Raw genomic sequence first — 103456 nt, forward strand, 5'->3', positions numbered from 1 at the left:
AAGCACAGCAAGTTCCTGGACTCTATAAACCAGGAGCAGAAGGGCACAGGGATAAGCGGCAAGCCGGCGTTTTATGAAAATAACTCGGAAGGTAAGTTAGAAAACATTTACATTTTTCATACTAATTAAAAACTAAGAAAACTAAATAAGTAAAATAAAAGTAGGTGCAACAATACGCTGCCAATGGCAGTGACTTTTTTTGAGCGCTATATTCGTCTTTACAACAATGCACCACTGTTTGACAGCACACTGTAGATTTTAAATAAGATAACATAGGCTAGAGACATTAAAAAACAAGTAGGCCTACTATTTTATGCATACATTATTTCCTTGCTGATAAGGATCAATCCTTGAGCTCCAATTATTGAAATAAAACAATGTATGCCATGTTTAGAATAAGCGGTTGCAAAAATAATTTGTGGAAGGGAGGCTTTAAAAGTTAGAGTTAAGTTTATTGAAATGTTAAAACCAAATACATTTCTAATCTAATTAAATTACACAAATCCAGTGGATCACATTTCAAAACATTAACACCATCTTTTGTATTCAGTTTTTTTCTAAATGTGCCAGTGACCCAATAATTACGGAAAAGTGTTCCCTAGATTTTAATGGCAATTCAAAGGAGGCATGCATGCTTCCTTTGCTTTGCTGGTTGTGATAAAAATGTCAACAAGTTTTCTTTGACTTGACAATGCTTGATGTAAAGGGACAGAGGTTAAAGGTCAGCCTGGCAGAAAGCTGGGTGTGTCATTTGGCTGCTATAGTCAGCTCTAAACATTTTAGGCCAATAACATTCGGCTCAATATTATTTATCTCTGCAAGTTGCTTCTTTTGCATCATATGAAAGATTTTGTTGTGTAAAACTAATAGAAATGGACTTGAAGTTTGTAGGCCTGCATAAGCTTAAAGACTGTCAGACGTAATAGCCCATAAATGTCCATCTTGGGAAGAAAAGTAACAACTGTATATGTTGAACCAAAGCCTGAAGAAATGATGTGGTCTTTCTCTTTATTTATTGGTGTTGATGATTCTGCAAAGCAAAAGAGGATATGAGCCCTGATAAGGTCTTTGTGATATCAGTGTCCAGAATAATATACAACAGCTTGATTCATGTTCCTGCCAAAGACAGCCAATAGATTTTTTCCACAGTTAGTTATGATAACGATATCAGTTGTCTGCTTTCAAAGTGAACTTTTATTACTTTTCTTTTAAATAAAGTTTGAATAATAAGGCGCATACGACTTCCCCTTCCATATCTCCCAGAAACACAGTTTCGCTCACTTGTGTTCTCATAATTGTTAGGTGTAAGTTTAATTTACTTTTAAATACTACTGCAATTACGCTGAGCCCTGCAGAGCAAGACAGTTTGTAGATGTACAACCTATCTCTCCTCTCTATGTTAGTGGTGTTTTAGAGTTTCGCCCCGCACAACTTCAAAAGCAGACACAATCTTCCTGTTTTGTCTATGGAAGGATAGAATTGAGATGGTGGGACAGGCCAACACATGAAAGAAACACTGCAACCATTTTTACACATTTTGATTTTGTTGTATGCCACATTGTTCTTCACAAAATCATAATACAGAGTTAGGCATTTTAATTAATGGGTAAATTCATCTTTACGAAACAGTTTAATTCTTGTGATTTTTTGATGTAAAACTTAGATTTAAAAAACAAAACAAAATTATTTTTTTTAAAGTGACTAGTGCATCAAGAATTATTCTTCTTTTGCGCTTTTACACAATGCAGAGTTGTAATGCTTGTATATCTTTGCCATATTTATTATGTTTTTTCTAATGTACTTCATTGCAACATGTTAAGTATGACGCTCTCGGCAGTTAGTTTTTGTTTTAAATTGTATGGCATAGCCACCAACATATACCCCACATATAGCCATTTACAATAATTTTCTTACCTTATTCATATTTTGTGATATAGCCTGAGGAAATATACCATACACACAACTGCAATTTGTTTGCATTTTACTTAAGTTAAATGAGATAAAGTAAACTATATACTATCTCTAAGCAGCAAAAAAAACATTAAAGGGCATTTCTAATTGTCTGCATTTTTATTATTCATCTGTTATGATAACTATGGCAGATGAAAAACCAGTGACTGTCCTATATCCTGTAATGAAGCTGAGTGGAACATGTTTTATAGATTGAAGTGGTGCTTTGCAGTAATTGAAAAAGTTGATGTAAAGAGCAGTAGGCCTGCAAAGAAGCATCTGAAATATCTGCTGTAAGAGTATAAGAAACTGATCCCCGTGCGGTCACAGCGTGATGTCCCGTACATTTTGAATTTTGCAATTTCTTGTATTTTACACATCTCCAATTTCACTAGAGTGGAGGCAGATCAGATGTGGATGCTTGACAGAGTAAAAGCTACGCTGTGGCCCGCGGCTCCAGTTTGCTATCTCAACGGAGAATATTTTCAGCATGAACTCTGGTGTGAGATTGGATCTAATGGACATGAGGAAATTAATGTTTCAATGAAAAGTGTTCTCTGTTGGGCCACATATTGAATCAGGAGAATAGCAGAGTAGTGCCTCGGCTGCCCCTGGTGAGTGCCTGCAGATAGATGGAGAGTGATTTTGTTTTGGAGCTCAAGGTTAAAACTTAATGAACATGGACAACAACATCCAAACACTGCGGGAGGGAACAGTTCTTTCCATGGTCTGTTAACAGGAAGGAAAAGAAGAATGTCCCTTTACGGCTAAATGTAAAGGTCAGAGTGTATCATTCAAACAATCAAGTGCTTTATCATATAGTATATAAATTTGCCATATACTACATCAATGCCGTATCCTTGTGGCCTTATTCTTAACGTGATAGCTTTGACTTGCTTTGCAATACGTTTCCTATAGAGTAAATAGGACATGTCTGTGTGGAATGTGACCCAAAACCTGTCTTTTCTTTATTTCCAAATGAAATCAAATCTTGTTTTTTTTTTATCGTATTGCCTTGTGGGTTAAAGTCAAACATCTGACTGAGAGTTCACTGCCTAAATATGGTTTGTCTGGGCTAATCTAATTAAAACAGTGCCTGGCTGAATTAGTGTTTTGTGTGTGTGTGTGTGTGTGTGTGTGTGTGTGTGTGTGTGTGGGTGTGTGTTGATTTTCTCAGCAATCACACAGCTCAGCCTCCTTTGGCAGCTTTTGTTTGGGAATTAAATTGAGAGACATAAAAAACAAGCAAGAGATTAATGGTTTTTACCTCAAGGACATAATGTTTGATGTGATACCCTGTTTTATTTAATTTTGTAACAAGATGTAAAGTTACAGTTTACTGGTTTTAACCACGGTGTGCCAGATTCACATATAGGTGGAAATGCTGGTTTAAAGGGGGGTTGTTAATCATTCATTTCTTCAAGTCAGTGCTTGACACCCGAAGACATTTGAGATGACAAATGTTGTGTTGTGTCTCTGCCTCATGCTACGGATGCTTCGATTTGGCTTCAGCTATGAATGTGATGTTTTACCTTGTGAAATGCCACTGATATGTTTGTGGTGTGTCTTGGGTGCCTGCCCAGTCTCTCTGAAACCTTACAAAATAAATCAGCAAAGAGTAGAAAATAGATGAATAAATAATCATCAACATTCAATTTTATTTAACCCCTGTAGCATAACCAACATCAACATTATTTCATTAATATTATAATTTTCAAGATGGGCAACTATGAGAACCAGACAAACAAAATAAAAAGATTGCACGAAATGTTAAACAAAGATCAGATTTCAATTGTGATTTTTAAATCCTCGTCAGAAGTTTATGAAAACAAAATCTCAAGGTGAATCAGCCACTTAAAATTCATAGAAAGTTGTACGTTGGAGAGAAGTCCACCATCAAATGATAATTTAAATCAGAAGAAAAAATCTAAAATAGCAAACAGCAGTTTGTATATTTGCAAATATATGTGTATATATGTCATTGTGTATATAAAATATATATGTGTTTGTATGCACATCTGTATATTTCATTACTTTTCTGTGTGCCCGGCATGTCTCAGTCAGAGAGAAAGGAGCTCCAAAAACCATGGGCTATCCCGGGATGGGCACAGACTGCTGTGGCAAGCTGAAAGAGTCAGCTGGCGGTTTACAGGGGGACTCCATTGCAGACTCCATCGACTTATCAGGCAAGAACAAGAAGCGACGCAATCGCACCACTTTTAGCACCTTTCAGCTGGAGGAGCTGGAGAAAGTGTTTCAGAAGACACACTACCCTGACGTGTATGCCCGAGAACAGCTGGCACTGAGGACCGAGCTCACTGAGGCTCGGGTTCAGGTGTGTGTGTTAGGGCAACAGATTAACTTTTACACACTCTCATTTTATGAGTACAAACAGAGGAGCGTTTGCGGCCTGAATGAGACCGGTTATTATCTGAAAATTTCCTCTTCTGCTATATTTTTTGTATTTGTAAGGTTTGGTTCCAGAATCGTAGAGCCAAGTGGAGGAAACGGGAACGCTATGGGAAGATCCACGAGGTGCGCAACCACTTTGCTGCTACATATGATATCTCCCTTCTCCCTCGCCATGATACATACCAGGTGGGCCACCACAGATCTCACATAACCTACATGTTGTAGTGGTAGAAGTATAACTTATTGGTCCTGCTGTGAGAACAAGGACTGATACAAAACTGAAGTAGCTCAATCTGACCTTTTTTTGATACTGTATCTGAAGTTGGTGTTCATCACAGAGTTTGAACCACTGTCGTGTTGATTTCATCACATTTATGAATCTTAGGTATATTTTCCTATATCTCTCCAGATGCAGGGAAACCTATGGCCAGGGGCAGCCTCAGGGGGAGGCGGCGGTTCAGGGGCTGGCTGTGTCCTAGGAGCTGACTCCATCCCGTCGTCCTGCATGAGTCCATACCCTCACCCGCACAGCAACCTGCAGGGCTTCATGGGCATGCCCACCTCCCCCAGCCACCCACACCACCACCACCACCACCACCCATCTCATCATCCGGGCATCAATGGCCTCTACTCGCTCCACAGCTTCCCTGGGGGCCTCGGGTCCCCTTCCATCGAGGGGCCCGAGACTGAATACAAGCCAACCGGTCTGGTGGCGCTGCGGATGAAAGCCAAAGAGCCGGGCAGCATCCTCTCCTGGCCCACATGACCACAACAGTGCCAGCTCTCCATTATGCACTGACTGAGCCAAAGCATATTACATTCCTGACCCATGCACAGTCCCAGATGTACACACCCACCTCAGTATATGACTCAAATATTTCCTCTTAACATTTATGTAAGCCAACTTGGAGATGTTTCACGATTCAGGAGATCTTGGAACAGGAATTTCATGAACAATCGGGGCAACTCGAGCCTCCTGCATGAAACCAAACATATTAATAGGAACTTTCTTCTGAAGTTTCTAATTTTAGTTTAATATCAACATGCTGACAGCAAAGAGGAAAAATTATTTAAGCATGTAAAAAATGTAATTATCATATTAATCTTTGTTTTGTGTCTGATGTGCTTTATAGTGTGACCAGTAATAAAGGCCTCCATCTAAATCATCTGTCTTGTTCAGTAGGAGAGTAGTTTTGGGAAAAGGCATCATGAAAAATGTAACAAAAACAATCTCAGCCGGAATTATTTTAGCCTTGACATGACTGTTTTATAAAACGATAACCGAGAGGGCTTACCAAAAGTCTGTGTCACATTTTTAACTGGGAATGTGGTTGGGAGGCAAAAAAAAAATGCTTCACAGGCTGTGGTTGCCATAAACATAGAGATTTCTGCTGTGCAGGAAGTGAGCTTCTTTGTATTCGGGACATGGAGAGAGAGGCCGTACATGTGCAGCCTACTTGGCTTCACTTCAGGAGCGCCTTCAGGTTGCACCTCATGTATCACGAACAAGTGGCAGGTTCATTAATGAAAAGCTAACTGAGCCACCACACTTGACTTTTGATGATAAAGTAGAGAGCCTCCCACAGACGGCTGGCTTCATAGTGAGGCAGGCATTTTTCATTCACATCTGGCATCAGTGGTAAACCCGACCAACTGAGTAATGAGTTACAGTTTAATAGAAGAAATTGGGGTTACCATAGCCCATTTATAAATGCTTTTGTATTTGTGTGTTGTCTTAAAAGAACAATATGACACAATTGTGTTTCAATGCCATACTTAGTCTCACATGTATTCTCAGTGCTTTCTTAATAATTGTTTTCAGGAAATCTCCTTGTTGTGCTTTACCCCAAACAATTTACTTTATTGTCAAGGAAACACCGAATTGCATGGTACCATCCCATCTGGTGTGAGTTACTAAATACCAACATATCCATGTCAGATGTGCACATTTCAATCTGTGTGAGATTGAGAACGCAACTTGAATTGAGAAAAAAGGAGTTGCACTGGTGGACAAAGGCCTCCCAAGCTCCACTCACTCCCCAGGAGTGTACATGGCTTACGGCGGAATATATTGGCTCTCCTTTCCCTTTTGCTTGCTTCACCATGACAGCCATGCTGGGGCGGATTAGCTGCCATTCCCCTAGTCTGTGTCAGGGTTTTGTGTGAGCCACTAACATGTGGTTCCAATAGAAGAATGCACAAACCCATCAGAAACACTTTCCACACCCACAGCTTCAAATTCCAGCCAGGCCCTGGGAGACGGCAGCCCTTACTGCAGTTACATAGTACCCCTGATTAAATCCCAGATTAAGTGGAGAAGATAAGAAGACCTGTCAGTAGGGATAAGGGATTGAGGAGATGGCCATCTTTAGGAAAGCTAAAGAAATAGCAGATGGTGGATCAGGGCTCAATTTTAATATTTATTTTTGGATAGGCAGAAGGTTAATCAGATCTATCTGTCCATAAACAAAAGAGGAAACTCTGCAGCTTAGTGAATTTGATATGTTTACTTTCGAACACTGTCAGGGTAGATGTAGCAAAATAACTCACAATATTATAATTGCAGTAGCCTATTGTTTTCTCCAACTTAAAAATCATCTAAGTTGGCCATCAGTTTGGATTGAGTTGTTGTTTAAATAACAGCAGAGTAGAATAAGCTTTGATCTGTGTTGACTCAGTATATCAGACTAAAAACCCTGTGTGATTTGTCAGAAATAAATGAAAACTGTTGAGTTAAGACTGGCCGATGCTTTGTATGTCAGGGTCACTGGGTGAAGACTGTAACTATAGTTGGAAATTGCCATACCCAAACCCTCATTATTGGACTAAAAATATGATTTAATGCTCATTAACATCTGTAAAGCGGCCTGCTGGCCACTGTTCTGAGCTTTGATCTCAACAAGATTTATCATAGCCTTTAAGCGCAGCTATTGTGAACCAACAGATCCCTGTATTTGAAGTAGCTGAAAAGCATTAACATGTCTCACTAAGATAAACAATGTGGAGGCTCGAGTGGCCAGCACAGTCAAACAGTGGAATGAGGCAAGTTCAACATCCTTTGCCTTTTCATTATAGTCAAAACGGCCTCCAGACTAAGTGCCCCAATGAGATGAATATTTGCATTTTAATGTACAGTGTGCAAAAATGTGGTTGTCACAGAACCTTTAGTTCTTATTTCATTTTATCTTCAGGCCATTGATGGACTTGAAAAAAAGAAAAAAAAAACAGGTTGCATAATAAAGGGCAAAATACTGTTTTGACGGGTTATTGTCATTGCGTTTTTCAGTTTGTACAGTAAAGGTAACCCATTTAAGAAATATTTGAAGCGACCAACAAGTGGGTGAAAATCTGTCTAATTAGCCTCCTTCTTCTTGTCAATGCTTTTAAGTCATTAAAAAAATATAAATGTTCTTATATTTTTCAAATTATGAAATTCATGAAATCATAACTGGAGTTTGGTTACTGTATGAGGAGTCTGTTTGCTTCCACCAACTCAGGGAGACAGGCCTTGTGGCTACCCAAGGTCGTTTTTAAGGATTAGTTGGAGGCTTATGGGCTACTACTGTACCTCCTGAGCTACTGTTCAGATACTGCCACCTTGTGGTAGCAGGCCGTGCTTGTGCTATTGAGACGATAAAGTTCCTCTGCCCATCCCTGCACAGTGATCATTTTATTTCCTGTGAAATTCTGGATTATCCTTTTTAAAATATAAATTATATCATGAATCTGGTCATTTAATAGCCTATACTGAGTAGGTGAAATGACAATTACCAGGGAATAGACACAATAACCCTCAGATAAATCATAAATAATAATATAAAAACAAAACAAATACTGTCTTTTGTACAGTATAACAGTTATTATGTCTAGCTCGTTTTCTCGGTAACAAAATGTAATATTTTAATTTAAATGTTTCAGCGAATGATTGACATGTTCTTTAAAAGTTTTCCACCCACTTTTCAACCAATGAGGGTGAAGGGGCGGGCCCTCGTGTTAATCTTTACAAAATGGCGACTGTTGTTGTTTTGCCGCAGGGTCAGTGAATAAATCCGCGTTTTATTTCATTAATTTTCTGCACTAATTCGCAGAAAAAGCACTAAAAAAAACCATAGGCGCGCCAGGAGTCGGTTCCGTGTGGACTGAAATGAAATCTAAAGAGCGGTCTCCGATTAAAAAACGCTCCCGGGCCTTGGACGATATCCGAGACAGGGGAGGATGCCACCCGACCAGCAAGAAAATGGGGGCTCTTTCCGTTTCGAGTGGGAGTAATAATGGGAACAGCTCGACCAAAAGCAGCGACGGCGGCGGCGGCGGCGGCGGCTCGACGAGAAGGAGTCTGCTCGGTGAGAAGAGAGAGAGGGACTTCGACAGTCACAGCCGCGCTGGAAACAACCACGGCTGTCAGTCCGCCGCCGCCAGCTCCGTGGGGAAGAACCACAGCCTGAGCCTCACGCTGGAGCTCGCGGCGCCGAGGACCGCGTCACGGGGGGAGCCGCGCGTGCAGCCGCCCAGCACCGAGAGTGAGTACAAAACCCTCAAAATCAGCGACCTGGGCACGCAGCTGAGCGACGAAGACATAGAGGACGGACTGTTTCACGAGTTTAAGAAATTCGGAGACGTGAGTGTGAAGATTAGCCGCAGCAACGACGAGCGGATCGCGTTTGTGAATTTCCGGAAGCCGGAGGACGCTCGAGCAGCGAAGCACGCGCGCGGCCGGCTCGTGCTGTACGACCGGCCGCTGAAGATCGAGGCGGTGTACATCAACCGGAGGAGGAGCCGCTCCCCGGTGGAGAGAGACCTGTACGGAGCGGCTCAGAGCCACAGACATCTGCAGAGACCGCTGTCGCCCACGGGGCTCGGATACAGAGACTACCGGCTGCAGCAGCTGGCCCTGGGCCGGCTGCCCCCTCCCCCGCCGCCCCCCCTGCCCCGAGAGCTGGAGCGGGACAGGGAGTTTGCGCTGTTCGAGGCCCGGGCCCGTCCGGCTTTCATTGCAGAGCGAGCAGCTTTCCGAGAGGAGGATTTTATTTCTCCAGAAGACGACCAAAGAGCCAACAGGACGTTGTTCTTAGGCAACCTGGACATCACCGTCACCGAGGCCGACCTGCGGAGGGCCTTCGACCGGTTCGGGGTCATCACCGAGGTGGACATCAAAAGACCCACACGGGGACAAACCAGCACGTATGGATTTCTGAAATTTGAAAACCTTGACATGGCTCACCGTGCGAAGCTCAGCATGTCTGGCAAAATAGTGGGACGCAACCCCATAAAGATAGGCTATGGAAAAGCAACTCCCACCACTCGCCTGTGGGTGGGCGGACTTGGACCCTGGGTGCCTTTAGCCGCCCTGGCCAGAGAGTTTGACCGCTTTGGCACCATAAGGACCATAGACTACAGAAAGGGGGACACCTGGGCTTATATTCAGTATGAAAGTTTGGATGCTGCACAGGCAGCATGCACACACATGAGGGGCTTCCCACTGGGGGGTCCCGAGAGAAGACTCAGAGTGGACTTTGCTGACACTGAGCATCGCTACCAGCAGCAGTTCCTGCAGCCTCTTCCCATCCCACCGTTCGACATGGTGGCCGAGTCTTTTGTCCACCGTGCCACGCCTGAACCGCTGAGGGTCAGGGAACGGACTCCACCGCCGCTTCACTTTAGGGAGAGAGAACTCTTCCCCGGCGCAGAGTGGCCCAACCCGGCTATTCGTGAACGGGTACGTGCCTCACCGTTTGAGCCTTTGGAGCACTTGGAACGTGAGCGGCGGGCGAGGGAGCCCTGGTCTTTGGAACGAGAGCTACAGGGACGAGAACCTGTGCGCAAACGGCGTGTGATGGAGGACGGACGACATCTGGACCACTCCCCCGACAGCACCGAGAGGACAGTAAGACGCAGACGTGCTTCTCCGGATGGAAGTCCTGGAGGCAGCAGCAGAGACGGAGGACGCTTCAGTGACTCGGAGCGCCCTCTGCGGGGCGAGAGACCCTCTCCAGCACGAGAACGTCACAGCAGCCTAGAGAGAGGCGCCGCCGAACGGAGACTCAAAAGTCAGAGTCTGTCAGACAAGGGACCTTCAAGCAGCAGCATCGCAGCAGCAGGAGAGCGTAAACGTAAAGCCGGCGGCGACGGCGGCAAGGGGCCGGCCAAGAGAGAACGTTCTGAGAGCAGCGCCAAGGGAGGTCAGCTGTCCAAGCCCGACAGCACCAGACTCAGTTTGGCCTGGCACGGCATGCTTCTCCTGAAGAACAGCAACTTTCCGGCCAACATGCACCTGCTGGAAGGCGACCACAACGTGGCCAGCGACCTGCTCGTCGACGGCACGACCGGGAGGCAAGTGAGCGAGCTAAAGATCACCCAGCGTCTCCGCCTGGACCAGCCCAAGCTCGACGAGGTGTCGCGGCGCATCAAGGTGGCGGGTCCCGACGGCTACGCCATCCTGCTGGCAGTTCCTGGGACCACGGAGGATACGTCTTCGTCCGACCCCGCAGCCTCGACTCAGCGGCCGCTTCGGAACCTGGTGTCTTACCTCAACCAAAAGCAAGCAGCAGGAGTCATCAGCCTGCCCGTGGGAGGGAGCCGGGATAAAGACAACACGGGGGTTCTTCATGCTTTCCCTCCCTGTGATTTCTCCCAGCAGTTCCTGGATTCCTCTGCCAAAGCTCTGGCTAAAAGTGAAGAGGACTATCTGGTCATGATTGTGGTCCGTGGAGCCTCTTAAAAAAAATCAGAACACACTAAAGTTCATGTCATGTAAAAAAAAAAAAAAAAAAAAAAAAAAAAAAAAACCTGCTGTATGTCAGTAACTATTGCATGCTGTGTGTTCTGCATTATGGGTTACATTAGTATGGTTCTTGAGTGTTTGTATGTTGCCATGTAATCCACTAAAAGGACAAACGGAGCCCATCTACAGAATCTAAGGGGTGTGTGATTTTGAAATTTGTTTTTTTTTTTGTTTTTTTTAAGGGTGAATTGCTCACAAAATTGAGAGAAAAAAACCTGCAGTAATTCAGTCAGGTAAAACACGAAGAGCATCTGAGAAAAAAAAAACTTTTAATTTAAGAAAAGTCATAAAATTAACATTTAGTTATGGTAATTTTTGCAGGTTTCAAATTTTAGCCATTCAGATGAGGTGCAAGAGAAGATTAAGTAATTCTAGAAATACAAGCAGTGGACACAATAATACCTCCACTACAGTGATAACCACAAACCCTGTCTTCAGAAACTATTTTCTCATTGAATTCAATCCACATCTCCCTGACACAGTGTTAACAGAAGCTGAAAAATTCACCAGCTCAACAAAGGTCATGTTTGTTTCAGGGTTATTCTGTATTGCCTTAGCTCGTGCAGGTGGTGTTGTTGTTGTGTCTACCTCCTACACAGGTACTTAAGATGAGGTAAATCAGAAGACATCACATTTCAAAGCTTTCAATTACAGTGCAATAATATTTCTACTATAATCACTTTTTGATGAATGGATACAAGGCGAACGAGCGTGAATTTTGAATTTATGGAATTCAGTGAAAGTGTAGTGAATGATTTGGTACTGCAGTTGCAAAGCTTATCTCATGAGAAAAAAAAGAAAATCCTGTTAACATCTTTGACGATCAGAACATGTTGCACAGCTCTTCTCCAGCGCATCCTTAACTGATTCATCTGATTTCCACCCTGATGAAGGTAACTCGGCTTGAAAAATGATTGTGGCGTGCAGAGGAAGAGTTGTGCAACATGTTTTAATTTCTGCCTGCATCGACTGTGTGTGTTCTCAGAGTTGGAAATATTCGAAGGTCACCAGATAAAAAAAAGTGTCTAGAAACATTCAGTTATCTACAGTGTCCACTTTCTTTGGGGGAAAAAAAAGCATATCCAGGGTCCTGGTTTGTGAATTTTTTTGTTATTGTGTTCCTCAAACAAACCAATGGCAAGATAGACAATGAACTGTGTGTGGTAAAACTAAATTGTTACATCAACTCTGCTGAATGCTGAATACTAACAGATGTGAGATTTCTGCAAAAGGAGCAGCCCATACCACAATACACACAGCATAGTAAGGCAAATGATAACATATTTTTACTTAATATTTTATTTTGTGCATCCCTACCTTAGAAATGGTTGTGTAATGTGATCTATGAAAAAAAAAACTACAGTAGTAATGGATAAAAAAGCTTAGAGAAGTTTGTGTTGATATTTGACAGTCTGTATCATTTATTGCTCTGAAACCAGTAGTTCCTCCAAGAATTATGATAATACTCAGTATAATTAAAATGTTGGTACAAAGTAACAAAAACCTGCTATTTGTTCAGTAAGTAGGTCTGTGTAATTTAAAAGTTTTAGCAGTAACTTAATGGTTAATGTTGCAATTTAAATTTGTAGGGGTCTAAATTTGAATTTGAATATTTCACTCATGACTGCCAACATGTTCCAAAGGCCTACTTACCATATTTTCTCTTATCATTGTATGTTTGTCATGCAACAGTAACCCACCCTGAGTTATAATTTGCTGAGTTTGGTTTAATATGTATTGAAAGCATTCATATGTGGGAAAGTTGTGCGTGCGTGAACATCACCCACTGCAACGTTGGACTCCTGAGGAGACGAGTGCAGAGCTGAAAACCTCTGCAGAGAAGACAACCTAGTATTTGTGAGTCCTCGCTGACGAGGCAGCTTTTAAGTTGTGTAGCCCATCTGCACCTGTGATGACTTCTGTTTTAAATGGAAAAATTGAGCAATGTACACTTTGATGTCATGGGAAAGGAAAATCCATTGAGCCCATGCGAAGCTGTTCACATACCTGAAAGTGCGTTTGGGCACTTAATGTGACCGATTATCAATAAATTGTTCATTTGAAGGGAAACATGTTTCTTCGATGGAAGTGAATTGAAGAAACAATCTGCCATACCTTATTGTGTTTCGAAGGAGTTGTCACTTGAAATTTTCTTTCTGCACACGAAAAGGGAGACAATTTGCAATTTGTTTAGCACCAGCGAAGGGAGACCCTCCCCCCTCCCCTTGTTTCATGTGAGGATCGCTGTTTGCTCACAGGCCTGTTCTGAGCACCTAAGCTGCCCATCAAAAAATTACTCCCTCCCTCATGACCCCCTATTATGCCCCTCAACTGCTGCTGTTGGCATGTGAACACCTGATCAGGATCGAGGAGCCGTGTTTACAGCCAGAGTCCGGTGTGCACTGTGAAACAGTGGCAGATGCAGACAGCGGTGCAGTCCGGGAGGCGAGGGGGTCGGAGCAAACGGCAACATGTGCCAGTTTCCTGTTGTTCTCCCTGCTCATTATGCTAAAAAGGTCTCATGTGCCTGTTGTTCCCGGGTCTGAGTAGGAGCTGAGGAAATTCCGTCGCCGGCCGTCACACACTCCGCTCGGGAGATTGTGGGTGACACCGCTTTTGAAATTCCCATAGCATCTCCAGTTCAAGCTGTCTCGCTGCAGAGGCCAAGCTGAACCACTGGGCTGATTTGTCATTATTATACTTTGCCCAGTTATGATTTGATTTGACTTAATCTTTGGCTCAGGGAAGAGGATTGGTCCGACCTCAGCTAGGAATATTGTTTGACCCCAGCCCATCTTTGTGTTCTCCTCTGATTGAACCCTCTCTGAGGAGACCAGCGAAGAAGCATGTTTGTTGTGCTGAAGCTGCACTCCGTTGTCATCCGAGGCCTGCTGCAGCGAGGAAGCCAAACCAGCAGGCCAGATTCTTTGCCCCCTTTTTGACACCACTGGAAGGAACCCACACTGCGGACCCCAACCCACCCCCAGTTTCTTCTAAGAGACCTTTTGTGTTTTTTTTTGCTTAAGCCCCGTTATAAGCGTAAGGCCAAGTTACACGGGAGAGAAAGTTTTCCATTTTCTCCTGCCATCCATTTTAGTCATGTTAGTGTGAAAGCAAGTGCTGTGTACTGTGCTGAGAAGGACGCCATACTGCGCGAGAGAAACATTGCCATCTTGAGGACCACGGAGCACCTGCTTTCCTCTCACAGTCAGCCACCTGATACATCACACTCATGCACACCAGACACCCAGGACAGAGCTGGTATCACTGTATGACTGGCTGCTGTATAGAGGCGCATGATGGTGAGTAGGAGAACAAGTGCTGCTTGCCAGGTCTGTATCGGTGGCTTAGGCAGCAGTGTGGTAAGTACAGTGTCAACACCACATGTTTTACAAATGCAAAATGACGTATTCTGGTTTCAATCCACAGTAATTACTGAGGTCATTTCCACTGATGGCAATTGGCATAAATCCCAGTCTAGTGTGAGATAATAGGAGCACTGACTGCCCAGAATAACATGTTGCACATACAGAACAGTTCTGTTTCTTATCACCACTAACAAAAAAATATGATAGATGCTCCAACACTTAACCCCTTCATTTGATATTTTTTGATGAAATACTCACATAGAATTCAAAGTTAAGATTAGACATTTGTTCACATACATTATGTGATTGCTGTTATGTTAAAGGTTCAAGTTTTCAGAGAAAATCCAAAATCTAGTGAGTTTCTACAGCACGACTACTGCAGCCTTTGGTTGTTTCTGCAGCCCCCATTAGAGGCGTGAATGTAATTCCCAATATTCACTTAGATGGAGATTTATTACAGCCACACAAACTACAGACGAGGTTAATATGATGTGGTTAGTGAGGAAACAGCCTCAAGCCAAGACTCAATTATATAATTTTCTGTTCAAGCCTTAAGTGTTAGCATCATTTTCCAGTCAGTGTCTACAAGGAATTGTGATAAAACAAGAAAAGTACAAAACGGTCTTCTGCCACTGGTAGACTACAGCTTACAGATAATGATAATACATAAACATACATAAACATAACATGTGAACAGGTACAAATCAAAGTGCACCCTGTAAAAAATAAGTGTTAATCAATCTGTGGCCAATACTTGACTTTTTGATCTGGCAGTCTGCGCCTTGTCGACGTCAGTGCACTTTATTCTCTGCTCTCTGTGTATTCAGGCCGTGTGAGCAGCTACATGTGCTTTTTGTCACACTGCCATAGTCAGTGTCATGTGACTGATGGGGGCAGACACATGCAGCTAAATACTGTTTTTTACCCATTAATACCTCACTCAGGACTGACTCGCCAAACACTACTGGAACAACAATATGATGCTTAGTGTTTTGTTTAAAAGGATATAAGGGAAATAGACAGGAACATAAACATATTTATACCTTTTTTATAAACTTGAAATATAAATTAATATTTAATAATTTACTTTGGTTAGATTTAATCTCAAATACAATGATTTCTTTACAGAAAATTTTAATTCAAAGATTTTAAAGCTCACATAAAACCCATTTATATAAATCTTTAAACAGTCCAAGAAATCTGTCACTAAGATATGTCAAAAATTATACAAATAACAGCCCTTTATATATATTGAGAGCGATAGTGTTAGTATGGCACTTGTGTTTTCTAATGCATTATTGTTAGAAGTTTTATCTGATTTAGTGGCAAACAAACAAAAAGTTATAAAAGCTACAAACGTGTCAATTAACATATCACAGTTGATTCACGTTGCCGAGTGCAGTGCACTTCACTGTCATATAGAGCTGCACGTTGGTTATGGTGTCAATCTTTATCATAACAAGGATTAATTGGTAATAACCAGCATTTTTTTAGCTCTAATATTTAAAACCTTCAAACTGTAGTTAGTGAATATTTAACAGTGTAAACTGCTGTCAGGATGAAAACATGTTTGCATGTCTCCTCTACAGAGATCCACTGGATGGCAGCTGGTCCGTCACTCTGTTTTCAGGCCTGTGATACACTCGCCATCAGGTCTCATCTCCTGTAAGTAACCTGTTAGCTTGATTTTATTAACAATATTAAATGGCAAACTGTATAACCCTTTAAAGTGGACATTTTACCCAGAACTAATTGTAACTCTACTTTTTAAATTAATGATCAGTGAATGCAGTAATATACACAAGTTTGTTTTATATGTGTGCTGTTTGTAAGTATTAATGATGTGTCAATAAATATGTCAAATCTATTGCAACCTGTGAGTATTTGTTTGTTTTTTGCATAGAGATATAAGCTGGTTTAAAACCTTTGAATTTACTCCAGTGATTTATCAGAACGACACGAGGACAGAGTGAGTCACACGTCAGTTTAATACAGCTGAGTGCGCACTGTTACAAGGCTTAAAAATGGACTCTAAGGACTTGGAACAGGATATCTATGATTGGTTAAGCATATTTTCTAAACTCGATCAGTCAACAAATCCAGGAGCGAGAGTAGTGATAAACAGTGCTTCACCCACAAATGCATTTTCTGCAACAAGAACATAGGATCAAATGTCATCAAACCAGAACTTGGTTTCTCAGCAGTGGTGTCTGAGACATTACCAAAGAGACATATAAAGTATTTCAACATATTGCTCAACCATACACTTTCTTAAAAGATTCAAATAAGTAACAAGTAAAATAATCCCAAACTAAATCTACTTTTAAAGCATCAAATACTTTTCATAAAAGATTTATTATGGTACAAAATATTCAATGGCCCTAAATCACAAAAGCATACTGGTGGTGAATGGAACTCGTGAGCCAGAAGAGCCTTTGTGCATGACTGTCGTTATTGAAACAATACAAAGAGCCTTGCTCAGTATTGTGAAAGTGAGTTGAGGGGGAATAATTTGGTACTAATTGAGACAGCATTCCTTGTGTAGATGCCTTTGTCTGCCAGAAGAGGGCAGCACAGCAACACACATGTCCATCTCTGGACTCTGGGCCGTGCTCAATCAAGATTTGGACAAGACTGAGTAACGATGGTCATAGTGGTTTAAATTCTGCCCTCTGTCCAAACTAGTCAACTAATAATAAGCTTCAAGTTGTAGGTAGGTCTAATGTGTCTTTGGCTGACATCACAGGAAGTTAGTAAAGATACAATACAGTACCTTGTAAGGCAAACAGTGGTGAAAACAAGGAATCCACTGAAAACACAAAATCCTCTACTATATAAACAACAACAACCAATAGACTCCCATGTATAAACACAATGAAATTATAAGTTGCATTACCATTAATTGGCTGCCTGCAGGCACTGTAAAGGCTGGGCAACAGTCAGTTTGTTTGGGGCACTGTGCGTGGGGGCAACATCAGTAAAACATCTTCATAACAAAGTTGATCAAAGATTTACAGACATACAAGGTTGATAAAATGACACAATCACACAGAAAACCCTGCTGTTCACTGGAGTTTGTCGGCTCCATCTCTCCTTGGTCCAACTATGATCAAAAACATTCAGGAATACATCAAAATGCTTAACCCCCCCCCCCCCCCCCCCCCCCCCCCCCCCCCCCCACACCAATCAATGTACTTCTTTCATGAGCTGGCATCTTGGTTACAGTTACAATGTGCGTGCGATTCAGCTGTAAAAAAAAAAATCTTTCTCTGTGCGCTTGATTACAACAGCTCACAAGCGATGAGCTAGGCGTGAAGGTTTTCTTATCACCAGGTGCTGCCAAGTGAGAGATAACTCAGCTTTCTATGTTGTTCATTATTGACCTACAGAAGGAGAAATGCCCTTTTCTAGTCGCTGTATTTATAAAGGTCACAACTGAGGTTTCAATTGCATATCAAAATTTCAGAGGACAATCAAAGTGTGCTCATTTGTGTGGAAAATTGCAGGTGCGCCCACTGTAAACAGGTTAAAATGTAATAAAATGTGATCAAAGGAGCCGAAGAGACAGCTGAAGTTAAAGCACTGAAAAGAGCTGAGGTGTTAGTTGAGGTGTTTGAGCTGAAAGCGGCTGCAGTCGGTCGAGGCGGAATGATTGAGTTTGTTCGACTTTTCAGCACAAGAGATGAAAGCAGATGAATCATCATTATCAGTGTAGTGTAAATCAGTTGAAGAGCGGGATGCTGAAAGAAGTTCTAGTGCTGTTTGAAAGCAGTTAGTGTGTCGACTCATAAAAGCAGGAAAACTGGTAAAATTCAAGGAGTTTAAATATCACGTAAAGTGGAAGTGTATTAGTTAATTCACAATTTGAGGTGAAAGTCAGTTCACATGTCAAGGGAAAGGCCAGTTCTTTGTGAAACGAGTGAAAATTGAAGGGTCAGTTTATTTTCCCATTTCCAAAGAACACTTCATGGGCCACAAGTTGTTGTGACTTCAACTTAAACCTCCAGAAAAATTGTTAGAGGTATTCAAAAGCTGAACTAAAGCATTAAAGTGCAATGGTTAATATTTAGGGCAAAGTATTAGCTTTAAGTTTTTAAAGATGACAGGACAGCGGGAAGATTTTGGAGGCATACAAACTAGAGAATAGTAGTAGTAGTAGTAGTAACACTGCTTTTTGGCTCTGTAGAGCAAATTACAGTGTCATAGAAGCAGGCTGCAATTGTGTGTGTGTGTTCAGTATCTTAATTTTCTGGCAGTTAAAGGTCTGAGAAAATGTCATGCAGCATGATAACAACTTGGCCCAAAGTGCACACCAGTTAGTTCAGGGTTAGAGCTACAGGTAAAGGCTTCCAAGGAGATCAGGTGAACAGGATCCTTCATGGATATAAGCTTCCATCAATGTCAGGATGATTAGCTCAAGACAGGACTGCCAGCTCATCTGCATAGCTTAGATTCCAGCAATTAAATGTTACTGCAAAAAGCTGAGTGTTGTTTTTGTTGTTATTGCATTGGAAAATAGAGTTAGATTAGGCTTTAATAAGTTATTGCTGCAAAGATGCTTATATTAAAATGTGCTGGGTGTTGGATGCAAGGGATTATCTTCGGTCTTGATGCATATATAAGAATAGGGGATAAAATATGTTGCAGAACACTAAAATTTTGGCTTTTTTAAAAGTTCAACATAATCATATATATTTACCAACATCCTGACTACTGTTCTTAGACATGATGGTACTGCGGTCATATTCTCCTTCTCCCTGGCCTATGTTAGGCTCCTGCAGAAATTAAGGGTCACTAAGGTCCCAACTTTAAGACGGAGTCCAAGGTCCAAGGTATGCAGGCCCACGGCAATGAGCATGCTGGTTCAAGATCGAAGGCCTTCCCTGGGTTTCATTCCTACACAGCGCCGTTCTGCAGGCGGTCTGGGGTGAAACAGCCATTGGTCTTACAGCTGCTTTCTGCTCTCTTGACATGAGCCAGTTTCTTCCTGGCCTTCCAGCGCTGGGCCAGCGGCTCCAGGAACAGGGAGAGGGAGGAGAGCAGATAGCAGAGCCCCGCCAGGTAGAAAGAACAGTCGTACGTCTGAGTGTAGTCGTACAGGAACCCTGCAAAACAGCAACAGTTCCTATTTTGTTTGTGCACAACTTTATTAACATATCAATAATCTGAGGATACCAGTTAAAAGTGCTTGTGCAAGGCTTTCACACAGTGTCAAGTTTATATTTGTTAAACATGAACACAGAATTTTTCAAAGTTAAATTATTATTTTTGATGAGACACACCAACATGCACAACTTTTCACTTTTCAATGGACAGATAACTCTACTATCAATTATTTGCTATTATTTACAACTGTAGTTGAGATATCTTATAGGAATGTGTAAAAATCTGTGAATAATAATCAATGCAGTTATTACTTAGAGTATACGATTATCAAGAAGTGGTACTATCGACAGTTTTTTACAAAATAATTTTGGGGACACATTTTCCTCAGTATGGTTATGTCATTTCCCAAAAGTAAAAAGTAAATATTCCTCCTTGGAGATACATTTCCTTATGTCACAGTACAACACAATGAGGCCTAAATGTTTATTATGCAGAACGCCAGTTTAGACTTTACTGCAGGTGGCAGTGTACTGAAACCTTTATACTGTAACTTCCTTTGTTCCTGTGCTCTTGTTTATTTTATTTACATGAGTTATCATGACATTTCATTAAAAAAAAAGTTTAATTGGCGTGACACGAATATAACACAGGTATAAGCGCACCACAGCTGCTGCCGAGACACTTAACAGCCAGTTTGCTGCCCTGAGGGGAGGAATTGGACGACGAGGATGTTATCACAACCTGTGGCCTAAAGGAGGGCCCACAGTTTGCCTAACATCAGTTTCTTTCTTGAACCACAGGAATGGTAAACAGAGCCACATGCTATTTCCGTACCACCCTAAAGGGGGTCATTAGTCACGTTTCAACCCCGAAATCCATAAGCTCCTCTGAGGGGATTGCCCAACACTGTGGGCAGGGATCATGTCAATAGGTTCAAAGGATCCCCCACCCCCACCCCGGACCCCCCTAAATTAGGGCCAAATGTTGGCAATAAAGGCAAGAGGAGTTTTCTCAGAAACACCTCAGATATTCACAGAAGTGTCTGTGAATACATGTTTAGCATGTTTGTGCAGCAAGTTTCACTATTACATATACTAAAAAGGGTTTATATACTTTCCTGTTTTAAGCAGATGATTGATTTTGCTGGTGTTTTTTAAGTTGATGTACATAAACCTGCAACAACCTGATGTAACAAAAAACTGACCCTGGATTAGAAAAAAACTCTCGAAGACTGACAAAAACAATCTGCCATCACTTAAACTAAGTGACTCAAACCCTGCTATAAACACATGACGTGCTCGCAGGCAGGATCAAATTTGACCCAGTAACCCCTGTATGAATTTTTAACAAAGCAAACCCAAAAACCCAGTCTGCGTTGAGGGCGGTGCTAACTATAGGTTGTTTTGCTCCATAGTGGCTACATGCACACACACGCAGACACACTTTGAGGCAGAGCAAGGAATTCAGGGCCCTGTGAAAGTATGCAGTGAGAGGGAGCCATCCAAAAAATATAGGTCCATCTGACAGGCTTATCAGCCCTCTCATTGATCCCCTCTACTCAGCCCCCTTCCCTAACCCACACACACACAGAAACACAGAAACCTTGCCCTTGGTGTCACAAATCATTTTAGAAAAGTAACGTCATGGCAGCAGTCCCATGCACATGTGGTTCATATGTACTGTATGTGTTTGTTATTGTGCGCATGTGGAAAAGTAGGTTAGCACATGTGTGACTCCGGGAGGTTTTCCATGACGTGATGATCTACTCACCTGCCAAAGGAGGCCCCGTAAGGCAACCCAGGCCGACAAAGAACATGGAGAAGCCCATGGAGTTGTTGAGTTTGTCCGACCCCACGAGATCTACCTGCAGGGCAGAGCGAGACATTCAGCCCGAGGCTCTTCACAGACTTGTTATTGCCAATAACCAGTGTTTTGTAGAAAACACTGAAGCTGAAAACATCTGGCCAGTTAAGCATGGTGTTCAAGACACAAGTTTAGCTTGATGGATCATCTGTCTGCAAGCAGTCGTGACGAGAATAAAAACCAACACTTGGACCAACAGCCTAAAAAGTATGTTAAACCTTGAGTTACTTAATCTGTAAAAAAAAAAACTGCAGCTTTTGAAAGCATAGATCGCAGACTTGGCCCAATTTATATCTGAAAACTTCATGTGTTGATATTAACAACTTAATAATACATTGACCCATCCTGAATTTGTTTAAAAAAAACAAAATGGGCTAAATTCACAAATATTTATTTTCTTAGGCACTAAAAAAAAAGTAACATAAACAGTCTTTATAAACATACTATAACTGCTACCTTTCAAATACTACTGAGGTAAGAAACCTCGGATGAAAACATTCATAACCCAGATTTAGTTGTGGTTGAACCAGTGCGTTTGGGAGTGGCAACAGATTCTAGGTCAGTGGGTTGACTGTTTGCATTTTGACAGCTGATACATGTCTAAATGTCAACGTAATTAAAAAAAAGAGGCAATGACAGAATGAGTCCAGAATGTACCTATACCTTCCTATACCTTCCTATCCTGTTCAGGAGAATCAGTTATTTCTAATTGCAGGAACAGACAGGCTTGTGTTAACTGAAGAATAAAGCTACCATGACTGTCCTGTTCACATTTCTGCTTGTCATCGTTGAGGCTTAGAGGCATTGCCCGGAAAGCGCACAAGTGAAATCACGCCACATGTTTTTGCTTTCAGGTGTGATGTGACCTCCAGATACCTGATACTCATTGACTTAATGTTGCTCCACCCATAATGGCAGTTGAGACATAAATCCGATGGTCTGCTACAATGATATGTTTTCCTTTCAGTACATGACATCATGATGTAATGAAGCCACTTCACCTTTACATGGTACAAAAGTTCCCATGCACAGATACACTTACTGTGAATTCACCAGTTGACAGAGACTGATACTGCAGGGTCTTATACATAGTAAGTTAGTAACTAACTACAGACTGATAATACAGATGGTGTGCCACTCTCGGGATGGGGTGAAAAGCCAGATGATATTGTGATAACACACTGGTACAATCTAAGGGAAGCAGTGATTCTGCAACATTTAACTGCCCTCACTTACCTTTATTGATTCTTTCTAAAAACCCAGTATTCACTTTCAAACTGTCCGGAACAACTTTACACGTATGTGATGTGCCAACAAAACCATTACTGTATTTCTCTCTGGATAACAATCTTATTACTAATGAGAAGTTGAAACATTTTGGACCCTTTCATTAAGAAAACATTAGATAACATTTTATGGGTGTGTAATTTCCAAATACTTTATTTTCAAACTCTGTGAGCTAATTTGTCACCAAAGTAATTTTGTTGAGTTCAGTTTGAGTTAAGTAGATGTTTGTTTCTAGAGAAATTTATTCATAAACAATGATCTAGAACAGTGTTGGGTAAATTACTCTGGGAAAGTAATTAAATGACTTACTACTGAAAGTAATTAGGTACATTACTAGTTATTCCATTCCCTCAAAAAAAGAAAAGAAAAGAAAAAAGCCTCTAGCAGGACAGTGGAGCGGGGCAACACGGTGTGACGGGTGCTTATGTGTAGGTGAGAGGAGGGGAGATGCTGGCAATGGGCCTGCAACTAATTACTATTTTAGAAATTATAACGCATTGCAATACTCCATTACTAAAAAAGTTATCACATTACAGTTACACATTACTAAACAACAGTAGCGTTGGCCGTTGTGCTATTTTTAGCCGTGCTGTGATGGCACACCTGTTTCAGACAGACTGACAAAAACACTATCATGACAACTACTGGGTGGATGCCATGGCCATTACAAGGGATGTTTTTGGTTTCCAACTGACAAATCCTGATTGTGCCAGTGACTAGGGGAGTTGTAAAATGTGTTTCCAAGTAAGAACTTCAATGAAATGTGTTACAATAATTAATTAGGCTATTACTTTGATGATGTTTAGACTTTTCATCAAGTGCATCATCAGGTCAGTATTCAGTTTGTCCAATACTTGGTCTATGACCAAATAAGTAAAAAACAAATGACATTCCCATTTACTTTTACTCTAGATGCCTCTAGCACTAATTAGCAAATGCTTTGAAAGAGAGAAAGTGCATAACATTGTTGGGGGAGGATGTTTTCCTTACTAGAACAGGCAGCAGCAGAGCCATGTAGCCTCCACAGAAGATGGCAAAGAAGACAGCGTAAACCATCAGCAGGATGTAGGACGTTGCGAGTGGGGAGAGCAGGTTGACCAGGCCACACAGGATCAGGTAGGCTTTGTGGTAGTGGTATTTATGAAACAGGTTCCTGTCTGTCACCCAGCCTGAGGCTAGCTGGGCAATGGTCTCTGTGATACCTGCAACAGAGACAAACAGGTGAGGTGGATGGACAGGCAGGCGAGAAAGTGGTACAGGGTGAAGCATGAGAGTGGAGATCAATCCCTAACTTACTTACTTAGACTCAAACTAAAATGTAAAAAGCGCCACTGAGATATAAAAGGTGAGTGTGAAAATGAGAAGTACAAGTAGAAGGATTTGGCTGTGCAAATCCTATTCAAACTCCTTAAAAATAAGTGTTGATAGTGACTGGATTACCCCACTGAAATATACCCAAATTTCCACCAGACTCTTACAAGGAAAGAATAAGAGAGTAGAGGCAGTCTGAGGAACACACATAGTACAATAAAATATTTAGGTATTGTCAGGAAGCTGCTCTTTGGAGAAAGCTGCTCGCTGCATCTTAGAAAAAGCATCATCATCCAGAAAAAAAAGCCATGGCATTTAAAATTTTGGGAGAACAAATCTCCTCCAGTCAAATGTAAAGAGTAATTCACACTTTAACACTACTGGGTTGTTTGTTTAGAATAATAATTATATCACACTGCAGCAAAATTGACTTGACAGTGATTTGTAGTGCAGCACCAGGGCAAGAGTTAACATTGGCTCTTTGCTTTTCACAGCTATATACAGCTCTTGGAGAGTAACGTAATGAAGTTTGATGCTAACAATATTTGGTCTAGACTGGAAAGCACATGCTGTTGATGCTTACATTGGTTGCAATAGCAGAAACTATTCACCTCATGTCTACCTCAGGAATAGCCACCATGAGACTCTTGATGTCCTGGACAGACATGCTGCTGATATCTATTTTATTTTATTTACCTTCAAAATTTCCTTCAAATATTCAAAGTGTATTTATTTCCCAGATTGATTATGAAGAAATTACTGAGCAGGTTTGCAACAAACTTGTGGAGGGTTCACAACATGAACTCACTACATTTTGGGGAAGATCCCTGATCATTTACTATGAATTAGGCTATGTTTGTGTATGTGACACACAACTCTGTATAAATATATATTTTAGATAGGTCAAGATCGCTTCAGTGCTACACCGATGTCTGTGACATTAAATCACATGTCATCATTTCAAGTGTAGCTAAGGGGATCTATAAAGAATTAATGCAGGGACTTGTGAGCATACTACATCCTTTTGCCTTGAAACAATGCAGCTATTATGTGCATTATAAAAACAAAAAAAACAAAGGTGGGGTGCGGGTGCATGTATGCATGGGTGTGCATGTTTGTGCTCGCGTGTGACAGAGTAATCCCCTGCAGCACAGCGACACAGATCTGCATTAGCAACAATATGTCAAAACAAGTCCCCGTCGCCCCTGCTCTCTGAAACAAAAATGCCAACGAACCAGTAAACAGATTAATCTGTTAACATCTGTACAACACTGGTAACACCCGGATAATCATCTCATTAGGCGCTCTATCCCATTGGATTGATTGTTTACTCCACTATGATGACTGGGCAGATATGTGCTGCTCTCTGCTGAGGTCAACTGGAACGTGATAGATGATGCAGAAACTGCAGTGGTGTATTGACTGTCACAGGAATAGCTACAAGCAGGCTGCGCTTAGCCACTGATCAATGAAACAAACTGGTTCTGTGCAGATCAGAGTTACTGATCCTGCTCAGCCTCTGCAACACAGCTGTAAGAGCTGCAGCCATTTATACCCAGCCCAGATCCAAAACAGAGGGGAACTGCTGAATATGACTTTGCAGTACAGTACTTCTACCAAGTACAGTATACACAGTACATTATAGTATATCAATAAAGGTTTCATCAGTATATGAACATGGTAGTAAATGTTCAACTACATCTTAATTTTTTAAGCCTTTGGATGAAGGCACAATGAATAAACAATGAAATGCCTCGCCAGCGAACACCTCTGCTTTCCTTACATAACAGTTTCTAGAGCGTCTCTCTCTTTCGAGTTTAGAAAGATGACAAAAGGCAGCTGTGCTATGTTTATGTGTCCCCTCTAGCGACCCACGACAATGTCCTGGGGTGTCCCCTGCTTGCATACAGATGAGTTATGAGTTTGTTTGTGTGTTTTAGGCTCAGCAGGTTCGTCCAGGCCTGCAGCTGTTCCTGTTCAACTCAGCACAATGCAGTTTAAATTTGGCCTCTCCAAGTAGCACCTTTAGCCAAGTGCACCAGGGACATCATTAGTTTTGTCCATTTCTGTTGGTAGTTCTGGCAGGTATATGAGGTGTATATGAATGTCTCAGGGATTTAATGCACTGTGGCTGGGTTGCTGGGCACGGAGCGACACCATTCCCTCTGCTTCAAAGGAGGACGTTTTGTCACTAGATTAAAGCAGAGGGTTATAAAAAGGCATGTATTGGTTTTCCCAGCTCCTCTGAGGTTGTTGCTGGCTTGTCTTGCCTCCTCTTTTGTACATGTTGCCGCCTCAGTGCTCCTCTCAGCCACTTTAGAGCTGGACCCCTCTTGTCACGGCGCCAGCAAACTTTACTCAGTTAGCTGTTGCTTAGCGACTCCGGTTAGCACCAGTGTTGGTGGCTGAGAGTTGACAAACAGACTGACCCGGATGATAGTGGCCTCCCTCGCTCTGCCCAGTCAATGGGCCTCTATGACAAGCACTGGGTCGGGGGAAAGAGGGACAGCAGGACACTGAGATGGTGGCTTTGTGGTGTGGGTGGCACCCCGTCTCCCTCGCTCTGTCTCTCTTTCATTGCGGGGCACATGACCAGAGAATGTGACAGGACAAACGTGTTGCATACTGCTCGCTGGCACGGATCGCTGGCGTGGAGCTCATCTTAGCAAAACACCGGCCCATCAGACATCTATATCCTCTGGTTTCTGTTACAGCTGCATAGATGTGATTCCAAAGAGGCTCCACAAAAACCCACAGAGCATCCTGCAATCTTATACTGCTGTGTTACTTGACCCCAATCACAGTTATGGCTCAATCCATATATGCTTTCATCCCAGCTGTGTTTCCTGTGTAGGACAAAGAGATTTCTTTGTTTTCCCCCATTTTCTCCACCAGTGGTGGCATCCAGCTGCTGATAATGAAGAAGGAAACACAGTATCTAACCAGACAGACTAAATACCGTATTTGATAATGGCTGATAATAATTCATGTCTCTGTTCGAGCAAACTAAACTCCTGTCAACCGATGTCTTTAAACACCAAACGGAGCAGTGATGCAGTAAAGCAAACAATCAGCTGTCATGTTCAAAAGAAAACTCAACAAATGTATGACATGTCAGGACTTCTCGTGTCAGCATCACACCTGTCATCAGAGGAAATATCATCTGCTCAGGACGGGTTACAGAAGCATGTAACTAATGCAGCATCTAACATAAATGGACAACCCCACGTGATGCATTTCAATTATTCACAAAGCCTGACCAAGCACTCTTAAATAATTACACACACACATGTGCTCTGTGGTCAAAATGTTAATGTTGTTTCTTGTTCATATGAAGTGGCCTCATCAGTGGCATACTGCTGAACCCACCCGTCCTGGCCAGTGGACCAAAGTTCAGCTTTTATGTAAGCACATTTATTACATAAGACTGCAGAGTCTGAGCAGCTCACAAATAATTAATGCCTAGAAGTTGACTGGGGACGTTTTTGCATCGCCTCTTAAACCCAGTCTTAAAGGAACCTGGACCTCCCTCTTCACGGTCTCTGTGAAATCACTGCTGGAAGTCAAATTCAAGGACAAACGGCGGCAGCCCACTGTCTATTCAGTCAGGAGCCAGCCAGATTTGACTTTATTCTCTATCCAAATGTCATTCAAAGTCAAACGTGTGACTGGAGTCTAATCTAAAAGACAAAAAAAATCTAGCTTTTGTGATGAGAACAGATTTTGACAAAATACATTATTTTTAACTGTCATAAAAGACTAAAGTTTGTTTAAAAAGGAAAAATATGACACAAATAGCAGGTCTCATTTGGCCATGATCAAATTTGGTTTATGATGTGTTTGTATATCAGTCAAACTAACTGATCTGACGGATGTGTGAGGGGAGCTGCCGGTGTTTTTTTTTTTTTTTTAAGTATATTTTTGGGGCTTTTTTGCCTTTAATGGATAGGAGAGTCAAGAGAGAGACAGGAAATGGGAGGCAAAGAGGGGGGAACGACATGCAGGATAGGGCCGCTCAACGGGGCTGCCTGCAGTGAGGACTAAAGCCACTAGACGAACCTTTCCCTCTTACTTTTCCAGCTTTGTCTGACAAATATATTGTTTATATAGTGTGCCTATTCACTCCACCTCTGGATTGGGCTGATAATAAACAAAGAATAATAATACACCATTTCATGTCTAATCAAAGTTAAACATTCATCATCAAACTGGTTCCAATGACTAGCATTATTTAAAAAAAAAAATCTTTTCATAGTTTTATATTACTTATGATCATATTGGTGGCTATAAAGTAGTAGGAGTTTCAGCACCACATACTCTTGTATAACTCTTGCCAAGAGACCAAATAAGCCCTGTTACTCAAAATACCAAACTATCCTTTTTTAGGTGGATCATAACCACACAGCAGGGGGGGCTTTGATCAATGTGTATCTCACCTGCCACAGAGATGATAAACGAAGCATCCATGGCATCGATGCCCAGGGTTCTGGCTCGCGCAGACAGGTGGAAATAGGGGATGAAGTAGGCCAGCTGGCTGAAGACCAAGGACCAAGTGTAGATGCAAAAGAATGGGTCCTTTAGCAGGGAGAAATCCAGTACTTTGGCTTTTTTGACTGTCACCTCGCTGGGTGTGCTGGCATGTGAGGGAAATCCAACAATGGTGGACCCATTCATGCTGCCATTGAGCTCCAACGAGCTGTCTGGGGCTGTGGGTTTACACTGACCCAAGTCATGGTGAGGCTCATGGCCATTCACACCATTGAGGAACAGTCTGGTCAATTCAGGGTTCACTGACTGGTCCTGGGCTCCCTGAGTACATTGCCCCCCCAGGTTCTCAGTGTCCCTGTGAGAGGGAGGAGAGGATGGGAATGAGTCTGATTTGGAGATGCCATTGGACAAATGAGAGGAGCCATTCAAGCAGCTCTTAGTGTATTCCTTCTCTGAGGAGCTCTTGAGGGATACAGCTGGGCTCTTTTGAATGGGAGAAGAGGTAGCGTTTGACATGGGAGGCTTCACATTGATGGGCCGCAGAAGCATCCCAGTGGCCACCAGATTCAGCATGAGACCCCCAAGAATCAGCATCGCCCCTGAGGGAGACAAAGAGAGCTCAGGTCGGAGCCAAAATACCACCTTAAGGCGCTGTATTTCCACTGACACAAACAGAAACACACGTTATTATGTAATGTTCACACATCAAAGAAGTGCTTAAGGCTCTGATACTGCCAGCTCATTAAGAGATTTGCCCAGCCTACCTTGCCAAGCATATTGGTCCAAGAGCAGCTGAGTGAACGGAGCGAGGGCAAAGGTCAAACCCATCCCAGAGCGCCCGATCGCATACGCTGTGGCTAACCTCTTTCGAAAGTACAGGGCAGTGACCACTGAAAAGGATTGGTAAAGTAGTGCAAAGCCAATTCCTGAGAGAAAGAAAGAAGATTGTCGTTAACAACTCTGTGTCAGGTACAGCCTCAAAGTGATGGCACAGAAAAACACTGGCTTTGCTTTATGGTTTTAGCGTCACGGTGAAGACAGCGAGTTTAAAGTCTCACTGAGGTGTTTTGGTTTACCACAGGTTTCTACTCACCAACTATCACTCCCATGCTGATGTAGAGGAACACCACGCTGTTGGCAAAAATACTTATGATGAAGCCCCCACTGACCAGCACCGCCCCGACAATGGAGGTCACCCTGGTTCCCACCTTGGCACAGGCCACTGAGGCAAGGGGTGCTACAGAAGATACAGGAGAGGAACCACAAAGACATGGGATTTAAAAATGTTCAACGAAGTGTAAACAGTATTTTTCACTTCAGTGTATGTATGGGCTCTAGATCTAGTACAGGGTGGAGACATCATCTCCTCATCGTCACCTCCAGAGAGGCGCAGACTCGACATGATGGAACCGATCCAACTGATGCTCTCAGATGAACCCCCAAACTCGTCCTGGAAGGCCACGAAGAATATCCCAAAGCTCTTCAGTGTTCCCATCACTAGGACATTTACCTGAGTACACATTGAAATAAAAGGGAAATAGATCAGTAAAGTGGTGCTGATACAGTTCATTTCATAGGCTGGGTCTGTTAAACACATGTATGGACACACACAGATATGTCCAGTTTTACCAAAATGGCTATAATGGAACAAAAAATGTAATGTAATGAGTGTGTGTGCTGTGAAACACAATTAGCTGAAATATTTTCATGTTTCCTGCTCAGAAAAATGTCCATTGTACTTAATGAAATATGTGCAAAAGTTAAAAAATAATCACTTATTTTATCAATGTTGTGAATTTATTATACTGTATAAACTGTTTATAACTTTTCAATTTCAATTTCAATTTCAAAAACTTTATTATCCACAGAGTGGAAATTCCTCTTTGGTTTCACCATAGACATGTCTCACAGAACAGAACACAATGACACAGTAAAAAACATTTCAAGATAAAGATAACAACAGGATTATCAAAAAACAACTGAGGTAGACATACCAGGAAGCAATGCAGCACCACCATCCATCCCCAGCCTCCATCTGGAGGCTCCTCATATTGGATCTCTTTCTCCTTCTCCTTCTTGGTGCTCATGGCGTTCTTCCTGAACAGGTTCATGGCTGCCTTGGTTTCACTGGGAGAAAAAAAAAGTATATATACAACTTTAAAGACACATACCATATAATAGGCTGCATAATCGGAAACATTCATCTGACTACAGTCCATTATCATGCACCAAAATTAATATCAAATTCATAACCTCACACAGGTAACATGAATAGAAACACTAATGGCACAAACACAAAGATGAGCAGGTTCGTTCCCGCAAAAGAACGTCTTGTTACTTTCTTTAAAAAAAAAACACACACGCATTCAAAATGAACTTCTTCTTTCTTAAACTAGTTTTGCTTCAAGCAACCTTAAACTTAATCAAATTTTGAATTACTCATAGTGGTGGTTGATGAGATTGTTATCATCATGTCATAGTCCACAATGATTTTCTTCGACAGACAGTGATGCTTAAGTCACTGAGCTGTAAAACAGGCCAGTTACAGTACAGCTAAGTCTGGTTACTCTTCCACCTCTTTTGTTCTTATTACAGCTACTGCGCTGGCATGAATGTCTCAGTCTCTCAGCCGTGTTGACATGTCACAGCAAGTGTAAATATCTAATTTAATGTGTATCTACAAGTTCCCTGTCAACTCGTAACAGTATGGCCTGTGCATGGCAGGCTAAAGTTTGATTTGATGATGATGTTTTAACTCTGTGATAATTTAACTTGTGAACTGTTGGCAGTTCTGGGAAGCTGTTTGACAGCTATTAGGATGACTTCACAGAGAACCTAAAAAACGTATCCAGATGCAATAAACCTCAGTCTAGGAAGTAACTTCTGAGCTACTCAGACTCACACAGTATAAAATCATGACAGATTTTGAAAACCGAAGCTACAGTGATGACTTTGTTCTCATGCTGTCATTTGAACATTTTTCGACTTGTCTCTTTTTGTTATGCCCACATGCTGCAACAGTTAATAATACCCCAATGTATCAATGTGCTCATGACTTCTAGTTGGGAGACATGGGTGTGAACAATGCAGATTCAAGTTAGTCCTGAAATGAGCTACTATATGGAAGCAACTCTGTCAGTCAGCCTTCTCAGTACGCGCTCCCCGACACCTTACCACTCCACAGTTGTAACACTGAAACACACACAGCTTTTAAACATACCCTGAAATTGTGGTTATTGGAGAACCAGGTATGTGTCCATTGCTAGTGACTCCGGCACCGGCAGATCTTCCTACGGTAGCCTAACTTCTTCTTCGCATATCATGATTGCTCTGTCTTTGGCTCGCTGTCCCCCTGTGTGCCTGTGTTATGTGTTTTGTGTCACGTGTATATGTTATGTGCTCTGGCCTGCTCACCTGTCCTGCTTCTTACTTGCCTGCACGCCCTAATGACCGCCTTATTGTATGTTGTTGTATGAATCCTTGTTTGGTTATATCTCTTTGTAGAAAGTTTGTCTATTGTCTGTATGTACGCTTACTTTTCTTTTCTTTTTTTCCTTTTCTTTCTCTCTCTCCCTTCCTGTCAGTTTGCTACCTGTTTTATACATGTATATACCTCACCATTTTAGGAACAGGCCTATACACTACTGTGTTGTTTTTATAGGCTGAAAATTAACATTGTGCCCAGGGACTACAGTTGAAAATTAGCCACTTGGCTAACACTGGCGCATTTACAGTAATGTCAATTAATGTGCACTGTCCCTGAGAAATAAAATAAAATAAAATGAATAAATAAATTGCACCATAACAAGTTACTACAGAAAACAACATAAAAAGGTTATCAAAGTGCCTGTATGTGCAATAATTGTCGATAAAATATGCAGTGACATGTTTGTACAGGCAAATGTAGGATGAGGTCAAACAGGGCATTAATGGGTTACTGAGTGCAGTGAAGATAACAGCTCTGTCAAATTAAAATAACGTTTTTAACCTTTCGGGCTCTATTTTCGTGAACTAGGTGCAGGCGGAGCGGATCAGGCCTGCGCCTCGCCTTCGCTTCGCCAACGGGGAGTGGCCAGGAGCAGATTGCGATTTTGCTTCGAGACGCAGCGGAGCGCATCCCGCCTACTTCCCTCCCACCGGCGCAAATGGCATAGAGGGAGGAGAGAAGGCGTGGAGTGGGTTTGACACAGCCGAGTCAGATCTTCACCAATCAAATGAGCTCCTCTCCTCGCCTTTAAATCCGCCGCGCGCGCAAGGCGGACGTTTGATTTCACCGTGGAAGAGAAGATTTGAATCAGCACATACAGATTACAGCAGCACATCTATATCGATTGTCCCGTCACACTGATGACAGATCAAAGGCTGCACAGATGAAAGATGAGGATGGATTACTGCTGTGTTGACACTACACGATTATCTGCTATATTTATGTATTTACTTATTGATTTATTGAGCCGCATCGTCACGCGACCATAACAAATAAAACTGAAAACAAATAAACTATCATATCTCACAGCAAACCACAATCAGCCTGGCATAGTGCTCATAGTGAGCAGATATTCACATCTCCCCTCTCAGGTAAATTCTAAAGAAAAAAGAAAAAGAGAGACGCTCCGCGATGCATCCATTACGCACAGCTGTTTGTGCACACGTGTTTAAATATAGGTTACTAAATATGTCTTTATTAATGGAAAAGGGGTGTGAGTCCAAGCTGGCAGTGTCCGGTCACGCGAACAGACCTCACGGGCTGATGGTGCAAAAGTAGTCTGGGAGGGAGGAGGTTATGATGTTTGCTCTGACAGATTGCTGTTGCCCAGTAAAAAAAAACAAAAAACAAAACACACACAGCCCTTTTCCATTAATAAAGACACTCATATTTAGTAACCTATATTTAAACAAGTGTGCACAGATCACAACATAACAAACAGCTGGGCGTAACGAGGCATCGCGGAGCGTCTCTCTTTTTCTTTTTTCTTTAGAATTTACCTGAGATGGGAGATGTTAATATCTGCTCACTATGGTGCCGAGGCTGATTGTGGTTTGCTGTGAGAGATGACAGTTTATTTGTTTTCAGTTGTATTTGTTATGGTCGCGTGACGATGCGGCGCTGGCCCCTAATAAATCAATAAGTAAATAAATAAATAAATAGCTGATCATCTGCAACGGCACAGTGTGTAGTGTCAACACCTGCTCTTGGGACATCCACGGCTGTCTCAGTCCCTCCCTGGTTTCATCTGTGTTAATTCAGTCAGGCTGAGTTTCCATTACGCAAGCCTTTGATGGTCATCAGTGTGACGGGACAATCTATATAGATATAGGTGTATGTGCTGATTCAGATACAATAAATAGGGGTTATTGTGATGATGATTATTATTATTATTATTATTATTATTATTATTAATTGCATTTAAATGTGCCTGGAAGTGTGGAAATCTGCCTGTGAGGTCTTGGTGACGTGTCTGCACTGCGCTCTGGGCAGTCAAATTGCCACTGCGCTGGCTGCGCTTCGCCTTGCGCTGACATTAGACCAGGTTGGAGCTGGCGAGCTTTCGGCGCACTCTCCGCGCGGTCTATCGGCAACAAATTGTCACTGCGCCACGGCGAATCTGTCGACACCTCCCCCTGCTGCGCCACCACTCCCATCTCAGCGCACAGCAGTCTGCCAATTTACCGAATCCGCTGCGCACCTTGTTGCACTGGAGGAAAATGCCACTGCGCCAGCTGCGTCAGGGCTCGCTTCGCTGCGCCCCCGTGAGTTGCGCCAAGAAATTAGGGCCCTTCATGTTCATATAATGACATGTGTGAAGCTAAGACTGTGCTGTACCGGCAGTACCTGACGAGCACCTTGCAAAAGCAGTGGTGGTGGTTGGCAGGAAACAAGTCTGATCCAGATTTGTCAATGAGAGACTATGTAGATCTACGTCCACTGCTAGATTTCCTTTTTTTCACTTTTTAAGTAAGAAAATATCATAGGAAGTTTAAACCATTAGCAATCGGGCTACAGTTTTGCAGAATGAAGATGTGCTCCTGTGCTGAGAGGTTGTCAAGGAACTACCTATTAATGTGTCTAATCAAATAAATCAAATACAAGGCTAGAAGGCTTGGTCTTCCCCGCGGGCAACATGATACCTTGATTTCAATCAGCCACAACATTTTTAATAACAAGTCGCACAAAGAATCAACCAATACATTGTTTGCTAGCCTAACGGTAACAAAACCAGAGCTAGCTGTAGAAGCGGTGCTGCAGTCCAACATGAACCAGAGTAGCAAATGAGACAATGCTTGAAAAGTTAAGTTATAGTGAACAGTTATCTCTTTTCTTAAGTGGTAACCCTTTATACAGATACTTTTGAAAAGGAAAACAGTCTCCTTCAAGTAGGAGGAGAGGGTATAGTAAACGTGTATTTATCACCAGTCTTTTGCATCACTAACTCAGTCTGACTTAGACTTGAATAAGAAGCCAAGACCAAATTAGGCAGAGAGCAGAGAGCGGATTAAAAGGGGAATGAATTGGGCCAGTGTACTGCGAGGAAAGTATTTCCCCATGTGCTGTTCACAAGTTGTCCTCACAGTGTGTTTGAGTGCATGTTTGTAAATGTGCCGGGGGTCTGAGGGTTGGAGCGATGGCGGACTGGAGATCAGCACTTTGTAGTCAGGTATTAACACCACGTTGCCATACGCTTCCAGTCAGCCGTTCTCTCTCCAGTTATTAGATTGTGTGTAATGTTAGTTGGTAAACAGTGTTCTCCAAAATCTGTCTTCATTTGACCTACATACCTTGATGGAGGTATAAATTAAAAAAATATTTCCTCAAGGGGAGAAAGAATCACAACAACCAATGAGATACTGCTCACAGATCCGTTCACCTCCTGCGTCTGAGAACCTGATTTATTAGTCCCATTCTGTTCATGAGTTCTGGACCCAGAAAACTGAAAACAGAAGTCTTAAAGGTACCATGTGGAGCTTTCTTGTATACAAACAAAAGTTAGTGTTACTTTTACAGGCTCATCAATCAAGGAGGACTCTGTCTCTTCAGAAAAATGCAATTTGAATTTCATTTGAAATAATTATAATTTGATACAATAATCATTTTCTAGTTTAAATTTTTATGTTCAGTTTTGGACGCTGCATTTTAGGTTTAAAGATCTGCGATAACATCAATGTCACAAATGTTGTTGTATTAATGACATAATTATAGGCAGGATTACACCCCACATGTTGTCTCTTAAATAAAATGTTGCCATAAACGGTGCATTTTAAACTCTGGGAATGAGGACTTCATTCTTTTATTTTGTTTTACACACAAAGTTCAAACTTGACTTATTTTTTTCACAGAAAGATCAACAGTGTTGCATTTCGGCTCTCACACTATACTAACATTGTTGTGGCACATGGACTGACAGGTTCACATATTTTTGAGACAGTTTTACCGACATGTCCATATCTGCCACGGAGGCAGTGTTTAGTGGTTGTTTAGCGGTTGTAATTGCTCCTTCAGGGAAAAAAATATTTTAGGAAAACAATACCATTGAATTAAGGATTACAAGATCCACGGTTGCTGCAGGGTGAGTAGTGCCACATCCTCACAGCGCTCGTATTTCAGCTGATTTAGATGGCACTTCTCCCCAAGACATGGCCCGTGGATCTCGTCGCTCGTCTTTTCCATTGGAATCCAAACATTCTTGTGTTTTGTTTGCTCTCTGGGTGTTAGCGACTACGACCATCAACACTGGGGTTGCAACTTACTGACACCAATATGTGCCACATAGGTTTACCCACACGTGCATTTTAGTTGTGGTAAATCACAGCTCTCAGCTTTTGAGATCAGGGTCGCCAATCAGCCACCAAAACTGAGCAGATATGTATCTGATATATATCTGCTGTTATTCTCTTGGAGAACAGAGAGCTTTTCTGTCTAAACTGGTTTGATGAGTTACCTTTTTACGCTGTTTTGGTCGTGTGCTGAAGGCTCCGGAGGTGAAGAATAAAGTCAGAAGTCCTTATTCTCTCAGTGTCATCCTCAGGTTGGTTGTAGGGCACTTGGAACTATGGCTGCATCAAGACAAGCATTACACCTGCAAGAAGAAGTGGAAGATGACAACTGAGGGTGCTTTTCATTTCACAATCAAATCATCCTTCTGTCTGTCGTTTTCTCTTCCTAATTGATGTGTCTTCTATTTTTCCAACCAAGTATAGATGAAATCCCAATCTATCCCAGTGATGAAAGCTTCAGCAGAGTGACTTCAGCCTAAATCCCAAGCCAATACAGAAATCAGTCAGTACAGAGATGTTTAAATCTGTACTGGATGGGAAACAGAAGAAAAGCCTCCTTAGAAGGGTGTGGTGGATGACTTGCAGAGGTGGAGCCTGCATGTTATTCTCTACTGGCAAAAGTTTGTGATTTACCTCATGAGACGTTGCACATCCCTTGAAAGACAATTTAAAGACCTGTCTGTGATTAGTTTCAAGAACAAAGGAAATGGCGTGCTCGACTCTTGTATAAAGATTAACTGGGTGCCGGCTCAAAAATCAAAACAAGAAAAAACTGAAATTTCAGCACTCACGATAGAAACTTGAAACATTTATTAAACGCACAGCTGTGCATTTAATAAATGTTTCAAGTTTCTATCGTGAGTGCTGACATTTCAGTTTTTTCTAGTTTCAAGAACATTATGATTCTTGAATGTAAGCCTGCAGGTAACCTGGGGGCAACTGTGAACCATGTCTGATGTCTGCAGAGAGCAAAACAAACGGTACCGTCAGGTCTGTCCTGTTCAACTTGTCCACGGCTCTGAGAGGTTATAGTTATGTGACAATGGTCGCGCTGTATACTAAAAGATAATACCAGCAAGCTTGCAGTAAAAATTGTGCTATGCTAAAATGTAAAGCAAGTCTAAAGTTTATAATGTACTCTATCCTCATTTACAGTTGCATTGTCTGTACTAGATTTTATGGCAACCAAACTAATAATTGTTGAGCGGCTTCGGACAAAACTGCAGTACTGTGGCCAAAAACTGGTCCGCGTAGCAGTATTTGTCCATATAATGGTTGTCAATAGATACCAACTTTCTTCGTCCAAAAAGACACACCAAAAAACATCCAAATACCTCCATAGTGCTCGTCTGTAATGTCCCTCTTGTATTGAAGCCCCGACATGAGAAATTGTTCCGCCGGGCGTGATTTGCACAGGAAGAGCAGTGAACCGAGACACTGGGAGCTTCCGCTACAAACAAGCTTAAAATATAGACTTATTTAATTTTTTTCAGAACAATTTCTCATGTCGGGGCTTCAATACAAGAGGGACATTACAGACGAGCAGTATGGAGGTATCTGGATGTTTTTTGGTGTGTCTTTTTGGACGAAGAAAGTTGGTATCCATTGACAACCATTATATGGACAAATACTGCTGCACAGACCCCCCCGTAACTCAGAGAAGGCACGGAGGACTCTGAAAATGGGGTGAACTATCCCTTTAATAACTGTTTTTTGTTTTGCCATGTGGGGTCAGCAGTAAGGAGCTGTACACAACACTGATGCACCATCTTTTGAGTATATAGTGAACGTGTACACAGTCCAGCACTTACAGAACAACATAATTTGTTTGTGTTTGCTCTCTGACAACTCCTGAGGGAAATATCTGTCTTCAAAGTGTACGTGACTTCCCATAGCTTACTTATCATGCGGGATATTTACAAGTGACTGATGGCATTATCTGGTAATATATCGGGTCAGCAAGTGCAGAGAATCCCACCCCTGCATTGTGGTGCAGGAATAATGCTCCAGTCAGCAGCGTCTCTACAGATGTGCAGCACTTAGAAGAGTGTCGCACTCTGCTTCTCCTCTCTCGTGTTTCCACTTACAATGAGAAACTGTGGCAATCACATTTACTACTAAAAGATGCCTAATGACAGAAACATGACAGTTGAATTGGGAATCATATGTATGCATGTGAACATTTTCTGCACAGTATTCGACAGGAGTCAGAATGGCATTTTAGCCGGGAGCTCTTATGTAACCTTTTTACATTACAAGGAAATGATACAACTCCCTGTGTTGAATTCCTGATGTCAAGTTTTAAATGACAGTGATGACAAAGATGAAAAGCCTTGTTCAGGTTCTTCAACTGACAAGAATAATAAGAACAAGAATTACTTTATTAATCCCCGAAGGGATCAGCACAGGTGAACACATGTTCATTTTAATCTTAAAATAACAGTTCTGTAGTGTGACTACTGGATTCAGAGCAGTGCTCCAGTTAAAGTTAAAAGTCTAACCAAGAGGATACACAGCACTTTTGCCCCAGGAGAATTCTTCCTGAAACAGCTGTTGCCTCACCTACAAAAAAGCCTGAGTCACCTTTGCTGGCAAGTAAATGAGTAGTTTAAAAAACTTTACAAGACACATTACCAAAAGTATTATAGGAAAATTATATTACAAGTAGGCCTACTGCATGTTGCCCTGGGATACTGTACCACATTGGAATAGCATATGGCAAACGACATGTATGTTTTAAGGAGAGGAGTTAGAATGAATTAAATTATTTTGCCATGAATATGATTTTTTATGCATTTAAAAGAATATGTAAAGTATCATATCTGTACACATTAAGATTTCATGCTGGAGATGAAGCCACAACTTTTCTATTGCACTTCAAATAAGTGGGCCTATAAAACTCAGGTGGCACTGCCAATTAATGAAAACGAGGATGAGGTGTCTTATAGTGATGAGGAGTGACAATCCAGCAGGGAGAAAGAAAATCACTTTTAAATTCTTCATAGGCACTTCCATACTGTTTTTATGTATCAGTTTTGATGTGATAACTCTCTTGTGTGGATGAGACATGTTTGTTGTGTGTACACGTCAGGCTGCTGCTCATAACCAATTGCTCTTTGTGTGATTATTAAAGTTGTTTTGAATTTGAAGTGAATTGAAGATGGAGATAAGGATGAAGATGAAAGTACCACAATGGTAGAAAATCAACAGGAAGAAGTCCAGAGTGAATTGAAATGAATGACGAAGATTATCTGGTAGAGCAAGAACACAAGAAAAAGGGCCCAGATGCAGACATGGGATGCAGAAGGTATGACAGTAACTTTAGGCAGCTGGAGCATCCAGAGTCAAACTGAAGTCTACAAAGGGGGGTGCGGAAGAAAAGCACAAAGAAACAACAAAGAATAATTCAGGAGGGAGTAAACAGCCTGAAGGAAAACAGGGCGAAACGCACAAACCGTACTGACACGGACACAGGGAAGAAACAAAACACAGGTGGGACATTCACGGGTGAGACACAAGTAAGAACCCACAGAAAATAAGAAAAGATACTACAAAACAAAACAGGGAAAAAATGAACACAAAAACAAGGGGAAATCTAAGTTTGTATTCAAAGTTGGTTTTATAGTAGCCTGAGCAGACAGCTAGAAATGTTTTCTGGCAGAAGGTCAGCCTAACAAGACTTTGTTAATTTTGTCAATTTATTTCTTCGTTGTTGTCTTGACAATTTGTGTTGGATTGGTTTGGGGTTTCAGTCTATATGTCTTTGGGAGAGGGCTGGACATTGGTTAAGAACACACATTTTTAAAAGAAACAACAAAAAAAATCAACCTCAGATGTTGCTGTTATTCTTCATTAGTTTTGGTCATGTGATATTGCATCCAAATACCCCCATCTTTGAAGTTGGTGGCCACCAGTTTTTTTTTTGTTTGCCAAACTATTTTATCCCAGAGCCTCCAACAACTGTGAGCACTGGCTCACTTTTACACTGAGCTCTGAGGGAAACCAGCCAGGCATCAGTCCTGGGGAACTGTGAGATTATGTAGTAAATGCAGGGTGTTTAGCTGAAAGCTTTTGGCTTAGTCCCCGAATGGCATACACAGGACCCTGTCACCATGAGGAGAAAGCAGGGGAGGTCTTACCGTGTGTTGCTGTGAGCCAGTTGTTATCTTCACTTCACAGGCCTGTTGCATTGTGTCACTCACTCAACTCGACACTGCTGGGGAGGCAAGAACAAGGGGTTGTTCAAGCTGATATGAGACAATTCCGTCACTCTGACAAAAGTCTGCGGTGAATTTCAAGAAGATATAGGTGCCAGCTGACAGAAAGGGAAAAAAAGCACCAACCTGCACTGACACAATGTGGGAGAAAAGTTTTAAACCCCCCAAAATAACTTCAGAGAAAAACAATTTAGAGGAAAAATCGACAAAAACAGGTTACCAATAAAAAGAAAATGAATTAGGCTGTAACTTCATCACATTTAAAAGCTTGTTCGTCTCATTAATAACTTGACAGCTACAGACTCACTGACTAAAACTTGACCATAAAATGAAGCACTTACCTGAAATCTCTCCAAGACTTCGACGTTGCTTTTGCCCCGTTTTCAATTAGTTTAATTTGATGCGTAATTTGGGGGTTTCTCGTTCCGGTGTTGTGCGTCCCAGAAATGCGTGCGCGTCACCAGTGGGAGACTTTTTGGCAGAGAGAAATTGCTGCGGGACCTTCTCCTCCGATGATGCCCGTGCCATAACTTTGCCTCTATGTGCGGGCCGCTCTGAGTTGCATCTCATACCTCAGCCCCTCAACATCGCTTGGCTGCGCCGAGGAGCCGCAGAAAAGCGAAGCCTTCGACGAGGAGAGACACGTGACCGAGACGTAGCAGTGAACCTCATCTGAGGGCTCAGGGGGAGAGAGAGGAGAGGAGGAAACACCGGAGGCACCTTCATGCAGCTGCACGCCTCCTCCAGCCAGTCGCGCTCCTTGTCCGTCCACACTGTTGTTTTACATATAGTGAAGACTGCATGTGTTGCTTGTTTATTTGTTTTACTTTAAGGGTGGGTGTAAAACGTAATATACAGTTATAATCTCCTCGATTCTGCGTTAAAACGTTCAATGTAAAGCAGATCCATGTGTTTTTCTGTTGTTTTTTGCGGAATATAATGACACCAGAGTGACATTTGTTGATAAATATCATCACTTTATTATTTTTATGCTATTGGGCAATTGCCTGGTGTCATAATAATATTCTGCATTTGTTTTACACTTTGTCATAAATGATGTATGAAATTGAAAATGAGTGGTGGCGCAAAACGTGTCCCACTTTGACCTTTGACCATCACATTTTCATCATTTTATCCTGGTTTTGTTTTAAATGTGAGCATATTTCCTGGTATCACCCTCACCGGGACGGGACAGAGAGATCCGTCGCCTGCACTGAGGCAGAAATAACCGGGACTGCGGTCAAAACACCGGAGCCACCGCAGACCTGAGTCGCGTCTCAGTCTGGGAGGCGGTGCGCCAGCAAGATGCGCTGCGCTGCTCTGCAGAGAGACAGCCATGTGCTGCAGTGAGTGGGATACACGTGTTTTCTGCTCAACATGCCCTCATCCAGACAGGAGGGGAGTCTGCCAGCAGCGTGAGGACAGTACACACCGAGGCTTCACTGCTACTTGGACCCACACACGCTCCTCAAGACATTAAACCTATGATCTTACTGTCATGCATGACCTCAGTGTGAATGATTGAAACCTGTTTGTTCGTGTGAGGTGCTCTTATGTCAGGCAGCTGCCAAAGAAAATTAATCGGTTATCCACGAGACACTGAGCAAAGGAGAAAATAATGAATACTTAACACAGAGAGGGGCAGCGCAGAGTCAAGTTAAAGTTTATTAAGCTTTGTTATTCTGTGCATAACTGCCTTGGATTGAAGGGTAATGTACACACACAAAGAAAACACACACACGCACGCACGCCTGCACGCACGCACACACAGCATCAACCATATGAGACCTATTCAGTACACAGTGTCCATTAAAAAGCATCACTGATGAACTAGAGTAGGTTCGTTTTCTATAAAAAGAAGGGATTCACACTCCAGTATCCAACTTCATGAGCAAGCTCTCTGGTTCAAATAATGGGTCAGAAACAAAAAACAGTCAACACAGCAGAAGGAAGCTGCAGATTTCTCTTTGACACTCAGATTGTGTGATCTAATTCATGTGTTTGCTTGCATGTACATTTCTTTACAATAAAAACTCCTCAGAGTCCCAGTGTCTTCATGAGGCTATCTTGTGAACTGCTACTGTGATGGTCCCGTGACTCCTCACCAGGATGTTTCTACAAAACAAACAAAACAATATCATAACACAAACACCTGATGGACAATAATTGTGCAGACAGAAATAGATGAGTAAAAACTGGCAACGTTTGACCAAAAAGCCACATGGTGATCATTTTAATATAATTATTACAATAATAGTGATGTTTTCATTTCTGTTTATTATCATCATCACCGTCATCATCTTCATGGGCATCAGTAACAACACTACGAAGGCGGCTGTTTAAAGAGAAGGAACATCTGTATAAAATACTGGACTAGACTCAAAACTGTAATTTACTGTAGTTCAAACCTACACTGAGATAATGCATCAGCACCAGAGTATTTCCAGTAGCTTTTGATCACTAAGAACAAAAATAATCTGATGGCATCTTCTTGGTGATCACTCAGATTTAGAGTCAGTTTTTACAGAGCCCAGAAGGTGGCAGCAGAGGCACACAGATGAAAAAAAAAACTGCTCTGCCAAAACTTTTGATGTACTCAACTCTGTGAGTGTTAATCAAAACGAGAGAGAGAAGGGAGGAGAGATGAGAGTCAGTCAAGCACAAAAAAAAAGAGACAAAGGGTGGTGTCAGTGCTCAGTTGCTCACCCCGACTCAGACTCCAGGCACACGGTGGGAGAGTCCGTTGGGTCTTTGGTCAGAGCTGCAGCTTGCTTGGACAGAACCGACACAACGCCGCCATGTTCATCAGACAGGGAGCCGCGGCCTGTTGGTGGTGCAATGGAAGAAAATGTCACTGAGCAGAACTGAGGAAACAAAACACATGATGAAACTTTTTCCCCCATCATCCATCTCATTTGCAATTTCTGTTTCTTTCAAAGGTTGAAAGTTACATTTAATATTTGAGAAGTCCAATGACCATGTTTTTGATTTTAGAGTTAGAGATTTTTGAGTGCAACCCATAAAACTCCACCAAACTCCCAAACAAGATCTCACGTGTGTATCAGGTCTGATTTCATGTGCTGGTTGTCAGATTATTGTGATTTTGGACTTCCTTTATTGCATCTGTCCGTCCTGGGTGAGAGATCCCTCCTCTGTTGCTCACCCTGAGGTTTTCCAATTGTTTTTTTTTCCTGTTAAAAGGGTTTTCTTGGAAGATTTTCCTCAGTCAAAGTGAGGGTCCAAGGGCAGAGGATGTTATGATGCTATGTAAAGCCCTTTGAGACAAACTTTTTGTGAAAAAATGGGATATACAAATAAAATTGCCTTGCCGTGCCTCCTGTCCTTCAGGTGGTAGCTTTATATTAAAGAAAATAGAGCACAATCTCTGACAGTCCAGTTTTGGTCGGGATGTTCCTGTGTGAGCTTGGTGTATGACCTTGTTCTGGACGTGTTGCAAAAACATGTTGCAAATGATGCTCATGAATACGACACACCGTTATTGTTTCTATCGAAAAGTAAAGCATTTCACTTTGCTTTAGAAAATGTATCTTTTAATTCAGTAACAAGAAATTATCAATTTTGGGTTAGGGTAGGATTACAGTTTTTCTCAATCGCTTTGGTGCTATTCTCAGATCAGAATGAAAGTTCTCATAACTATTAGTTCAACCTCCACAACATGTAGTCATTTGTCCACATCATAGTAGCAGTTTCTCCTTCCTCTGAACAAATTGCAAATACTTTTGGACATGTATCAGTTGCTCTCATACAATTCTCTGCTGTTCTACAACATTATCGTTTGTTTATGTCATGTCAGTCAAAATGAACTATACTTTTGAACGCTGAATAGTCGTTCCCTATAAAACTAATAGTCCTCATTTCATTGCTTGAGTCATCACATACAAAATTGTTGAACTAGTTTTCAAAATCTGTCAAATTAATTTTAAATGTTGGGAGAAGCACTGTGAATTCAATTATTCAAACATTTACAGTAAGGAACCACAGGTATGTATGGTATTGGACAGTAATTCAGCACTAAACAATCTGCACTGCTGTCATTGTGTCAGGCATTACTGTAAGATACAGTGGGACAAGAACTTTTTTACATTTACATTTAGACTTACAGCTTCACTAGAGAACAGATTTACTGTATTGTCATGTATTACAGCAACCACAGTAAAGATTTCCCATCTTTACAATACGGTACTGTACTACAGCATTTTACAAGTAGGAAGCACTTTGACAGTATTGTTTCAATCGCTACAATTGACAGAGTGATGTAGATGAAAATGTGACTGGAACGTCGTGTGCAGGAATGATTTACAGTACTCTGTAGGTTCAGTTACTATATGTACATAGTAAGAGCATATGCAGTAGAAATGTGAAACCTACATATTCAGTATCTCCACTAAATACAGTAATGTCTAACTGTAGTTTTCACATGGCTGTACAAGTAGTGTATAGTGCTGTCTTGAGCATTTCCAGGTAGTATCATCACTTTTTGCATTGGAAAACACTTAGAGAATAAAGTGTCCTAATGAAAACATGACAAAGCCATTTGACTATCTTGTTCATAAACGATGGTGTCAGGACTTCTCATTTTGACGACACTGACAGTTTCATTGACATGAGTACTTGCTTTTGAGGGATGGACAATCCATTTTGAGCAAGTGACGCGCTTTTGCAGGTCATCCACTAGGTTTTGCAGTTTGCAATAATTGTTCTGAGAAATGCACTAACTGTTGTGCAAATGTTAAGAGTGATGTGAGAAAAGCACCAAAGCGATTGAGAAAAACTGTAATATGATTAACTCTGGGCGGCTTATGATGCAGACTGACTTTCATGACTCCTCATCCATTAAAGCAAACTGTATCATTTTCGTACATGTGTGCAGAAGAGTAAAGTACAATTCTGTATCAATCTGCAGAAAGTCTCACTGATCAAAACTGATCAGCTGATTCTCGTCTTCAGCTAATAAACATTCTTTCATCATTTGGGCATCACATGCAAAATAATCCATTCAATTAACAAAATCTGTCATTCATTCTTATGCTATGAACAATAAATTGTATGATGTAATTTGTGACTTTCACAGTGAAAAAGCATTGATACGTTTTCACCAGTATGGCCGGTGACAACAAGACAACCGTTAATTTTGGTGGCACTGCCCATTAACCGACACAAATAAAAATATAAATGAAATGTGAAACTGTTTTTGCTTAAAAATGAGCCAAAAAAACAAAAACTGCAAGGCACTTAAAAGAGTTTCTAATTACTATTTTTTATATTATGTTTAATTCTCAAATCCAGGGCTGATTATTTCTGAGCAAGACAGTCACTCTGCTCTGCTGTAAGCCGAGGAGAAAACTTTCCTTGTATCCTACAACCTTTATCCAATGAATGAGGAGAGAGAACAGCATAAAGGGGCGCTCCTCTCTGTGTGTGCAGCCAAGGGATGCGCGTGAATGTGGTGGCGTAGGGACAAGGGCGGGGACTGCTAACTCCATCAGCTGACAAGAAGTTAGCCAAAACGACCGGATCGCTTACTTCTGCTTTAAGACTGGTGACGCAGATTGTTTAAATTGTCATATTTTTCAGTTTGCTATATGATTGGCTTTATAGCTGTATGTAGGTTTTAATGAGACATAGCATAAAGAAAACATGTAGTGTCTTCCTTAGAACTTAGTCTTGGATTCTGCAGTAAAAATGGGACATTACATTTTGGTGGCTGTGGTTTATACGTTTTCTTTTGATTTTACATGTGGTAAGTGAATCATGTTCTTGTACTGGAGAAATCAAATGTTTTCCTGCTCAGTATGAAATGATGTATTGCCTGAATGTGATGTTTTGAGACATGCAAAAGACATAAAGAAATGAAGAAACAAACAACAACAAAAAAGTAAACATGTCACTATGATTATCACTCACGGTTGTATAAGACAACACAAGCAATAAGTTATGTTATTGTCACATACAGTATGGAAAAGCAGAAAGCAAATTAACTCAAGTACTGTGTAGATTATTTAAAGGAGAAGGGCCTTTTTTTTTTACAACCTGGACCTTATTTCTGACATAAAATACGGTTGTTTACTCACCCGTATAACTTTGGTGTCATTAGGAGTCCTTCCGACGATATTTAGATCCAGCCGCGTATATGTATCCATATAGTGGGAGTGTTCGGGGCACCAACAATGTGCACTATAACGCATTATCTGCCGCGAAACTTCACGGCACACACGTTCATTTCACCAATATTTTGTTATGATTCGCTAGTGCTATTCCCCTTTGAATCTGGAGTTGCCTGTTATCGTCATCGGGGGTCTGTAGATTGACCTACTTACCTCTGAACTGGATGATGTCATCTCACGCAGCCACAGCACGCCTCATTCGGTCTGCGATGGTCGGCTCGTTTACCTGGAATTTGCTGCTGCTGGTTTTGTGCAACATGGCTGAATATTTGTCAGATTTCTACAGACCCCCGATGACGATAACAGAACAGGTTTCGTGGCAGATAATGCGTTATTTAGAGGCTACATTCTCTGTGCCCTGATCACTCCCACTATATGGATATACGCGGCTCTTGACTGGATCTAAATATCATCGGAAGGACTCCTAATGACACCAAAGTTATATGGGTTAGTAAACAAACTTATTTTATGCCAGAAATAAGGTCCAGGTTGTAAAAAACAGCACTTGTCCTTTAAGTACAATTTTGAAGTAGGGGAGACCTGGGATGGTTGTAACATTTTTGACATTTCTGTCCGTATCTTGGAGCTCTCTTAAGTCAGTGCGTTCAAAATGTGAGACAATGTGTCAGCTATTAATTGGCGTAGCTGTTTTCTCTGCAACACAAACAGAAAATGCATTGTTTAGTCTAAAACACAAGGAGTGAAATGTTACAATTCACCCCATAGTCTGGGTTAGTCGTAACACACCCTGGGGTCAGTGGGGTGAGATGTAACATTTTTAAACAAGTATTATGATAAAAAACCTTGATATTTTAAAGCTTTTTATTCAACACTTAAAATACTTTTTAACATAATAGGTGTGTGGATGTAGGTGTGTGTGAGTTTCTCCTATGTATGTTAGTTAGGCTACTGTCAGCCATAGTCTGATCCTGACATAAACCCTAACCCTTTTGTCTTTGTCTTTCAAGACCTGGGCAAACTGAAATTCAAAGAAAACTTAAATGCAATTAAAATTTGGGTTGTAGTAAGCTGTAACATTCTTCATTGTTGTTACAACTAACCCAGACCCTTGTAGCCATGAACTACCAGTTACCTTACAGCTTACAACTAAAACATTAGCACTAACAACTTGCATTAAAGATATCTACATACAGTAGACACACACAATAGATGTGATTTAAGTTTGACGAGGCCATCACAAAAATAAATGAAGTAGAAAAAAATACTTTCATGACTCAAAATTACTTTTTTCCTTCTAAAATTGTCTGTGTCTGCCACATGGTGCTACTTCCTCACATGTGGAAATAGGACTATACTGAGCATAGCTACAGAGTGAATCAGGTGATTCTTAACTTGTTCCTACTCTATGATTACAACAAATACTGTAGTTTTAAATACTCCATATTTATTATTATAAAACTGTCATTTCTGTATCACAACCTGTACCTTTGGTATTTTGAAAACATTTTACGCCACTGCTTTTGTACTGGAAAATTTTTCACTATTGCCTGCAGTGTATTTCTGTTGTATTGATACGTTTGCTAAAATATAAATAGGCCTACTAAGCGCTTCTTAGGCTGTTTATTTGTGGGTCTACTTGGGTTTGAAATGAGTTTACAGGAGCAAACGGAAAAGCTCCGTCAGCTGACCTCCGGTTTTACTCTTTCTTTAGTCAGTGGTCTGCTGTGAACACATATGATCTGATCTGATCTGATCTGGTCTGGTCTCTTTGTTGTAAAGCTCATACTGAATAAGTGTGTAGCTCGGTGTTTTCTTACAGCCCAGGTTGTGTCCTTGTTGATCCGTGCAGAGCACACCGACAACAGCTGGGTTCTTCATGCTGCCAAAAACACAAACAATGAGCAAAAACCGCCTCTCGCACCCCCAATATTTTTTACACCGGAACTCAAACACGGTCTGGTGGAGACTTACGTATCATCCAGATGTTGTTCGAGGGTCGACTCCATGATTAATCAGACGTAAATAACTAGAGAAATGCAAGTTTCACTGTTGTTATTTGTGTAGCTCTTCGCAGCTTCCGGGTGGAGTCACCTGATAGTCACATGCTCTACGGGTCCCCGCGAGGAACAAGCTGCACGAAGCGGGCTAATATACTGTAAACACGATGGATGGATGGATGGATGGATGGATGGATGGATGGATGGATGGATGGATGGATGGATGGATGGATGGATGGATGGATCGATAGATGGATCGATAGATAAATAAATAGATAGATAGATAGATAGATAGATAGATAGATAGATAGATAGATAGATAGATAGATAGATAGATAGATAGATAGATAGATAGATAGATAGATAGATAGATAGATAGATAGATATTTTTGCTCTTACCATTTGATATATAAGCATAATATAGGTGAAATTCAATTATTATTCCAGGCTTCTTCTATATGGTTAGGGCACTAAAATTATTTTTTAAAGTGCATCAGCTAGCTATGTAATGATATTTTTCACATTTCATCATTCTTCAAACTGCACTCTCTTCATTCAGAAAGAAATTGAATTTTCATATTCAGTAGTAGAATTAGATTATCTGATATATAGCCTATATATTTTGCCTCCTTAATCTTTACTGATCGTCCTGCTTCCACTTTGTTCTCATTGATTGCACAGGCGGTCACAATCAGGTGATTCACAAATAAGCCGGGGCTGCCTAAAAACAGCTCTAGTGTGACATGTTCCTTAGTCATATTTCACTTTTTTATTTTTTTTTACTATCATCCATATCTCCACCATTCATTCATAGACTGCAGAAAAAAGTGTGAAACAACAAATGAATGAAAACCAATAAATGTTCTTTACTGGCCATAAAAAATGGTATTAATATTACTAGTAACAGGAACCTTGTTTCTTGCAGCCTTTAGTTGATGGATTTTGTTAATGTGTTTTCTTCAGAAGTTAGCTACAGGCCACTGCCTTAGCTCACCTCCCTGCATGATTTCTGCTGCCTGTCCAACACAGTGAGGCTTCAGTGCTCCTGCTGACAAGGCAGAAATGGGTGAATGTAATTATGTGGCCACGGCGTTTGGGGGAATCCATCACCTACACAGCAGCAGGGTAATGTCCTGCTGACTAACCCGTGGGCTATGCCCTCCTTCCACTCCTCTAATTCTTCTATTTTTTCCTCCCCTCTTCTTTCACTCATATTTCTCTTCTCACAACTTAAATCAGAGCTTGGCCGCTTCCGCTGACAAGTTGCTGCCCATCACTGTCCGAGCATGCACGTAGGCAAACACGCACAAATACAAGCTTATGCATATAAAATAATTCTCAAGGCCCACGTACGCATGATATCTTCTTCCTGTCTTGCACAAACTGAATCTTTAATCTTTGCATAGAGGGAGGTTGGCATAAACACTAGATCTCATCATTAGTTATGGCCACTGTACAACCACAGTAAATCTGCTGATTTGCTATAGACTCCAATATAGAGATTTAACTCAGTCAGTGTATCATCACTCTGCCATACACTGTATAATGCCTGATATAATTCAGCAATATCAAGGCACATTAATCGTATTTTGGCATCAATTTAATCACACTATGGCTTAATAAGCACTGTCAGTGAGGGGTAGTGAGAGGCAGTATTGAACTTTCAACAGCATGGTTCATTTGTTTTCAAATTAAATAAAGGCAAATAGAGAATTAATAAAAGAATATTAAAATTTTGTCTTTTTTTTTTAGGACAAACTGACAAACAAACAAAAGCAAATTAATCTTTCAGAAAGATAATATGATGAGCAGAAATAATAAAAAGAAATAATCCACTTCCATTGATGTTTAAGACACTAAAGAGATTATATCCCTCACAAGCAGATTAGTTTATAACCTTGTCGGCTTTATTCTCTTACTTTGGATAAACAGTTGATGCACAGCCACAGTTAATGACGCCTGTCACACTACGTGGCATCCTCACACATATGCCCTAATAAGATATGAAAATATCATTATCCCCTCCCATACTAAAAGAAAAACCCCTATATGAAGCCCAGTCCACGAGTCAGCCTATGGTAATATCAGTAAACTTATTATATGACTTTGATGGTGATTTGTTTTGTCCAGCCTGCCTCACACTGGAAAATAACCCTGGATGTAATAGCACCTGTGCCCTCTTTCACACAAAGAGGTGTCAGATTCATTTTTAGTTCCTATGAAGGCCATTAACTGTGGAGCAGTTTTCCATATATTTTTTATGTTAGCTTGAATCACTTGAGTCATGGAAACTCTGTCAGCTCCTGTCTTGAGCAGATGTTTGGTCAAACCCCTCTGTACGAGGCAAAGGTCCACAGAGGACTACAGTGACCCTCCATCCACCATCATCTGGATGAGTAAGATGACGAAGTGTCTGAGGAGACAGCTGGAGAGGGCGTGGGGAGATCTCAGACATGGGGAGGGTGGGAGGGAGTTGTTGGGTGGGGTGAGGTGAGGGGGGTCGGAGGTGGATAGAGAGAGGGAGAGTGTGTACCCCCACCCCCCCACCCCCACCGAGGAGTTCTGGGATCCAGTGTGAGGTGTTGTAGAGCCTGGTAACAGCAGTTGTCCGGTGTTTGGAGGGTGTTGAGAGAGTCCAGTTCTCCTGTCGCTGTCATGGGCTTCACGGCGGTGCTGCTGTCCTTCCTCCTGGTGTCTCTGAGCTGGACCAGAGGAGCCGTCATCACAGGGGTGAGTGAGAGATTTCTGCCTCTGCTAAGTCTGTTATTCAGTCAGGTTTTAGGTTCATGTGGCTGTCTAATTCCTTTAGATCACACATTCATTGTTTGTACACTTGTCCAATTAGATTTTACATAGTTCTTATATCATCTCTTTCTGCAATTGTCTGTAATTATTCACTTATTTACTGTATAGCTGCAACAATGCAATAATCATTTTCAATATTGAACTGCTTGTTTTGTTTGATCAAATAATCAAATTTAGAATGATACAAAACAAGTAAGACAGAAAATCTTGTCATGCTGCGATCTTCACATCAGCAGGTTCCTGGCAAATGTTTGGATTTTTTTCTGCTTGATGAGTTAAATAGTTGGCATTAACAGATCAATTAATTGACTAATTATTTCAGTCCATACAAAAGTAAGTGTGCTGAGCTTGCATTCAAAACTCTTATTTGGAGTCAATTTTACTCCAGTTATTTTTGATTTTTGGTTTATTTCCTACATATTCAAATGACAAAAGACACAAAAAGTATATTAAAGTTAATACAACAGCTCAGTTGGCTGGATAATTTTGTAAAAATGTAATTACACATGACTAATGAGAGACCACATCCTCCGCTGCTTCAAGTCCACTGGAGAAAGGAGAGGAAATGATCCCAGTCCTCTGATTGATATTCATTTGTAAATGAATTAGGGAGATGACAGGCAGCGGATAAAATGGTTTTCACTGTACGAACATGAGAGGGTTTCTCTATTACGATAAATAAAAATCAAATATTCAAACATAAAAGGGCATCACCATTAGCATAAATAAAAATAAAACTGATTCAGTGGCATCAAAAGAACTCCCCTCCTCTCCGTCTCTTTGCTTCTTTTATTCCTCTCTGTCTGTACGTGCACCACATCATCTCTCTCTCTCTCTTTCTGTCTGTCCTCAGGCCTGTGAGAGAGACGTGCAGTGCGGGTTTGGTCTTTGCTGTGCCGTCAGTCTGTGGCTCAGAGGGCTGAGGATGTGCGTCCCAAGAGGTGTAGAAGGGGATGAATGCCATCCCTTCAGCCACAAGGTGCGTAGAAATGTAATGTGACTAATCTGCAACCACACTGCGTGCTACATACACACGCACACACACTTGAAGTTGAGATTATATCAGGTGCTGACAGGTTGGCTGAAGCTTAAGAAAAGCTGCTGATAACTGCAGAGGCTATCGATCTTCTCCACAGTGAAGCAGGCAATCAGAGCCATAGATCACTGTGATCATGTGGAGATGGCAACAGTTAGTTCTGCTAACACCACATCCGTCTCTGGATTCAGACCTTTAAAGAGCAGCCATTTCAGATCTACAGCTCAGCTTGTCAGTTGATTAAGGATTTACACTGTCAGATTATTTCCCCCCTCACTTCTTTTCCACATTCAGGTGCCCTATCTGGGGAAAAGGCAGCATCACACCTGCCCCTGTCTCCCTCACTTGGTGTGCACCAGATACACTGACACCAAGTATAGATGTACTGATGACTTCAAAAACATGGACTTTTAATGGAAGCCCACACATTCAGAAGGAGAAGAAGAAAAGGGCGGCGGACACAGCATTTCAGAGTGACGACTTGAACAAGCCGTGGAGCAGAATTGCATAATTCATACTGACTGTATTCTTCATTTGTGTCCTCTATGCACTATGTTATAGTTTGTATTCTATTAATGCACACAGCAAGGCCAGGAGAAGTGTCAGTGTGAGCAGTCAACATTAACCACAGTAGATTTACTCAATGAAGATAAGGTTTCTGTTTGTAAAGCTGTAAAACACTTTCTGTTCTCTTTTCATGCTCATTTTATGTTAATTTATTGAGAGAAATGTGTAGATAAGATGTCAATAAAAGTATAACAACATTTTGTGTCATGTGGTGTGTGGAGGGTATGATCAAGGTCATAATCATAATAGAGTTTCTGTGCCTTTACCCCAACAAGTAAACAAATGACCTTGTTGTATAACTGGACGATGACCAAAGGCATCTGACTTGTGGTAAACGATTTGTGCAGATGTGTGTTTAGTGATTTTCATTCATTTCATTTTTCATTAAAAAAAGAAAAGAAAAAAATTCCCAAAAGATTTCCAGTGACAGATCCTGCAAGATTAAAGCAGATATCAGTGGAATGTTTTTGTTAATATAAGTCCTAAATAGTCCTATTTTCCGTCAGCAATCACTTACATGAAGTATTTCAGCCTAAACACGAGTCTCTCCGTCACTCTGCTCTGCTGTAACCCGAGGAGAAAATTTTCCTTGTGGGATACAAGTGTTATCCAATGAGGAGAGAGAACGGCATGAAGGGCTGTGTGTGCAGCCAAGGGATGCGCGTGAATGTGGTGACGTAGCACGAGGACCAATTGATGCCTGACAAGGGCGGGGGCTGCTAACTCATGGTGCGTTCAAAGAAACTCGTACTTTGTGTTTTTCCTTCCTGTGAAGTCATACCAGTTCGATCTGGTACGAGTTCACGGGTCGGAAGTTACGAGTGGCCGTTATAGGGAACTTTCACAGACAACAGGATGGTAAAAACACGAGCTACGGGTTACCTGGAACGCTACCAAGTCGTAGTTGTGACTTGAAGCTGTAACTTACGGTTTCAAAAGCCTGCCTTGAACGCAGCATTAGCTGCCGTGAAGCTGATATCTGCTTTAACTTTTTTTTTTTTAAAGTTAATCATAGTTGTTTAAAAAGACAGTTTTATGAACTTTCATGACCCCACTGCACACAACTGTTTGCTATTGTTCTACCATTCAGACACAAGGTAGTTTCATGTGAATTAAAACATGAAATGTTGTAATTAATTAGTACAACCACTACTTATGATAATAATAACAATTGCTGTTTTTAAGTCTATTGAAAGTAATATTAAATACCTAAGTACAAACAGTCATCAGCAGAGATATCCAAAACTATGATCAGCTTATACAATTCAGTGCTTTGCTATTGATCCATCTGCTCCATTTCAGATTATTTTATGCAAATCAAAAATATTGCCTAATGCCTAATATAGCCTAATAATTATTCATAGATATTAACACACGTTAGGACAGGAGCCTTTTACACTGGTATTTTAAAACAAAGATTATAAATACTTCTTCCACTATTAATAAAGGCTACCTTCATAAATAAATTGGATTAACTGTGTAAACATGAAATTTACTTTCCAGTCAAAGTCCCCACAACAATGTATGTGGAGGAATATGAGTAAGCTCCTTTAAGTCTATTGAGTATTGTGTTGAATTGTGCATTTCTTTGTTGGCACGGCAAGCCACTCCTTTGTGTTTGAGCATCTCTGTTATCAGATAATCCTCAGGTCACACCTTTGGTGTGGAAAGTTTCCATATTGATGTTAAACAGAAGCTCTGGTCATCAGATCACCTGATGAGCATAAAATGTACTAAATGTTTACTCTGTCTTTTACAGTATATTCAACGGTTTGTTAGAAAATTGAGAAAACTAAGAATTGTCCTTTAATACAATCACTTTTGCACAACTATTTACTTAACTGTGTTGATGTTTTTAAGTACTGTACATACATCATCCAACTTGAGTTCATGAAGTCAGCTTTGATTAACAGTAAAAAAAATATTTTCCTTATTCTCAATGCTATATTTGCCTTTAGATAAGAGTTCATTCATAACCATATCATATACTCTTATCTACAGCTGGTACGTGATATCAAATTATGTGGAAGGGCACTTTGGAGACACAACCTTGTATATAAGGGCTGAACTCTCTGACTGAACTTTACTCATTTGAGTCTCACAGCAAAGTGACCAACATGATGAAGTGGCTTGTCGTCCTGTCGGCCCTCGTGGCTTTCTCTGAATGCCTCGTAAGGTAAGTCTGATGATGCGGATGGTTGAAAGGCAACCTGCTCTGTCATTTCTTTGACATTTTACACCTGAATAGGCCAATCTGTTAAAAGGAGACCTATTCGTTGTAGTATTCCTGAGAGAAAATTTAAAGGCCATCATGCTCCATCTTGCCTTGAGCTATCACACCTTTCAAATGTTTTGAGTCAAAAGTAGAGTTCATTGACTTTGCTGTGTATGTGCATGTGTGACATGTGTGTGTGTGTGTGTGTGTGTGTGTGTGTGTGTGTGTGTGTGTGTGTGTGTGTGTGTGTGTGTGTGTGTGTGTGTGTGTGTGTGTGTGTGTGTGTGTGTGTGTGTGTGTGTGTGTGTGTGTGTGTGTGTGTGTAGGATGCCCCTGATCAAGGGAAAGACAGCCAGGAAGGCCCTGCAGGAGAAAGGACTGTGGGATGAGTACAGGAAGAATTACCCATACAACCCAATGGTCAAGTTCATCCAGACTGGTACCGAGTCTATGACCAATGACGCTGACGTAAGTCCAGATCAGAATATTTAGATTTTGTTCCAAACAAAGTAAGAAAAAAACCCTGCCTGTGCTTCTGTGACAACATATGAATCAAGTCCATGAACTCTGTCTCTGCTGCCTGTTGTCTCATGCCCTTTTAGTTGGCCTACTTTGGTGTGGTCTCCATTGGTACTCCCCCTCAGTCCTTCAAAGTCATCTTCGACACTGGCTCGTCCAACCTGTGGGTCCCCTCAGTCTACTGCTCCAGCCAGGCCTGTGGTGAGTCCCACTGAGCTTTAGACTTCTGCAGCTCAAGCTGTTGTTTAGACAGTGATTGACCTGAACATTTTCACTTTATGCTGCTTTATTCTTCCTTTTACTCAAACTGGCAAAAATATTCTGCATAATGTTTTTATCAATTCATTAGATGAATGAACTGTTTGAATTCAATGCATAGACTGGTACAGAGTAAAATACCTTATTGTATGTAAACAAGTGTTATAAAAACTGCACTGCACTCTGCATTGAAAGGCTTATGCATCAGTGATCAGATATAATAATCCAATTTCAATAATACAATTCTGTAAAAAATAGCACTTTAAACTGACCTGATCTCTAGGAAACGTCCAAGATGCCTGACGTCATCATACAATTCACGGTTGAAATAGAAGTTGCTCTTTTGCAGAAAACCATGTGAAATTCAACCCACAGCAGTCCTCCTCCTTCCAGTGGGGCAGCCAGCCCATCTCCATCCAGTACGGCACTGGCAGCATGACTGGATATCTGGGCAGCGACACTGTTGAGGTAAGCAAAGGCCCTGGAACAAAATGAACAGTGTATTTAGACTTCAAACAGGCATACAGTACCTCCGCGGTCTGTTCGCCTTGAGACTGACAGCTGTCTCGTGTGTGTGTCCAGGTGGGCGGCTTCTCTGTGACCAACCAGGTGTTTGGACTGAGCCACACAGAGGCTCCCTTCATGGCCCAGATGCAGGCTGATGGCATCCTGGGACTGGCTTTCCAGAGCATTGCCTCTGATGATGTTGTGCCCGTCTTTGACAACATGATCAAGCAGGGTCTCGTGACAAACGGCATGTTCTCCGTCTACCTGAGCAGGTACTGAGACGGGACAGAAATCTGTTGGTTGGGAGTGTGTGATTTTACATTTTACATGAAATTAATTTGTGATTGTTCTTCTGTCTCTCTTTCAGAGACAGCGAGGAGGGCAGTGAGGTAATCTTCGGAGGTGCTGACAGCAACCACTACACTGGGCCGGTCACCTGGATCCCTCTGACCTCTGCCACCTACTGGCAGATCAAAATGGACAGGTGCTCAGAAATGAATCTAAAATCAGTGACTTACAGTAAAAAAAACTGTTGATTACCTTATCACATAAAACTTCTGCTGTTTCTCTCCCCAGTGTTATCATCAACGGTCAGACTGTGGCCTGCTCCGGCGGCTGCCAGGCAATCATCGACACTGGCACCTCCCAGATCGTTGGTCCAACCAGTGACATCAACAACATGAACGCCTGGGTTGGAGCCTCAACCAACCAGTACGGAGAAGTGAGTCATTTCACCACACCGTGCATGCCCTCTGGCATGGAGTTGACCCTTTCCCTAAACAGACATTTAATGCTCTGACGTCAAAACTCACAAGTGAAAATAATGAAGTGGTTACCTGGTTACTTGCTTCAGCTGCAGCAATAAACAGAGCGGCTGCTGACTTTGTGGTTTTCAACTCACTGCTCCTCTCACAGGCCACAGTGAACTGCCAGAACATCCAGAAAATGCCTGTTGTCACCTTCACACTCAACGGGAAGGCCTTCACCGTCCCTGCATCTGCCTACGTCTCTCAGGTCAGTTCACTGCCCACTGTAGCTGAAAAGTTTTTGTGCATTAACAAAGATTTGGGGGAATCAAATCTTTTTTTCCCCCTCTCATGTCAACACAGAGTTACTATGGCTGCAACACTGGCTTTGGCCAGGGTGGATCTGAGCAGCTCTGGATCCTGGGAGATGTCTTCATCAGGGAGCACTATACCATCTTTGACTCCAGTGCTCAGTATATTGGTCTGGTCAAGGCTGTGTGAGCACATAGGACACCTGATGAACAACTAAAAGGGTGTGTGTGTTTCCCTGTCGGAGCTTGTTTGATTAAAGACTGAAAAAAAATGGTGCAAATGTAAATAGACATGAACATGTTGGAGTTACTTTTGCATTAAAAAGATTGTAGCGACAAAAACACTCCATGAATTCGTTTGTGTGGTATTGACAACCAAGATCACAACATCTGTAGTCACATGTAGTTTTGTGTTACATTGTTACACTGAAAGGTCACACGGCTAAGAATCAGTCCAGTCTTTTCATTCAATCTCTCCTCAGAGAAGCCTGATATTTCATAGATCAAACCAAAAGGATATCCACCTTTTTTTTGTGTAAAAGGCGAACAAGCCAAGAATAGATATCGGCCACACGAGGCTCTAATCTGGAGGAAGACGGTGAGGAACAAAAACCCGATGACCCGATGACATGATCTGCTGTTATCTCTCTATCTCTTGAACAGTGTTGGAAAGTCTCAAACTCAGAGAAAACCACAAGAAAACCAACACAACCTTTCACAACACTATGTACATCATCCCGACAGAAACAAAATTGTAATGCATCATCATCCCATTATGCTTTTAATTGATTTTTGCAAAAGACAGAAAAAACTATGTACATTTAAACAGGTAGTTCGGTGATTTTAATGTCACATTTAACCAAACTCAAGGAACTCAAAAATTAAACAGTCCAAACAAGAAAAGCAGAGGCTGTCTTGTCCCTTTGTGTAGTTCAATAGCTGATGTGGCTGGAGCCTTTGTTTCGCATGATGCATTATTTGTGTACTACTATACAGTAACACTCCCTTCATAAAGGATTTATAAATGTTTATAAATAGGTTATTAATCCTGCTGTGAACAGTTTGTAAATCATAAACAAACAGCTATAAACAGGTTATAACACAGTTTTCATGTGTTGATGCATGTTCACTATTTGGCAAGATCAAGTTTGTTACACAATAATAAAGAAATTAACAAATAAATTACTATCATCAGATCACGTGAAACCTTTTAACTATTAAAATATGCTGATGTCGGTTAATAACTTGACAAACATCAAATGAGGGCAGGCACAAATGCTAATAATGTTTAAAAAAAATTTTTTTTTAAAGAATCTCAGGAATTAACGAGATATGAGGTTTAACAGTAGGCTATGCATGTGGGCTCACTATTTGGCAAGTAACAGGTAATTTATGCCCCTTTTTCTATTATGGTATAACATCTTATAAATGATTTTCAATGTTAACAAACTCATTAATAAAGTGGTTATAAACCATTCATAAATACTTTATAAGGGGAGTCTTATTTTAAAGTGGTACCCATTTTTGTTGGAAAATGTGTTTCAAACTCTCTTGAACTGATTGCTAAATACAGTGGAGTCACTGCACTTCCCATATTAACATCAGACACTAAGCTTTCATGTGAATTCACTGGTGAATCGCCAGTGTGGAGTACTCCACCATCTCAGGATGCTCTGTGTCAACAGCTCCCACTTGCGTTTTGGGCATCCTCAGGTTTGCATAGACCTCTGTAGGTTTCTGGTGAGCTCTGAAGTCCACTGTTGTGTAGACTATGCCACTCATTTCCTAGGGGAGACAGGCTTTGTCAAGAGACAGGACTGTAGAGGAAGTTTGCATCATAAACATTCAATCCGCCTTTAAAAAACAAGTGACAGTGAGTCACAGAGGCTGCATGTTCCCAATTTAGTGCTTACCGGAGCTTCTTGTTTCAGTGACTCACACAGAGTTTCTCCACATCTGTCTGCACAGACAAAACAGCATCACGTTATGAATATTTTTGAATTGTTTCTTCTCAGAAACGATGAGATCATCAATGGAAGGAAACTGCTTACCAGATAATTTGTGGTTTGCCCTCAGTCTGTAGTAAACAACACTAATAACTGAAGTGATCAAAATCATGACCGAGATGGACACGATGACAACGAGAGACAGGCCGGAGCTCCAGAGCAGTCTGAGAAGGAGACACACAGAAGTAAGACCAAGCTTCACTTCTTCTCAGTCAGAAAGTGACAACTCTACAGAGAGAGTAGATACCTGGGCCTGTCGCTGAGGTCCTGTGTAAAAACGGGTCCAGTGGAGCCTGGGAGTGACGTCGAGGTGTTGAGGGCTGTGATGGTTGTTGGCAGTGGAGGCTGAGACTGACTGTGGTCAATTGTAGCATCTGCAAAATGCAAGAATATCACAGATGCTTTGTGAGTTTGTGGCTAGAGATAAATTCAGATTTCTCCTTCACAAACACAAATTCACTGAAATGTAGCTTTGCATAAGAAATGCAGTTTCTGCTTCTGCAAAGATTTATAACATCCCTTTAAGGAAAATCATAAGAGTAGTTACCCTCGACCTCGACGTAGTAGTCACTGTAGATGTGGTTTTGAGCCCCCAGCACGATACATCTGTAGTAACCTGCATCCGCAAACTGCACGTTTGATATTGTGAACTCAATCCAGCCATCATTCTCAGTTTTTGTGACTCTTCCTCTCAGTAATTCACAGGTGTAACCTGAGCTGTCCACCAGCTTGTAACAACCTCCAGGATAAAGTTTACAGCACGACTTGTCGTGACCATTGTAAAACGATGGGAAGGCAAGTCTCAGCAGGATGTGTTCGAGCTGCTGGATTTTCTGCTGCCCTCTCAGAGGAGGGACATCTGCAAGACACACATTTCTAATCAGTCAGAACAGGCACTGCAAAACAGAAAAAAAGCAACGTTTTGTATTTGTAATCATACCTAATAAAAGAAGAAAGATAAGGCAGCACTTCATCTTCAGTGTAATGGTCATGGAGTCCCAGCACTTTTCCAGTTTCCCACTGTTTTTAAAGGATCTGAGACTCCACCCTGTCAAGTGACACACGAGGAAGTTGTCACTGCATCAGCTGAAGCACAAACAAACCACCAGTCAACTTCTTGTTCAAAAATCATGTTTCCATAAAGCAGATATATGGAGGGCAGACACAGGGACAAGAGAAAACAGTTCTATGGATGTAGTTTATGATGTAATTGACTTTGATTACATTGATTTGTTCATTTATAAATCATACTCTGTTCAATTATAAAAACTGCATTACATACAATATTTTTGAATATAACAATATATCATTAGGAAGTTAATAATCATAAATAAAACAGATATATATATTTTTTTTTTAAAAACATGCGAGAAAGATCTGGCAATTATGGGCACAATAGAGAATACACACAAGGTTTACACAAAGTGATTTATTTGGTGTCAGCTTTCAGCTTATTAAACACGTCATAGTCCCGAAATCAAAACATATCCTCCATTAAGGAACAGAAAACAAATGCAAAAGGTATGTACATTTTAGTATTCAGTCAGCACAAAGATGTTGCATTCTAACTATTAACATATCTCATTACAGGTCAAAAATAAACACTCCTTTTTCATTCCCTCTATTTAAAAACTGAAATGTTCATTTAGATGCTTGGTATATTTTCTAAAACATGATATAAGCCATTTCCTCTATTTCCTCTGATAACATTGTCTTGCAAATCAAAATAGTTGAGGCACATGAACACAAATATTTTTTTTAATAATTACAGACCAACTGTTAGATGCATGGCCCCTATAATTAAGTTAGAAGCAATAGGTGCAATAATCTGAATTTACAAAAAGCCGTTGATCTCGTTAAACGGTGCAACTGCCCCCGAGCACATGATACCGCAGAGGAGATAATGTTTTAGTTCACAGCCAGCTGAGTGCATAAATAAGTTGAGGTCACTGTACTTGTCAGCTCATAGTGGTTTGTATTGGTCCTGGCACAGGTTTGTACCCAGGTGGGTTTTAAAAGCCGTCTATTCGTCGGTGAAAGTAATGACATCATATTGGATGCCCTGCTGCTGCAGCTGCTCCAGCTGTTCAGGTGTAGCTTCAGTGTAGACTGTCTGGGTCTGTGCCATCGCTGCCTCTGCCACTGCTAAAACAACAAAGATTATCCACTTAGTTTGATTTGCTGTCCGGATGCTGTAGTTATTACTGACTTCCATATTGGTGATTTCATTTGTCATGTTATTGTTTGGCTCAGAATCTGGTCGCCCAAAGGATTTTATCTGTTGTTTTCCAACTACTATTGGTTTATATCCACCATAAAACAAAAATAAATAAAACAAATACATTTCCTGGGGACCAAATTGTTGACATTAATTTTAAGTTTAACAATCAACGTGCACCTAAACTAGATCTGTCGTCAAGCTTCTTAAATTAAGAGTCAGCTGCACAAGAGACACGTTTTGTTTTTGATGTTATTTCATCATTTTATGACTAACGTGCTTTTCTACAGCTGACATTCAGCTTTAAATGAGGGCATCTTGAAATAGACCATCAAACTGAGTCCTGCTCTTAATTACACTAGGAAGCTGTAATAATGCACATGGAAAATAGATAAAAAGAAAAATACTCAATAATGAGCCTGACATATATGTCAAAGTATTCAGATTTATAATATCTTGAATAGTAATTGATGCATATGTGCTTTCATCTTATGTGTACACAGTGTTTTATTGAAATATTATGTTACCTGATTTTGATACCAATATGAGAAGAGGGAGTCAATAACTGAGGTCTGCATCCAAATATAAACAATCTAGTACTGTACTGTCAGACTGAGTATTAAATAAGTAAAGAGTGATCTGCTCCTACCTGTGACAGCAGAGTGGGCAGCAGCCTCCAGATCTTCAGGATTCACCACCTGTTGCTCTGAGCTGACAGGTAGATACTGGATCTGACCGTCATGACTCACAGCGATCTGGAAAGATGAAAAATATGCAGCGATGAGCCTTTGTCAAAACAAAAAACTCTCACTCTGAGTTTAGACGACCTGCTTCACCTGTTGCTCCTGCACAAAGGCCCCGTCGTGTTCGTACTGGATGATCTGTCCATCTGGCATCTGAGGGACGGTAACAGAGATCAGTCAAGACACAGTGTCACCTTCAAACACCACATGTATGCATCATTAGTTAAGGTCACTTCTTGACCCACAACCTTGGGAACTTCGATGCAATCTGCACAAAGGGCCTGCAGAGAATCTACTTTCTACGCAGACTAAACTCTTTTAATGAAGAAAAGACCTTGGTGGTTTTATTTTATAGATCTTTTAATGAGTCTGTTCTTTTTATTCTGGCCTCTCTGCACAAAATAAGAACCGTATGTCCAGAATTAAACGATGCCAGCAAAAATCTACAAAAACCTTGTTCTGCAAAAAGCTCAGGTAGTTTAATCCAGTCCTGACCATCCTCTCCGTACCAGATTCATCCCTCTTCCTTCAGGATGGAGATATAGGCAGCCTAAGGCCAAATAGGCCAAACAGGTACAAATGCTCTTTTATCCCCTGTGCAATCAGTTCGCACAACTCTTAATCTGCACTTTTTTTTACGAGTTGCACCTCACTTTACAAAACTGTTCTGTTTGATTCTTTCTTAACCCAAGTTTGGTTGTTTTATGGTTCTAATGTTTTTATGTCATTTTGTACTCCTATGTATCTTCTATTGTTTTTATTATCTTCATGTGTTCTTTCTACCACTGCAAAAATAAATTCCCTCTGTGGGACAATAAAAGCTCTGAACCGAACTGAACTGAACTGAACTGAACTGTTCTTGAGAGATGATACACTGACCTGTATGTGGTTGCCATCAGCTACTACAACGTACTCCTGAGGGATCAAGTGTTGCACTCCATCCTGTGAGATGATATACTGGACCTGAAAGAGGACACGAAACATGAGATGAAAACAAAGAGACATCACAAAGGCTTTTTTATAAATATATATACAGTGTGTGTGCGTTTTGTCTTACATGCCATTATGGTTACATGCATGCACACATGAAGAGGGAGTTTTCTTACCTCCGTCACCTGGTTGTCTCCTGTCATCAGGTGCTGAACCGTCTGTCCATCTAGGGTGGTTATTTGTTGAATGTATGTACCCTCCTCCTGACAATGCAAACATTTATTCGTTTAATCTCTCAATATAGTTTGTGAAGTTTCTAATATGCCAGGTAACATATAAAAGCTGGTACCTGGTCTGATAGCGTCTGCTCCTGAGCTACAATGATGTGGTCCTGTCCCAAGGCCTGCAACCGCTCTGGAGTGATCACGGTCTGATGTCCCTGCAGAGCTGTTGTTCATACACACACATTTGAGATTCACTTTACATGAACGTGGTTTCGGTTTATGACCTATAAATCAGTTGTGAAGCCTACTGTATGCATTCATTTATTTTTTACTTTGTCAGCACAAATCCAGCTGCAAGTCAAGTTCCTTACACTGCAGTGTGGCGAGCGCCTCCTCATCGCTGTTGACTATGATGGTCTGCTGAGATGTGGCGGTACGGTTCTTGCGAGTAGGATGATCCTGATTGTGGAGACGCTCCATGTGAAACTTCAGATGGCCATTGCGGTTAAACCTGAGATAGTGGGCAAAAAAAAACAAAATAATCATCATTAGTATTCATTATCACTTTATGGTCTAATACATGAATATTTGATGATGACTAAAAACGAATTTTGTGGAAAACAAATTACTTTTGACCATACCTTTGTCCACAAAGTTTGCAAGCAAAGGGTTTCTCATTGGTGTGAGTCATCATGTGTCTGCGCAGATCTTTCTTGTTCTTGGAGGCAAAGCTGCAGTTTGGACACTTGTGTGGACGTAGGTAGGAATGCAGCTCCATGTGAGCCTAAAACAAGACAAGGCTAACAATCACTGTCAGCAGAGTAAAAGTCCAAAGGACAGAGATGTGTTTTAAATGAAAGGACGCAGCGTGACCGTGCTGCACAATTTAAGACATTCTTCACCTTGACCTCAGGCCAAGAGGTGGAGGTAAAGTCACAGTCAGGACACTTGAAAGTGTTGGAGTCCAAGTGCGCCCTCTTGTGGTTCTCCATGTCAGAGCGTCCATGGAAAGACTCCATGCAGACTCGGCAGGAAAACCTCTTGGCGCTGAGACTTGGAGAGCTCACTGCAGATGGAGAGGCTGGAGCTTCACTGCTCAGCTGTCAGTAAAAAAAAACAGCCCAGTTAGAGAGAAAGGAATAGTGAAAAGTACGTCTCTATATGACAAAAATGACACTGGTAGTTACCTCAACTTGTTGCAATACACCATCAGGCAGTGCAGAAGTAAGGTAGTACTTGTCGCTTTTAACGCTCTCTGATCCAGAGACCTCTAAAGCCTGAGAGGGGCTGCTCTCTCCATTACTGCAAAAACAGCAGTTCAGTGGCATTACAGACGGTTGATACATCGAGAACCTCATCAAAACAAAAAGTCAATTGAATTCTCGGTGTAACAACATATGTTTGTCCTAATCAGGGAAAAGCAGGCTGTGTTGTGTTACCTGTATTCAGGACTATGGATTTCCTCAGCAGTCTGCTCCACCACACTGAAGTCCCCACCTCCTTCGTAAGCTTCGATGGCGATCTGGGTGAGCTCTCCTGTTTCAGAGGTGGCTGCCTCGTAGGCCTCCTGTAGCACTGTCTCCCCATTCTCAGATACGTGGAAGGTCATGACCTTTTGAGCCTGGCCAGGTGCTGTGGTCACTGTACTCCAAGTGCCCTTCTCCAAAGCTTTGCTGCCTTCTGACTTTAGCACTGCCATCTAAGGAACAGTATTCACACACACATATATATACATTACAGAGTATCAGCACATTTTATATATTATATATTATATTGTATATCTAAACTGAAAGATTTCAATCTAACAGCACCAACCTGCAAGGAGTTTCCGACCAATTCCCGGGCGTTGCTCATATTCAGCAGCAGGTCCAGGGCGTTCTGTGCAGACAGATCACTGGATTCAGCTGAGGAGAACATGGAGACAAAGTCAGATAGGTGAAGTAACACATCAGAGAATGTTAAAATATCTCTCATTTGAAATCATCACTGACCTTGTTCATAGATAATGGTGGTGTTTCCCAATGCATCCTGGGACACTGATGCATTTTCCATCCCCTGCATTGCTTGTAGTGTTGCAGAATCTACTGCGACCTAATGAATGAAGGAGAAAAAACATTTACAGTGTATTATCTTCCAAAATCAAAATTGGACCTTAAACAAACGACCTGACATCTAACAGACTCACTATGGTGTTCTGCAAGCCCGGTGTGTCGTCATGTTGTTGTTTGAGCTCCTCTATCTGTTGCAGGGTGAAGAAGGGTCGGCGGCGTCTCCTCACAGGCTCTTCAGGGTGAGACACAGACCACTCTTCAAATGCCTCAGGATGACGACACTGGACGTGTAGCCGTAGATTCTTCCTGTGCTTTGTCGTGAAGTGACACATTTCACAGGAGAACGGCTTCTCTCCTGTAGACATTAAATAAGCAGGGATCATACAGTGCTGCATTCAAAAGGTGAGAATATAATAAAGTCTCTGAAAGCCTTCCTGCAACACTGACCTGTGTGTTTAATGGCTAAATGGGAGACCAGGAACTCCTCTTTAGAAGTGGAGTATTTACAGTAGTCACACTTGAAGGGCCTGTCATTGGTGTGAGACAGCTGATGGTTGAGCAGCAGCTTTTTGTTGTCACAAGTGTAGTCACAAAATTCACACTTGAACCTGGCACATACACATTGAAGAGCTATTCATTACAATATCATCACAGTATCATCACAAAAAGCATCAACCAAGTCGACTCATTCTATACCAAACAGATAACAGCACTGCATCCGTGTTTTTAAAGTACAGGAGAGTAAATGACAGAATAAATGGATGAAGTAAAATCTTTCGGTACTGACTTGCTGTCTCCAAGACTCTGGATGTGGGTCAGTAGGTGCATTTTGAATGTGTACCGCTTCTTGAAGGATTTGCCGCACTGCAAAGACAGAAAGGCATCATCCCCATCAGTATGAAGGGATTTGGAGAACTTCTCAAAGAAACAGGTCACAGGAATCCATAAAATCATATGTGCACTCACTTTCCTGTAAAGACTGTTTGTGACTGTAACAATTAAGATCCGAATCATTACATCTATTAACCTTCAGGACATTTCTAAATGTTAATACCAACTATTCAGTACACTGTCACAACATCTCTCAAACACAATCACTTGTAATTCTTGGATCACACTTAAAGCGATAGTTCACCCAAGATTGAAATTTCACTCATTATCTACTCACCCTCATGTCGACTAAGGGCTGGGAGAAGTTTCAGAGTCCTCCGTGGCTTCTCTGAGTTACAGGGGGTCTCGGCATAGCAGTGCATGTCAATATAATGGTTGCAAATGGATACCAACTGTCTTCGTAACAAAAAGACACACCCAAAAACATCCAAATACCTCCATGCTGCTTGTATTCGAGAAGCTTCCGCTACAAAACGAGCTTGAAATATAGACGTATTTAATTTTTTTCAGGACAGTTTCGCATTTCGGGGCTTCAATACAAGACGGACATTACATACGAGCAGCATGGAGGTATTTGGATGTTTTTTGGTGTGTCTTTTTGTTACGAAGACAGTTGGTATCCATTTGCAACCGTTATATTGACATGCACTGCTACGCCGAGACCCCCTGTAACTCAGAGAAGCCGCGGATAACTCTGAAACTTCTCCCAGCCCTTAGTCGCAGTGTTAATTTTGTCAGCTATTTTTCAATTTAGTTTTAGTCTTAGTCTTGTGTCAAATGCCCTTATAAGTTTTAGTCATATTTAGTCAGCTTGTATTCTTTTTTGTTTAGTCACATTTAGTCGACGAAAAGTCTTGGCATTTTAGTCTAGTTTTAGTCAAAGAAAATCCAAAGTATTTTAGTCTAGTTAGTCAATAGTATTTTTTTAGTCTTTGAAAGCAGATTGACAGTAATGTTAATCACAACTAATCTAACCAATATTGACAGGCAGCTGTCAGATGAGCCAACTTTCCAGCTTGTGTGTGCGTTTATGTAGGCTATTTGTCAGTATCTAAACAGAGATGCACACACACACACACACACACACACACACACACACACACACACACACACACACACACACACACACACACACACACACACACACAGCGCAGAAGCGACCGACCAGCGCGGAGACGCGTCTACGCCAGGGACACACCGGCCGCAGAAGCGCCGCGAGTAGCCGCGAGTAGCCGCGGAGCCCTTTGATGTTAACGATTGTGTCGTTCACACCGGAGCCATATCGCTCTGGTTCACAGCAGCAGCGCCGCGGCCGCGAGCCACCAGCGATGCTGTCAAGCTTGGCAGGAAGTCGCACAAAGAAACAACGAGAGAATCCGGTTAATTTTCAAAATAAAACACGGCGATTGACAAATGTAATGATGTGAACGGGAGGGCTCCGGCTCGCACATGATCTCCGTTGCTCGGAGCTTTGCAGCGATTCCGCTGCCGGTTTACAGCGCCCGCACCCCCCTGCAATGGCCATGTGCCCCCCGCCCCCCATAACCAGTTTGTAGCCTACTCGCCGCACATAGCACATGTGTGTGTGTGTGTGTGTTCCTCACTCAGGCACACACACACACACACACACCCCTGGCAGCAGCGCAGGAGGATAAAAACATGACATGCATGCATCCAGTGAAGGCACTTTTTGGATTGTAGCTAATTTAAAAGTCTGTGACGAAAAAAGAAAGAGACATTTTATTAAGTTTTTATTTGATTAAGTAGATTTCGTCTCGTCTTTTTTCGTCAACAAAAAATGCGTGTAAATTTGGTCACAGTCAGTGTTTAAGGGCATTGATTTCGTCTCGTCTTCGTCTCGTTTTCGTCATGAAAAAAACCATCGTTGACGAATATTTTTCGTCTCGTCTCGTCTGACGAAATTAACACTGCTTAGTCGACATGAGGGTGAGTAGATAATGAGTGCAATGTCAATTTTGGGTGAACTATCCCTTTAAAATAGGTTACATATACTGAATTTAACAGTATGTTTTCTAACCTTATCACACATGTGTGGTTTCTCAGCGCTGTGGGTTTTCATGTGCTGGGTCAACCTCTTCTGCATGGGGTAGACTCTGTGACACACGGGGCAGGGGAACTCTGACACCTTTGGAGCCTGTAAAAATCAGCACAGAGCCACAAAGTTGACTAGTTCAGTCCAGAAGTCAGCAACAATCGACCCAAACAGAACCAGACTACGGCGATTCTGCTACAAAATGTATTAATTATTACACCCACATCCACAGTTTATAGCAATTAGCAATTAAATATCAACCAAATAAGGGACATTTCTTACCAACTCTGTCTTTCTTTTCCTGCGTAAAGGAGAAGAAGAAAAAAATCTGAATTTATATCTGAAATTAATATTTAGCTATTTTCTTATACTTTCTATTTATGTCTGTGTAAGTAACTTACTTATCTTTGTTATGGACTGCTGAGTGACGAAGGACATCTTTCCGGTAGACACTTGTGTAATCGCACTCCTCACACTTGAACGGCTTAGTACCCTCATGATTGAACATGTGTTCCTGTAAAACAGTCCCCAGATTTATAGAAACATGTTTGTAAGCTGAGGTTAACCTGAGCGTTGAGTAGTTTTACTGCAACTAACCTTGAGTGAGGACCAGCGCTTACAGCGATAGTTGCACTGGAGGCACTTAAAGAGCTCCGGGTCGTTGCCCTCATGCGAGTCCACATGGAAGCGCAAATCTTCTTGAGTGAGGAAGCGTGAGCCGCAGATCCAGCAGTTGTGAGGTCTCAGGAGCGGTTTGAGGGATTTATAGTAACGACTGGGAGATATTGATAATGAAAAGAAACTTGTTGTGAAAGTTACCTAATAATATTTGCTACACAACTTTACATAAAAATGTGATACTTACTTTCGATTTATGTACTTCTTATACTTCTTGCGTAGGAAACGCTTGGAGGGTCGGCCACGTTTCCTCTGTAAAAACTCCTCCTCTGGCTGTGTGTTGGATGAAGGATCTTTGTTCTCAGAATCCGACTGGCTTATCGTGGCCTCAGCTGTGTCTGCATCAGCCGCTACAGCAGGACCATTGTCCAACCCGGAAGAACTTGCCTCTTCGGGTGCACTAGCATCAGTACAGACCCTGGGCTTCTTAGAAACACTTTCTGCTTCTACATCAAAGACATGAAAAAGGAGAATGAAACATTTTTAATGCATCCTTTCTGTGCACGGCACGCTGATTTTTATTTTGCTTTTTTCAAATTTCAAAACCCACCTTTGCTGTTGTAGCCTTCCTCTAAAGAGCTGTACTTCCTCGGGCGGCCAACCTTACGCCTCGGGCGTCCATGAGAAGAGGAGGAAATAGGAGGAGCAGGCTTCTTCAGAGTGGTGGGTGGTCTTGCTTTGCACTCCTCATCTGCTGGGTTGTAGTCACTATCCTCTGGAGATAAAGAGAAGAACAGACACGGATAAATTAATATGATACTCATCCTGTGACGGACTCACTATCCCAGAAAAGTGTGAGTGTGGATGTTATCTGACAAGGGGTTGAATGAAAATCTTCCTCCCTGACCTTCGGGGTCGTCAATAGCACCCGCATCCACGATATCATCCTCCTCTTCCTCTGCCTGACGGGGCTCAGCGGCCTTCCCCTTTGCTGCCTTCCTCTCTTCAGCTTCCTCTCTCTCTGCCTGGCGTCTGGCCAATGTTTCACTTTTAGGAGGCCGTCCACGTTTGCGCTTTTTTGGCACATCCCCTGAACAACAAATATTTCACAAGGAAATTGAACTTAGACAATGTACAAGGGAGAGTGCTGTATGTGACCGTGATCCATTATCAGCTACTTTACCTGCAGGTTTGAAGTGCTTGTCTCTCATGTGGTTGATGAGTGTGTCTTTGGAAGCACTCTTGTACGGACACATCTTGCACTTGAACTGCTGTACAATCACTACTTCCATCATCTCCTCCAGCTCAGCCAGGTTTGGAGGTCTGACTCCAGAGCCTTCTGCTGCCACCACTGTTGGTGTCTCCATCTCCCTGGACGGCCCAGCTTCGTCTTCGTCCTGAGGCCCCTGCGAGCCCTGGGGCTCCTCTTGGCTGGGCGAGCACTGTTGCGCCAGCTCTGGCTCTGGATTAGCGGTATATGTCCCACTGCTGCTGATGTAGGGTCCAGGCTGGCTCTCGCTACACTCCAGCGCCTCAGGGAGCCCACCTGAACCTGCGGTGTCCGCCAGAGGGTGGTCCGAGGAAGAGCTGTCATCAGCATAGAGAGAGGCCTCGGGGCCATTGCTGCTTTCCATGTAACATGAGTGCTGCGGCTGCTGCTGGGAGTGCTGTGGCTGATCTGGATCCTGGTTCTGCTCGTCATCCTCGTCAACATCCCTGACTTGGTACCGAGAACAGCCCGGTTGCTCTGAGTCTGCAGCAGCAACACATTCTGCGCCATACTCGGCGCCGTACTGCCGAGTGCTCTGGGACCGGTGATCTGCACTACTGTCAATGTAACTGCGAGAATGATGTGGCTGCTCTCCATCGTCCACTGCACACTCAAGATACCCAGCGCTGCACTCCACCACATAGTGACCCCGACTAGTGGGGTTTGAGTCGGCTCCGCTGCATTCCACGTATCCGGGCAGGTCCTGGTCACTGTTGTCCCCGCTGTAGTCAGGGAAGCCCGACTGTGAGCGTGTCTGGTCAGGCTCCTCACTTGAACACTCCACGTAGGAAGATGAAGACTCTTCTGTCTGGTCTGGGCCATCGGCACTACAGTCCATGTACTGGGAGGGGTGGGAGTGCTGGGGCTGGTCAGGCTGACTGCTGCTGTCCTCCGGGTAGCCTGAGTGTCCGGGTTGATCGTCGGGCTGGTCAGGTTCAAGGTTGCCCTGCAGGTCTCCCTGGTCCCGACAAGTAGATGTGGGACCTTCGGCCAGAGCTTCTATGGCTATACGATCAGACAGGGCTGAAGATGACATATGAGCTACCATAGGAGCACCTACAGTGGACAAATGTATAGACAAATTGTGTATAGTTTATTGACAGGAATATATAATTATAATAATAATAATAATATATAATAATATAATTTTTTTTATATAATATAATTTATATCATATAATTTTTCAATATTTCTATTACTTATTTGTGTGTCACTGTCTTAAGTCGCATTTGAATTACAAAAACCCAGTAGAAAATAGTTGGTGCCGTACATTTGGTCTAAATAAATTAAGCCTTATGAAAATGATAATAATTTCCTTGACATTGTTAACTTTCAAAAAATGTATTCGGAGGGGTTGAAGAATTGATGAGTTAATAATAAGTGTGCTTACCATCATCTGGTCCCTGTAATATCAGATACTGTGCAGCCCCATCTTCTGCACTGGTGACAGATATGCAACCTAATAGAAAGGCATAACGCAGAATCAGATAACTGCTACTTAAATGTAAACTATAAATGTAAATTTCAATAACTTAAAGCTGCTCAGCCTAAAACATAAAATAAGATAAAAGAAAAGGTGGAAATACCATTCATGATGTCAGGGCCGATGGTGGACTCTATGATTTTGTCAATGGCAGACCCCAGGTCAGATGAGGTAGAAGCAGTTGAGTCAGAAACCATCATGGTTCCTTCAGACACAGCACTGGAGTGGACCATCACTTGGGCTGACCCAGACACCAGTACTGACTGAGTCACCGTGGAGACGCTGGACACGCTGGTGGACTGGGCCACGGAGGAGGAGTCTGGGAGGTGGACTGATGAAATTCTGACATCTGTACTGGAGCTGGTTTCTGGGATGAACACCTTCACAAGGAGGAGCAAGAACACAGTGACATTAACATGAAACCTTTTGGACAAATCATCACTGCCATATTGTTTTCTGTTGGCCTAACTGTATTTGTGTTTTCTCCCACAACAATCACAAAACTTACCACAACTCCCTCTGAGCTCTGTCCCACGTGGCAGTCAGACTCTGGGGCCTGTGCATGAGATGCAGCAGCATCACTACTGTCTGCAGACATGGCCTCTGATGACTCCATGCCCATGCCGCTTTCAGATGGCTCCTCCATCCCAGCGGGGCCTGCATCACTGCTGCTCTCCACCTCATTTTCCTCTGAATCCATAACTATCAACAAAAAAATAGTTCAGACAATATAAACATTTTACTTTTTTAAAGTAATTACTGAAGGTGAGTGGTAAAATGAACACAACTTATGTCTTGTTACTTGGTTTGTTGGTTGTAATTATTGACAAGAGTGTTTGCACAAAACATGATTTTTTTGTCACAGCGTTTACTTCATAAGCAACAACAAAGTCTTGAAAGCTGGAACAAAATCAGTGACAGATGGAGTCTAACTTCCTCAGCTGTAATGACATATGGAGACTGAATACTGTAAACAATGTGGAGATAATCAAGGTGAGACTTAGTTTAGTTGCTTCTATTGAGCACAACAACATATTTCTATATTTCTGGATCATGAGTAATTCTGGCATTTTGGGCAACCAACTTAACCCTTCAGCTTTCATGTGTGGGCAACCAACTTACTTAATCCTTTAGTTTTCATGTGTGTCTGTGTGTCCTTATGAGCTATTTTTCGTTACATTGTACTCATGATGGATATGAAGAAATGTTAAGTCCAGTATGAATTCATATGGAAACAATATCACTGCCCAAAGGTAGAGGTAAAAAGTACATTTATTACGCAACAATTTGATGTAGGACAACCATCTCTTCTCATGTTGAGACATAATATAACTGTAACTGTAAATGCACGTTTTTTTTTACTCCAGAGCATTTTTTATCCATGCCATTTCGTCCATCATTGTAATAAAATAATAGATGATGAGCTCTGCCATCTCTCCATGGTAAGTGACAAGTGGTAAAGTGTTTATTATTTCGTAAAACTCTGTCACGTCTCCACCAATAACGCCAGCCCTGATACCAGGGTCTGCACGACTAACGTTAGCTCTGTGAAGTGTTGTTGTCCCATCAAAGACGTAAAGTTGCATATTTCTATCCTGGCTAACATTTCTCACAGATTGTATTGTAACACGAGACCCGATGTGGGCACCAATAGAGTTAAAAAGAAACTTTAATGTCACCGGAGAAGTAACACTAGCTCCCGATTAGATTAACCTTAACAGCTAAGTTAGCGTTAGCAGCATTTAGCTCGGTGACCAGCTTTGTTTTCGTTTCACGGTTGTGTGGTTTTTACATGGCAACAATGTGAAACGTCGTCTCCCATTTTCTGCCCTCAAAGTGTTGAGTGGCTACAATGTGACAAAGGAGTGGGATGAATAGCATATCGTTGACCTAAAACAACTCGGACATTTCGACCGTGACAACAACAGCCTCCTCCAGGAGGAGGAGGACATGTGTAGGCCGTGGTAACGGGGCCGAGCTGCCCTTCACCCTGCCTGCTGCGCGTCGCCATTTTACACCAGGCAGCCGTTTTTTTCCGTTCAGGCAATCTGAGAGCTCTACTGGGGACCTGCAGGGCCTCAGCTGCTGCGGCAGACCGCCCAAATACTCTCCCTGAAGAAAATAAAATATTTTCCGTCACCGGCACTACGATCTTCACGCTTTTTTCTTACCGTATATTTTCGGTTGGATAGATATCCGTCGGTGCAGAGCGGCTAAACAGAAGAGAAATTAGTAACCGATAATTGTTGCCTCATTCTAGTCGGGCGCCATGAGTATCTCCTTGCTTCCTGTTCGTGCAACCGGATCTTATTTATTTTATTTTTATTTATTTTTTGTCGCGAAACTGGCCCGTTGTCTTGTCAGACGTATATCAAGTCGGATAAGAAGTATTTTCGCATAGTGTTTTTTGTTCCGTACTCGTCCAACTATTCGCTAAACGAGATGTTTATAAACATTTTGTGGACTATTGTTTTTAGAGGAAGGCGTATTACGCAACTGGGTGCGGAGTAATATACATCCGCTTCTCTCAAGAGAGTGATTGAGGCACGATTAGCGTAAATAAAGCCATTACACATGACACATTTCTTCAGCACAACAGGGCGTTTTACACAATTTGTAGCGTCATTTCTTACCGTGAATCAGGCACCAATACTAACTTACTGGCTCTTAATGGTGCAAAATGTACGCATGTACGCAAAAAAGAGAGAAAAACAAGGGAGTAACACGTTCGATTTATTGCAGGACTTTTATTAGACCACATTCGTTTTAGCTGATGCATCTAATAAAACTGCCTACTCAGTGCATATTATTATGGCCCATAAATCTTATTTTTTACTGTGAAATGGAAAATACAAATGACTTTAACTCATTAATAAAAAATATTAGGATATAGGAGTAAACACTATAAAAAGGGGCACCCAATTTACATAGGCTAATTATTTCTATGGACAGCTACACCCACACTTTGGTTTGGTCATTTGGTCTTCTTAATTTAAAAGTGAGAAATTTCTCATTAAATCTACCAGGATTGTCGAGAAATATTCACAATCAAGTCATATTATAATACAATGTGATTCTGATGTGACAAACACGAGTAAACATTTATGAGGAACCCAGTAGGCTAATTATTAATTGTTTCGGTTACACACAACTTTAATTATGCAGATGAAGTTGTCAGCACTAACACATGTTTTGTTTGCCAATACTTTCTCTCATGCAGATGCCCAGAATCAGGGATGCCTCCAGGGATTTTAGTACCATGAAAAGACACACCACATATAATTTAATATTGGGGGGGGGGGGTCTAATATTTGTTAAGGGTTCTGTTACAGGTCTCATGTGTTATGTTTTGTATTATGTTTGTGCCCTGTTGGTGTCTTCTGTTTCCCTTCAGGTTCCCTGAAGTCCTGGTGCTGTGGCCCCAGGTTTAAAAGGGCAAGCCATACCTCCTCCTGTCTCTCTCTCACTCCCACCAGCTGCAGGCCACACTGCTCCTCCCTTTGTTTTGTTTTCTTGTTTTCTTAATAAACTGTCTTGCACTCAGTTTTTGTCCCCCTGTTTTCATTGTGTTGCTTCCCGTGAGCCAGGGTTATAAGTTCTGTCAGTCACATGCCCTAAGAATTGTCCGGTCTTTTCACCACTGTACAACACCCCTGTACAACATTTTTATACTTTGAGAGTAATTCATGCCTACAAAAAAGTCCTGTTGTTACTCCCCTGTTCCCCAGTCATGTGTTCTTCCTCCCTCCTGCACTTAATTAAGTAACAGTGGGATCCATGGAAGAAATGTGTGCTTATGATTCATGCAATGAAGTTGCAGTGTAAAGTGTGGGTTGTATTGTGTGGGAGTGCATTCAAATATTGAAGCAGAGGATGTGGGTATATAGAAATTCAATGGTAACGACAGGTATAGTTCTCAAGGCGTGTTTATTGCATTTAAAGTTAAAACCTTAATACAAAACATATCAGTCTCATAAATAATTTAAGAGGAGACATGTATTGTCTTCCAGTGCAAGTAATTGGCTTTGAAGCCATTTTCAGAAATACAATAGAATACAAAAACAAATAAGCTTTAGGACACAAAAATAATATTAGATAGTGCTATAAATACCAAAATAATCTAATACTGTTACGAGTCTGAACCTGTCAGACATTAGGAACTTGTTCAGTGAATGGAACTGGAATATGATCCAGGCAGCTTTTAGAATATTTACGTTTTGGTTATTGTCTCAAAATGTAGGCTTACATGATTTCACATGTTCACAGATTATCAAACTGAGGGCCAGTCAGTGCCAAAGATCACAATTTGCTCTCTTGTATTGAGTCATTGGCTTATTTTTAGGCCGACTGCTGTGTGTTTTCGGAGTTGCCGACAGCAATGATGGACAATTATTTACATCCCAGAAAGCACACGCATCATACAACGGGCGCAACACACACTGCATCACATTCTCCCTGACACCTGATTTCAAGCTCATCACTGATTCGTTGTCTCAGTCATGAGAGTCTTATTGTGAGCACGTGAGGAGGTCATATTTCACATAGCCAACGCGGTCCACCTGTCTACGGGAGTTCATACGCCAGTAGAAGCGGTCCCGGCAGAAGTAGAGGTGACCTAAAGCAGAAAAATTGAAGTTAGATGAGTTGAATGAAAAGTGTAAATTATTGTTTTGTTCACAATAAACATTTGTAATTGAGAGATCTATTTACCTTTGTACTGGAATACATCATGAGCATCATTTGGGACGCCACCAAAGACGGCATCTGTGTATCTGGGGTACCCATTGTCGATTTTCTGGGCCTTCACGTCGAGCCTGTGGTGATCAGACAACCATACCAGGGAATGTCATTAAAATGCCAGAAACAATCAGTTCTCCTCTTAAAGGGCAGACTTTTATAATGTTGTAAAAATCCTTATTTTAGCAGAAGGATTTAAATGAACAACCACAGTGGAGGTGGGGTTAAACTGTCTCGTTAAAAGAGCAAATAAATGCTAAACAACAGCAGACATGAATGGAGTTGGGCCGAAAATCTTCCACCAACAACATGCTGAAGGCTTCCAGGCTTAAATGCGTTTTAATGTGATATTTAACTCACCTCCAGAAGTTCTCCCCACTGAAGAGCAGGACTTTGCCTTTCCCCCTCTGCAGAGCTCCCTCCACCTTCTGAACGCTGTTGGGGAGGCCGAGCTTCTCAATGCTGCGGGGACCCAGAACGCTCTTCCCTGTGTACACCCAGAATCGGGCTCCTATAGAAAAAAGAAAAGACACCATTAAGCTCATCATTTTCAGTTCATGTGTTAATGCTGCCTTGTTCATCTACACTGTGTGGAGCCTCTTTACCTGAGAAGAAGTACAGTTTCCTAGTCAGAGAGTCCTCGAAAGCAGAGTCAATGACTGCTGGAAGAGCTGGCCATCTCCCAGAAATAGCAAATGGTCCCTGGAGTTTTTCATCACCGCTGCTGGACTTCTTCCAGTATTGTCTGTTGATCAGAACATTAAAAAAAATGAACACATGAACACGGCTGGATTTTGTTGATGTTGTCAGTTTTTACTTCTGTTACGAAGACAAATAGGTGGATCTACTCACCCGTCCTTGAAGAAATGTAGTTGATTCTCAATCACAGTGATGGTGTCAAATTTGGTCAACTTGCAGGGATCTACAGATGGATCCACAGGCTGTGCGGTGGTGGTGGTGGTGGGTTCAGTGGGTCTGGGGTCAGCTGTGGGGTCGGTCTCAGGATCTGGGCTGACAGTGGTGGGCTGAGGGGGGTTGGGGTCAGGGCCGGTTCTGCCTCCTGCATGGGGAAAAAACAGTAACGGTTGAGAGAAATTGCAATATTTTGATGTTGGCATTGGTGTTGGTAAAGCAGCTTTTCATTAAATTACCGTAGAGATACTGAATGCCTTCAATGTCATCTTTGTTCAGGGAGAAGTCTTCCATATAGCTGTACATGGGATACATGAGAGCGTCCCTAATGTTGGAGTGATCCAGGCCAAGGGCATGTCCGAACTCATGGGCTGCCACCAGAAACAGACTGTAACCTGGAACACAAGCAGCGAGGAAGGTCAGTTAAGGACTGGTGTAAATAGATATCCACGGCATTTAAACTCCATTCATACTTCACTCACCCTGATCGGGACAGAAGCCCCATTTCTTGTCCTCATCATAGCTGTCAGTAGTGCCGCACCACAGCTTGCCATCTCCTCGTCCCTCACTGGTGCAGGAGTCGTACTCTTTACCCAGGAACACAAAGGGGAAGTGGCAGGGCTCTCCCTCTGAGTTTCCACCAATTACAGCGGTGTCTGGATAAACAAGAAATGTAATAACCACGTGTAAGACCAAAAGCCGTTGTTACAGCACTCTACTTTGTGTATGGATTGTTTTTTCCTGTCACTTACCACGACTGGGACAGAATCCATATGCCACGTCATTGTCAAAGTTGCTTGTGGTGGCACACCAGCGGTAACCATCGCTGCGGCCCTCTGTTGTGCAGCTGTCATATTCCTCTCCCAGGAAGACGAAGGGGAAGACACAGGGAGACCCGTTGGCGTTCCCCCCGAATGTGTAGAGAACTGTCAGGATGAGAATCAGAGGCAACAGGATGAGCAGGTGAAGCAAGTCAGCCTGACACAAAAACAAAACAAAAACAATGACCCTTGACCCCTCGAGATTTCCCCAGGTGAATAAACTGTCAAGCTTACGTTCACTTGGGCAGAAGCCGAATTTCTTGTCTCTGCCATAGTCAGCTGTGGTGGCGCACCATGGCAGGTCGTCTGAACGGCCCTCGGTGGTGCAGGAGGTGTAAGTTTTGCCCTCGAAAGTGAAGGGGAAGTGGCACATGGCACCTTCAGCGTTTCCGTAGCGAGTCTTCACAGCTTTGTTGACAGAGGGAAGGGTATTCATTTAGTCCAGTGCATAATGTGAACACCAGGGGGAGACAACTACACACGAATAGTTGATAAAGGTGCCAGTAAGTATTGCTGATTACCTGGTCCTGTACCCAGGGTCCAGTACTCATCATCGTCAAAGTGGGCGTCTCCCTGCATACCCTCACCAGGGGGATAAGCGTGGGCCAGAAGACCATCCTTACCATCGAATGGGTATGGGTCACCGTGGTCTAAATAGATCATTAAATTACACGTCAATCTTTAATTTAAGTAAAAATGTATTTAGCACAGTGTGGCAATTCAACTTTGTAACATCTATATGCACAAAAAAAGCCAAAACAGCCGCCTTTCAAGGACATACCAGCTTTTCCAAACGATATCATGATGTCTGCTGTTCCATCAAACAGGCGGGTGAAAGTCAGGGGGGTCACATCGCTCCACACTTTGAAGGCTCTGGCAAAGGCGTCATCAATCAGGGGGCCGTCCATGTCTGGGGTGTAGTTAATGATCCTGTAGAGAGGAGCAGATTGAGACTGCTTACAGTCTTGTAACAACACTGGTCGGTGATATATCTACATCACAGACCTCTGGAGAGCTTATGAATATTGTCCCTTGCAGTACGAAGCAAATGATTACCATGCCATCACTACTTCTTTCTCTCAACTCACCTGTAAGTGACGTCATTGTGGTCCCACTTGAGGTCTCCTTCAAAGGTTTTGTAGTTGGCCACATCAGGGACACCACAGCGAGGCTGTTTCATGGCCTCCACAGTGGACGTGTCCAGCTGTCCAGTCTCTTCCAGCCCCATCTGCCTCTGCAGCCTCTTCAGAGCCTTGGAGGTGGACACCATAGACTGAAAGCCACTGCGGTGCGTTGCAGTTTCCAAGTAGCCAAACCTCTTCAGATAATTCTGGAGGACAACATGACAAAACACATCAGTACGTTTGGTCCAGGAGGATGAGCAGAGTGGGTCCTAATGGAGTAAACTTTTAACTGGAAAACAAATTATCTTCTTTCCTCATGTTTTTGTGACACTTGCTTCCTCTGTCACAAGCTTCAGTTTGGAGTAAAATCCCTTTCTTTCAGTTAACATTATAATTGGGCTTTCTGCTCAGGTAGTTATTTCCCTGCACAGCTTGATTGCTTTCTGGGATTTGAATCAAGACAAAATGAACCATCTGCTACTCACTTCTGCCAGCTCCGTATCCGTCATGTTTTTGATGATGTCTCCAGGGAACGTGACATGGACAGACCTGCGAGGGACGGGAGAGCTCCATCCATCCTGTATGCCTATCCCCAAAACTAAACACACAACTAAAGCACAGTATCTCATCATGAGATCTACTGTGGATTGCTGCAAAATGTAACAAAAAATATATATTTATACAAAAAGCCCTGCAGTGAACAAGTGCTAAGTTAACCAAAAGTGATTAAAAAGTGAGCCTCCTGAAGTTCAGCTCTGTTTCTCCTTTAGTATTGTCTTCCCTCCTTGTTTTGTCTGCTGGCTGCTGTTGTTGTCTCTCTGCCTTGTGCCCTTGTGGACCATGTATTTATGCAGAGTAACTTCCTAGTCACTTAACCTCATCCCCGCCTACTACCAACCTCAAACCTCCCACTTAAATGTTGACATACTGTCTTATTGAATGGGGAATTTCCAAAATATCTACATTTAGCTTTACCTAACAGCTAATGAGTGATTACCTAATTGTTTTTTTTTTCAAGCTGGAAGGGTGTGGTATTGGGTGAAACAATGGTAGTGGTGGATAAGACCAATTATTATGGTTTCATTTATGTTATGTTAATAAGATAAAACATGCTGACTCAGGACCCACAAATATTATTAACCAAGTGATTTAATACTTTGAAAGCTCTGAAAGTTACTAATTACTAATTTTCATCATAAAGGCTGGTACAAAAAACTTTAAGAAGTTGCTTAGATGCAGTTTTGTCATAATTAATGCTTGCTCATGTTGTGGTTCTGCATTAGTACAACACACTCATCATGAGACCAAGCCAGCCACGTCTGTATGCTTAAAATAGTGTTATATATAAATAAAGTTTGCTTCCACTTTTTTATGAATAGAAATTTCCTCCTTATCACAAGTCAGACTCTAAATAAATGGTCGAACTGGGTCGAACCAAAATAATATTCTCACAGAGAACCATGGAGAAGTGTGCAACATGTGTGTCGTTTTATTTAACTAGCTTGGAAATCTTTAATGGTCTGTATTTTTTTTTTTTTTTTTTGAGTTACGCTCTTGTTGTAATTTTCTCTGACAAATAATTGAAGTTGTTGACCCATGCATTAAGATTTGCAATTTATTGCAGTATTACAGTGATTTCGTTGGCTGGATATGTGGGGAACTACCTGCTTTATCATCACAACACTCTTGCTGATGCAACGTCTGGCATCATTCCCAAACACCAATTCATTGGCAATAATGTCTGTCTCATTTGGTAATGAGTAACCAACTGATTCTGTGTTTTTCCTACACATAGGATCTTACTTCTCTGTTTCTCATGCACACCATTTTGTATGTAAAAGCAATTCAAAACACAAACATTCTCCCTTTTTAGCCCAAAGAACAATTAGAGTAGCTACTACACATAGCAGAGTGTGTGTAATGGGTGTATTTTGATATTTTGGGGTATGTGGCTATCAAGGTGTTGTGGGCAAGGATATGCCTCAGCCAGGATCTATGACTCAGTGTGTTCCCACGTGAATGGCCAGAGCTGCAGATGAGGGGCTTACGTAATTGTTTCAACGCATTTTCAGTCACAGGAACATAAACAACTAATTTGAACTGATATGCAGAGTCAAAATACTCCATGTAGAGTAGTTAGGGTATTTCCTGTCCAAACTCTTGTAGAAAACTGGTTCTCTGAAATAATAAAAGTGGTAGCAGCTCAGACAGACTTAATTTGGAGAATGGTTACGAATTTAGTCTTCCCTCTTGCAGATTCATATTCGCCTTTTATGGTAACAGTCAAAAATTGAATACAATTTCCTAATAATACACCTGCGGTTGGATGAGCGGTGGTGGTGTATCCTTCCTTAAGTTTCTTGATGTGGTTGATACATCACACATTTTGACACATTCATCATTTGCCAATTTACTGTTGACGTGTTCAAGTGTTGTGTTGTCATCTTTTCATTTTACTTCTGCTTTTTGTGACTCACTGAGAACCAAATCGATGGTCATACGTATCTTTTGCAATGTGTCTACATTTTCTTGTGAGAAAAAATATCTGGTGATGCAAAAGATACAACTTAATGTTGTACAAACACTGCACATGTGTTTGTACAACATTAAAACCAGTTACAAGTTATTTTGTTGTGGCTGATAAAACACACCAGACAGTGACACTGACAGGCAAAAGTACATTTGGTTTTAAGAGGAATTCAATAAGTTATTTTCCCTCAGGCCCTTTGTTTATGATGTTTTTTTGTGGACTCTCATTTTGCAAACACATGATTTACATGATATTCTTGACAACAAACCAAACACATTGTTTCTGTAAAATAAAGTAAATGTAATTCTGCATGAACTGTACCCAACACAGAAACTAGCTACATTTTACTTTTCATATTCTAAACATATTTTTGCTCAAACAGCTCATGTTTCATTCAGACTACAGCAGCTTCAAATAATAACCTCGGCACAGGCCCTTTTTCATTTGATGCAAGGTTATTTCTTTTTATATGTGTCTCCTCAGCAGATCCCGAGGCCTCCTTTGAAAACATCTGTCACTGATTTTACGTGGCGTCAAAGACTTAATGAATACGGCTCCATGTATTTTAACAAATGCCACATTTCATTTGGTTTCGCCACATTGTTCCAAAAAAGACGCCTGGCACAGAACCTTGAAAAATACACATTTTTGTTCCCAAAACTTCCTTCAATCACAGCGCAGGCTGCTGGCGCACACCATTCAGCTGTATGAGGAGGCCAGCTGCGTCATCACAGAGCTGGATAATATCACAGCAGAGCAGCAAGACCCTCAAAACTTATGTGGGTGGGATCTTTATGATTAGGTTAACCATGGAACAACAGAGCCGTGTAATACTGAAAAATCGTCATTTCTCCGGGGGCTGCTGAGACACAGGGAGGCAAAATACTACAAAATGCTACTGCACGACACAGATGTTGTCTGAATAGTGCCAGGTTAAAGTTACCCGGGGGGAAAACTCTGATTATGTGTGGAACTTCACATGTGAAGCAACGTTTTTCCCATCAAAACCCAACACATTTCATGGCCTGCCTGTCCTTGGCTGGCCTAGATTTGTGTACAGTTCAGTGCTGTGGAGAGGCTTTTGCAACTTCATCCTTAATTGTGACCTGCCCTGTTTAGTTTCAAACTGCCTTGTTAAAGCAAACTGTTTACATCTTATGGTATGGTCCTAGCAGGCAGTTATAAAGGCAAAAATCTCTTCCTGTCTGCCACAGTTGATGTGGTTCCTCGGCCAGTTTCCTTGTTCAGTAGTGTTGTGTTTTATGACGACTGGGTTGTTGATTTTGCGGTCCGACGCAGAGACTGTGCTACACACACAACCATTACAGTGTTTGATGTGGAGGAAATGTTACCCCATCACCAGGTACTTTACCCAGCCCTGCTGAGTCTGCTGGGCCTTGCAGTTATTCTGAGAATAGTTTGTTTTTATAACCCACTAAACTCTAACAATAATATTGGCTTTCCAAGAAGTTGGCCCTTGTGTTTCCTGTATCGTTCATTTTTACAGTAACATCGAAACAAAAACAATATGAACACCATGTCTAATGTATGTATGTATAATATCTGCTACCCTTTCTCCCTTTCTAGTTAATGAAATGCATGCTTTTGGGTGAATATGGCACACAGAGATGCAACAAACAAAACAAATGGCCTAGATGTAAAGCAAGCTGTGCCATCCAACCACCGTCTATCCCTCCATCCTAACCTGTCAGTAATAAAGCACCTTGTCTGCAATAAGTCATTAATAAGTGTCATATATTATTTCAATAGAAATAATTCCATGAACAAACTCTATTCAATTGCCGTGAAGCACAGTCATCTAAATGGGACGTGGGAGCACAAGTAGCCACAGATTTGACTCATATCTCCCTGGAGCAGCAGACATGAGTGTTACTTCTGCTTCAGCAAACTCTTTTTTATCAGGATCTAGACTATTAGTCACCTTTGGGAATATTTACACTTACACATGAGTCTAATGAACTTTTGTAAAAGGAAAATAATGAGACAGAAAAGAGAGATGTCAACGAAAAAAGCCTTGGCAGACAAATATGAATATTGTGAACACTGCCATGGTGCTTTCAGACACTGACAGGGCAAAAATGACAATCTGCATAGTGAAGAATCATCATATGTGTCGCAGCCCATAGTGAAGTATGTTTAACATTAGGTTAGCTTAAAGTAGGTCATTCCAAGAAGACTGTTACAATCAAACAAATGGACGAAACTAAATGTAGGTAATAGCTGTGTTAATCTGATACTCTTGACTGAGTCTGAAGACTTCATCTGGTTCACATCAGCAGACGACGACTTTTCTCAATCTGATATGGATAATCAAGTCCCACTGCACTGCACAGGATCAAAGCACAGCGCCGTCATGTCAAGTGAATCAAAGCCGTCAGAAAACGCATGGCAGAAAATGCATGGCATATAGACCCTTTTTGCTTATCGCTGTTTTCTTTCCTGATGCTCTGACAGCGGTTCTCTGGAAGCCACCGCAGCCCAAAAATACACACTTCCTCTGCTTCCACTCAGGTACTCCACAGGATTGGGACACAAACTGATGAATAAAACAGGACGTGACAAAAAAAAGGATCCCACAACCAAAGCCACGCAGGTAAATAATGTAATGGTTTGAACACTTACATGACTGTAACACTTTTGACGCTTTGTTGGGTAATTTGTCTGACACATTTTAGATGTGTACAAGGATCTGACACATTTTAGATGTGTACATTGTGTCATTTGTGTGAAGACCAGAAATTATAATGAAATTAAGCTTGTTTTTGAAGTTTCTGCCTTCATGATATAGTGACAGTGGAGAGGGGGGATGGGGAACAACATGAAAACAAACTGTGATTCATCACTGTATTTTTAACCCCCTGAAACACCACATCACCCCAGAGATATCTATATTACATTATACTATATATCATTTCTATGATTTCATGTCATTATATAATATCAGTGGAACAAAAAAAGCAACAGGCGTGTTTGGCCAACAGCCATGTCAGAGGGTTGAGTGCGTCTGCTGAGGCGTGGGCCGCCTGCACAGAACAAGTCCAGGCAGGCGGAGTTGTGCTGACTTTATGTACAACCATCCTCACCACCGCTGTTAAAAGCGAATTACTGCCAGTCGTAAGCAGTGGCCTTTATGGGCGTCCCATCCTCTGCCATACCAAAGCACAGTCACAGGTTGTCACTCCCTACATAAGCTCCCAGTGCACCAAATATTATCGCAACTTATTTAATTCAATACAAAGCAACATCCCCATAACCTTTTCTAAAGAGTTGTTTTCAAATCTGCAGGCATGTAAACCAAAACAAGATAACACTGCGTGAAGGAAGAAGGTCATGCATGGTAAAGTCCATTCAACAAGTTTTTAAAACCATGGTTTCAGAAAATGGGAAGAGGCTGGGAATTCACCCTTCCTGATAAAGGACAAGCAGCTGATAGCAGGCAGGAAGTGAGTCAAGCTCAGCATTTCAGCTGCCTCTGCACACTTTGGCTCCAACTTGTTGAGACAGGCAATTATTTTTGTCCTTTTGATGTGTGTTTGCTGCGGTTTGAGCCCAGCGTTACCGCATGTAGAGGTTTGAACTTGTTTGGCCTAAAATAAATGCAACATTTGCCTCCAGGTCCAAAAATCTGGATTGTTGCACAGTGTGTCACTTTCCTGTAATGCAGCAAAACAACCTGAACCCTTACATTACTGTTAGTGGTTATAATCTGCTGATGACGCTGGACGGCAACACATCCAGCACAACTTCACCCACAGCATATCATTGTCACTGTGAGTAACCTGTTTTAAATGCCAGAGGAGTAAATAAATAAATAAATAAAACCCCATCAAACATGATTTCAGGCAGACTCTCCTTTGTCAACACAACCATGTATATTCAAACATATATAACATGCTTACAGAGTTGGCCTATCTGACCACATCTGTCTGCCTCTGGTCTCAGCTTATGTCCCCCTCAGGAGTCAAAACCATCTACAAAAACTGGCCAAACCTTGGCCTGAGGGAGCTCTCTCCCAACTACAAGACTGCTTTGAATGGACAACTTGGTGTGGCAAGGTGAAGAGGGCCCAGGCGGGCCTCGAACCCCAGACTCCCGGGTAACAGTCATGTGCACTAACAAGTAGCCAGGGCGCATGATCAATTGAAGGCATAGTGGCAGGACCCTCAACTGTCACATTGAGATATATTTGAACATCAGGACCTGGCACTTTACACACAAACTGTTATGTTTTACATTACCAGATGCACTGATACAGTTGCACGGAGTAACGCATCCAGGTCTGAATCAGGAGCCCTGGATGTCGAAAAGAAGTCCAGTCCATTCCTCAAAGGTCATGATGTGGCCTTCACATCAGGGGACAGGCTCCTCTACAGCACCAGAAGAGCCAACCTCAAAGGGGCATCAAAGATGCACTGCAAACTACTGATGGCCTTCTACCACTCTGCAGTTGAGAGCATAATCACCTACTGCCTTACAGTGTGGTTTCCAGGCTGTTAGGTAGCTGACAGGAACGCTGTGCAAAGGGTCACAAGGTCAGTGCAAAAAATCATTGGCTGCCCTCTTCTCTCACTTGAGGATATTGCTGACCTGCCTCTCCAGAGCTAAGAACATGACAAAAGGCTCATCCCACCTACATTTCGAACTTCTGCCCTCAGGGAGGTGATACAGGTAAATAAAAACACGCACCAAGATACTTTTGTACAGTTTTCTCCACAAAGCCACCCAGACTCTCAATACCTGCCATGTTTGTTTTTTCTTTTTACATTTTAACCTACTGTACCTTGTTTTTGTTCTGGTTTTATGTTGTAAAGTTTTGAAGATGATGATCTTACATTTCAGTGACAGCATGTGGGGTTATCTTATGTGAATGTGGGAACATTTCTTGCTCATACTTTTAGGATCTCTGTCTGATAATCGACAACTTCAAACAACTTTTCAAGCTTGTGAATAGACAATGATAAAAACAAACAAACATGTTGTTTGTGATAGAAATAGATGATAGTTCTAACGTACATTCTTTGGAAGTGCAAATTTCAACATTATAAAACATGTTCAATTTAAGCATGAGGTCCTGCATACCAAACAACAACATGAAGCTCAAATCGAACCATGTTGCAACCACAATAGGAAAATTATTAAAATTAATTTCATGTGGATTAAGTGTCTTTCTAGCACTGTGCCATGTGGCTGAATTTGTCATTTCTGTACTGAATCATGGGGGTTTTGTCTTAGCTCCTTTTATTCCTGTTCCAAGATCTAATTCTAGATAAGACTCAGAGATATTAATTAGTTTCTTTCAGGGAACCCAGCAGGTCTTTGGACTGACCATCAGAAGATTTTAAATAAAAGTCTTTGCATACTGAAGTGGCCGTCAGGACCTGTGGGAGAAGCTTAATGAAGGAACCAGATGTGACCTTGGTACCCTCCTCATCACAGAACCAGATCAACAGTGAGTCCTCCTGGCACTGCTGAGTTTTAATCAAGCAAAACACCAAAAATATTCTTTACCAGCAGATGGCACTCTGTCACAAGTACAGTCAATGAGGCCAAGAGAGAGTTAGAAACAGAGCTCTGGTACAGGGAATTAGTGTCAAGAATAAAATGCAGCATCAAGCTTTAACAGCCGCATACTGTCTGTGGAAAATCAGTCATTTACCCAAGGAAGTGAATTATGCAGTTAACAAAGCAGAGAATGCTCAGTTTGATACATGAGAATTTCCCTTTGAATGAAATCCCGTGAACCATTTACTGCATCTTCTCTTTATTCAGGGTTCACAGAGGAGGCTACTCTCCCTGCATTTTACAACCTTGCTTCAAGGCTGTGTTTTCAAAACACCTCCGGAGGCAGAGATTTGACCAAAAAAAAAAAAAAAAGGAAATTAAATATTGATGTTGTTCTAATTTTGTAAGCCTGTTTGGTGAATAATTGATTGCTAGGGGACATGAATTTGTTTTATTTGCAGCACCATAATGCTGTTTTATTGAAGTGTTTTCATACATGCTGTGAGGCGTTATTGCTGTTTCTCAGAGGTTCAGTGAGTGGGAAGAATCTCTGTAAAAGACAATTGATCGCATCACCTTTAGGTTTGGTTCACAGCTAAAGATGATGTCAGTTAATATGCATCTGTTTTGTGTTACTGCTTTACTACACTGAAACTGTTTATTTGAATCATGTTGTGTATCACTTCATCTTGTTAAGTTGTGTGGAGCTGCTACTGGATGCAGATTTTCAATCTGCTTTAAATTTGCATTTGCTTTTTCAGCACAATCATCGTCCTTGTTCTTATGAGCGATTGCTTTTCTGTGAAATCACACAGGCAGAACAATGCCAGCAATTTGGCATCAGCGTTCTACAGGGTCTTACTGAATAAGACCAACACACTGTGAAAGCTGGTGTGACTCAATCATACTTTCTTTCTTTTCTCTTTTTTTTAATGTAGGTGTTTTCATTCTTTCGCCTGCGATGGTCTGTGTTGGAGCCATGTTACAGCTGTTCTCACAAACAGATGTTGCAGTGGTATATAAATTGTCCTGACACAGAGCTTCGCTTGCAGTTGTGCAGCAGCACCGGGGGCACAACAACTCTCCTTATTCAAGGCGCCTGATTAAAGCCCAGGTAGATCAAACTGCTCCTCCATTTTTAATGAAAAAAGCCCTTCACTGAGACATAAATATCATGCCATGCATTTCCCCCTCAGCCTGCCCCTCTGATGGCACAGATGGCCTCTGGGGAATTGAACAGTCTATGTGTGTTAGAGCTTCAGCTGATGTAAAGAGCAAATTATTGACCTGAAATGTGGTTGAAACAAACCATTTGGAAGAAATATTGATCAAAATAGGAGCCTACACCAAAGGAGATATAGACATGGACAAGGGTGTGGAGGTCACTAGCACTCTTGTTATGGCCTACTCTATTTATATTAATTTGCCTGCATTCACTGTTTCACAATTTCCCTTGCAAATGTGCACCAAGCCACTTACAGAAGCTCATGTGAAGCTCCATTTAATATAACGTCTTTGCTTTTGTAAGAGCAGATGTTGCTACACCTTGAACCTGAGCTGTTTTTTATTACAGAACGAGATATGAGGTGGTGTAAAAAGAGACCCCTGTCTTTCCCACAGGAGCTGTGGTTAGCAGCCACATTAGCCTCAAGGACAGTAGGTCACTGCAGGGAAAGGTCACCTCTGCTTTTCTATTAGAAACACACAGCTCGTGTATTTACTTTCCTCTCATATCTAGTTCTTATCTGAAGTCTATTTCCTCTTGATATTCAATCCTACCCTAAAACTCAGCACGAACCAAGACATGGTAAGAATAGCTCCACAGACTGAATTACTGGTGATATACTGTATGTACGACATCCCTGTTATTGAACTGGACATTTGATGTGTGTAGCTTCCTGTTCAGCATTATATTGCATAAAAGTGTGTACATGACATGTTGAGTGTTTTTAACCCTTTTGCTCTATGGATTCGGGGCATGTTACATCTGAGAGGCAGCTGAAGTGAATCTGGCTTCACGGCTTGAGAGACGGAGACCTCGCAGACACAGCAAGAGTGAGCCGGCCTCACTAGGATTACATGGACTCTCCAGGAACATCAGACGTCGCCAGATATCAAAGGAATTCATATACAGAGTAGAGGAATGGGTTGTCAGAGTTGTGACAACTCTCAACTGTTATCTCGGAGCCACTCGCTGCATTATTGTAATGTGGTAATGAGAATTATGACAGCTCTGCTGAGCTGCGGCAAGGTACCAATAGAAAGGTGAGATTCAGGGCTTACAGTGTTGATTGCTGGGGAATAATTAACTCAGGAAGTGCTGACTTCTCAAGAGGAGTGAATAGGTAGAAATCCCATATATCACTCTTTCTAAGGAAATAGCTGAATTGGTGAACTGGGTGGGAGGGTGGTTGTATGAGTGTATTCTCAGATACGGGAAGTGCTGAAGGTACAGACTGATAAGGTCTTATTTGGTCTTTCTTTTTTTGGCTGCTTGTCATTTCTCCCTGAGAAAATGACTAACTTTGAATCATTTCTTCTCATGATTTTGATTTGTAGGCTTGTTTATTTTATATATAATAAACAGTGATACTGATACTGATAACTGTATGGAGTTAATATCGGAGTTATCTTACAATCTAGCCAACTCCTCAAAGTAATTCAAATAATTGATTTAAAACATGAAGCATAATTTAGCTCCTCAGCTCACAGCTATTGGCTTATAGGCACACAGCTCATGTCATACCCCTCTCTGTCCCCATGTCTAAAATAAAATAAAGGTAAAATGCTCAAACAAATCATCTTGAATAGAGTTGCTGAGCAGAAAACCAAACCAGTGAGTCAAATGGAACAGCAGACATGACCCCTTGTTCAAACGAGCGCCATGATTTTGGACTTGTACTGTCTCCCAAATGTCTATATAACATAATTAGAAACCTAATTTGATGATATAAACATAATTTAGGAGACAGTACAAATCCAAAATCATGGTGCTCACAAGGGGTCATGTCTGCTGTTTAGTGACTCACTGGTTTAAGTTCAGAAGCTGAGTATGCAGCGTGGGTGGTGGGTTTAGGACTGGACACCTGCTGTTATGTTTAAGCAATAAAAGCACTTGAGTTAAAGTTAGAAAAACTTTCATGAATATGTTTAAATGTTAATGAACACTTGTTTGAACAATGTAACAGCCATAGTGCAAGATTTTGGCAAAAAGAAACAAAAGATTACATACTTTGTCAGTAGGTAGGTAACTCATACGTTCGATGATAGATAATCAGACACAACCTCCAAAACATGATCTGGTCAGTATCACTTTTCCTTAAACATCGTTTCTGAGAGACAGGATTGTCCTCGTCATATCTGTGCCAGACATCATTCATTAAGCTGAGAAATGACATAAAAGAGCATAAATCACAAATATGTAGACTATATTCCACATTTCTATTGGAATCTAAATTGTAAACCTAACCTATAAATAGCATTACCTATAGAGAGCACATCATTATTATACATTTATTTATCCGCTTTTTTTCCTCAAATGTGTGTTATGTACAGCCCACCTGGCCTATACACTGTGTAGACAAAGCGAGATACAGGTGGTGTGGATTGAGTGAAGGTTCCTGTTGTGACCGTCACCTCAGCCATCAAAACATCAAAAGGTACTTGTTCCTGTCAGAAACATGTTTGTTGAGACAGCAAGAAAAAAATGTCAAAACCAAGAGATTGTCATCCACTCTGGCCAGAGCTCCGAGTCTTAACAAGAGACAAAACAACGTTACTTTACATTCTCATACAGTGTTGTTACGTCAGTGGCACTGAACAGAATTTAAATACTAATCTATAGATGTCCAAGTTTGGCAGTACGCAAAATGTAGAGCTTACAGGGTAAATAAAGATGCTCACAATCTTCCTGTTGTCTGTACTAGTCCAGTCCAGACTAATTAAAACACTGCATAAGGCCATGGAAGCCACTGACTCTAGTGGTAAGTCATGATAAAATGATTACCAGTCCAAACAGGGGGGTGGGGGGTAGTGAACCCCCTCTTGCCACCAGCTGGTATGGAGGCTGGATAAACATGAGCTTTAAGTGCATCTTGTCTTTCTCCCCCATGAGTGTCTTTCGTCCTGCAGACACGAGTCTCCTGCACGCAGCTTCTAAAAGGTTAAAACCTCTCATTTCCTCCAGCTGCGTGTTTCTTATCCCTGTCCATCTCCTCTGCAATGGAACAGTGCTGCTGGATCACCGAGGGACTCAGCTCCAGCAGGGAAGAGTAAGGGATTACAAAACCCTTCTATCAGCACACATTACACACACATACACACACAAGCACACACTTCCTTGCTGCAAAAATCTCTCCTGTAGTGCTACTCTGCTCTGCAACCATTGTGCGATTAAGACCCTGAAGAAGAGATGAGCGCTCACAGCTGTGCTGCTGTAGTCTCTTATTTACATTATTATTACATTCATATTCTTCAGCCACTGCCAGATTAAACATACACACAGTATTACAGTAGTAAGATGAACCTGCTCTATTCAACGTTTAAGTGTCCTTAGCAAGTTTTTTTTACATTTGATAATCCGATACTGACCAACCACAATAACTTATATTGCACGTTTGGTATTGTTCACACCAACTGTTTCACCATAATGAACAAAACTGTTAAAGCTTAGGGTCTTCAGTCTGTTACTAAGATAAACACAGTCACGGTCAAAACGACTTTCATTATTGCACCTTTACAGATACCCTTTTTTCTTCTCATAACCGGACTTTTAGTTAATCCACTCCTCCTGAGTTGAGATAAATGAGTTTTCAGTGTTTATTATCCAAGTCGCTTCAGTCACTGCCGCATCATAGCGCTTCATACTCCCCATTAGACTACATTCAAATGAGGAGAGAGCCAATGCTTGTGCACTGATCATTACTTCCCCAGCCTGCAAACTGCTCCATCCCACGGCTTACACTGCATCCTGCTCCAGTAAGGGCGGATGTTCTTTAGGTTGCTGCTCTGGTTCGGACGTCTGGTCCTGCTGCTGCTCAGGTGGAGGTGGCTCCTGTGGTGGTGGTGGTGGGTCAGGTTTACAGATTTCTGTCTGAGCGAGCTGCGGTGGCGATGCCCGCTGTGGCTCTGGATTAGGCATCTCTTTCCTGTCACTGGGCTGGATCTCCAGAGCTGGTGTGTCCTTGCAGCAGAAGTACTGCTGCCAGATTTTACGGAAGGCTGTGCGGAACTTCTTAATGCGGAAAGCGTAGACAATTGGGTTGACAGCGGAGTTGCCATGGGTGAGCAGGATGGCAATATAGAGGAGGACTATGGGCGTCTTGCAGTCAGGGCAGAAGAGTGTGATGCAGTTGATGATGTGGAGAGGGAGCCAGCTGCTAGCAAAGAGAAAAAGGACCAGGGCCAGAGATTTAGCCAGATTCAGCTCCTTATCATAGTACTTGTTGGGGTCTGTGTGACAGCCGGTGATCTTCTTATTGTTAAGTTGCTTGTGGATCATGTAGAAGATCTCTGCATAGATAAGCAGCATGAGAAGCAGGGGCGGGAGCACCCAACCGAAAAAGTTGAAATACACCATGTAGTCCATGCTGATGACGTTTTCAAACTGGCACGTGATGACGAGGTCGGAGCTGATGGAGCCGTTCTGCTGGAGACGCCTCAGGTTGTTCCAGCCTAACATGGGTGTGAGCCCCACGATGAAAGCCACCGTCCAGCATACAACCACGGCCAGCCCCGCTCGCCGAGGGGTCACCACCCGCTTGTACCTGCAAGAGCAAACAACACAGCATCATGTCAGCACTTTCTGTCACAGCACTGCCGGGACACACATGCTTTCCTTTTTTTACACCATTTTTCATTGTGGCAGTGTGCTTGGGCTGACAAAACATGCGATTCACAAGAAAGAACCATTTAAACCACAAGTCCCTTGACACGGCACACAGCTCCTTGCAGCATCATATATCTTGTTGTAGACAGAAACCTTTACTCATACACTTTGCTCTTATTTTGCTCAGGGAAAACTGATTTATAGTGCTTAAAATGTATTTATTAATTCATTAAGGCAGGACAATGGACAGAAGCTGGAGTAGTTGACAAACTACGGCAGCTTTTCTGGTTTGCGTTTGTCAATGTGTAAGTGTCTTGGGTTTTTTTACTCGTAAAACAAGGATGAGGTAGAGAAATAGAAGAAGAAAACGGTCATCTGATCCAGCATATAGCCAGGAAGTGTGTTGAGTTATTGATTCCTAACAGTTGATATTTACAATGTCTGATGTAGTAATTGCAGGGGAAATGTTACCATTACAATAGCATGACCTTTGTTAAAGTGTAGCCTGAAGCTGAACAAAATCCTGCAATTTAGCCTGGCTGTCACAGGTGCCACATGTTGGATTAGTATTGATTGGGGATGTATGTGTTAAGTTAGGTCCTGTGTCTGAAGCACAGAGAAAAAGATCGTTATTTACACACTGAGCCTGGGGACCCGCCTGCTCAGAAGAGATCAGACACTGATCTAACAGGGAGTGTGGGAAAAAGGGAAACAACAGCGCAGCATGGATTAAGAAGCACATCTCTGATTTATATAACAACTGGTTAAGTATATAAGTATAAAAAGTTATTGTGACACACACACAACTATAGGCTTTGGGTGGTTTTAGACAAAATAAAACAGAGCACTCAGAGCCTAAAATGCATGGTGATGTGCCATCTAAACCTGGAAGATTGACTGGTGTCTTAAACAGGAGATTAAAGTCTGAGGCTATCACAGACAAAACCCTCAGACAATAAATTCCCCTCGTCTACTAAGCTTATCTTTTTAGCCTTTCAGCACCACTGCTCAGCCTTTTGTTTCTGCTTGGCATGATAAAGCACTGGTGGTCCTGTGCATCAAATTGAAAGAGGGGAGACTGAACACCACTGACAGCAAACCTGACCCCCCCCAGAGACACAAAAGGAGACGTGGATACAACCTGGATACAACCCCACCCCAGAGGCGCACCAGTTCTGTCACTGTACTACACTTCCACTCACATTAGAGATGGACAGTGGGACTAATTAAAGCTGTTAGTTAATCAGCCATGCTCTGGTGAGCTGTCATAGGCTGCTACTGACTCAGATCTATGTGCACATACTGGGAAAGGCATCCTGTGAAGTGAAACATGACCCATGAGGAAATCAATGCCTGCAGGAACACAGGAGCGCTGGAGGTCTAGTGTCTTCTGCTGTGTGTGAGTAGGCTTTTCTGGGAAATAAATCATCATCATCACCATCACTTTTCCAGTAAGTCTTTTTTTTTTTAGTTTCCATGCGTGGACTGTGAAAACCGCATTACCTGGTCGGGATCTTGACCCTGAGATAGCGGTCAATTGCTATAGCCAGAAGGGCCAGGATTGAACTTTGCGTCAGCACCAGCACCGTGCACGCCACGAGCAGGCAGCTGTAAAAGTGAGTTTGAAGTCCGATGCTGATAGTAATGGCCAAAGGGATGACGAGGGCTCCTACAGCAATATCCGCCAGAGCCAGAGATACGATGAAACAAAACGTATTGTCTCGCAACGATTTATTAATTTTCACCGCCCAAACCACCATCACATTCCCGATCACGGAGGCGAGTGCAATCACCACCTCCATCCCAATGTACAGCGCCTCTGCTGAGAAAAGCATCCTTGCAGATGATTATGTCCTTGATAAGAACAAGATTGATTTTCAGCGAAGCAGCGCTCCTTGTTCCGAGCGCGTTGTGTGTGTGAGTGTGTGCCACTCGGCTACAGTATTTTCCAAATGTGCTGTGCGTCCATCAGCTCCACGCTGTCCTGGGCTATCGCATATGAGTTACAGGGAAAATCCAGTTGTGTTTCAAGGGAAGAGGCGCGTAAACCGGCAGCATCTCTAAGGATGACGGGGGTTTTCCTCTCGGAGCAGGTGTTGTGGTCTTGGAGGCAGGCGTGCGTCGTCGCTCCTACTCTGTGTGCCCTGCGCCTCCACTTGGCTGAATACACCTGCTCCTACAGTGAAAGCAGCATCCTTCCAGTGCGCACCGAGAGCTCTTTGTCCTCAGCGGTCTGCGTCTGTTGAGTGTGTGTGTTTAAATCTATCAAAGCAGGTTTTAATAGAGCAAATAATCAACTATCTTGCGAGGGAAAGCGCGCGCACTTGCAGTTCCTGTGCAGGCGGGTGCTTCTTCTTTCTCTTTCTCTCTTTCCCTCGTTGTGCTTTCAGCTAATACTGCTGCCTAAAATAGCTGTGTGGGCTTTCTCGCCTTTAAAAAAAAAAAGTCCCATTCAGGTTTGCCTTCTTTGTCTCTGTAAAATAATCCCGGTTCCATTCGAGATTATTTATTTCCTGCGGTTGCGACAGCTTTATTCATGAAGCAGAAATAAACGCACGCTGCTGCTGCAGCCTTCTGCGGGACTGTCCCATGGAAGTCAGGTGTTAGTGCAGAGGTGATCTGAACTCCCACTTGCTTTGCCAGCCTTTCTCCCACGCCTCTCTGAATGCTAATGGACCTTGCTCACTTGCCCATTGTCATGATAAAAGGTGAGGCAGTGAACCGCCACACAGCCGACAGAAAATAACACTGATAAAGCTATTGGAAATGGGAGCAGCCACTGTAGCACATTCACAGGTCTCTCAGTGACAGAGGACTGCAGTGGTAACATATTGAAAGCACACAATTCAAAGCCCACTTGTTTTCCTCCTTTTCCAACATGTACCTCTTTCAGAGCTACATCTGGACAGATATTCAGGTGTAAGATATATATATTCATTAATCATCCTTTATAAACCAAAAGCAAAACTGCAGGTTTCCAAGATGTATTTCCTGCTCTTGGCTTTCACTACTCTGGGTATTCTCGGGACCCCGGTGACTCTGAGAAACACACAATGAACCTTGAGCAGCCAAGCGCTGCATTCATGGGAGTGAACTACAGCACTGACATCTTGTGCACCGTCTCTGGGGTTCAAGGGTTGCAAAGCAGGCAGGCAGCCTGATCTCTGACCATGGAGGGATTTCTGTCTTCACTTCCAACAAGGAATGACGGCGCACACTGGATGTGTTAGGGTCCCAGGTGGTGATTTATGTCTGCTCACTGTAACTGATGTAATATGGAGGAGGACGGAGTGAAGCTCCTAAACTCCAGCAGAGCATTGGCATGGGACTTATAGTCAAACAATAACAAAGGGAAAAGCAGGATAATATTCAGCATGCGCAGACAGTGTATGATGGTGGGACAGCCAGCAGTCAGCAGGAGCTGATGGCAGCTTCCATCTGTGACTAGAGTGTTATAGTCAGCGACGTCGGCGTGAGGTATAGAGGTCAGCCAATATGAAGAAGAGGAGGAAAGCAGCCATATGGTCGTGTTGCAGTGATTGGCACCCGACCCACTTGTGAAATGTTAATGAGCATTAGCGTCATGGTAACGCGTGAGAAATCAATCTTTACAGACAAACTGGTGCGAGCCAACACACCATGGCCAACATGGCTGACAATCAAGAGAGATTCTGAACATTTTCTCTTTGAAATAAGCCGCACCATCATATGTGCATTTCAGTCACCCTTAGTGCTGCTTTTACAATAAGGTATCAATCTGTATCACATCATGTCAAACGTCAGTGGGGAAAAGCACCAGGATGCAGAGAGAGGTATAATCTGAGTTGTGTTTGTCATCAGAGCTTATTGACTGAGAGCAACATATGTATGCTCAACATGGAAAACGCAAACTTGTTTGTGCTTCTTCACATGTGAGGGCACCACTGGGTCACTGTGTGAGATGTAAAACCAACCATTTATCTTATTCAGACTTCTTAAAGATGGACTCTCCTTGTCAGTGAGACACTAAGTTGTCTTGCACCAACTGTCTTTCCAAGTCTGGAAAAGTGCTTCACTAAATGTTTGTCATATTTTCAATTGGGAAAGAGATTTTACAGTTCAGTGCTCTCTCCCTGCAGAGACCTCCTCAGTGTGTAAAGCACATCAGCAGTTCTTGTTCTGACATAGCACAATTTATAAGGCAGCTTCAATTGCCTAGATGAAGATCCAAGCATTGAACCATGTCCATATTCAAATTATAAAAAAGATCACACAGCATCTTTCTCCCCAGAGTTTTGTCAGCTGAACTGAGTTCAAAAACAATATTGCTCCGTCATTTAAAAAACAAAGAAAAGAAAAAGTCTCCAGTGACGAACTAGTGGTGCCCTCAGTGGACAGCTGAACCAAACGGCAGCCATATTATTAAATCCAACAAAGACTTGGGTCCCTGTCCTGTTATCCAGAACTTCCAGGAAAACATTTTTAAGTGTGTCAAATAGGCAGGAGACATTGATGAATAAAATTACAGTATTATTATATGGGACACTCCAGAAAAAAACAACACAAGATGGATAGCTCTGTTTCCCTCACTCATAAGACTTTAAATGAAAATCTCAGATAGGAGGCAATATGAGAGCACTCAAGCACTTCCATGTATCCCCTGGACAATCCAACAAGCACCCGGGCAGCCTCTAAACTATTATAGCTGGATGGGAGTGGATTGTGGCCCTCTGTAATTTACATGGAAATTCTCCTGAAACACAACACATTCACTCAGTATATTTCCTCTATATGATTAGGAGAAATTGCTATAAAAATTAATTGGATATTGTTGCTGGAGGTCATAGTAAACAGCTGTAGGGAGAGCATGTCAACAGAAGACAGATTTTATTGCCTCATGAATAATAGATGTCATAGAAGTGAACAGGTGACTTTATAGGATGGAAACATTTCCCGTTTGATCTCTGGAGTTAACAACTGGTACTTTAATGTGATATGCCATTTACACTACAAGATAAAACAACCTTGTGGACATCTGATTTCAGAGTAAGAGCTCCGCTCAGAGCTGCCAACTGGCTGCCCGACATCATCTTGTCTGCTCATGGCTCACAATGTGCCCAGAAAATTAACCACCACATCCACTTGAAGCTCTGACAGGGTGAAAATGAAAAATGTCAACAGCGAGCTCAGCAGCTTTTTGTCTGGCATCATACAGAAAATCCACCCACCATCAAAACTGAGATATTTTGATGCGTGGGATTTGCCCCAAAATACAAGAATTTGAAATCTAAGAACATTTTCAGTATGCGCAGAAAAAGTTTGCACAATTTACATTAAATCAATTTTCATTGTTTATTTATCCACCATCACTGGTTTTTAGACAGTTTTTTGAGCACAAAAAGTCAGGAAAAGTCATGTGTGAAGTTGTAGTAAACTCCTAGTCAAGTTATCAAGAACATAGCCTGCAGGATATTAGATTTGAAGAAGTAATTCATCACTTTATATATACGTACATGGATTCCTTTCTTTGCTTAATTTATTGCTATATTTATTTTTATAAGTGTATATGCCAAAATGTGAAGAGGAGCTCCACTCGTATAGAAAAGCTAAACCCAAACCACAAGCTCCCTAACGCAGCTCTACAGGGAGAACGCCTCCATGTCATCCAACACCAACCCCAAATAAGATTACTGTGCAGAAAATACTGAGCCTCTCAAGTGTTTTGCTGTATCTCCCACGGCTCTTCACTTCATCTGTCTACACACTGGCAGACAGAGCAGCACCACTTCCTGCTTCTCTAAAACTATCAAGGTTTAAAAAAAAGAGTACATCCCACATGTTGACATGTTTAATATTCAGTCAACACTGTCATACACGACTCACTGATGGGAAGCTGATCTGGGTGAAACTACTGTAGCCCTCCTGTGTCCCTGGACCTAGGCTTTGTTGATGCAAATAGCATAAAATTTGGCCAGGTTGTGTATTTAGGGGTGAATTTTGATTCTTCAAGTCTTTTTATATGCCTTTTAAACTAAATAGCGCAATCTGCATCCCTTCAGCATTTTTTTGTGCCATTGATTTCGATTCAAAATGCATTTATTGAAAACACTACCGTTTACTATTTTCAATGTTTTTTCCCCCATTCCGTGGTGTTGAAATCCCTTAAAAATGTCATGTTTTCCACAAGGTGAGGATATTTATTCAGGTACTATAAATCTTCCACTGACAGGCAATATCATCTTCTTTACATTGTCATATATTATCACGCACTGCAGGCCAGGTCAATAAATATCTGAAGCTAAAATGATATGAGTGCATTTTAGGGATATTGTAGTGTGGTGTGTGTGTGTGTTTAGGAATTAATGTGTGTGTGTGTGTGTGTGTGTGTGTGTGTGTGTGTGTGTGTGTGTGTGTGTGTGTGTGTGTGTGTGTGTGTGTGTGTGTGTGTGTGTGTGTGTGTGTGTGTGTGTGTGTGTGTGTGTGTGTTTGTGCGTGCAGCTACAGACACTTACTGCTCCCATCAAGTTCAAAGCAAATCGATAATGGTTCCTCATCATGCACCTGCACAGAGGCCGCCCACACACACTCATACATGCACTCCCTCAAGTAATAAAAACATCAGGCAACTTGCAGGATCTCAAAGGCTTCCCCATAAAGAAAAGCATGGCTTTGCTTACACAGGTGCAATTGCAGGTAAACACATAAATGCATTTCACTTCATTTCATCCCAGCTGTCAGGATAAGCAGACACAGCCTCAGACGCTGCTACAATGTGGCCCAAGCCCTCAACATGATGGAGATTATGGAGGAAGGTGCACCCATTTTGGCTTCACACTGGATGGAGTCCAGTGACAGCACACAAAAAAAATCTAAACTTTAATCGCTAAGACTGGCATTTTAGGAGTTAAATATTCTGAAAATCCATGAATATGTGTTATGTATGGTGAGGACTGAAGGTAATAATGGCATTCATTAAAAAAAATTGGAAAAAATATATTGATACACAATATTTCGATAGCAATCAGAGAAAATGAAGGGACTCCCGAGGGTTAGGGTAATAGTTTTACAGTCAAATGCTCTCAGTCAGCCTACACACCAATCATAAAGTAAAATTGCACACAGAGCTATTTGTAGACAAGAATGCGAGAAAGAAACCCACATCCTGTGCCTCTAAGAGAGGGTGAATTGGTTTTGCTTTGTTTTGCTCAGGGCTATTTTTGATCCAACTTAAATTAGCCACCATGTGCCAGGTGTAGCTAATGCTAACAATGCAGAAAAGACTTATGATGGGTCTCTGTTTCCTTACACTGTGGAGCAGATTGAAAGTGGTCTGGATAATGAGAAGGAATATTTAATGTTTTTTCCCCCCCAACATGTGCTCCTGTTACTGCTGCATAACAATAATTGGAAGCACATTGACAGCAGCATGTACAGTAACACCCCTCCCATGATCACAGCTTGCCCATGAAATATTGATGCTCTATATCATATCAGCCGTTGATTGCAAATTTCTAATTTGTTAACAAAGATTATAATTAGTGGGGTACAATGTCTAATGGCATGTTCTGCATACTGTATGCTTATAGGCTAACCGCTTGAACAAGTCTTGCTATAAAAGTGGATCACATTTGAATTGAGAAGACGTGAGAGTAATAAAATCAGACCTGGATAATTATAGCCTTCAAAACACAAGTCAGCACTTCCCTTTGAAATCAGACTCTGGTTCATGTTTGCCTCAACAGTACTGAAATCTGAAGGCAGCAAAGAGGAAACCAGTGGCGAATCAGTGAAAAGGGAGAGACAATATAATAAGAGGAAGCAGTGGGAGAGAGGCATCAGTTAGGACTCTGCGCTGCGACTAGAGAGATGAGAGAGTAGATGAAAGGAGACGAGAGGGAGGTGGAAAAATGTGTCGGTTAATGACAAAACTCTGAATCTAATCTATTTAAGAGGTGTGGTCAATCCAACATGGAACAACTTAATGTGGCCTCCTGTGCGAACATCTCATCAGGATGAGTCTTTTAACTTGCGGCTGTTGTCGGCAAACTTTGCTGTGATGTTCTTTTGAAAAGACAGTTTGCAAAAGTGGGTCTTGGCGACGAAAAGGAAAACTGGGTCAAACGTGTGGTTATGGCTCTCAGTGGGAGAAGACGCTGTGCCCCAGCCCCGGCTTGTTTGATGTTGGTGCGGTGATTTTAGAGGCTGTCAGGACTCAGGATCCAGTGTTGTGAAAGAAAGAATTAATAATCAAGACCATAGCAGGGCACATCAAGAAGCTCCGCTATACAGTCTGCACGCTAAAGACCGCGTGTTTGAATTCTGCATGTTCGTTAACATTACACTACCACAGAATGAAAATGGGTTTGTATTGTTGTCTGGTGTGGGCCTATCATGCACAACACTTTTGGATGACACTAATCAGACTGAGAGACCATGGGGAACGCTGCATCATAAACAAACATATCCTCAATGTTGCTGATTAGACGGGTAGAAAGTATTTCATCTGATGATTTATTCTGATTTCTCAGTAATGTGTGTGCCTCAGTGTTTGTCTCACTGTTTATAGCTTGTGCCATGCATAATATAATGGATGCTGCTGACTCTCTTTTGACAGAAAAAATATGCCTTTCATGGCTGTGCTGCACTGATTCTTGAAACTGAATGTCTGAATGTTTTTGTTTAATGAGCTCTGGCAAGGAGATCTTGTGGTTGCCAAAGTACATTCAATTGTATATTCTGTGTGGGGAAAAAAAATACTGTGCCTCCAAAATAACTACTGCCCCTTCATGACCTCCATTTGCATAAGAAAAACATCCATTGCATCTGGTGACCCGGCCTCTGACCCTCTGATTAGCACTTTAATTGGGGGAAGTTTTCTCCACTGTCCTTTACATTGTCAGTGCAAAAGCCTATAGAAACTTATGGTCAACAACAATCCTGTTAACCACAACAAATATTCAGGAGGTAAAGGTTGTCCAATAACCAGAGGGTTGGCTCCATCCCAGTCACTCTCGTAGTGTCCATAGGCAAGACACCTTACACACCTTGCCTCGTGTGAATGTGTAAGAATGTGTATGAATGTCTGGTGGTGGTGTTTGGTGCTTCTATAAGTGCGAATAAAAGCACTATATATGTAAATCCAAGCCATTATCCTTATTACTACTATGTAGAAATGGTTGGACTATTTTTCAACGGCTTTTTGGATATCAATAAAAAGAAATCACAGGTCATTATAGGAAATGCCTTAAAACTTAAATATGGTTACATTCAAGTGATAATGCCATAGTAGTGGTCTAGCAGTGATCTTTTAAATATGACACATTCCTATCGCCCATTTTAACCATAACTGTGATCAAATGGCTATTTACGAAAAGGCTACTGCATTACCTTATCACTATGGGCCTTAGCCTACTATCTCTATTGCGTGTTACATTATCAGTACTTCAGTCAAATATCCCCATCATTTCCATTAATGTACTCTCAGATTTCAATTATTCAATAGATTGGAGTTGTGGTTCGGCTTTGTTAATAGGTTTTTTATTTGTTGGATTGAGTGAGGATGTAGAGGTTTTTTTTGTATTGGTATGGCTTAAGTTATTTTTTTGCAAAATTCCCCTGTTTTTTGTTTTGTTTTGCTTTTTGCTTGTAATAAATAAATAAATATAAATATAATACAATTATTTTTCAACACATACTCCTGCCTGCTAACTTGTTTTTTTTGCCAACATCCCTTTGAGGGTTTCCAGTGTTCAAATGCCACCGTCTACCTTTTATATTGGTAGCTCTACAAGATTAGTAGGATCTGAGTCTGCTAATAGTTCAATAAATATAAATCCAGATATCTGCATTATTT

At 41.8% G+C, this 103456-nt stretch overlaps 9 protein-coding genes across 10 annotated transcripts in view; 4 read left to right on the forward strand and 5 right to left on the reverse strand.

The window, feature by feature from the left end:
* Positions 1-5128, forward strand: part of alx3 (ALX homeobox 3) — a gene marked incomplete at both ends in the record, with an annotated part of 7518 nt that extends 2390 nt beyond the window's left edge. The window contains 4 exons of the mRNA XM_083976233.1: positions 1-91; positions 4011-4285; positions 4423-4548; positions 4772-5128. The exon at positions 1-91 is cut by the window's left edge and continues 231 nt beyond it. Of these exons, the coding sequence (XP_083832359.1) occupies positions 1-91; positions 4011-4285; positions 4423-4548; positions 4772-5128 (849 nt within the window). The remainder of the gene's footprint in view (positions 92-4010; positions 4286-4422; positions 4549-4771) is intronic.
* A 3252-nt stretch (positions 5129-8380) lies between these two features.
* rbm15 (RNA binding motif protein 15) lies at positions 8381-16274 on the forward strand. Its single transcript, XM_083976142.1, has one exon. The coding sequence runs from the start codon at positions 8507-8509 to the stop codon at positions 11078-11080; it is 2574 nt and encodes an 857-aa protein (XP_083832268.1). The 5' UTR covers positions 8381-8506; the 3' UTR covers positions 11081-16274.
* A 3133-nt stretch (positions 16275-19407) lies between these two features.
* Positions 19408-30677, reverse strand: slc16a4 (solute carrier family 16 member 4; the record flags this gene model as incomplete). Its single annotated transcript, XM_083975977.1, has 8 exons — positions 19408-19616; positions 21388-21481; positions 23758-23969; positions 28515-29165; positions 29331-29492; positions 29660-29803; positions 29944-30076; positions 30561-30677. The coding sequence occupies 8 exons, from the start codon at positions 30675-30677 to the stop codon at positions 19408-19410; spliced, it is 1722 nt and encodes a 573-aa protein (XP_083832103.1).
* Positions 30678-42198: 11521 nt separating this feature from the next.
* On the reverse strand, positions 42199-48816 carry lamtor5 (late endosomal/lysosomal adaptor, MAPK and MTOR activator 5). The gene is made up of 4 exons (XM_083974884.1): positions 48674-48816; positions 48520-48581; positions 43263-43380; positions 42199-42671 (listed from the first exon to the last, which is right to left on the reverse strand). The coding sequence occupies exons 1-4, from the start codon at positions 48706-48708 to the stop codon at positions 42611-42613; spliced, it is 276 nt and encodes a 91-aa protein (XP_083831010.1). The 5' UTR covers positions 48709-48816; the 3' UTR covers positions 42199-42610.
* Positions 48817-51351: 2535 nt separating this feature from the next.
* Positions 51352-52954, forward strand: prok1 (prokineticin 1; the record flags this gene model as incomplete). The annotated part of the gene is made up of 3 exons (XM_083975025.1): positions 51352-51429; positions 52358-52483; positions 52835-52954. The coding sequence occupies exons 1-3, from the start codon at positions 51355-51357 to the stop codon at positions 52952-52954; spliced, it is 321 nt and encodes a 106-aa protein (XP_083831151.1). The 5' UTR covers positions 51352-51354.
* Positions 52955-55224: 2270 nt separating this feature from the next.
* LOC310988436 (pepsin A-like) lies at positions 55225-57853 on the forward strand (the record flags this gene model as incomplete). The annotated part of the gene is made up of 9 exons (XM_083975031.1): positions 55225-55283; positions 55649-55790; positions 55925-56042; positions 56449-56567; positions 56682-56878; positions 56974-57090; positions 57183-57327; positions 57522-57620; positions 57716-57853. 9 exons carry the CDS (start codon positions 55225-55227, stop codon positions 57851-57853), a joined length of 1134 nt encoding a protein of 377 aa, XP_083831157.1.
* A 3236-nt stretch (positions 57854-61089) lies between these two features.
* On the reverse strand, positions 61090-74488 carry LOC310988318 (zinc finger protein 335-like). Of its 2 annotated transcripts, none has more exons than XM_083974866.1 (28): positions 74322-74488; positions 72659-72852; positions 72254-72530; positions 72058-72126; positions 70581-71723; positions 70305-70487; positions 70008-70172; positions 69645-69903; positions 69377-69554; positions 69181-69293; positions 69062-69080; positions 68765-68881; positions 66623-66699; positions 66283-66443; positions 65970-66190; positions 65776-65875; positions 65600-65688; positions 65224-65483; positions 64972-65086; positions 64687-64884; positions 64426-64568; positions 64156-64295; positions 63910-64007; positions 63737-63823; positions 63510-63593; positions 62724-62783; positions 62537-62642; positions 61090-61811 (listed from the first exon to the last, which is right to left on the reverse strand). In XM_083974866.1, exons 2-28 carry the CDS (start codon positions 72848-72850, stop codon positions 61693-61695), a joined length of 4773 nt encoding a protein of 1590 aa, XP_083830992.1. In that variant the 5' UTR covers positions 72851-72852; positions 74322-74488; the 3' UTR covers positions 61090-61692. The 2 variants fall into 2 exon arrangements, with proteins under 2 accessions (XP_083830992.1, XP_083830991.1); XM_083974865.1 differs by having other exon boundaries at positions 61090-61814.
* A 1638-nt stretch (positions 74489-76126) lies between these two features.
* Positions 76127-80548, reverse strand: mmp9 (matrix metallopeptidase 9). Its single transcript, XM_083975048.1, has 13 exons — positions 80230-80548; positions 79709-79950; positions 79402-79550; positions 79142-79270; positions 78855-79028; positions 78552-78725; positions 78282-78455; positions 78039-78194; positions 77740-77947; positions 77493-77632; positions 77248-77398; positions 76861-76964; positions 76127-76765 (listed from the first exon to the last, which is right to left on the reverse strand). Exons 1-13 carry the CDS (start codon positions 80374-80376, stop codon positions 76659-76661), a joined length of 2055 nt encoding a protein of 684 aa, XP_083831174.1. The 5' UTR covers positions 80377-80548; the 3' UTR covers positions 76127-76658.
* A 12206-nt stretch (positions 80549-92754) lies between these two features.
* On the reverse strand, positions 92755-95459 carry adora1b (adenosine A1 receptor b; the record flags this gene model as incomplete). The annotated part of the gene is made up of 2 exons (XM_083975857.1): positions 92755-93562; positions 95128-95459. The coding sequence occupies 2 exons, from the start codon at positions 95457-95459 to the stop codon at positions 92755-92757; spliced, it is 1140 nt and encodes a 379-aa protein (XP_083831983.1).
* Between the last annotated feature and the right edge of the window lie 7997 nt (positions 95460-103456).

Source organism: Trachurus trachurus, assembly GCF_905171665.1.
Source record: "Trachurus trachurus genome assembly, chromosome: 7".
Lineage (NCBI taxonomy): Eukaryota > Metazoa > Chordata > Actinopteri > Carangiformes > Carangidae > Trachurus > Trachurus trachurus.

Coding starts and splice junctions, on each gene's coding strand:
- rbm15 (XM_083976142.1), top strand. CDS start 8,507: ATGAAATCTAAAGAGCGGTCTCCGATTAAAAAACGCTCCCGGGCCTTG.
- lamtor5 (XM_083974884.1), bottom strand. CDS start 48,708: ATGGAGTCGACCCTCGAACAACATCTGGATGATAC. Junction 43,381..48,519: donor ACAAGGACACAACCTGGGCT/GTAAGAAAACAC, acceptor CACCACCAACAG/GCCGCGGCTCCCTGTCTGAT. Junction 42,672..43,262: donor TGCCTGGAGTCTGAGTCGGG/GTGAGCAACTGA, acceptor TTTGTTTTGTAG/AAACATCCTGGTGAGGAGTC.
- LOC310988318 (XM_083974865.1), bottom strand. CDS start 72,850: ATGGATTCAGAGGAAAATGAGGTGGAGAGCAGCAGTGATGCAGGCCCC. Junction 72,127..72,253: donor CGGCCCTGACATCATGAATG/GTATTTCCACCT, acceptor CCTTTCTATTAG/GTTGCATATCTGTCACCAGT. Junction 66,700..68,764: donor AACCACACATGTGTGATAAG/GTTAGAAAACAT, acceptor CTGTCTTTGCAG/TGCGGCAAATCCTTCAAGAA.
- mmp9 (XM_083975048.1), bottom strand. CDS start 80,376: ATGATGAGATACTGTGCTTTAGTTGTGTGTTTAGTTTTGGGGATAGGC. Junction 77,633..77,739: donor CTACATTTCTTCAAGGACGG/GTGAGTAGATCC, acceptor TCTGATCAACAG/ACAATACTGGAAGAAGTCCA. Junction 76,965..77,247: donor AGTGGGGAGAACTTCTGGAG/GTGAGTTAAATA, acceptor TGATCACCACAG/GCTCGACGTGAAGGCCCAGA.